Below are 144179 nucleotides of genomic sequence, written 5' to 3'. Positions count from 1 at the left end.
CTGAGTGGACCATGAAGTGCCCAAATCCCTCTGGTTACACCATCTCTTGCAGAGGAAAAATGATACTAAGTAGTTCTTTTATGTAAAAAAAAAAAAATTAATTGAAATCTTTCTGGTTACTGGACCAAGTCAAAGAAAATGTATATCAATGTTGCCATAGTACAATATGAAATGCTCTGTCACTATCAGATTTGCTATTTGCTAAGAATAGATCCTAGAAAAGAGTGAGTAGTTGGGTCACTCAAACGCTGTGGTTCAGTTTGGAGAGCACTAGGCCCATAATGACTCTGACAGGTGAATTAATTCCCTGAGCCACCTGCATTCCTGTTTCCTTGCAATAAATCCAATGCTCTGCATCAGAGATGGAAGACTATGAAAGACCTGCATAGCTGTGTTGGGTAGAAAAGGCTGCAAACCAAAGGGAAGATATACAACATGATGTTGAAGGAGGAAAATGAAGTCAGAAGAGGAGGCAACATGCAAGGTTTTGAGCCACAGTAAGGATTTGGATTTTATTTTGCCAAAGAATAACAAGACCATTCTATGGTTTTAATGAACTCCCTCAAGAGGAATGTTCTAGAGAGGCACTTAGGCACTGCTGGTCCCTTGGCTTGTGAATCAGCACAGACATGAATGTGTGTCAGGATGCTTCCTGTCACTCCTCACATGGTCACAGGGGGGAATGTCCAGCTCAATCATGACGTGGTGCATGTTTGGTGGGAAGAGGCTATGGTAGTTTTTAACTTCTATGCTTCAAAATCTTTACAGTCCATGAGAAAAGCACAGCAGAAGTTAAAGCTACCCAGGGATTCCCAGATGAGGACCTATTAACTGTGAGAATGTGCTCCTTTGTTATGTTTCTCTCAGAGAGTGAGTCCACCTCAGGTTTCCAGAGTGTGGATCCCCTCCCCCGAATCACAGCGGCTGCTTGGGGTCTGGAATCCCCCATCCACTCTGTAGGCAAAAACCCTGTTAAGCAATGTGGGGGACACAGCAGCCAGTGGGGGGTTTGTCTTAGGTAAGGGCCCCAGATCTGATCATCTTACAAGTCTTCTTGACATATACAGTAAATACATGGCTTTGCTTTCAGGCCAGGAAAATCTTGAGAACACATGTCAATATTTTGTAGAAAATTATTTTCCTAGTTTCTGAAAGACTACTAAGCTTTTAATTTGTTTTAAAGATTTTGAAATAAAATAGAGATGGAGGGAGAGAGAGGGGAAAAAAAGCAAGAGAGAGAGAGAGAGAGAGAGCGCACACAAGCCAGGGGGCGGGGCACAGAGAGAGGGAGAAGCAGACTTCCCTCTGAGCAGGGAGCCCAACGTGGGGCTTCACCCCAGGACCCCAAGATCATGACCTGAGCTGAGGGCAGACACTTCACCAACAGGGTCACCCAGGTGCCCGTAGACTACTAACCTTTTAGGAAAAGAAAGTAAACAGAATCAGATTTCATGTAGAAGGGCATGAGGTAGCAAGAGAAATTTTGAGTTTAGACAATCTTCAAAGAAATGAGAATCTTCAGGAAGATACTTCTGAAAGGGAATTTAGATTTCCCTGGGAAATCCAGCCCCTTCATTCTCCTCTTCCTGCTTCAAATCTGTGCCCCAATCAAACCAAACTCCCAGGGTCCCTGGACCTTCTTGCTGCCTGAAATGATCAGGTTACTCCCTCATCCTGGAACACCTGGGAATTACACCCACCATACCCCCCAACTCCTAGTGGCCAGACTCCTGATGCTACAATGTCTCCTCAGACCTGACCTCAGGCATGTCCATATCACTCTGTTTGCCTCATCAAAGATGCCATCACAGTGCGTTTGTTTTCCCTGCAAAACAAAAAGCAACCTGAGCTTAGACTCGGAACCATATAAATGGTTCCAGTGCCTCAGATGGTGTCAGACGACCAAGTGGAACTTACTACATTTTTTAAAATTAGACTTAATTTTTTTAGAGCAGATTTAGGTACACAGCAAAATTGAGAATTGGGAGGAATTTACAAAGGTTTCCCATATGCCCTGTACCCCCACACGTGCATAGCCTCCCCACTGTCAACATCCTTACCAGAGTGACACATTTGTCATAATCAAGGAATCTAAACTGACAGATTATTTTCACACAGAGTCCATAGTTTACATTAAGGTTCATTCCTGGGGTACATCCTATGGGTTTGGACAAATGTGTAATGACATGTATCCACCATTATAATGTTGTCCATAATAGTTTCACTGCTCTAAAAATCTTCTGTTCTATTCATCCCTCCCTCCAACCTAACCTCTGGCAACCATTTATATTTTTACTGTCTCCATAGGTTTATATTTTCCAGAGTCCATACAGTTTGAAATCACAGAGAATGCAGCCTTTTCAGATTGGCTTCTTTCACTTAGCAATATGCATTTAAGTTTCTTCCATGTCTTTTCATGTCTTGTTTTTTTATTATTATTTTTAATCTTTTAATTTTTAAATTATTTTAAAATTATTTTTATTGGAGTTCAATTTGCAACATATAGCATAACACCCAGTGCTCATCCTGCCAAGTGCCCCCCTCAGTGCCCATCGCCCAGCCACCCCAACCACCCGCCCACCTCCCTTTCCACCACCCCTTGTTAGTTTCCCAGAGTTAGGTTCTTTCATGTTCTGTCACCCTCACTGATATTTTCACTCATTTTCTCTCCTTTCCCCTTTATTCCCTTTCACTAATTTTTATATTCCCCAAATGAATGAGACCATATAATGTTTGTCCTTCTCTGATTGACTTATTTCACTCAGCATAATACCCTCCAGTTCCATCCACGTTGAAGCAAATGGTGGGTATCTGTCGTTTCTAATGGCTGAGGAATATTCCATTGTATACATAAACCACATCTTCTTTATCCATTCATCTTTCGAAGGACACCGAGGCTCCTTCCACAGTTTGACTACTGTGGACATTGCTGCTAGAAACATCGGGGTGCAGGTGTCCCGGCATTTCACTGCATCTGTATCTTTAGGGTAAATCCCCAGTAGTGCAATTGCTGGGTCGTAGGGCAGATCTATTTTAACTCTTTGAGAAACCTCCACACAGTTTTCCAGAGTGGCTGCACCAGTTCACATTCCCACCAAAGGTACAAGAGGGTTCCCTTTTCTCCGCATCCTCTCCAACATTTGTGGTTTCCTGCCTTGTTAATTTTCCCCATTCTCACGGGTGTGATGTGGTATCTCATTGTGGTTTTGATTTGTATTTCCCTGATGGCCAGTGATGTGGAGCATTTTCTCATGTGCTTTTTGGCCATGTGTATGTATATTTGGTGAAATTTCTCTTCATGTCGTCTTCTGCCCATTTCATGATTGGATTGTTTGTTTCTTTGCTGTTGAGTTTCATAAGTTCTTTATAGATCTTGGATACTAGTCCTTTATCTGATAGGTCATTTGCAACTATCTTCTCCCATTCTGTAGGTTGTCTTTTAGTTTTGTGGACTGTTTCTTTTGCTGTGCAGAAGCTTTTTATCTTGATGAAGTCCCAATAATTCATTTTTGCCTTTGTTTCTCTTGCCTTCACGGATGTATCTTGCAAGATGTTGCTGTGGCCAAGTTCAAAAAGCCTGTTGCCTCTGTTCTCCTATAGGATTTTGATGGAATCCTGTCTCACATTTAGATCTTTCATCCATTTTGAGTTTATCTTTGTGTGTGGTGTGAGAGAATACTTTAGTTTCATTCTTCTGCATGTTGATATCCAATTTTCCCAGCGCCATTTGTTGAAGAGACTGTCTTTTTTCCAGTGGATAGTCCTTCCTCCTTTGACGAATATTAGTTGACCATAAAGTTGAGGGTCCACTTCTGGATTCTCTATTCTGTTCCATTGATCTATGTGTCGGTTTTTGTGCCAGTTCTACACTGTCTTGATGACCACAGCTTCGTAGTACAACCTGAAATCTGGCATTGTGATGCCCCCAGCTCTGGTTTTCTTTTTTAATATTCCCCTGGCTATTCGGGGTCTTTTCTGATTACACACAAATCTTAAGATGATTTGTTCCAACTCTCTGAAGAAAGTCCATGGTATTTTGATAGGGATTGCATTAAATGTGTAAATTGCCCTGGGTAGCATCGACATTTTCACAATATTAATTATTCCAATCCATGAGCATGGAATATTTTCCCATCTCTTTGTGTCCTCCTCAATTTCTTTCAGAAGTGTTCTGAAAAAAAAAAAAAAAAAAGAAGTGTTCTGTAGTTTTTAGGGTATAGATACCTCTTTGGTTAGGTTTATTTCTAGGTATCTTATGCTTTTGGGTGCAATTGTAAATGGGATTGACTCCTTAATTTCTCTTTCTTCAGTCTCATTGTTAGTGTAGAGAAATGCCACTGATTTCTGGACATTGGTTTTGTATCCTGCCACACTGCCAAACTGCTGTATGAGTTCTAGCAATTTTGAGGTGAGTCTTTTGGGTTTTCTATGTACAGATTCATGTCATCTGCAAAGAGGGAGAGTTTGACTTCTTCTTTGCCAATGTGAATGCCTTTTATTTCTTTTTTTGCCTGATTGCTGAGGCTAGGACTTCTAGTGTTATGTTGAATAGCAGTGGTGAGAGTGGACCTCCCTGTCTTGTTCCTGATCTTAGGGGAATGGCTCCCAGTGTTTCCCTATTGAGAATTATATTTGCTGTGGGCTTTTTGTAGATGGCTTCTAAGATGCTGAGGAATGTTCCCTCTATCCCTACACTCTGAAGAGTTTTGATCAGGAATGGATGCTGTATTTTGTCAAATGCTTTCTCTGCACCTATTGAGAGGATCATATGGTTCTTGTTTTTTCTTTTGTTGATATGATCTATTGCATTGATTGCTTTATGATTGTTGAACCAGCCTTGCATCCTGGGGATAAATCCCACTTGGTCATGGTGAATAATCTTCTTAATGTACTGTTGGATCCTATTGGCTAGTATCTTGTTGAGAATTTTTGCATCTGTGTTCATCAGGGAAATTGGTCTATAATTCTCCTTTTTGGTGGTATCTTTGTCTGATTTTGGAATTAAAGTGATGCTGGCCTCATAGAACGAGTTTGGAAGTACTCCATCTCTTTCTATCTTTTTGAACAGCTTTAGTAGAATAGGTATGGTTTCTTCTTTAAATGTTGGATAGAATTCCCCAAGGAAGCCATCTGGCCCTGGGCTTCTGTGTTTTGGGAGGTTTTGATGACTGCTTCAACTTCCTCCCTGGTTATCGGCTTGTTCAGGTTTTCTATTTCTTCCTGTTCCAGTTTTGGTAGTTTGTGGTTTTCCAGAAACGTGTCCATTTCTTCTAGATTGCCTAATTTATTGGCATATAACTGTTCATACTAAGTTTTTAAAACCGTTTGTATTTCCTTGGTATGGTGGTGATCTCTCCTTTTTCATTCATGATTTTATTAATTTGAGTCTTTTCTCTCTTCTTTTTCATAAGGCCGGCTAATGGTTTATCTATCTTATTAATTCTTTCAAAGAGTCTTCATGTCTTGTTAACTCATTTTTTTTAGCACTGAATAGTATTCTATTGTCTGGATATACAATTTATTTATCTGTTCACCTCCTGAAGGGCATCTTGGTTGCTTCTACATTTCAGCAAGCAGAAATAAAACTACTATAAACATGCACGTGCAGATTTTTGTGTGGAGTATGGACATAAGTTTCCAACTTCTTTGTGCAAATAGCCAGGAGCATGACTGCTGGATCATTTGGTAAGAGCATGTTTGGTTTTGTTAAAAATCATAAAACTGTTGTCCAAGCAACTACCATTTTGCTTTTTTACTTAAGCAATGAATGAGAGTTCTCTGCTGTCCCATATCTTCTGCCTTTGGTGTTGTCAGTGTTCTCAATTTTGCCATTCCAGTGGTGTGTAGTAGTATTTCTTTTTGTTTTTTTTTTAATTTGCATTTCCTTGATGACACAATGTGGAGCATCTTTTCATATGCTTATTTGCCATCTGTATATCTTCTAGGACAAGGTGTTTGTTTTTTAATAATAAATTTATTTTTTATTGGTGTTCAATTTGCCAACATACAGAATAACACCCAGTGCTCATCCCGTCAAGTGCCCCCCTCAGTGCCCACCACCCAGTCATCCCCACCCCCCGCCCTCCTCCCCTTCCACCACCCCTAGTTCGTTTCCCAGAGTTAGGAGTCTTCATGTTCTGTCTCCCTTTCTGATATTTCCTACCCATTTCTTCTCCCTTCCCCTCTATTCCCTTTCACTATTATTTATATTCCCCAAATGAATGAGACCATATAATGTTTGTAGGACAAGTTGTTTGTTAAGGTCTTGGCTCATTTTTTAATTGGGCTGTTTGTTTTATTATTAAATTTTAAGAGTTCATTGTGTACTTTATCAAATATGTCTTTTGCAAATATTTTCTCCTAGCCTGTAGCTTGTCTTCTTATTCTCTTGACAATGTCTTATGCAGAGCTGAGAATTTTAATTTTCCTGAAGTCCAGTTTATCAATTCTTTCTTTCATGGATTGTGACTTTGGTGTTGTATTTTCAGATCCCCAACTCCAAGCCCTCTAGATTTTCTCCTACATCATGGTCTATAACACTTATAATTTGCATTTTATATTTAGGTCTGTGATCCATTTTGAGTTAATTTTCACGAAGAATGAAAAAGTCTGTGTATAAATTGTTTGTGAATATCCAGTTTTTCCAGCACCATTAATTGAGAATATTCTCTTTTCTACCCTGCATTTCTTTGCCCCTTGTTAGAGATCAGTTAACTAGAAGTGTACGGGTCTATTTCTAGGTTTTCTAATCTGTTTATTTTACCATAATAAAAAATTTGTGGGGACGCCTGAGTGGCTGAGTGGCTGAGTGGTTGAGCATCTGCCTTTGACTCAGGGCATGATCCCAGGGTCCTGGGTCGAGTCCCACATTGGGCTCCCTGCATGGAGCCTGCTTCTCCCTCCGCCTGTGTCTCTGCCTCTCTCTCTGTGTTTCTCATGAATAAATGAATTTAAAAATCTTTAAAAAGTTTATGGCATTAAGAAAAAAAATGGTTTAATCTGCATGTATCTGAGGTTTTCTAGCTATTTTTCTGTTACTGATTTCTAGTTTAATTATATGTGGTCTAAGAGCAGACATTATATGAGTTAAATTACTGTAGAGTAGTTAAGGTGTGTTTTATGCCCCATATGTGGTCTCTCCTGGTGTGGGTTCCATGGAAGCCTAAGAAGGATGGGAGTGGATGATGTCATCTGAAGATGTCCACTGCATCCGGTTGCTGAAGTCCACCATCACATCCACCTGCTGAATGTGGTCACTTCTGATAGGGGGCTCCCAAACACTCCAGCTGTGCTAGTGGGTTCAGCTGTTCTTTGCAGTTCTATTAGGTTTTTACCTCAAGTATTCTAATGCTCTTTTGTTAGGTACATGCATGCTGAGAACTTACATTTTCCTGGAGAATTGCTCTTTATCATTATATAATATCTTCCTTTGTTCCTGGTACTTTCCTTACTTTGACATCTGCTCTGTCAGAAACCAACAGATTCTGCTTTCTTTTGATTCCTGTTAGCATGGTACATGTTTCTCCACCCTTTCACATTTGATCAATATGTGTCTTTATATTTAAGGCAGATTTCCTATTGAAGACATAATCCCATATTGTTTCTTGGTCCACTCTGACTTTGTCTTTAGACCACTGATGTTCAAAGTGATTTTTGATATAGTTGGATTAATATCTACCATATTTTATTGTTTTTGTCTTCCACTATTTTTCTGTCTTTTGTGGTTTTCATTGAGAATTTATGATTAATTTATGATTCTATTTTCTCTCTTCTCAGCATATCAATTATATTTCCTCTGTTTTTATTTTTATTTTATTATATTTTGGAAGAACATTTAGTATGTAATCTATCCTCTTAACAAATTTTTAATTGCACAATATATTATTGCTGAGTAATAGTTATTGTTTTCTCTTTTTTTAGTGGTTGCCCTAGAGCTTGTACTATACATTGATAACTAAAACTAGTCCACTTTTTAAAAGATTTTATTTATTTGAGAGAAAGAGAGAGGGAGAGCAGGAGCAGGGGCAGAGGGAGAGGGGGAAGCAGACTCCCCACTGAGCAGGGAGCCTGATGTGGGGCTCGATCCTGGGATAATAACTTGAGCTGAAGGCAGACACTTAAGCAGCTGAGCCACCCAGGCAACCCAGTACTAGTCCACTTGCAAGTTACACAATACCACTTCATGCGTAGTTGTGAGTACTTTATGATAACAAAGTAATCCTAATTTCTCTCTCTTGTCCCTTGTAGCATTATGGTCACTCATTTTTTTCATCCATAAACATGTATCAAATACACAGTAGCTATTATTATTTTAATTTTTTTTAAAATTTTATTTATTTATTCATGAGAGACACACAGAGAGAGGCAGAGACATAGACAGAGGGAGAAGCAGGCCCCTCGAAGTGAGCCCAATACAGGACTTGATCCCAGGACCCTGGGATCATGCTCTGAGCTGAAGGCAGACACTCAACCACTGAGCCACCCAGGTGCCCCATGCTATTATTATTTTAAACAAATAGTTATCTGTTAGACCAATTAAGAATAAGAAAAATAAAAGTTTTTATTTTACCTTCACTTATTCTTTCTCTAATTCCTTCCTCAATATAGATCTGAATTTCTGACCTATATCATGTTCTATCTACCTAAAGAAATTCTTTAGGAAAGTCTACTGGCAACAAATTCACTCAGTTCTCAGTTTCTGCTTGAGAAATTCTATATTTTCCTTCACTTTTGAATGATAATTTCACAAGATACAAAATTCTAGGATGGTGGTTTTCTTCTTTCAAATACTCCACTTGCATGATATCTGGGAAGCTGGATATAATTCTTGCCTTTGTTCTTCTATCGATAAGGTGGTTTCTTTCTCCCCTCTATCTTCTTTCAATATTTTTTATCTTTAATTTTCTGTAATTTGAAAATAAGTTGCCTACGTCTAGCTTTGGAGGCATTTTTCTGTTTGGTGTTCCCTGAAGTTCTTGAATATTTGATTTTGTGTCTGACATTCAGTCATTAATGTTTAAATATATCTTCTTTTTCTTTCTCTCCCTCTTTTCCTGGTACTCCCATTACTCAGAAGTTATATCTTTTGTAGTTTCCCACAGTTCTTAGATACTCTGTTCTGATTTTTTTTCAGTTTGATTTTGGTTTTGGAGGTTTCTATTGAGATATACTCAATCAGAGATTCTCTTTTCAGTGCTTCCAGTTTAAAAATAAGCCAATCAAATCCATTCTTTGTTTCAGTTAGTGATTTTGATTTCTAGCATTTCTTTTTTATTCTTTCTTAGAATTTTCATCTCTATTTTTACACTGCCATATGTTTTTGTATTCTGTCTAGTTTATGCATTAGAGCCGTTAGCATTTTAATCATAGTTGTTTCAAATCCTGGTCTGATAATTCCAACATCCCTGCCATATCTGAGTCTGGTTCTGATGCTTGCTCTGTCTCCTCAAATTTTTGGTTTGTTTTGTTTTTATCTTTTAGTGTGTCTTGCATTTTTTTAAATTGATAGTTGGACATCCACTAGGTAAGTAAAACTATTACAAATAGGCTTTCAATAATGTGGGATGAGATGTTCTCATCCTGAGAAAAGTGTTCTGTAGTCCTGTGACTAGTTTTCCGTCTTTCAGAGCTTTTTCCTCAGGCTGGAGCCTCACACAAGCTTCTCCAGCTCCCTCTTCTCTCCCTTGGTGAGATGGGCAGCTAGACTGGGCGAGAGCTGGGTATTTTCCTTCTGCCACAGACTTGAGTCTAATAGAACACTGGCAGGTTAAACTCTGGTTAACCAGCTTCTCCCGAGAGTGGCTTTATTAAGAACAGAGTGCTCCAGCATTATTTTTAAATGGTTGCTTCCCCACCCCCCCCCCCCCCTGCAGAAAGAACCGGAGGATTTTTCTGATATTCATTGTAACAGTTTCAGGAGGTAAAATTCACAAAAGTAAGTGGAGCCTCCAGTAACTAAGGCCTCTGAAGTTGTTTTTTTTTTCCCCAGACTTAGCTCCACTGTGTCTCCAGCACTTTGTTAATTACAGTTCCTATTTTCCTCTCTCAGCACTGAAACCATGAAGGCTCCAGCGAGCTGTGATTCTCTGGAGGTTTGCTCTGAGACCTCACTTCTTTTGTAAATCTAAGAATTGTTGATTTTTCCATTTTCTCAGTTTTTACTCATTAGGCCAAAGTGGTAACTTCCAAGATCCTTATGTGTTAGACCAGAAACTGGGAGTCTCAATACATTAAAAAAAAAAAAAAATGAGAACCATCAGTTTGGATTTGAGAGGATGATCAGAGATACACAAAATTAAAAAGAATTTTTTTCCCAAGCTGAAAAGAAACCACATTTTCTTTTTGGTCTAACTTACAACTGTTTAACTCATTGAGTTGACACCCTTATCTATTTCTACAGCAAATGGCAGTAATCACCCTGGAAAGGGCCCACTGGAGGAAATGTGTAATAAAAATAAACTTTCCGCCTTTTTATTTTCTCTGTGACTGACAGAAACTAAGTTGTCTTTGGAACGTTAAGCCTTTCAAATATATTTCAGGAATATCTTGGTATCATTCAACTGGAAAAAAAACAAATTTTCTCTCTCCATAGTTCCCTCCAATTCCCAAGGGCTTTCTAGGACAGAATCACAGAGTTAAAATAGCTTAGACTAATTCAGGCTCACTCAGGCAAGCTATTTATCCTCTTGTACATAGCTTTTTTTCCCCTTTTCGAACATCTAGTAACTCTTTAATGCCATGAAAATATCTATGTGATATGAACAAGACTGCTGTACTTACTAAGTCACCTCCTTGAAAGTAATTCTAAGAATTCAGCTTTTGGTGAGCATCTATTACTTGTCTTTCCAATTATATTTCAATACACACTGTTACAATGTCATAACCACGAACCCTTTATCATCTGCCTAATTACTAAACAAGTCCAATTATGTGAGCACATTCTTAGCATCTAAATATTTTGGTTCTAACTAAAGAAAATTAGGTAATTTTATACATTTACTTTTCCTTAATTTCTGGATTTCATAGCTCCCTCTATATTGTGCCTTTGAGTCCAGCTGTTTCTCTGATGTCTATTTCACACATATACATTTTATCGCAGTGAAAATGTTTCATTTACTTCTTTGCACACCGTGATGATCATGCATTAATTCTTCACCCATGCTTAGATTTCCTACTCGTTATATTTTCTGAATTGTTCCTTCAAATCTTCAAATTCTCCAAAAAGGATCTATTCTATTGCTTCATATAGCTTTTTATGAAATCCAGTTTGTTATTCTCTCAGTGCAGATGGGGTGGCTGGAAAGACTAATGGCAAGGATGTACTTGCCATAGTTGTCCTTTCTGTTTACTCTTTAAATCACAGTTTAAGTAATTGTTCTATACTCTAGCTACTACCGACTCCCATCTTACCTCATCCCAGCACATACCAGGTTCTGGTGAATTATGTGTCCTAAATTAACAAAGGTGAAAGTGGTAGAATCAATAAGACTCAGGTCATACTTTTTGTTGTGCCCAAGATTGCGAATCCGAGAAACCACCAAGGAGCCGACACCGATGCAAACACACGAGGGTTTATTACAAGCTCGAGCTTGGGTCCAAGTGCACCCGACACAGCGGAGCAGGGACTTGGACCCCGAGACTAAGAGGCGTAGCAGCTTTATAGGGGCCAGAGGCCCATGGGATACGCAGAAAGTTGCACAGTCATCGGTCCACACGCAGGTGGCCGATTGAATTACACCTTACCCTATAGTATCCACTTGAGCTGGCCTATTACTTTGGTCAGAATCGGCGCGCAGTTTTGGCGGGCACAAGGCAGGGTTACATTGTTATGAGCCGATTTCTGATTAGGGTGTGCCCAGCGGCTTGACTGGAGGGGGGCAGCGCCTTAAGCAATAAGCAGGTCATGTGGGGGTCATATGGGAGGTGGCGGGTGTAGCACAAAATGGAGTTAGTCCTGCTCTGCTTGTCCAGGGGTAGAGGATTTTTGTTAAATTTCCTGGGTCCCACACTTTTGAGATGGCAAATAACCCCTGAATACTAATTCTATAATTCTATGCCAGGCACTATTCTAGGCACCAAGACAGAAAAAGTCCCTGCTCTCATGGATCACATAATCCAGTCAGGGAGACAACCAAGGAACAAATTAGCATTGGGTGCTACAAAGAAACTGGGAAAACAGGTTAAAGAGTGATGTTTTGAATTTTCCCTTCATAGATACACTATTCATGGAAGACTTCTCTGATGAGACAACAAGTAAGCAGAGGAGTGAATGAAGATGAGGTATGGGCTGTGCAGATACCTCCAAGAAGGATCTTTCCAGATGTAGGGAGAAAGAGGGAAGGGGCCCTAAGTCAGAAGTATTCTCGACATGTTTGAGGAACAGAAGAGAGGAAATAGGAAGCAGAAACACATTTGCAGGTCTCAGAGGGAATCACATCTACTAACACCCCCTGGCCACTGGAAGTCTCACAGCCAACTTGTGAATCAAAAGGTGAGGAAATCAACTCTGCCTCTTTAGTGGGAGGAATTGCAAAGGCATAGACAGAGAAGCAGGGGAAAGATGGGGACTGTCTTAGAAAGTCTTTATCCACATTCCTAATTATTCACTTAGAATAAAAACCAAAAAAAGGAACAAAAGACAAATGATCTTTTGAGTATTCTCCTTGAGAGTATTAATGCAGTAAATAACTTGTTTGATTTTTAACTATTAAATCCCCCTTCTATTCCTAGGATAAAGTCAATGTGTTCACAATCCACATGGTCTTTAGAAATTTATGTCTTTGGCTTGTTCAGTATGTATTTGGGCTTCTGAGTGGACTTCTGGAGATCCACGAGCACACAGCAAAGAATGAGACTGGCCCTCAGTCATCTGTCTTACCTTGTCCAGTTTTTTCTAGTATTAAGACTATGTTGTTCCTGGGGTGCCTGGGTGACTCAGTCCATTAAGCATCTGACTCTTGATTTGGCTCAGGTCATGATCTCAGGGTCTTGAGATTGAGCTTCACTTGGGCCCCACACTCAGCGTGGTATCTGCTTGTCCCTCTCCCTCCTGCTCTGCTCCTCTCCAAGCTCACTTGCTCTCTCTCAAATAAACAAATACAATCTTTTTAAAAAAGACTTTATTGTTCCTGTAACAGTAATTGGAAAATGTACCCTCTCTATAGTTCTGCAGATAAGTTGGTTAAAGATTGTTTTTCAAAATGTTTGGTATAATTTTCCAATGAAGTCATTTGCACTGTTTTCTTTATGGGATAGTCTTAAATATTGATTCATTCTTTAATAATATAAGACTTCTAAGACTTCCTGCTTCTTCTTGTGTTTGTTTTGATAAGATGCACTTTCCTAGGATTTTTTCAGCTTCCTACACGTATAGCTTTGTTTATAACATTTTCTTACTATTTCTTCATGTCTGTAGGATCGTGACAGGCAAACCCACGAGACCTCATGAGGGAGAAAGCTATTGCTTCCCTTTGCTCCTTTTCCTGCTTCTGTTCTTACAAGGACCTGCACCCCCACTCAGAATGCTTAAAAGCACACATCCTCCTGGTAAGGGACAGGGAGTTAACAATTCTTTAGAACAGATAATATCTAAGGAAGGACCAGGTGAGAATGACAGTCTGAGGCTATCACAGGTGCATCCCAGACCACCAGAGCTAGACATCTCGATGCCCAGATCCCGGGCTTCAGGGAGTAAGTGACTGAGGATGGACACCTGGGTCCTTGTGTTTGTTCTGACCAATTTCTGGATGCCTGAGAGGACAGGTGCACCAGCCCATAATCCTCAGGAAAAACCCCAGACCCCAAGCAAAGACAAGGCTGTCTCCTTTCCCTTCTGTGTCTGCTGGACTGTCTGTCTGTACCTTCAATAAACTGCACTCACCAGAAGGAGCCGGCTCACATTTGATTTCCATCCTGAGTGAAGCCTGGCATCCTTTTGGCTGGTCCTGCAGGACATCCCCAGCCACCTATCCTTCCCCACTAGTCTGCTGCCTGCATCAAGATGTGCAATGATATCTCTCCATTTGCAATTCCAGAAATTGCTTTCTTCTGCCTTTTCTCTTCTTTTCTTTTTAGTCATACTTAGAGTTACCAATTTCATTAATTTAGATAAGTTGTATTTTTTTAATTGTTTATTTTTTATAATTGAATTTTATTCCTTTGCTTTCTGTTCTTATTTATTTTCTTCTACATTTTTTGGGTTTACTTTGCTTTTGTTTTTATTACGTCTTGAGCTGGATGTCTAATTTTCACTTCTCTGCTTTTTACAACATGGATTTAAAGATAAATTTTCCTCTATATTCTGCTTTAGCTTCATCCCTCAAATTACAGAATGTATTTGTGTGCATCAGATCGGATAAGCTATTAGTCTGATATCAGTGGCTCCATGCAGTAAAGACTTATTTTTCACTCAAGTGTGAGTCTACAATGGATCAAATCACTCTCATTGGCCAGTCTCCTCCAGGGGTCTCTCAAGGATCCAGGCCTTTCCCATCCTAGGGTGATGCCTAACATCACCGACTGAGTCACTGTCAAAGAGAATTTAATAGTAAGGAGGGACTTATATAATTCCACTGGTTGGGGTCTTGTTACTCTTGCTGTGTAACTAACCACCCCAAACTTAATAGCATGAAATCACCATTTTATTTCATTCATTCATTCTGCCTATCAAGTGTTCAGTAAGACTTGATGGCTGGGTCTGAGGGCTGCAATCAGGAGTGTCTTCACACAGATAGCTGGCTGCTGGTGCCAGTGGTCAGCTGGGACTTCAGTCAGCAGACCTACACAGAGCCTTTCCCTGTGGTCTGTTCTTCATAGCTTGGAGGTCTCAAAGTATGTGGACTTCTCATACAGTCACTCCAAAAATGAGTGACCCAAGAGGACTGAGTGGATGTAACAAGGCCCTCTTGAACCTTGCCTCGGAGGTTGTATGTTGTTCCTGCTGCATTGTGATGGTTATGAAGGAGTCATTAAAGTTGATCTCAACTCAAGGTGAGAGGAATAGATCTCATATATCAATTGGAAGAGAGTCAGTCACTGTGCGGAAATGTTGAGAACCCTCACACCCAGGCACATGGTCTGCATAACTACAGAAGAATCTGACAAATGTTATTTTCTTACCCACTCAGGAAGGGGAAAATGAAACAGGGTTTGGTGAGCACATTACAAGTAGATGCAGCAGCATTTTTTCATTTATTAGAAACCCCATTCTAATTTCCATTATGAGTTCCTCTGTTATTTTAGTAATCCAGGTGTACTTAAAAGGAGTGTATTCTGCAGTTTGTCTAGTGCAAACTTTTTCTATGAATAACCAAATAATGCATATTTGAGGATTTGTGAGCCACATATGGTCTTTGTAGCACATTTGTCCTTATTTTTATTTTTTCACAACTCTTTTAAAATATAAAAGCCATTCTTAGAACACATTTCATTCAATAACAGTCCGCAGGCACAATCTGGCCTAGTTTGCCAGTCCCTCCTATGATGACTACTAGGTCAGGTTTGCCAGTTCTGTTCAAATCTCTTATATCTTTCAGTAAAGAAGGATTTCCCACATCAACTGTGAACAAAGACATGTCAAAATCAAATCTCTGAGATTGTGGATTTCTGTTCATAGATCGATTACTTTTTGCTTCATGCATTCTGAGAGGTCTTATTATTGAAAACTGTTAGACAAGCAATTTCTGTTTAACATCAGTGTTATGTCCATGGGAAAATGACATTTTATGCAAAATGTCACTTACTGGTGAGGAGCCTATTTATCATCTATAATACATTCATGTTAATGCCAAATCCTCAATCAATTTCCTAAAATGTCACTAAAACACAATAAAGAACTTATAACTATCTGTAGTGTTTATTATATACTAACATGTTAGGGATACAGTATTTTTGAAACATAACTTCCTAATCACCAAACACCTAATTTATTTGTTAACCAATATCTGCTTTGTAAAAAGTAACATAATTTCTTTTAGCACCAAAACTATCTCACATAAACATTCCCTTTGGGCAGCCCCGGTGGCTCAGTGGCTCAGCGCTGCCTTCAGTCCAGGGCGTGATCCTGGAGACCTGGGATTGAGTCCCAGGTCAGACTCCCTGCATGGAGCCTGCTTCTCCCTCTGCCTCTCCCTCTGCCTCTCTCTCTCTCTCTCTCTCTCTCTCTCTGTCTCTAATAAACAAAAAGTAAATACAATCTTTAAAAAAAAAACACATTCCCTTTGTTGACATTGAATGCTTTTCAAAACATTTACTTTTATAGCACAGAAAAGATTGTCACAGACAGGTATCTCTAGTGAACACTGGTGCAAATATCCTAAATAAAATATTAGTGAACAAAATCATGTACCACATTTAGGAAGTAATATTTAACAATCAATTTGGATTTATTCTGGTACTGCAAAAATGATTCAATAGTAAGATATCTATTAACATAATAGGCCATATAATAAACCAAGGAAGAAAAATCTTTAGTTGCTTGGAAAGCCTCTTTTTCTTTTTTTTTCCTTTAAAAAGTTTTTTTACTTTTATTTTTTTAATAATAAATTTATTTTTATTTGTGTTCAATTTGCCAACATACAGAATAACACCCAGCGCTCATCCCGTCAAGTGCCCCCCTCAGTGCCCGTCACCCATTCACCCCCACCCCCCGCCCTCCTCCCCTTCCACCACCCCTAAAGGGAGACAGAACATGAAGACTCCTAACTCTGGGAAATGAACTAGGGGTGGTGGAAAGCCTCTTTTTCAGACAAATTGGAGAAACCTCCAGAAAATAGTAATTGATGGATATTTTCTTACACACACATGCACATACACACAAACACACACACTTGTATGTATATATATACATATATATTTAATCTACTATTTTACAATGTGCTGGTGACATTAGCCAATAGGATTAGACAACTATAGTCATAGGAATTTGAAAAAAATAGAAAAAAGGTATCTCCAGTTCAAATGATATGATGGTATTCCTAGAAAACTCTAAATCATGTGCAATAAGCTAAAACAAGAAAAGAATTCAATAAGGTATCCAGGCATAAAAAGAACATAGAAATTAATGAACTTCTTGTAAGCAAAATAACTACTTAGATAATACAATGGAACAGTGACCATATTTAAAATAAGAGGATAAAAATGTTTAAACTTAGGAATGTGCTTACCCTAAAAACACTTTAAAACAATTCTTCAAGGCACAAAAATAGATATGAGTAAATAAAAAAAGACAACCCTTGTATTTGGGTATAATAACTCGAGTTGCAAATATGTCAGGTTTGCTCAAAAAAAAATACCAGCAAACTTTTCTTCTATGGAGTTAGAAAAGTCGATACCAACGTTCCTATGGAAAAACAAGCATACAGCAATAGCTAAGAAAATACAGAAGAGAAAAGCTAAGAAAAGGGACTAGCTGGACAATATATTAAAATATATTACAAATCCTCTGGTATTAAAACAGTTTGGAGCTTCTTTATGAATAAACAAGTATATTAATGGAATAGAACAGCAAGTTTTGAAATAGGCCCAAACACACATGGAAGGTTAATCTGTGATGAAGATGCTATGTGGAAACCCTGGGACAGAAGTGAAGTTTTTAATAGATGTTGGGGTGAAGGGCAGCCACGTTGAAAAAGACAGAAGGGAATCCATCTCTCACACCATGCACAAGAACAAACTCCAAAATGGACCAGGTATATGGATAGGAAGATAAAACTAAGAAGGGTTAACTTTCCTTACACCCATGCCGACTAACTATGACCCAAAATCCAGATTTGCTAAGATTTGAGGAAGCTGCTCTTGCCTCGAGGGAAGAATCATCCCTTAATTGACATGCCATTTCCCTATGAATACTGTGTCATCCTCCACTGTCTTCTTTCAAGATCATCTCCTCCTATTTGGTTTTTACCAGATCAGCTATGATGTGCCTACTTCTATATCACAAATAAAATTTCTGTAAGCCTCAAAGTTGCCATGTGCAACAATGATTAACCCTGGGCAAAAGACAAAAAATACACAAAGGCACTGAAAGTGAATGAACCATTTAGTTAGGATTTCTTGAGAGAAAACTTGGAACAAGAGGCCCACGCAGGGTAAGTTTCTCCCTTTTATAGCTTTTATTTGCAGACAGGCCAAAGCAGCTTGCACGTAGGGTGGGTAAACTTCCGGCATTCTACAGTATTTGTGGCCTGTGGAGCAGAGGACAAATTCAGGGCCATTTCAGGGAAGGCAGGAGAGATTCCTGAAAACAGAGCTAGAGTACGGTGATTCTTAAATTATGTGAGTGAACTCTGGCCGAGACTTTGGCCCTTGAGCTGCATAGAGGAACAGATAAAGTGACAACTAAATATACAAGAATGGACCTGAGATTTGAGCTGCCAAACAGGAGAAACGGTCTACAATTTAACTTCAGTCAAATTTTCTGCTTTCAAAAGAAACAGTATCAGGCTTTTCCAGAGCTTCCAAAATGTAATATTCCAGAGTCTTCCCAGGATACAATCCAAAATTAATTAGCAAGTAAGAACCAGGAAAATGTGGCCCATTTTTAAGGGAAAGAGGATAAGCAATGATGATGCAGATGTTGGAATGAGCAGGCAAAGGTTTCACAGGGGCTGCTACAGTAATGCACAGAGAAGGGAGTGTTGATAGCAGTGTGGCAGGATGATACAGTATCTGCAATTTTAAAGTCATTGCATGGCTTTCAGAGCAGAATTCAGGTGATGGAGGAAAACAACAGAGAACGTAAAGACAGACCAATAAAGGATATCTAATCTGAAGAAGAAACAGGATTGAAAGAAAATAAATAGAGCTTTAGGAATCTGTGAGATGTTGCTGTGTAGAATAACATACACATATCTGGAGTCTAGGAAAGAGAGGAGTGGATGGGTCAGAAAAAGTGTTTAAACACATACTCTCCTAAATTTTATACAAGTGTAATAAGGCACAGGTTATTAGATTCGAGAAACTCAGAAACTCTGGATTTGCTTTTAATTTATTAATTCTACTTCTAGGCATTTATCCTAAAAATGTAACTCCAAAGTGTGAAAATACATGTGCATAGGCTTATTCATTATAGCATGATTAATAGTTACAGATATTGGATATAATCTCAACTTCAATATGTTGTATATTGTTTGAACAGATTTAAGTTTTCCCCAAGGGACAGCCAATTTTTCTTAATGGGCCAGATTGTAGTGTTTGGTCCATACTGTCTCTGTTGCTCTGCAGTTAGCTCTGTGGTTGCAGGTTTACAATTGTAAACAAATGTGCATGCTGTGTGCCAATAAAACTCCATTTACAAAAATAGATGGTGGGTCCAATTTTGCCAGTGGATCATGGCTTGCTACACCTTGATTTGCACAATGTGCATCTATTAAAAAAAAGATTGAAGAGAATCTTTACAAACTAGTATGGAGAAATGATTTTAAAGAGACGCACAGAAAAGGGACAAATCCAGGACCACTTGAACATCAAAATAAATAATGACAATGATGGATAATAGCACTTTGAATAAAATGTATATCCATGAGTTCATGGAAAATAAACGAACCGCTAGAAGGGAAAGCAGAGCTCCTTCTTATAGTACAACACCAGCAAATGAATATAGAAGGAATGATGACATTAGAAATATCACTATTTTGTAACTATTATAGTAATAATTGATTCAAGCAAGAATCATCCGTGGATGCTAAAACTAGTGGGTGTAAGTTTGGTAAGGAACAAGGTATTTATTTACTCAGATCCAAAGTATCACTCTGTCAATTACTTGTTCATCACAAAGGTAATGATAACTTGATGGTAGAAACCAGGAATAAACCATGTTAACCAGGTGATCAAGGTTAGAACCACCCATAATGGACATCATAGACTTTTTGACACCATACAGAGGGGAGTATGATGTCATGTTTGTGCTACCCTGGCCAGCATGTATAACCTCCATCTATGATGAAGACATGTCAGACAAACCCAAACTGAGGGATGTGCCACAGAAATCACTGACCTATGCCTTCAAAATGTGCCACACTGAAGACAAGCTGAGGAAGTGTTCCAGATCAAAGGGGACGAGACAGACATGCCACGTGTTTGCAGTGTGTGAGCCAGGACGGAGTCCTGGACCAAACAAACAAAACTGCCAAAAAGGACATTCTTGGAATAATGTGCAAAGCCAGATTAAGAACAGAGGATTGATAAGAGAATTGTATAATGTTAAAATATCCTTGTTCTTAGGAAATTCACATTGAGATATTTTGGGAGTAAAAGGATATGAGATCGTCAACTTCCTATCAATGGATTAGAAAAATTGTAATGGTGTCTGTATAGAGAGATGGTGATGTACCAAATGTGAAATATAAATAAAAATATAACTGGTGAATTTGGGTCAAAGGTAGATGGGAAATCTTTCCACTTTCTAGAAGCTTTTCTATATATATTTTATTTGAAATTGTTTCAAAATTAAAAAAAGAAATCGTTTCAAAATAAAAAATTTACAAGAGGTAAGATGTCAAACCACACTCCTGTCACAACAAAACCAAATCCTGTCACAAACTTTCTTACTTCTCAACAGAAAAATCTACTTTGTGATTTTTGACAATGTTCTACCAATTGTATTTGAAATTATATATGTAACATACAATTTTGTTTAAAATGTTGTTTTGAGTTTGAGTATGTAAATATTCATATATCCCTTAAAAACATTACCCAAAAACGGTTGTAGGGAGAAATTGGTACCCACTATGCACTTTGGGTCTTTTTTTTTAATAATAAATTTATTTTTTATTGGTGTTCAATTTGCCAACATATGGAATAACACCCAGTGCTCATCCTGTCAAGTGCCCCCCTCAGTGCCCGCCACACAGTCACCGACCCCGCCCTCCTCCCCTTCCACCACCCCTAGTTCGTTTCCCAAAGTTAGGAGTCTTCATGTTCTGTCTCCCTTTCTGATATTTCCTACCCATTTCTTCTCCCTTCCCCTCTATTCCTTTTCACTATTATTTATATTCCCCAAATGAATGAGACCATACAATGTTTGTCCTTCTCCGACTGACTTACTTCACTCAGCATAATACCCTTCAGTTCCATCCATGTCGAAGCAAATGGTGGGTATTTGTCTTTTCTAATGGCTGAGGAATATTCCATTGTATACATAAACCACATCTTCTTTATCCATTCATCTTTCGATGGACACCGAGGCTCCTTCCACAGTTTGGCTATTGTGGACATTGCTGCTAGAAACATCGGGGTGCAGGTGTCCCGGCGTTTCATTGCATCTGAATCTTTGGGGTAAATCCCCAACAGTGCTATTGCTGGGTCATAAGGCAGGTCTCTTTTTAACTCTTTGAGGAACCTCCACACAGTTTTCCAGAGTGGCTGCACCAGTTCACATTCCCACCGACAGTGTAAGAGGGTTCCCTTTTCTCCGCATCCTCTCCAACATTTGTGGTTTCCTGCCTTGTTAATTTTCCCCATTCTCACTGGTGTGAGGTAGTATCTCATTGAGGTCTTGATTTGTATTTCCCTGATGGCAAGTGATGCAGAGCATTTTCTCATTGCACTTTGGGTCTTGAAAAAACCTGGAAAATCATTAACGCAGAGCAGGCCTCCTTTGCTGTGACCATATTTTCTAACATATATTCTGTCGCTATGAAGTTGTTGGTTGGCAAGCTCAGGTGGACTCTGGACAGACCGCAGGCAGACAGGATGGGGCGAGGGGACGCACAAAGGGCGCTTCCCTTCAGGCCCGTGCTGTCCATAGCGCGGGGAGCCCCGCACCTGTCCACACCTGCTATGCCTGTCCACACCTGCCGCGGACTCTGTCCCAGCCCTCAGATGGGCTCTGTCCTGGGTCCACATCCTGCTTGTGTCAGCAGCCCAGCGGGGGCATGCACGCCCCCAGGTGGGGCCGTGGGGAGGCGTGAGAGGCCTCCGGGCACCCAGACGGATCTCCGGATCTCCGGGGCACCTTGGTCACATGCTCTCCCCACCCTTCCCCACCGGCCCTCTTCAGGTCTGCTGCAGAAAGGAGTAACGGGCAGTACTGTGCTCTGTGCACACAAAGAGAACTAAGTGATGGCATGGCTTCCAGGCGCCAGGTGGGGACCAACCCCGAGTGTGTCACCGGGCGCTCCGCAGCGTGCAGAGAGGGCAAGCACTGCCCTCCCGCCCCTGGGCCTGGAGACACCTGCACATCTGCTGCCAGTCGCACTGTGGAGAGCAATCGCAGGTATAGAGGTTCACAGCGAGTGCTGGCCGCCCTGGGCTGGAGCTGGTCAACGCAGGAAAAAGATGAGCCAGGAATCTCGGAGCGGGCACAGCTGGGGAGGTGTCAGAGGCCGCTGCCCCCCCCCCCCCATCCCACATCCCCTGCCTATAGGAATGCACTAGGGCGTGAAGGTGAAGGTACCGATGCCACCCCGGGCGCGGAGGGGTCATTCCTCATCTAGGGGCCAGTCCACCTGTGAATCCTGAAGGGTCAGTTTCCTCCTGCATCTGGAGAGGAGGGGTGAGGAGCCCTGAGGACCCCTGCAACCTGGGGGTCTCGGGATGCACCTGGGAGAGGTGAGCAAGGACAGGTGGTAAGCGTCAGAAAGTAAGGTAACACCCCAACTATAAGAAACGCAGCCCTCCAAAAATGTGTGTAATTATTGGCCCACGAAGCTGACTGGAATCTTGCCGAAAGAACTTTAAATTTTGAGACGTGTTCTGCCAAAGGAGCCATGAGCCCTCAGGAGAGCTGGAACTCTCAACTTTTTCCTCTCTGGACACCTGCAGGCATGAGTCGTCTGGGTGGGCTGCATTAGCTCAGCTCTCAAAGGTTCTCTGTATAAATATAAAATTTAATACATATACAGATGTAAGTTTTGCTTTTATTAGTCAATACCCAAATATTTTTCTTTATTATTTCAGCTTTTAGGGGAATACTTAGAATGGCATTATACACCTGAAGATTACATATTAAAAAATAAAAGTTCACCTGACTCTTTCTCTAGAGGTTTTATGGTTTTTAAAATGACATTCAATTTCTTAATGCATCTCATTTACTTTATGGCAAAGGTAGAGAAAGAAATCTCTTACCCACTTCCCTTTATTCAGTATGGCTTCATTTTCCCCAATGAGTTATGTCCTTTATCATACCATAAAATCTTATATCCTTAAGTCTTTGACTGAACTTTCTATTATATTCTTTTAATGTTTCCATTTTGTGAATACCCAACTATTTATTGTGGTTTTACTAAATCATTTAATGTCTTATAGAGCAAGTGCCTTTCACTGCTTTTTAAAAATGCATTTACTTGCTTTTGTCACATTTATTCTTAGAAAAAATAAATAATAGAGAAAACTTGTCCCTATAGAGGAATGCATATTTAAAATACTACATTCTACTCAAATTAATCTATAAATTTAATACTAGTCTCAGTCTCATCAAACTATCAATAAAATGTATAATTTATGTAGACTTTGACTCATTTTTTTAAAGTTTATACTTTACATGAATTCTACAATTCTTGGTTGAATTTATTTCTATTTATTTTATATTTTTTAGCCTTTACTATTTTTTGACTGGCTATAGCTAGCATATAGGAGAACTATTTAGTTTTCTGTTTACCTTTATGCTCTAACATTATTCCAAACATATTTCTTTCTCCTGTTTTAATAATTTTCAGTTAAAAATATTTTTCAAACTTTTCCTCTTATTTATTTATCATATTTTATTTAGCTTATTGTAGAAGTTCTTAGTTAGTGAGTAATAGTAATGTATTGGGACACTTTTCCCTTATTCCTTCCATCAATGGAAGCATCTTTGATATTTCTCCATGTTGGTTTTATTTGAAATAGGTAATCTTCACCATGGTCATGATGTGTCTGTTATTCTTAGTTTCCTAAGTTTTTTTTTAAACATACATTTAGAATAGATATTGGTTTTTTATCAACTCTGCATTTTGGATCCCTGGGGATGGTTAATTTTTTAATTTTGTACTTGTGCTTAAGGGATCTTGGTGTTCATTTAATTTACCAAAGTTAACATTATTCACTTTACAGCATATGTAGAAAATTGAGGTCCAGGCTGTATTTGACTACTTCCAGTGATAAGAAAATAACTACATATAAGGCAGTTCCATCCATTCTTGATATGTCTGCATTTCCTGAGCCAGGGTGACTCCACTCCATAACTCAGCAGTGCTCTCAACTGTCCTCTGACTGTTTATGAACCATTCCTCTGTTACCCAGTCTGTATTTGTTAATCTTGCTGCCAAATATATTACATGATGCCCTTGGTCAGTAGTTTACTGAAAGGATTCTAATCATTCTACCAAAAGACAAGTTAATTTAGTCCAGCATGACTTATCCTAAGCAAAGCCGCGGTGATCACAGTGCTTACACAATATCCGTATAATAATATTAAGATACTGAACGCCTATTTAAGCTCAAGTCAATATAGTAAATTAAAATAAATTGCTGATGTTTCACATAGTGTTTCTAATGTTTAACATAATAAAGTTTTAGCTACAACAGAGATAGTAAATGCAATTATTACAACCTCATTACTTTAAAAATTAAGATAGGGAGGTTCAGAGATGTAGTGCATGCAAGTATCTGCCTCAAGCCCTAACCTATGAAGACCTTCACCGAGAGAAGACCAGTCCTTCTGAAGCTTCTGGGCTTTCGTTTTTCCTCTGTGTATTCTACATGAATTAGGAGTCAGGACTTGGAGCTCCATGCTTTAAATTACCCAGATGATTTCCTGACTCTACTATTATCTGTAGCTGTCGGCCAACTCACCCTAAACTGCATTTCCCAGCAAAGCTCCCGTGTCAGTAGCTTCCTGTCAGCAGCAGCAGCTGCCCCGTCTTCCACGGAGCACCTCCTCAGTTTCTCCCTGAGCAAGGAAGCATCTCCTCTCATTCTCCTAGCCTTTGTCCCTGAGGCCAGTGACAATTCTGTTTTCTTTGCCTTTGGGCTCCTAGCTCGAGACTCTCTAGGGAGCAACCCCTTCTCTTATTCATTTTGCCCCACTTAACTTTTCAAAATACTGTTATAATAATTATACCTTTTGTAAAATTAATCAGTATCAATCAAACCATGCAGATGTGTGTAGTGAGGAGGAAGTGATCTTGTCATGGTGTCCCTACCACCCCATAGAGAACAGAGCCCTGAATTTAGAAGTCCCAGCCCAGTGTCCTGTTTGATCTCAAAATCATCAGCAGACCTATCAGCACACGCATACCACCCGATCTCTGTGAGAACTGTCACTTCTTCACACACCCAATGGTTTTCACTTTGAGCACTGTATTTTCTCATTCTGCCAACTACTTTCTTTGGTCTGCATGCCCTCAATGCTGCTGCACTTGGTTAAAACATATTACTAGATCGAGAATTGGTCTTGTCTTTTAGTGCCACCATGTTCTTAAATGTGATTGAAGAAACGACACTTAGAAGGTAAGTCTACAACGCAGGAAAAGACTGAGGGGTCCTTGGTAGGAACCCATCACTTAGCAATGGCTAAGCAGGAGAGGAAATCACAAGCTCTCAGTGAAGGGAATGGTTAAAACAAGAACACAGGCCCTCAGACTACCAACCTGCTTCTCTCTGTGGACCTGCATCAAGTCCTTGAGAGCCTGCTTCTGCCTCTGTGGACAGATGCATTTACTGGTCCAGTACCAACTCTATGTCAAAGAATAGAGAAAAGTGAGTCTTATGTTGCAAAAGGATAAACTGATATCACATCATAAGTTTACTGTAATAATATTTTCAGTGTGAAGGTTGCTACCTGAGTATGAAAAACTGTGTGATGAGAAAAGGGACAGACAGTGCAACTAACTACAAAACAACAAAGTAGTTGTGTCTCAATGTTTGTTTGTTTTTAAGTTAAAGACTAACACGTCAACTAACACCCTCAGTCCTTTCCAATTTTGCTTTGACTTACAGAATTCGAGTCAGGTCAAAAACATTTGAATATTTACTTCCCCACTTAACTGTTTCCTCCAGTTGATGTTTCTAAACAGATTGCCTTGGTGCCATTTAAATTAAACATTTATTAACTGATTCATTCAAGCATCAAGCAGTTGAGTTCTTACAGACAGTATTTGCCATGAACAAACACATTTCAAGCAGATTTTCTTATTGCTGGGTATAATGACCAGAAAAAAATCAAAACTCTAAATCATGGCTCCAGATGTGGACAGAACAAAAAAGGAGATTCTTAAATTAGGAACAACACCCTTTAGAATGACTGAGGTTAGTCTTTGAGGTCAAGAGTGTTTTCCTATTTTTTTTTTTTTTTGGTCTATTACTCTATCCATCCATCCATCCATCCGTGCCACCTACTTGCGCCCTCAGGGTGCAGTGGCTTTCACCCTCCTGAGCTCTCTCGTTCCCAGTGCTGGCAAACTCAGAAACTCTAAATTTGTCATCTCTTCCCCCTTCTATCAAGTTGATTGCTTTTGCTCACACTTCCAAAATCCCTTTCATTGCTCACTTTTCATGGTATGCAGAGGTACCTTTACTTCAGAATTTCAGGGCAGCCTGGGTGGCTCAGCAGTTTAGTGCCACCTTTGGTCCAGGGCATGATCCTGGAGACCCGGGATTGAGTCCCATGTCAGGCTCCTTGCATGGAGCTAGCTTCTCCCTCTGCCTGTGTCTCTGCCTCTCTCTCTCTCTCTCTCTCTCTCTCTGTGTGTGTCTCTCATGAATAAATAAATAAAATCTTTAAAAAAAAAAAAAAGAATTTCAGACAGTCTGGCTGTCTTCAATACAGTTGTAGTGGGCTTCTTTCTGATCTTTTCATGTCTGGCTCCCTGCCTTCTCTCTTCCCTTAACCAGCACCTGCTTGGAGAGGCCTCTTTACCTGACCTGAAGTAGTTGCCAGTTACCATCATTACATCAACCCATCTCATTTTCTTTTTTTTCTTTTTTAAGGATTTATTTATTTATTTATTTATGATAGAGAGAGAGAGAGAGGCAGAGACACAGGCAGAGGGAGAAGCAGGCTCCATGCCGGGAGCCCCACGCAGGACTCGATCCTGGGACTCCAGGATCGCGCCCTGGGCCAAAGGCAGGCACTAAACCGCTGAGCCACCCAGGGATCCCCCAACCCGTCTCATTTTCATCGTGGCCTATGTCTCTGGTTTAATCTCTTTCTTCCATGAAAGCTCCATGAAGGCAAGTAGGGCCCTTATCAGGCTAATTTGTCTCTGAATCCTAAAATGGTGCTTGGTACACAGTTGGCATTGATTAAGTATTTGTTGAATAAATGAATCGGATTCCTAATTGATTGATTCTTAAACAACTATTGATATTGATTCATTCTTGCTGAGAAGTTTTAAATTCTCACATCTGTGAGGATTAAACAGAATTTAAAACTAAATCTTAAAAACAGTTTAGAAATGGAGAAAACATCTGGCAGAGAAATAATTTCAGCATTTGCAGAGATGGAAAGAAAGGTTTTCTCTGAAGTAAGTAGGCTGCTGTCTTTATCGTCTCATCATAAAATGCCTGCCTATTTTTGTTGCTCAGGAACTGGGCACATCTGGTGTTGGGAACATAGAACGTCGTTCATTTTAAAATAAAGAGTTACAGTAAATTCAGGGGTTGGGGACGGGAGAGAAGATGCCCTAAGAGACTGAAGACGGTCTGGAGAAAGGAGAGGCTCTTGTCCTTTGCAACAAACAAAAACAAAACAAGTTTCTTTGGTACTTCAAGAATCTTCCTTAAAGGAACCTTCCTAGAAAGTTCTCAATTTGTATTATTTCCAAATAAGCAGACTTAGGGGGAAGAGAGAAAGAGACTGGAATGAAGGAGGGAAGGAGGAAAGGAGGAAAGAAAAAGAGGAGAGAAGAGAAAAATGGGAAAAGAAAAAGAGCAAAGAGGGAGGGCGAGCGCGTGGTTCCACCTAGTCCAGGGCAGCGGGTGAAGCGCGGAGGCCGCCGAACCCCTCGAAGGCGGGGACCCCCGCGGGCCCCAGGGGAGGCGGGCGCAGCGCCGCCGCAGTCCGGTCGCCACCGGGACTCCTGGCTCCACGCCCCGCGCCGCCCGCTCGGCTCCCCGCCCCGCCCGCGCTCGCTCCGCCCCGAGGCCCCGGCCCCCTCCCCGCGGGGTCCCCTCACCCGACGCGCTGGGCTAGGTCCCCCGGGTACCCCCGAGTGGCGACTTCGCCCCGGGCCGGCCTGGGAGCGGCTGGCGGAGCTCGGAGCCGCCGGAGTCCGCAGCCCTCACCTCCGCTGGGGCCCGGGCCGCGCAGCCCGACGTGCCTTCCCCGGGAGCCCGGCCCCCGCCGGCCAGGCAGGCGCGCGAGCCATGAACCAGGGCCGGGGGTTCGCCCCCGGCAGGGGCGGCTCTCCCCGGAGGGCGGCCGGGGCCGGCGCGCGGCGCAACCAGAGCCAGGACTATCTGCTCCTGGACTCGGAGCTTGGAGACGACGGCGGCCCTCAGCCCCCGCGGCCGGCCTACGGCTACTATCCCTGCCTGTGAGTGCGGGCCCGGGGCGGTCGGGCGCAGGGGCGCGAGGCGCGGGGGCGCGGGGGCGCGGGCCGGGGGCGCGGGCGGAGGGGCCTCTGGACCCGCATGTCCCTCCTCGGCCACGCGAGCCTGGACAGAGCCTGAGGGGCCGGGGAGCTGGGGGCCGCGCGTCCGGGGGGTGGCCCTGCTGAGCGCACGCGGGGACTTGGGCCAGGAGAGCGTGACCCACGGCACCCCCCGGCCCCACGGACGATGTCACGGGTCCGTCTCCAGCCCGGCTGGCTCCCAGTCGGCTCAGACCCCTGTCGCTGCGCCGAACGCACAGTCTGGGCCAGGCACTGGCTCGCATTCGTGGCTGCCGGACTCCGCGTCCGAGGGACAGAGGGTTACAACTCTAGGGTCCCCGGCGCTGCCCGCGCGCCCCGCGCCCCTGCCTGCCCCTGCCCTGCGCTCCCTGTCGCGGCCAGGCCGCGCAGAAGTTCAGAGGTGCCAGTGCCGGGTGGGCTTGCCCCGCACATCCTGCGCCCACCGCAGGTCTCCCGGTGAGGTCGGGGCCGCGGGAGCCCTGTGCGCTGTCCCAGCCCGAGCGCCAAGCACTCACCGAGGGCACCCGGTGGGGGGGGGGGGGGGGGAGAGTCGTCCGATGTAGATGCCAGGGGGTAGAGTAACTAGAAGGTTTGATTTAGAAGCTGGCGGGGTTTCTGCGGGGGCGGCGGGGGCGACAGGGGCAGTCAGAGGGTGGGGGTGAGGAGCAGGCTCTGCGAGCGCACGTGCAGCCGGCAGATAGCGTTCCTGCTTCTCTGCACTTCCCTTGATTGGATGGTGTGGCTTCCTGACATTGTTTCCGCGCGGTTTCCAAGGAAGGCGGTGCTGAGCAGCAGCGGGGTAAGCGGCTCGAGCGGGGGGCGCTCACCTCCTCACCGTCTCCCCCCTGCCAGGCTCCTGGCACAACCTTGTGATGAAAGGTGCGCCTTCCAGTGGTAGGTCAGGTGTGCCCAGAATCTCAGATGGGCTGTTCCCTTTCTCAGGAAGAGGTGAGCCCCAGGAAATGGTGCATCTAATTTTTTCTCAAGATAAGAGAAAAAAAGTTGGAGCTGGTTCCATTCATCTCTGTGCTGTACAATTTGAAGCACTTACTATTATCTTTTCTTCCTTTTTCAAATATCAAGATATATTTCACATACCATAGAATTCGTTCACATTGTACAGATCAGTGCTTAATATATCCACAAAAGTGTGAAAAAAATCATCACTCTCTATGAGAGTCTTCCACAACATTTCCATCATCCACAAAAGAAATCTTGTTCTTGACATTAAATTAGAAAATATTTCTATGTCTATAGCACAGTGTCTCTCTAGCCTTAATGGGCGAACGAATCACCTGGGAATCTTGTTAAAATGCAGATTCAGATTGTGTGGGGCCTAGGTGTAGCCCAAGATTCTGCATATCTAACAGTCTCTGAGATGATGCTGTCCATGGACTATGCTCTGAGGAACAAGGAGATACATGTGAAGAAAAAAAAAAGTCAATCCTACATATTCTGAATACAGCTATTTTCAAATGTGCTTTGAGGGTATATGTTTAAAACAAAAGTGAATTTTTTTTATTGGCTTAGACGAGACCTACTAAGACTGAAGGTTATATATTTGGTAATGTCATCTGCAGCTAATTAAGCAACTTTAAAAAGCTATACTGCTTTTTAAAAATTAGACTGTCCTGTAGAGAAAATTTAGATTTTTTTCACCTGATTATTCTATAATCATCTGTTACTCTGTGTGTGGGAAATAATAATTTGATTTTAAAAATTTGTGGTTGTAAATTAGTAGTGACAGGGACTAAGTGAAGTGATAATTCTAAGTTGTTCTGTAAACTTTGCCCCGTACTTTCTTTGAACGTGATCCACTGCCTTATTGATATATCTACTTCTTAACATTACCTACTCTCTAGAGAATAATTCTCCTTTCTTGCTTCAGGAAACTCAGACCATTCTAAATGTGTAGACCAGGACAGCAGAAGATGACGGAGATATTGTAATGTGCTTCAATTCGTGAACACCCCCGCATCATGTCGAATCATACTATAATTAATATGATATGTTATAGTATAAGGTATTATTTGTGAAGGTGGCAATCATTAGTACACTGTAGATATGGGTATCACCATTTTCTCAAATCATTGATATTTTTCCCTTATAAGATCACAAATTATTGAAAGTTGTAATTTCTGTGGAACAAATTCTATGACTTTTGCTTAAAATTCTGTTTCATAGTTTACATGTGTAGAAAGACTTTCATGTTATATTGTTTATATCATGAGGCTTTTACTACTGAAAATTGTGGCACATCATCTTATTTGAGAGCAGTTGCATATTTTCAGGCCTCAATAGTGTTTGAGGGGTAACATTCAAAATGATATGTAGAAAAAAAGATCCCCTTTCTCTCTTTCCAACTTTTAGTTAGAAATCAGTTAATACACTCCCTTTTTTGATCAGTTTGTAATGGTGATTATCAAGAAATGACCCACATCCTTCCTGGATCCCAGGAGGCATTTCAGAGCTATTTCACTTAGAAGTTAAAAGTATGTCTCTAGTCCATTACTTCTGAACATGGGAAAGAATCCTGGACATAAAAAATAATGTGAAGGGTTTCTAACTACTCAACATCTGAAATACAGTTCTACTACACTTCTGCTTGGGAAGGACTAATTGATTAAATGATTATAAATAATGAAACAGTGAAGTGTTTATAAACTAAAGCTCTGGCAATGCAGTAGACTGAGATAATCTAAAAAAATTCTGTACAAATACCTAGTAATACTGAGTTAAATATTTAAAATGACTTCAAAACATTAACTAATTTTGCAATCAATCAATCAACAAGAGAGGATTATTACCATGTGCCTGAAGCAAAGCAGTGAAAAGTCAAGTACAGCCTGTGTATGAACTGACCCGTGGCTGCCCCACAGGGGATGGATCAATGTGACCACAGAGATTGGATTCCAATATCTGCATGGCACAGAGGTGAAGCTAAGGCCTTGGTTCCAAATGAGGCCCAGAGCTGGAATCAAGGGATTCCTATCCCTGCGTGAAACCAGGACCCTTCCTTTAATAAATGCCACCAGCCATGAGTGAAAACAAAAACTTGACTAGTAAGAAAGAAATCTTCTGCTAAGAATTTTATTCATTGTGCCTGTGTCTTGTGAGTTTTTGTTTTTGTTTTTGTTTTTTTATACCACCTGCTGACCTAGAAATATTCCTGTCAAAAAATACCCCTGGGAAATATCAGAAAGGGAGACAGAACATGAGAGACTCCTAATTCTGGGAAATGAACTAGGGGAGGTGGAAGGGGAGGTGGGCGGGGGGTGGGGGTGACTGGGTGATGGGCACTGAGGGGGGCACTTGATGGGATGAGCACTGGGTGTTATTCCATATGTTGGCAAATTGAACAACAATAAAAAATAAATTTATATTTAAAAAAATACCCCTGGGGCTCCTCACAGAGGAAAACACAAAGCTGTCCTGAAGCAATCGTACCCCCTGCCAAGGATCCTCAAGGAAACAGCAAGCCTTCTGAGGAAATGCTCACAGTAATATGTGACCAAACATACAAGGAAACAATTGGCCAGGACTGAGACTGAGCAGATGATATGATCCATGAGAAGAGTCAGCATAACACATAACAGCAGTTTTTAAATGTAAACACTTGACATAATATAACAACACAAGAAAGAATGTAAGATGGGCATGTATAAAATATTGACAACATGTAACAAGAAATCAAACCCTAAGAAAGTAAGACTAATTTTTTAAAGACAGATGGAAAATCTATAAATGAAAAGTATAATTTTGAAATAAAAAATTCAGTGGAAGGATTAAAATGCAGATTGACCATAGCAAATTTGGTGATAATACCCAGAATGCAGACATAAATAAATGAAACATATCAACATCATTGAGTTATGGAACTAGAAGATAGAAGTCCCAGAAGGGGAAAATACAGACAGGGGAGAGGTAACATTGGGATAGATAATGGGTGATAATTTTCCAGAAATGGTGAATTCTCGTGTTTATGAAGTACAACAATATCAGTGCAATATAGAAAACTAAACTCATTTAAACATACCATTTTGAAATTGCTGAACATTAAAGATAGGAGGAGATATATAAAATGAACTAAGATACAAATGACTTGAAGGAGTAAACTCTAAAATAAAAATATATATGATGGAAATGTACTCACATTATCTTGATATCTGTTATATAATGTGTAGCTTGTATGAACTGTGGTTTTCTTTTATATAAAAGAAATTATTCACATAATGTTTTATACAAAGTCAATGTTCCATGGCTGATAGGGTCTCTTTAAATATGAATATGGCCAAAAAGGGATTCATACATAGTAGTGTAGACTTCACAGAGAATCCTAAGGATCCATTATGACCTTCGGGAAAAAAATAGAATATAATCATAAAGCATAGACCTGGGCTTTGGTGAAGGGTTTGCAGTTTGGAAGCTACTAGTAGGAGAAAAGCAAATGTAAAAGTCACCTTTGGATTTGCTTCCCCTTCTTCATTTATGAATGGACCTCTGTTCCATCTCTTGGATATTTGGTGGGTCTCTTAATTGACCACTTTGGAGGTCTGTTCTACATGACAGAGACAACCTGTTTTGGTTCCAAACCTCCCCTGGCTTGAAGCAACATCCGCTGCTAACAAATTATTATCATGAAGATGTTTTTTAGGGGTCAGCTTTGCAGGTTGTGGAGTCACTGCCAGATACGCTGAAAGGGCCTCATGTATTCTGTAACAAGATGTTGATTTGCCTCTAGAAAGACATTGCATATTTTTTTTCTAGACAGTTATGTTCCTTGTGTTATAAGAAGTAACTTCATAAGGCAATTCATCTTCGCCTCCTAGAGAGTAAATCATAAAAGGAAAACATTTTCTTAAATCCATTCTTATTTTTCTCCCTCTTTGTGAAGTATGCTAAATATAATTGGATCCAGTTGGATGAAATTACTATTTGTGATTGCTCTTTGTGTAGGAATCTTCTCGGGCTTTCAGGACAGGGAGAAGTACTCATCTATATGCCAAATTTCAGTTAAACTTTGGCATCTAAAATTGGTATGCTGTTCAAGATTCTCAAGTCTTTGGAATTGATTGAATCACATTTCTTAGAGAATGTCTGTTTGCAGCGAGCATCTAGAAATGAATGTTACAGATTCCCAAACAACATATATGATCGCAGCATCATTGTTCTCTACCTCATCCAGGTAACTCAGCCAGGGCAAAGAGGAGAAGTAATGTTAACTAGAGTTATTTACCATTTAGTGCAAGTTGCTGTTTCTGTAGAGGACTAATCAAAAATATGTACATGTATTTCGGGAACAGATATATTACATATAGTTTTGAATAACTACCTTGTAGCAGGTCCTTTTCTACCTGTCATTCAAACGTAGTTTGCTCTTTGGAGTGGCCTCTAGGCTACTTTTAATGTCCATTTTATAAATGACAATGCTGAAATTTAGAGAGGTTAAGCAATGTTCAAGGAGTTACACAGCTAGTAAGTTGTTGGGTTGGGAGGTTGCACCCATTCCCTACCCTCTCAGCGTCCACGCAGCTGGATATGTGGTGGCAGGTGCCCTTGGAGAGCACACTCATCATTTCTCCTCTGTGTTTTCATAGGGACTTGAGACAGCACAGGTTGGCCCTCATTTCCTGAAGCAAGATTGTGGTCCTGTGCTCAGCATATCACCCTCTGGGTGAGGGGACAGGACAGGAGGAAAGTTAGGAAGATCAGTATGCTTCACCTCTACCTTCTCTTTCTGTTGAAATCATCACCTTTGAGGATCGAGCTTTCTATTCCACTTCTTCCACTGAGTTAATAATCTATTTATTCACTCATCTCTGTTGACCTTATATGATCATGTGCAGCAATAATGAAAACAGTGGCTAGATTTGTTAGGGGCTTTAGGGGCTTCTATGTAGGAGGCTGCCTTGTACATATTAACATACTTCATATGTATTCAACAAGCCCGTTTTACTGATTTTACTGATAAGAAAGAAAAAAATACCACAGCAGAGAGGTTAAGTGACTTGCTAACGATTATACTGAATAGTTGACAGAAAGAGGAAGGAAGGAAGGAAGGAAGGAAGGAAGGAAGGAAGGAAGGCAGGCAGGCTCCATTTTATCACTTATCCAGATAAACAGGGATGCCAGGTTTTTGAACTGCCAATCTTTATCACCAAAGGAAAATTATGAATGTGCCCAAACTGACTAATCTGTAGCTGATTTACTAATTTTATCAAATGGCCCACAAGCTGAGGATGACTCTGCAGAGGTAATGAAAGAGAAAGGTTTCTTTTATTCTTCATTTCGGCCTGTGAAAATTAAGTTGCTTTGGTGCTGTGATGCAGGCTGCATCAGAAAGCTGACCTGATTCACTGGCTGGTGTGAAAGTGCAGATTTCACTGCATGATCTGCATCATGGTTAAAAGCATTTTACGAAAAAAAAAAAAAAAAAAAAAAAAAAAAAAAAGCATTTTACGTGTCTTCATCTGAAAGTGCATATTGTTAGAGGCAATTACAGTGTGGATAGTCATATTAAAACTCATTGTCGGGATCCCTGGATGGTGCCGCGGTTTGGCGCCTGCCTTTGGCCCAGGGCACGATCCTGGAGACCCGGGATCGAATCCCACATCGGGCTCCCGGTGCATGAAGCCTGCTTCTCCCTCTGCCTGTGTCTCTGCCTCTCTCTCTCTCTCTCTCTCTAGAAAAAAAAAAAAACAAAACTCATTGTCTACTCAAGACATGTTTCATCTTTAAATTCCCATAGCTCTGGTTTGTAGCACAAAATTCTCACACAAAATTGGGATGAGATCTCTTCATGGACATTACTGAAAATCATCATGGGATTTATAATAAGAATTGGAAATGACGTGTTTCTAAAGCTCTTTTTAAAATTCTTTTAGGCAGTTAAACTGTAACAGATAAAACTAGTTGTTATTGTTACTATGTTAAATTCTTTGAACAAGAATTTTGCAGTGAATGAGTTGGAGGGTGGCTGGCAGTGGCAAGAAGCTGATGCCTGGGCAGGATAAAATCCCTGCTACTACCTGGGAGACTGTTTTCTGCAGAACATCTTTTCGTGGCTGGGCATTCAGGGCCAGACACTGTATTCCATTTTGTAGGATGCATTAATTTCTTTTAACAAATATTTGCTTAAGTTCTTTGATGTCCCAGGCGTCATATTTGGGACCCATGAACACCATGTTTCATTGAATCTAAAGTTCTATCAATTGTGTAACCTGCCCTGATATTTTATATGCATTCAACATATAAGCAAAAAAAAATGCTATCAATTAAACTATACTTTAGATTTTTGTTTTATATCTATTGAAAAGCTTTTTAGACTTAATTACATACAGAGTTGGGTCGCATATAACTCTTATGCACAGATGAAAAAAAGGAAATCTAAACAAAATGAATTTGGTTAATGTATTTCCTAAGTTCCTTCATGTCAGAAATGGATTTTCTGAGTCACTTTTCCACTCAGAATCTTCAATGCCCTTGTTATCCTACACAGACCTGTCCTCTGTTCCCAAAAGAATGATGGTGATGCAGCATTTCCTTAAAGAATTAAAAGAATCTATGATAGACCAAAAGCTGTTGGTGCTGGGCAATTAAAATGACTTTGCAGTTACATGGAGTTCCTGGTGTTTGGTTCTGGAATTGGGGTAAAGGAGAGAATGGGATAGGAAAGATAAGCAAAGGACACCTTTTCTGGTCAGTCCAGAATTTACAAGATTTGAACTTTATTCTCCAGCTGACTTTGAAACACAGATAAGACTATGAGAGTCTTTTGCTTTATTTATATTAGCTTATTTGATTCTCATAGCAAACTTGTGTTATATGATTTCCATCTGTAAATGAGGAAGCAGAGGTTTCAGAAACGTAACTTCTCATTTTACAGCTGTCCAGCATCTGAACCAGAACTTGAGCTCGTATCTGACAGTTTATGTGAGCTCATGTTTGTTTGCTTCTTGTTTGTACTTCTTCCCCGCCAGGAGAATGGCACCTCCCTGAGAACAGGGAGCTGGTCTGCAAACAGTGACCAGGCACTCATGAAATATTTGTTGGATGAATGCATTGATGTTTCTTTTATCCAAAGTGATTTCAGTGGATTGGCCTTATCACTTCAGTTCCTTTCTCCCTGGACCTCAAATGGTGTTGCTAGCTTTTGCTGCTAAGGTACCATGTTTTCATCTTAGTTTTTTCAGAAGCACTGCAATATTGGAGTTTCATGTTCTTGCACCTCAGGTTTTTGGATGAATTCTAAGAGCATGTGATATATGCTTGAGTCCTAAGATGGTGCTTGTTAAATATTTTTAATAATCCTACAAACAAGAATATATTAATACTAACTATTTCATTTTTTATACTGTGTTGACAAAATACCCAGGGGGGTCTATCTTTTTTGTTTTTACTAAAATGGTGAAAGGTTCTTGAATTTTTATGTAAGTTATATGGAAACAATTGCGTAAAAACTGAGTTTTCTGAGACCAAAGCTCTTTTTATCTAGGAAATTCTTTTTTTAAAAAAATTTTTTTTAGATTTTATCTATTTATTAATGTGAGACACACATGGAGAGGGAGAGAGAGAGAGACAGAGAGACAGAGACACAGGCAGAGGGAGAAGCAGGCTCCATGCAGGGAGCCTGATGTGGGACTTGATCCCGGGTCTCCAGGACCATGCCCCAGACTGCAGGTGGCACTAAACCACTGTGCCACCATGGCTGCCCTATCTAGGAAATTCTTAAGTACTTGATGAAATAATCCAACTTAAATTCAAGAAAGTGAGAAAGAAATGGTTAAGTGAAAATGGTCTGAATGTTGCATCATATTGATAACTTTGATTTGGACCAAGTTGTGCCTGGGCAAACTCTACAGTAATCAAAGTCATCTAGTTGATTTTCATTACAATCTGTCCTCTAAAAATTGGATCAATTATTTCAAAGTGTTGCATATTATGTGATATAAACACAGAGAATATATTATCAGCCTCTTGTCTAAACATATGTCCCAGAAGATGAGGATACAGTTTGCAAATCTGGCTACGTATCAGAATCCCTTGAGTTGTTTTTTAAATATAGATTCCCTAAGAATTATGATGGTCCAACAAGATCATAATTACTAGGATTGCCTGGGAATAACATTTAAAAAATTCCTCCAAATTTTGGAATTTTGTTTCAGCTACTTTAGGTTGACTATGAAAACCAGAGTTAGGAACTAAACCTAATTTAAATCAAGAAAACCATTACTATATATTTATCCAAGAAAAAGCTATGGGATTTAAACATTCATTTTTCTGCCTAGGATCCAATGATCAGATATTATCAGATAAGATGGGAAATATTATACTTTAATTCAGCAGATTCTCATCAAATACTACTATATACTAGGTGCTATTGATATCTTTTAGGAGAATAAATGATGTTTCTATATGTTTTGCTTGATACAATGTCAGGAAAGTAATGTAGTGTTTTATGAGAAAGCATATGAGAAAAGTGAACTTTCTAGTTTGTTTCTTAAGTAAAAGTATGATGCAGTAATTTTATATTTAAACTAGAAGACAAAGAATTTTATTTCTATCTTAATATTGACCTTCTTCCTGATTTGGATTATCTGTAATTTCATAAACTATGGACTAAGTTTGTTCTTATTCAGATCACCCAAGATTTGAAGGAATAAAATTACCCAAAGGAGAAAAATTTTCTTATTAAATAAGTTTATTGTCAAAGCCAAATTAGCTGGCTTTCTTTTTCTGAATATTATGAAGTTTTGAAAAATTTTTTTGTAATTCTGCCTCCAATGGTGTAGTAGAATAGATTACATTAGCAGCCATCCTATTACAAAACAACTAAATTCTGCATAAAACAATTTATATTTCTGTACTTGCAGGAAGTGGGGAGAATAAGCATCCCGGCCTCTGTTTTTCCACATCACAAGACAGAGGTTAGCAGAGCAGTGCTGCACAGTGAGTTCTCTTGAAAGGCAGAACTCCTGATCTCAGGTTCAGGATACCCCTTGGCCCTGAGACTCCTCAATTAATACTTGTCCTCTAAATTCTCCACAAATTGGTGATCCTTGATTATGAGTGTGTATTTATTTAATTCATCTTACACAAGGAAACAGCCATCATGAGTGGGAGTCAACAGAAACCATATACGAGATATAAATCCCCCAAGGAATTTGTAGAAGGACTTATGATAAGAAAATAAAATTACTTGAATTAAGCAAAGAGATCAAGATGGAATCACAAAAGTGAACAAGCAAAAGAAATTGTCCAAGATGAACAAGCATATTGGAAAACAACAAAACAACTTCCATAAATTAAAAAAAATATATTGTTGAGATAAAATGATCAATAGATCAGAGTTAGTGTGGAAGACTGCATCCAGCCTGAGAGAGAATTGCTTGTAGGGGAAAAACGTGACCTAGAAGACGGGAAGTAAGAAATCTCTTAGAATGCAGAAAATCATGTAAACTGTGAGCGGAACTGTGAGCAAGGTTAATGGATGGAAAGGCTGGAATTGCAGACATTACATGTATTCCAAGTCCCATACGCAAAGAATACAGAGAATAGATGAGGAAATAACTGAAAAATATTGGCGAAGTCTTTAGAATTGATGAAAGAGATGGAACCACAACAAAGCCACAACACATATGTGACAATAAATAAGGAGAGGTCTCCAGACAGTTACAAGGCACTGAAACTAGATTATAACAGATTCACTAAAAATGATCTTGTAAACATCCAGATAGCACCAGACCACATGCTGCTAGTCCTAGAAAAAATATCAAAACTCAACGTTTGATGTATGGTCACTACCAAATGTGTATAGTTTTCATGCTATCATAAAGTCAAAAAACTGTAAGTGGAACTATCATAAGTCAGGACAGTCTGTACTAGACTAGAAGTGTTTCTTAGGAGGGTGGTCTGAGATGGCAAAGAAATGGGAGAAATGAAACATACCTATGTAGATATGTAGTTATTTACACATTATAGGAGAATAATAGTAATTATAATTCATAGGTTTAAAAAAAAGACAGAACTAAAATCATGTGAGCTGAGAAGGAGTTATCAGACTTAAAAAGATTCTGAAGTGGGATCCCTGGGTGGCGCAGTGGTTTGGCGCCTGCCTTTGGCCCAGGGCGCGATCCTGGAGACACAGGATCGAGTCCCGCGTTGGGCTCCCGGTGCATGGAGCCTGCTTCTCCCTCTGCCTATGTCTCTGCCTCTCTCTCTCTCTCTCTCTCTCTCTCTCTCTCTGTGACTATCATAAAAAAAAAAAAGATTCTGAAGTGATGCTGCTTGGGAAGTGGGGATGCTTTAACTGTGCACTGTAAAACTTCAAAGGTAGCTTCTGTAAGAATATGGAAGAGTGGAAATAGAGTGTATAACTCTACCAATCAGTGAAGGGAAAATAAAGACAGAGGAAAACAGTCAACTGGGGAAAAAGCAAGCAAGGAAAAAGAAGCCAAGAAAAAGAAACAGGATAAATTCAAAGCAAAAAATAAGATGGTAAAAAAAAGTCCGTATATATCAGTTAAGATAAAATTTAATTGACAAAATTCACCAAGGTGAAAAAAAACAGATTTACAAAATAGATTTTTCTTAATCCAGTTATCTTTCATTTAAATATGAGACGTCCGGGATCCCTGGGTGGCGCAGCGGTTTGGCGCCTGCCTTTGGCCCAGGGCGCGATCCTGGAGACCCGGGATTGAATCCCACGTCGGGCTTCCGGTGCATGGAGCCTGCTTCTCCCTCTGCCTATGTCTCTGCCTCTCTCTTTCTCTCTCTGTGACTATCATAAATAAATAAAAATTAAAAAAAAATAAATCTGAGACATCTAAAACATAAGGACATGGAAAAACTGGACATCAAGAGAGGAAAAAAGATACATCTGGCAAACACAAAGAGAAATATAGGTAGGTACACTAAACCAAAAGAAAAAAATGCTTCAAAGGAAATCCATTAGTAGGGAAATAGAGGCCAACTACAAAATTATAAAAAAGTATAATTCATCTTGCAAGTATTAAAGTTAAAAATCTGCATACCTACAATAAAGTAGCCTTAGAAATAAAGGCAAATATTGAAGGAACTGTAAGAGCCATATTGAAAACCTATCATCATGGTGGGAAATCTCAATTTTTGATAGGTTGAATAAAAAATTATAAATAAGAAAACTTGAAAGATAAATTACACAGCGTGATTTATTAGACATATATATAGAACATGACTATTTAAAGAATGTCCACTTTTTTCAAGCACATGTGAAACATTAAGATTTGTTGAGTTTTGCTTTATTGTCTAGCACATATAAATTTTAGTAAAAGAGTATGTATCTCATAGAAATACTATATGATCACAATGCAATTGAATTAGATAAGTCTCCTGAGGCAGGAGAAACAAAAGCAAAGTGAACTACTGGGACTACATCAAAATAAAAAGCCTCTGCACAGCAAAGAAAACAATCAACAAAACCAAAAGGCAGCCTACAGAATGGGAGAAGGTATTTGCAAATGATATACCCAATAAAGGGTTAGTATCCGAAATGTAGAAATAACTTATAAAATTCAAAACCAAAAGAACAAATAATCCAATTAAAAAATGGGCAGGAGACATGAACAGACATTTCTCAAAGAAGACAAGCAGATGACCAACAGGCATATGAAAAGATGTTCCACATCACTCATTGTCAGCAAAATGCAAATCAAAACCACACTGAGATACCAACTCAGCTGCCAGAATGGCTAAAATGAATAACACAGGAAACAAGTGTTAGTGAGGATGTGGGGAAAAAACCCTCATAAGTAAAAACAGTTTTCATAAATCTTAATGTATGCATTTATACATTTCATAGATAAAGAAGAAATCATAATTAGAAATCTTAAGATAGTTAAAAATAAATTACAATGAAAATATTACATATGCCCAAAGTTTGAAAATTTAAGACTCTGTGGCCAATTTTCAGAATAATAGAAGATATCAAAATTGGCTCATGAAGATAGAGAAGTCCTAAATAGTTTTATAACAAATAAAGGAATCGGATCAGTACATAAAAAATGTTCTCATAAAGAAAAGACAGACTCAGAGTTTTTAAAATAAGTTTTTTTTAAAGATTTATTTATTTATTTATTTATTTATTCATTCATTCATTCATTCATTCATTCATTCATGAGAAATACACACAGAGAGAGATAGACAGAGACACAGGCAGAGGGAGAAGCAGGCTCCATGCAAGGAGCCCGACGAGGGACTCGATCCCGGGTCTCCAGGATCACACCCCGGGCTGCAGGCGGCGCTAAACCGCTGCGCCACCGGGGCTGCCCTTAAAATAAGTTTTAACAAATTTCTTTTCTTCCTTTTAAGTTTTTATTTTAATGCCTGTTAGTTAACATACATACTTTTGGTGTAAAATATAGTGATTCAGCACTTCCAAACATCACCTGGTGCTCATCACAAGTGCGGTCCTTCATCCCCATCCCCTATTTCCTCCATCCCCCACCCTCCTCCTCTTTGGTGACCATAAGTGTGTTCTCCAGTGCTAAGAATGTGTTTCTTGGTTTGCCTCTCTGTTTCTTTTTTTTCCCCATTTGCTGGTTTTATTTCTTAAATTCCACATATGAGTGAAATCATATGGTATTTGTCTTTCTTGGACTGACTTATTTCACTTAGCATTGAATTCTCTAGATCCACCCATGTTGTTGCAAATGGCAAGATTTCATTCTTTTTAATGGCTGAATAACATTCCATTGTATGTGTAAACCACATTTTCTTCATTTATTCATCAGCTGATGGACACTTGGGCTGCTTTCATATCTTGGTTATTGTAAATAATGCTGCTATAAACATCTGGGTGCATATATCCTTTTGAATTAGTGTTATTGTATCCTCTGGGTAAATATCCAGTAGTGCATTTGCATGATTATAGGGTAGCTCTATTTTTAACTTTTTGAGGAACCTCCACACTGTTCTCCAGAGTGGCTGCACCAGCCTTCATTCCCACCAACAGTACAATAGGGTTCCCCTTTCTCCACATCTTCACCAACATCTGTTGTTTACGGTGTTGTTAATTTTAACCATTCTGACAGGTGTGAGGTAGGATCTCATTGTAGTTTTGATTTGTATTTCCCTGATGATGGGTGATGTGGAACATCTTTTCATGTGCCTGTTGGCCATCTGAATGTCTTTGGAGAAATATCTGTCCATGTCTTTTGCCCATTTTCTTTTTTTAAATTAATTTATTTTTTTATCGGAATTCAATTTGCCAACTTATAACGAAACACCCAGTGCTCATCCCATCAAGTGCCCCCCTCAATGCCTGTCACCCAGTCACCCCCACCCCTTGCCCACCTCCCTTTCCACCATTTTCTAATTGGATTATTTGGTTTTGGGGTGTTGAGTTTTATAAGTTCTTCATATATTTTGGATGCTAACTTTTTATCAGATAAGTCTTTTGCAAGTATGTTTTCCCATTCCATAGACTGCCTTTCAGTTTTCTTGACTGAAAACTGTGCAGAAGCTTTTTATTTTGATATAGTCACAATAGTTTGTTTTTACTTTTGTTTTCCTTGGCTCGGGAGATGGATCTAGGGGAAAAGTTGCTATGGCTGATGTCAGAGAATTTACTGCCTGTATTCTCTTCTAGGATTTTTATTGTTTCATGTCTCGCATTTAGATATTTCATCCATTTTGAGTTTATGTTTGTGTCATAAAGTGTGTAAGGCAAGGTCCAGTTTCCTTCTTCTGAACGTGGCTGTCCAGTATTCCCAACACCATTTAGTGAAGAGACTGTCTTTTTCCCATTGGATATTCTTTTCCACATCATCAAAGATTAGTTAACCATATAGTTGAGGTTTCATTTTTGGGTTTTCTATTCCATTCTGTTGATCTATGTGTCAATTTTTTTGCCAGTACCATACTGTTTTGATTACTAAAGCTTTGTATTTATAATTTATAAATACATAATTTAAATATAAATATATATTTATAATTTAAGGTCTGGAGTTGTGATGCCTCCAGCTTTGCTTTTCTTTTTCATGATTGCTTTGGATATTTATGGCATTTTGGGGTTCCATACAAATTGTAGAATTATTTGTTCTAGTTTTGTGAAAACTACTTTGGTATTTTGATAGAGATTGCCTTAAATGTGTAGATTGCTTTGCGTAGTATAGACATTTTAACAATATTTCTCCTTCCAATCCATGGGCATGGAATGTCTTTCCATTTCTTTGTGTCATATTCAATTTCTTCCAACAGTGTTTTATAGTTTTCAGGGTACAGGTCTTTCACCTCTTTGGTTAGGTTTATTCCTAGGTATCTTAGTGTTTTTGGTGCAACTGTAAATAGAATTGCTTTCTTAATTTCTTCTTCTTCTGTATGTTGGCATATAGAAATGTAATAGTTTTCTATATGCTGATTTTGTATTCTGCAACTTTACTGAATTCATTTATCAGTTCTAGTAGGTTTCTGGTGGAGTCCTTAGGGTATGTACAGTATGTCTTCTGTAAATAGTGAAAATTTGACTTCCTCCTTACTGATCTGGGTGCCTTTTATTTCTTTTTTTTTGTCTCATTGCTGTGCTAGGACTTTCAGTACTGTGTTGAATAAGGATGGTGAGAGTGGATATGTCTGTCTCCTTCCTGACCTTAGGGGAGAAGGTCTGTTTTAGTCAAAGCTCTTATCATCAGTAAGGATGGTATCAGTAGTGGGTTTTTCATAGATGGCCCTTTATTATGTTGAGATATGTTCCTTCTAAACCTACTTTATTGAGGGTTTTTTTTTTATCATGAATGAATGTTGTACTTCATGAAATGCTTTTTCCACATCTACTGAAATGATTTTATGGTTCTTATCCTTTGTTTTATTGATATGACTTATCACATTGATTGATTTGTAAATATTGAACCTTGCTTGAATCCCAGGATTAAATCTCACTTGCTCATCGTGAATGATTTTTTAAATGTTCTATTGAGTTCAGTTTCTTAGTATTTTGTTGAGGATTTTTGCATCTGTGTTCATCAGGAATATCAGCCTGGAGTTGTCTTTTTTAGTAGAATCTTTGTTTGCTTTGGTATCAGGGTAATGCTAGCTTCATAGAATGCATTTGTAAGTTTTCTTTCCTTTTCTATGTTTTGGAATAGTTTGAGAAGAATAGATATTAACTCTTCTTTAAATGTTTGGTTGAATTTGTCTGTGAAAACATCTGGCCCTTGACTTGTTTGTTGGGAGAGTTTTGATTACTGATTCAATTTCTTTGCTGATCATCAATCTTCAAATTTTCTCTTTCTTCCTGTTTCAGTTTTGGTAGTTTATACATTTGTAGGAATTTATCCATTTCTTCCAGGTTGTCCAATGTGTTGGCATGTAGTTTTTCATAATATTCAATTTTAATTATTTGTATTTCTGAGGTGTTGGATGTTATCTCTTTTGTGATTCTATTTACTTGAATCCTTTACCTTTAGTATTAATAAAACTGGCTAAAGAGTTATCAATTTTGTTGATTTTTTTTAAGAACTCTGGTTTCATTGAACTGTTCTGTTGTTTTTGTTTGTTTTACTTTCTGTATCATTTAGTTCCTATATTATCTACTCTGATCTTTATTTCCCTCTTTTTTAAAAATTCTGAATGGCAGCCTTGCTGGTTGGAGTATTATTGGCTGCAGATTTGTCCCTTTCCGCATGTTGGATATATCATGCCTCTTTCTTCTGGATTGGAAAGTTTCTGCTGAAAAATCTGCTGATAGTATTATGAGTTTTCTCTTATAAGTTACTGCCTTCCTTTATCTTTCTGCTTTTAAATTATTTTCTTTATCATTATATTTTGCCAATTTAATCACAATATGGTTTGGTGTTGGCCTGCTTTTGTTGATTTTGATGGGAGTTCTCTGTGCCTCCTGGATCTGGGTGTCTGTTTCCTTCCCCAGATAAGGGGAATTTCCAGCTATTGTTTCTTCAAACAATTTTCTCTCCCCTTTTCTCTCTTCTGATACTCCTCTAATATGAATCTTACTACATTAGATGGAGTCACTGAGTTCCCTAAATCTATTCTCATTTTGTGTAATTCTTTTTTTCTTTCTTTTGTTCAGCTTGATAACTTTCCATTACTCTTTCTTCTCAGTCATGAATTCATCCCTCTGTTTCTTCTAGCCTGCTGGTCGTTCCATTAAGCATGTTTCTCATTTCATTTATTGAGTCCTTTGTCTCTGCTACATCATTCCTTATCTCTCTGTTATGGGTCTCACTCATGCTTTTCACTCTTTTCTCAAGTCCAGGGAGTACCCTTATGATTATTACTTTAAATTCTCTATCAGGCATATTATTTATATCTATTTCATTTAGATCTCTGGCTGTGACCTTATTCTGTTCTTTCATTTGGGACAAATTTCTCTGTTTCCTCATCTTGTCTGCCTCTCTCTATTTCTCTGTGTTAGGAAAGTGAACTGTCTTCTGCACTTGAGGGCAATGGCCTTGTGAAGTGGAGGTCCTGGAGTGCACTGCAGTCCCATGTCCTTCGTCTCCCAGGGTCTGGCGCTTCTGGAAGTGTCTCCAGTGTGTGCTGCGTGTGCTGTGCTGTTGTGTCCTGGCCACTTTATCCTTCAGGCCAGTCATCGTCAGAGAGGCTCTCCTTGTCTGTTATGGGCAGTGTTTGGTCCCTGACCTGAATGCAGCAAGTCTTAATGAGGTATCAGCTGGTCTGTTATGAAATGAGGCCTGTTGCCATCACCACTGGAGAAGAAGCCCAGCAAAACTCCCAGGTTAGGAGACATGATGTAAGCAAGGGTTTGGGCCTGGCTTCTCTGAGAGGGGGTGAGCAGCACTGGGACTGAGACAGGCATGATTGGGAATGGCATTTTCACTATAGTGTAGTGAGTCCTGGTGTAAGGAAGTTAGGTAGTAAGCATTGGTGGTACTGTGCTGATTCCTGCAGGTAGCCCTGTGCTTATGCTAAGGAGCAGGGGAGGGAGATGGTGACAGCCAGTTCCTTTGTTTTTAGAAAGGTTTCAACCTTGGGGGTGGAGTTTAGCAGCATGTATGCATGTGTGTGTGGTGTGTGCGTGTGTGTGTGTGTGTGTGTGTGTACACCCTGACCATTGTTTTCATGCCATAGCTTCTCTATAGTTCTCAGATGCTATTTTGCTCTTATCATTGTGGTATTTTACCCAGTGGAAGGCATCATCATTGTAAGGTAAAAGCCAATTTTAAATATTTTAAAATGCAAAAAAAAATGAGTGTTTTTGATTGAACAAATATGGTCTTGCCTGTCTCTTACTCTTCAGCACGTGGTTGTGTTGAGTCATTGAGCAGATGCTTGCTAAGTGCACATCAGCATTGGCCTGCTTTGTCTATTGCTTGCTCTCTAGGTTCTTACTTTTCTCTTCCTTTATTCTCTGCTGGACAGAGATTCACCATGAGGCAATAGTAGCTGCTCAGTGAACATTTGTGGATTCATTGCCTGATTTTCAAAGGAGCAGTCAGCTAGTATCAGGAATTGAACTTGGTAGTGTCTCTGGCTGTAGACAGAGCAAACAAACCTCTGCTTCTGCTCTTGGACAGTGAGAAATGGGAAAGAGGAGGATGGGGTTAGAAAGAGGAGAGAAGGGGGGATCCCTGGGTGGCGCAGTGGTTTGGCGCCTGCCTTTGGCCCAGGGCGCGATCCTGGAGACCCGGGATCGAGTCCCACATCAGGCTCCCGGTGCATGGAGCCTGCTTCTCCCTCTGCCTATGTCTCTGCCTCTCTCTCTCTCTCTCTCTGTGTGTGACTATCATAAATAAATAAAAATTAAAAAAAAAAAAAAAGAAAGAGGAGAGAAGGAAACAGTTTCTGGTTGAAAAGTGTGTGTCTCTCTTTTATCCGAAATCACGGTGTTTGTTTACTTGACTTTTCCCCTGTATCCCAGCTGCGGTGTAAGCTCAATGAAGGGATGGACTTGGAGTCACTTTCCACTCTATTCCTACCTCCTACAATACCACCTGTCTCCTAGCAGGCAATCAATAAATATGTTTTAGATAAATGACTGAACAAATGTGTTGACTGAGGTTTACCAATGCCTGAGAGGAGTTTAGTGTGTGGAAAAGTTATTTACAATAATTGATATTTAATTTCATTTAGTTACATTGAGTTGCAAAATGTAAATCCTAGTGTTTCTCAGGCTTTTGTTTAAAAAAATCATTTTTAGGGAGATAATTGACAAATAGTATTAAATTAGTTTCAGCTACAAGATAGTGATTCATTATACTTACAGATTACAAAATGATCAGCACAATAAGTCTAGTTAACATCCAGGGCCATACATACTTATAAACTTCCTTTCTGAGAACTTTTAAGATCTAGTCTCTTAGCAACTTTTAGATGTACAATCCAGTGTTACTAACTACAGTCATCTTGCTGTACATCACATCCCCAGGACTTACCTGTTTTATAACTAGAAGTTTGTACTTTTGGCCACCTTCGCCCATTTTGTCCACACCCCCCACCTCTGGCAACCACTAATCTGTTATCTATTATATACAAAATTTTTTTTTAGAGATTCCATGTATAAGTATAGCAACCTATTATCAGTATTTTAACAACTTCTAAGGTGATTATTTTCTAATATGTTAAATTTGAGAGCCACCACCCAAGAGAAGTTCTTACCCAAGTGCCCCAGGATTGTATATATTCTGTATGTATATAGGAATGTTCAAAGCATTGTTTCTAATATCAAATAATTATGCAACAATCCTAAGAAGATACTGTAGGCTACCTGTAAGTCTGTGCAGGTCAGAAAACAAATTAACAGCAGAGGATATTAGCATAGCCTGAACCCCTAAATTTCTCTCATCTTAGATTTTTATGGGAGGAAGGAAGCATATCTTTGGATTCTTGCAATGTGTACATGCATTTCTGTAGCTCCCTGCAGCAAACATACAACCTGTCTTCTCCCAGGCCATCCTTTCCTCATTCTGAATGTGCAAGTAAAAAATGGAACAAAGAGGGGAAATACATAATATGAAACTAGTTGGACCAACCCTAGGCAAAAGGATGAAAAGGCAGATCTTTTTTTTTAAGATTTTATTTATTTATTCATGAGAGATGCAGAGAGAGAGAGAGAGAGAGAGAGAGAGAGAGGCAGAGACACAGTCAAAGGGAGAAGCAGGCTCTGTGCAGGGAACCTGATGTGGGACTCGATCCCAGGACTCCAAGATCATACCTGGGGCCAAAGGCAGGTGCCAAACTGCTGAGGCACCCAAGGATCCCCCACCATCATACCTTTTAATTGCTGGGTTAAACCCAAAGTTTAATACAGATTACTTAGGGAAGAAAGTAGACAAATATGATAATTTTAATCTAACTTTTCTGGATAAATCTAATCTCTTACGCTTAATTTCTTTGTTGTGAAAAGGCAGATCTGTGTTCACCTTTGCTCTGTTCTCTCACAGAGAGCACAGCACACTCACCTCCTCGTGTTGTGCTCTGCTCACTCTGTTTTTTCAGAACCCCTGGTCTCTCCACACATCCTACCTTCTCTTTCCTCCTCCCTCCAGGTTCATTTCTAGAATTCTTTTCTTGATCATCTTCATTCCATTCATATTTGACTTTGTGAACTCATTTGTTCAATAAATGTATGGTGAGCACCTATTATGCAGTAAACCGTGTACAAGGAACAGGAAATAAAAATGGTGAAAAACCCAGGGTCTTGGTTTAGGGAATACAGATCTTAGTAAGGAAGACTGATAATAAATAGTTTTAAAATTCTGTGATATTTTCCTACCTAAAATCTGCTCACCCTTCAAGTCTCCTTAAATTAATTTTCCTGATACACCATCCCCACCCCACCCTTGTAGGCAAACAAACACCTGAACATTCACAGTATCCTCAACACTTCATACAGCATCTGGTCCCAAGGAAACCCTCTCTCAGTATTTAATGAGTGCCTGACTGAACACATTCTTGTCCTCATTCCATCCCTTGAGGTCTCTGTTGTCACTATCATCATCTCCACCATCACCACTGTCACCATCATCACCATCACCACCATCACCCTCAACACCATCACTACTGTCACTATCACCATCATCACCACCATCACCATTATCACCACCATCACCATCACCACCATCACCATCACCATCATCAGTTTCTTTTTTTAAAAATTTTTAAAAGATTTATTTATTTTAGAAACAGAGAGAGAGAAAGAATGTGTTGGGTAGAGGGGAAGAGGGAGAGAATCTCAAACAGACTTCCCCCTGAGTGCAGAGCCTGATGTGGGCCTTAGTCTCATGACCCTGAGTTCATGACCTGAGCCAAAACCAACAGTCAGCCATTTAAGCAACTGAGCCACCCAGGTTCCCCTCCATCGATGTTTCTAAATAGCACTGTGCAATAGAACTTTCTGCAGTGGTGGAGGTGCTCTGTATTTGCTGTGTTCAGTACAATAGCCAGTGGTATTGAGCACTTGAAATGTGACTGGTACAACTGAATTTTTAGCTTTATTTAATTATAGTTAATTTGAATTAAAAATTAAATTGCTATTTGTGGAAAGAGGCTACCATGTTGATCAGTGCTGTTCTAACCTTTTATATGGGTTCCTTTTCCAAATTCTTGGCAGAAGGAAATGTTAATAAAGAATTTACTATGTGCCATGCACTATCTTAAGCATTTTGCACATATTAACTCATTTAAACCACACTATAACCCCGAGGTGGGGTTTAACAGACATCTTTACAGTTTAAGATGACACTTTTATTTTATTTTAGTTTTTTTTTAAGATGATACTTTTAAGATTAAATTCTCTCCTAAGATTGGCTTGAGCCCTGACGCTTGATGGGAGACTCAGCAGAACCCTATACGATCTTGGAATTGGCATTCTCTATAATTTTTTTTCCTGTTTATTTTTAAATTTTCTTGTTTCACTGGAAAGGAAAGGTGATGCTCAGTTTTAAACATTAGAAGGACACAAATTGCTTTGTTATAATAAAACTAAGTGTGTACACAAAAAAGAATAGATTTTTTTTCTTAGGATTTTATCTGTGTGATTTTTTCACAGCCACTTAAAGGGAGTATCCTGGGTCTTTTATCATAAAATACTCAGAAGGCACAGCTTGTTTTTGTTTTCACTGCTTTCCCCTCTGAGCTGCACCAATACTCAGTTTGTCCCAGCCCAGCCCCCTTGTTGGTGATGGTCCTCATCTGACCCCCACCCCACCCCAGGAACATCTGGGACAAAACCCAACCCACTTACTCTAAAATTTCAAGTTGTACAGAACGAGGCATTTTCTTGTCATGAAAGGAGTAAAATGGAAAAAGAATAGGGAGGGAATTGTAAAATGTGATTTATAGGGAATTTACCCTGCTGACATTCTGGGACTCGGGGTGAAGTCATAAGCTTCTTTAGGGATTGCCTCAAATTGGTTGGTCCTAAATATAAAACAGCTTATTCAAATCCTTGCAAGTCCCATTGAAACTGGTTGATTCCCCTAGTTGGTTATCTCCCTCTTTACACTTCTTTCTTTAGTACATGTTTCTTTTTAATTCCTATCTTTCTTCTCTTTCCTTCTGTGACCTGAGCTACCCAGTCTCAGGAGGATTAAAGAAGGAAGAGAAAGCAGAATTAGGAGGCATTCATGTTCAAAGCACATTTGGATGTTTAGTATTATAAGATATTTATTCTACCACAGGTTCACTTCACTCATCTGGCAACTTGAAACCATATTTTGTGTGTGTGTGATGCTATAGTGTATTTTATGCATTTGTGAGGAATGTACCAGGCAATTCATTAATAACTGTTAAAAGGCCAAAATATCAAAGGATTTTGCTTTTTTTAGAAATTAAATTATAGGGCATTTAAAATGATCTCTGGGGGCAAGATGGCGGAAGAGCAGGGTCTCCAAATCACCTGTCTCCACCAAATTACCTAGAAAACCTTCCAATCATCCTGAAAATCTATGAATTCGGCCTGAGAATTAAAGAGAGAACACCTGGAATGCAACAGTGAGAAGAGTTCGCGCTTCTATCAAGGTAGGAAGACGGGGAAAAAGAAATAAAGACACAAAAGGCCTCCGAGGGGGAGGGGCCCCGGGAGGAGCCGGGCTGAGGCCGGGGCGAGTGTCCCCAGGACAGGAGAGCCCCGTCCCGGAGGAGCAGGAGCTGCACCGACCTTCCCGGGCGGAAAGGGGCTCGCAGGGAGGTGGAGCAGGACCCAGGAGGGCGGGGATGCCCTCGGGCTCCCCGGGACAGTAACAGACACCTGCGCCCCGGGAGAGTGCGCCGAGCTCCCTAAGGGCTGCAGCGCGCACGGCGGGACCCGGAGCAGCTGGAGGGGCTCGGGCGGCGGCTCCGCAGAGGGGGCTGCGGGGCGGGAGCAGCTCGGAGGGGCTCGGGCAGAGGAAGAGGCTCCGTGCGGAGGGGGCTGCGCGGTTCCAGGAGCAGCTTGGAGGGGCTCGGGCAGCGGCTCCGCGGAGGGGGTTGCGCGGCCCGGGAGCGCGAATCCACCAGCGGCAGGCTCCGGAGCACAGGGCGCCGGGACACAGCCCAGGATCCCGCCTCCCCCGGGACAGGCAGAGGCCGGGAGGGCCCAGGACAGCGAGGACGCTCCTGCCCCAGCTGAGCAGATCAGCGGCCCCGCCCCAGAGCCTCCAGGCCCTGCAGACCGAGAGCTCTGGAGCTACTGCGTGGGCTGACTCCAGGGCTCCAGAGCTGGCCCCGCCACTGGGGCTGTTCCTCCTGCGGCCTCACAGGGTAAACAACCCCCACTGAGCCCTGCACCAGGCAGGGGTACAGCAGCTCCCCCAACTGCTAACACCTGAAAATCAGCACAGCTGGCCCCTCCCCCAGAAGACCAGCTAGACTGACTGACAACTTCCAGAGGAAGCCAAGGGACTTAAAGTACACAGAATCAGAAGATACTCCCCCGTGGTTCTTTTTTTTTTTTTTTTTTTTTTTGTTCTGTTTTGTTTTGCTTTGCTTTTTGATTTGTTTCCTTCCCCCACCCCCCTTTTTTTCTCCTTTCTTTTTCTTTCTCCTCTTCTTCCCTTTTTTTTTTTCTTTTTCGTTTTTTTTCTTCCTTTTTTTTTTCTCTTTCTCTTTTCTTTCCTTCTTTCTCTCCTCTCTTTTTCTCCTTTTCCCAATACAACTTGCTTTTGGCCACTCTGCACTGAGCAAAATGACTAGAAGGAAAACCTCACCTCAAAAGAAAGAATCAGAAACAGTCCTCTCTCCCACAGAGTTACAAAATCTGGATTACAATTCAATGTCAGAAAGCCAATTCAGAAGCACTATTATACAGCTACTGGTGGCTCTAGAAAAAAGCATAAAGGACTCAAGAGACTTCATGACTGCAGAATTTAGAGCTAATCAGGCAGAAATTAAAAATCAATTGAATGAGATGCAATCCAAACTAGAAGTCCTAACGACGAGGGTTAACGAGGTGGAAGAACGAGTGAGTGACATAGAAGACAAGTTGATAGCAAAGAGGGAAACTGAGGAAAAAAGAGACAAACAATTAAAAGACCATGAAGATAGATTAAGGGAAATAAACGACAGCCTGAGGAAGAAAAACCTACATTTAATTGGTGTTCCCGAGGGTGCCGAAAGGGACAGAGGGCCAGAATATGTATTTGAACAAATTCTAGCTGAAAACTTTCCTAATCTGGGAAGGGAAACAGGCATTCAGATCCAGGAAATAGAGAGATCCCCCCCTAAAATCAATAAAAACCGTTCAACACCTCGACATTTAATAGTGAAGCTTGCAAATTCCAAAGATAAGGAGAAGATCCTTAAAGCAGCAAGAGACAAGAAATCCCTGACTTTTATGGGGAGGAGTATTAGGGTAACAGCAGACCTCTCCACAGAGACCTGGCAGGCCAGAAAGGGCTGGCAGGATATATTCAGGGTCCTAAATGAGAAGAACATGCAACCAAGAATACTTTATCCAGCAAAGCTCTCATTCAAAATGGAAGGAGAGATAAAGAGCTTCCAAGACAGGCAGCAACTAAAAGAATATGTGACCTCCAAACCAGCTCTGCAAGAAATTTTAAGGGGGACTCTTAAAATTCCCCTTTAAGAAGAAGTTCAGTGGAACAGTCCACAAAAACAAGGACTGAATAGATATCATGATGACACTAAACTCATATCTCTCAATAGTAACTCTGAATGTGAACGGGCTTAATGACCCCATCAAAAGGCGCAGGGTTTCAGACTGGATAAAAAAGCAGGACCCATCTATTTGCTGTCTACAAGAGACTCATTTTAGACAGAAGGACACCTACAGCCTGAAAATAAAAGGTTGGAGAACCATTTACCATTCGAATGGTCCTCAAAAGAAAGCAGGGGTAGCCATCCTTATATCAGATAAACTAAAATTTACCCCAAAGACTGTAGTGAGAGATGAAGAGGGACACTATATCATATTTAAAGGATCTATTCAACAAGAGGACTTAACAATCCTCAATATATATGCCCCGAATGTGGGAGCTGCCAAATATATAAATCAATTATTAACCAAAGTGAAGAAATACTTAGATAATAATACACTTATACTTGGTGACTTCAATCTAGCTCTTTCTATACTCGATAGGTCTTCTAAGCACAACATCTCCAAAGAAACGAGAGCTTTAAATGATACACTGGACCAGATGGATTTCACAGATATCTACAGAACTTTACATCCAAACTGAACTGAATACACATTCTTCTCAAGTGCACATGGAACTTTCTCCAGAACAGACCACATATTGGGTCACAAATCGGGTCTGAACCGATACCAAAAGACTGGAATCATCCCCTGCATATTCTCAGACCATAATGCCTTGAAATTAGAACTAAATCACAACAAGAAGTTTGGAAGGACCTCAAACACGTGGAGGTTAAGGACCATCCTGCTAAAAGATGAAAGGGTCAACCAGGAAATTAAGGAAGAATTAAAAAGATTCATGGAAACTAATGAGAATGAAGATACAACCGTTCAAAATCTTTGGGATGCAGCAAAAGCAGTCCTAAGGGGGAATACATCCCAATACAAGCATCCATTCAAAAACTGGATAGAACTCAAATACAAAAGCTGACCTTACACATAAAGGAGCTAGAGAAAAAACAGCAAATAGATCCTACACCCAAGAGAAGAAGGGAGTTAATAAAGATTCGAGCAGAACTCAACGAAATCGAGACCAGAACAACTGTGGAACAGATCAACAGAACCAGGAGTTGGTTCTTTGAAAGAATTAATAAGATAGATAAACCATTAGCCAGCCTTATTAAAAAGAAGAGAGAGAAGACTCAAATTAATAAAATCATGAATGAGAAAGGAGAGATCACTACCAACACCAAGGAAATACAAACGATTTTAAAAACATATTATGAACAGCTATACGCCAATAAATTAGGCAATCTAGAAGAAATGGACGCATTCCTGGAAAGCCACAAACTACCAAAACTGGAACAGGAAGAAATAGAAAACCTTAACAGGCCAATAACCAGGGAGGAAATTGAAGCAGTCATCAAAAACCTCCCAAGACACAAGAGTCCAGGGCCAGATGGCTTCCCAGGGGAATTTTATCAAACGTTTAAAGAAGAAACCATACCTATTCTCCTAAAGCTGTTTGGAAAGATAGAAAGAGATGGAGTACTTCCAAATTCGTTCTATGAGGCCAGCATCACCTTAATTCCAAAACCAGACAAAGACCCCACCAAAAGGGAGAATTACAGACCAATATCCCTGATGAACATGGATGCAAAAATTCTCAACAAGGTACTAGCCAATAGGATCCAACAGTACATTAAGAAAATTATTCACCATGACCAAGTAGGATTTATCCCTGGGACACAAGGCTGGTTCAACACCCGTAAAACAATCAATGTGATTCATCATATCAGCAAGAGAAAAACCAAGAACCATATGATCCTCTCATTAGATGCAGAGAAAGCATTTGACAAAATACAGCATCCATTCCTGATCAAAACTCTTCAGAGTGTAGGGATAGAGGGAACATTCCTCGACATCTTAAAAGTCATCTACGAAAAGCCCACAGCAAATATCATTCTCAATGGGGAAGCACTAGGAGCCTTTCCCCTAAAATCAGGAACAAGACAGGGATGTCCACTCTCACCACTGCTATTCAACATAGTACTGGAAGTCCTAGCCTCAGCAATCAGACAACAAAAAGACATTAAAGGCATTCAAATTGGCAAAGAAGAAGTCAAACTCTCCCTCTTCGCCGATGACATGATACTCTACATAGAAAACCCAAAAGTCTCCACCCCAAGATTGCTAGAACTCATACAGCAATTCGGTAGCGTGGCAGGATACAAAATCAATGCCCAGAAATCAGTGGCATTTCTATACACTAACAATGAGACTGAAGAAAGAGAAATTAAGGAGTCAATCCCATTTACAATTGCACCCAAAAGCATAAGATACCTAGGAATAAACCTAACCAAAGATGTAAAGGATCTATACCCTCAAAACTATAGAACACTTCTGAAAGAAATTGAGGAAGATACAAAGAGATGGAAAAATATTCCATGCTCATGGATTGGCAGAATTAATATTGTGAAAATGTCAATGTTACCCAGGGCAATATACACGTTTAATGCAATCCCTATCAAAATACCATGGACTTTCTTCAGAGAGTTAGAACAAATTATTTTAAGATTTGTGTGGAATCAGAAAAGACCCCGAATAGCCAGGGGAATTTTTAAAAAGAAAACCTTATCTGGGGGCATCACAATGCCAGATTTCAGGTTGTACTACAAAGCTGTGGTCATCAAGACAGTGTGGTACTGGCACAAAAACAGACACATAGATCAGTGGAACAGAATAGAGAACCCAGAAGTGGACCCTGAACTTTATGGTCAACTAATATTCGATAAAGGAGGAAAGACTATCCACTGGAAGAAAGACAGTCTCTTCAATAAATGGTGCTGGGAAAATTGGACATCCACATGCAGAAGAATGAAACTAGACCACTCTCTTTCACCATACACAAAGATAAACTCAAAATGGATGAAAGATCTAAATGTGAGACAAGATTCCATCAAAATCCTAGAGAAGAACACAGGCAACACCCTTTTTGAACTCGGCCACAGTAACTTCTTGCAAGATACATCCACGAAGGCAAAAGAAACAAAAGCAAAAATGAACTATTGGGACTTCATCAAGATAAGAAGCTTTTGCACAGCAAAGGATACAGTCAACAAAACTCAAAGACAACCTACAGAATGGGAGAAGATATTTGCAAATGACATATCAGATAAAGGGCTAGTTTCCAAGATCTATAAAGAACTTATTAAACTCAACACTAAAGAAACAAACAATCCAATCATGAAATGGGCAAAAGACATGAAGAGAAATCTCACAGAGGAAGACATAGACATGGCCAACATGCATATGAGAAAATGCTCTGCATCACTTGCCATCAGGGAAATACAAATCAAAACCACAATGAGATACCACCTCACACCAGTGAGAATGGGGAACATTAACAAGGCAGGAAACCACAAATGTTGGAGAGGATGCGGAGAAAAGGGAACCCTCTTACACTGTTGGTGGGAATGTGAACTGGTGCAGCCACTCTGGAAAACTGTGTGGAGGTTCCTCAAAGAGTTAAAAATAGACCTGCCCTACGACCCAGCAATTGCACTATTGGGGATTTACCCTAAAGATACAGATGCAGTGAAACGCCGGGACACCTGCACCCCGATGTTTATAGCAGCAATGGCCACAATAGCCAAACTGTGGAAGGAGCCTCAGTGTCCAACGAAAGATGAATGGATAAAGAAGATGTGGTTTATGTATACAATGGAATATTACTCAGCTATTAGAAATGACAAATACCCACCATTTGCTTCAACGTGGATGGAACTGGAGGGTATTATGCTGAGTGAAGTAAGTCAGTCGGAGAAGGACAAACATTGTATGTTCTCATTCATTTGGGGAATATAAATAATAGTGAAAGGGAATATAAGGGAAGGGAGAAGAAATGTGTGGGAAATATCAGAAAGGGAGACAGAACGTAAAGACTGCTAACTCTGGGAAACGAACTAGGAGTGGTAGAAGGGGAGGAGGGCGGGGGGTGGGAGTGAATGGGTGACGGGCACTGGGGGTTATTCTGTATGTTAGTAAATTGAACACCAATAAAAAATTAAAAAAAATAAAAATAAAAACAAAACAATATAAAACCCATTTAAAAAAAATAAAATGATCTCTGGAATCCTGATACTGACCTGCCTTTTCAAATATTTTGTTGACAGAGAGACAGAGTGCAAAGGGGCGGGGGACAGGGGAGGGAGGCTCTTGTAGAAAGAGCTTGTACCATCTGCTTTCAGCCTAAGGCAGCTTCTCTCCCTTGTGACATCCGATCAGATGGAGGAGGACAACAGTGAGAGCCACTGTCCTCCGACACACTCAAGAGTCTGCATGAAGGTTAAAACAAATTTTAAAAGTTCATGACAGGATGAGCACTGGGTGTTATTCTGTATGTTGGTAAATTGAACACCCATAAAAAATTAATTTAATAAAAAAAAAGTTCATGGGAGACAGGCTTCTGAGAAAATTAAAGAGTTGGCATGAAGCTAATGCATGTAATTATAAAGCTAAATAAAAGACTTAGTGTAGATATTTCTAATCTGTTTGGTACTCCCATTTAGCTTATCAGAAATAACAAACAAGGGAGACAGTACTTCAGAATTTCTTATCTCTATGTCAGTTGCTGTCAATTTGCCTAATAGCTTTATATATATATAAATATATATATTTAATAAATATATATTTATATTTATAAAGCTGAGCTACTCATTGATATTTTATTGGCAGCATGGGGTAACCACTGACATTTACAATGGTACCCTTGAGTCATCAAAAGAAGCTTATCTTGGGGGCACCTGGCTGGTTCAGTTGGTGTAGTATGTGAGTCTTGATCGCTGGGTTGTGAGTTCAAGCCCCACATTATGTAGACATTACTTTAAAATAAAACCTTTTTTTAAAAAAAAGAAAAGGAAAAGAAATTAAGGGGTGCCTCGGTGGCTCAGCTGGTTAAGCGTTCGACTCTTGGTTTTGGCTCAGGTCATGATCTCAGGGTCGTGGGATGGAGCCCCCCATTGACAGGCTTGTGCACAGCCAGGTTTGTTTTTGAGATTCTCCCACTCTGCCCCCACCCAATTTGCACATGAGCATTCTTTTTTTTTTTTTTTTCTTTTTTATTTATTTATTTATTTTTTTTCTTTTTTTTATTTTTTTTTATTTTTTATTTTTTTATTGGTGTTCAATTTACTAACATACAGAATAACACCCAGTGCCCGTCACCCATTCACTCCCACCCCCCGCCCTCCTCCCCTTCTACCACCCCTAGTTCGTTTCCCAGAGTTAGCAGTCTTTACGTTCTGTCTCCCTTTCTGATATTTCCCACACATTTCTTCCCCCTTCCCTTCTTTTCCCTTTCACTATTATTTATATCACATGAGCATTCTTTCTCTCTAAAATAAATACCAATCTTTTTTTAAAAAAGAAACTTAAATTTACCATTCTGAACATAACTTCAAAAAAGGATAGATGTACACAATGCATTTTAGATTTTAAATCCAGTGTAGATAACAGAATCATTCACACTGTAAGGCCTGGTAGTGAACCCCCATGGGGCAGCTCCGTAAACCAGCGTCCACAGGCTGACTCCCCTTGCCAGCCTCTTCTTCATCTTCTTCCTGATCCTGTAGCAAATGTGCGGATGCTTTTGCTGTGCCTTTCTTCAAGCTCCTTCCTTCCTGCTCCGCCTGCTAGCACTAGGCTGGCATCCTGCTCCTTCCAGCATAGCCCTGCAGGGAGTGTGTCTCCAGCCTCCCCTGTGCCCTGGGCTGGAGCTCTCGTCCCCTTCTGGGGACCTGCAGGTGTGTCAGCTGCCTGGGGCTGTGGGGCCAGCACTTAGTAACACAGTTGCTGGTTGCCAAGGCCTTTGCCATGCACACCATCTGAAGCACCTGGTGCATGGAAGAGTGGTGGAATGGATCAGTCTTGCCAACTCTAATTCCTAGGCAAGTAATGAAAGCAAGTAAAGCAAGTCTGATGTAAATTAGGGAAGTGATGGCCTTTCAAGAACATCGTGCTTTACAATGGCCATCCCTGCTTAGCCCCCAAAGTGATCACCATGACTCAGAAGGGGCCAGTGTTTCTGAATCCTCTGATATTTTAAGAGAAGCCCACAAGTAAGATTTTATACGTGAAATATTCCAATTTTTAAAGAAGAATTTCAAAGAAGTCCAAGAAGACCAAAGACAGATCTAACTCCCAGATTGACAGCTTTTAAGGATTTAGAATGAGTAAAAGGTCAGTTTCCAAGAAACCCTAGAGATTGAATACATTTTGCTCGATAATATACCACCACAATGAAACCTACTGCTCCATTCACCTCCCCCATCCAAAGAAAGAATGTTATAATCTTGGTGTCATAAAAGCTTTAATTTTAATTTCTCATCTTGGGCTTACAGCACTTTTCCATGTCCAGCTGTTGCTTAAAAAATAAGAACTGTAAAAAAGTCAGCTTGAATTGATAGTAGATGCTTTCAAGCTTATGGAAAAATAAATTCTGAAAAAATGCTGCAATGAAAATTCTTTCAGATTACTAAGAAATCTGTTAACTCTTTGTTAAAAACAGAACGAACCAAACCAACCAAAGTTTACCTTTAGTTAGAGGTACTTCCATGATATACCATGGCTATTAAGCTTTAAAGTACTAAGTCTTAAAATCTATAGGTGTAACTGTATGGAAAAACACTCCCTAGGGAATAGCTGACATCGTGCTCCTCCAAGTTTTATAAATAAAATTTTATTTTCATAAAATTCTCTACATTTTATATCTCTGACCACAGGGGGAAAAAATGACTGGTTCTCATGAAAACTGCTATGGCCTACCATAAACTCAAATAATCTTTGACATCTGTTTTATGCTAGAAGTTTGCATCTTGTTCCATACTGTTCCCATGTTCATCTCACAATAAAATAGTTTTTCCATCAGCATGTCTTCCAAAAAAAGATGTAGTATGTTTATCCATAGCTATGAATGCCCTTGGGTCTTGCCATATGCTGAGGGGTACTCATACGGGGGCAGGGGAGTCCATGGTTCACATCAAGGATTATGATGGGAAAATACCAACTCCATCTCTTCCCAGGCTCAGGTCATGAGCAAAAAAAAAAAAAAAACTGAGCACAGAGGATCCTTGCTAGACAGGAAAATGTTAGGGTTGCCAAGAGGAGGCTTTTTTAAAATAATGGAATAAAAGAGAAGTCTCTTTCATCATGGTGAAAGCGTAGGATACCACATGACAATGTTGAAAAGAGGCAGGAGAAATAGGATGTAGCCTCCCATACCTTCTATGACTGGTGGACACGAAGCCTAAAGCATCCTGCCTTTGAAGAATGGGTGAATAAAGCCGATAACACCAGCGGGAGAGTGAGTTGTTTGATCACCCTGCATGTCCTTAATGAGTCCCTCATGTAGGGAATGACAACAAGGCCTGGGCTCCCTCCGCAGGCCCATGTGGCCCCCTTGGGGGGGGGGCTGGCACAGACTGGGGGCTCCTGACTACTGGGCCACCCTGTCCTAGCCTGAAAGTCATGGGCAGTAGCTAAGAAGAATGCAGCCTGGAGCAGCTGAGCCTGCGGGATCGACTGTGGCCTGTGTTAGGACTCTCAAGGCCAGAGACCGGATGAACAGAAGGAGGCCGGACATGGAAAGAAGCAGGGAGCTCCTTGCCCACAGGGTGGGGGAGTGGGCTGGGATGGACTGGGGCTCAGCTGCTCTGAAAGCTGCACTGGCTGCTGTCTGTGTGAGCCTGCTGTTTACAATAACTTTCTTTCACTTGTAGTTAATAAGAAATTGGTACATTGGCTGTATCTCATTTTTATTTTAAACGTTTCCCTCATTGGGTGAAGCAGAGAATGGGATGCTATGAGTCTGCTAATGCATGTCCTCAAATGGCCTTGCCTAGTCCTGTGGCCACCAGTAGGAACTGGCCAGGTGCTGGAGGGTAGGGTAGCGGCCAGCATGTCTCCCACAGCTGGGAAGTTCACCCTGTCCCCAATCCAATGTATTTCATCCATAGAGTCCTATAGGCAAGGGTAGTATGGAGACCCTGGCATACTCAGCCTCCACTTATTCTCTTCACAGTTAATTTCCTACATTGTTCCCCTCTCAGACCTACTGAGGTGCCTAGGTAATATACTAAGCATAACATACATGCAAATAAAAGTTTAAAAATATGAACATACGCAAATCACAGCTTTTCTGTCTAGCTTCTCTGAAACTGACCCCTTAAATAATAATAATTTAAAAAATCTATACAGAGGTAAAAAGGAAGAATTTCCACTTTCAGTTCTCCTGTTGAAATGATACAGAGCACAATCTCACGCATCCTTCCCATTGTGAACAGTGGTCTGTCGCCCAGAATGCTGATTCTTCCTTCCTCCTTCCTTACAGACTCTATGCATCCTGTCAGTATGGCAAAGTAACCTCCCTGTGAATTCAGTGGCAACTGTGTGTGTTCTGTATTTCCATATGCAACATGCATATGTCTAGCACAGTATCTAAACCAGACAGGGAAGTTGCTCATGACACTCACAACAGAATCTAGTACACAGTGGGTATTTGCAATGCTTCTTTTTTCCATGAGCTTGACATCTGGATCGTGATAAATATTAAGTAAATTTTTGTGGAGAGAATGATGTACAAGTGCATTTACTCTTCTAGAACTAAGATTTCTTTTGGAAACCAAAAGAGACGTGAATATAATAAAGGAGCTTTCTCATACGTACTCAGTAGAATAATTTATAATTCCTATTGGAGGAGCGCCTGGGTGGTCAGTCAGTGAAGCGTCTGCCTTTTTTTTTTAATAAATTAATTTTTTATTGGTGTTCAATTTACCAACATACAGAATAACACCCAGTGCTCATCCTGTCAAGTGTCCCCCTCAGTGTCCGTCACCCACTCACCCCCACCCCCCGCCCTCCTCCCCTTCCACCACCCCTAGTTCGTTTCCCAGAGTTAGGAGTCTTCATGTTCTGTCTCCCTTTCTGATATTTCCTACACATTTCTTCTCCCTTCCCTTCTATTGCCTTTCACTATTATTTATATTCCCCAAATGAATGAAAACATACACTGTTTGTCCTTCTCCAATTGACTTCACTCAGCATAATACCCTCCAGTTCCATCCACATCGAAGCAAATGGTGGGTATTTGTCGTTTCTGTTGGCTGAGGAATATACCATTGTATACATAGACCACATCTTCTTTATCCATTCAACTTTCGATGGACACCGAGGCTCCTTCCACAGTTGGCTATTGTGGACATTGCTGCTAGAAAGCGTCTGCCTTTGGCTCAGGTCATGATCTCAGAGTCCTGGTGATGATGGAGCAGAAGGCCAGCTGAGAACAAAGCACAAGCTGACGCCACTCCCCTCACACATACCCCCCACCGCGGCAGCTGGGATGTGTGTGACCTTCCTCAGGCACTCCTGGCTGCCCTAAAGCTAACTTCTAGAGATCACAATCCTGCAAGACCTGAGTCTCCCTCACTTTACAAATGTCTTGTAATTTACAAGAAAAAAGCATTTTTATCAATACTCTAGCTTCCGGAAGGAAATGTAGATACCTTTAAATGTCCCTATGACCTATAGCCCATTGACAGATACTTAAAGTGGGCAGAATGTAAGATTCCTCTGGGAAACTCCCACTGTCTTCATGCTGAAGCCTGGCTACTGGAAAAATCACTTTAACTTAACAATGGCAAGGTCACTGGTATCCTGTGAATCCTCTTTAGCAGATGAAATTTTTTTAAAACGTCCTCTTTCCTTCCTCCCCCAGCTCCCCAGTATATAATCAGCCACCCCTCACAACCCAGGGCAGTAGCTCTTCCTGCCCATGGGTCCTGCCCCCAGGCTTTCATAAAGCCACCATTTTGCCCCAAAGATATCTCTAGAATTCTTCCTTGGTCATGGGATCCAGACCTCCCCCTACCAAACTTCATTTACATTCCCAAACTGTATCACTGGAATTGAGTCCCCTGTTGGGCTCCCTGCTCGGCAGAGTGTCTGCTTCTCCCTCTCCCTGTATCCCTCCCCTTGCGCTACTGCCTGTTGGTGTACTCTCTCTGTCTCTCTCTCTCTCTGTCTCTGTCTCTCTCTCCCTCTCTCTCAAGTAAATAAATAAATAAAATCTTTAAAAAAAAATAATTCTTAGTGGACCTTATACAGTGTATGCTGAACTGCCAAGAAGGGAAAGAGGCTGGAAACTATGAGGAACATAAAGTGGGTTCTAAAGTATTGATCAGCATTCTAGATGGTAGTGTCCAAGGGCCTGGACTAGTATCAGTTGGCTTCGGCTAACACTGGCACCCAAAGGATCTGATCTGATGGGTGGACAAGGTGACAGGAATTGAGTGGTAGTAAGATATTTGGATACAGCTTATAGTGTCATCTTAATTATTTTTTATTAATCCAGTTTCAAATAGGATACCAGCTATACTAAGGATTCAGGGAGAGGGTTACAAAGCCTAATCAGGGAGAAACAAAAGCAAAAAAACCAAAAAGCTGTCCTCCAGGTGGGCAGATGTAGGAGATTGTACAGAGAACCTCAGGGGACATTAGGTTCCTGCATGAGACCTGTTTCAGATCTAGAATAATTGGATGGGACTGAGGTTCCTGGATTTGAGCATTAGATGCTGAGGCAGGCACACGTGGGGATTGACTGCTCCTTTCTGGTTACCCCTCCCCCATTCACACCCTACTTGCTGAATTTCTGCAAACCCAGACTTTAAAATTCTCTTTTCACATTAATCAAATACAACTTAGTTTCTTTCCTATTTTTGAAGAAAAAAAAAACAGTTTCCTGGATCTGATTTTTCATTTCATTTCTGGGAATTGAGACAGAAAGACAAACTGGATAAATTATTTGTATTGTCACTACCATTAGTGTTCACCCCATTTGTACATATTTATTCTAGGAACTGCCCAGAACCCAGAATTAGGACTAGTCCAGTCCACCAGGGTAAGATGAATACTCAGTATAAACAGGAAAATAGTGACAGTTTGACACATTTACAATCGAGTTAGATAGATTTTTTAAAGTAGGTAACCTGATAGCTGAGACTGAATTTCTTTTAAAATTTGTTGTTGAAGTGTCAAGCATTGTTCCCTTTTTTCTTGGGGGGCAGGTAACAAACAAACATAAAATGGACAGAAGAAAAATATATCTCAGAAGCAAAACAGAAGTTTCTGGCTCATCTCTTTAGTTTCTTCTTTGTGCCAGAATGGATTGACCAATGTTTTATTATTTGGTCCAGATGCTTCCTGGACCATTTTTGATTCTTGAGGTATAAATTACTGAGACAGAAGATGGTAAGAATATTTAGAACTGAGTAGTTTTGGATGATTAGAAAATCCTGCCTCATGTGCTATTTTTTCAAAAATAGGTCATTGTTTGTTTCACAAATGTGTTATGTGGATTTCTCTGCTTCATCTATTTGTTGTATCTCTTACAACGAGGGGGGACCTGCTGCACCAGGGAAAATATGCACCAAGTGGTCCTGGCTTCACTTAAAGGAAAATCATAGCTTTATAGGTCCTGCAAATAATTTATAAATTATAAGTAAATTATATGATCTTATGGATGTTCAGAACTGTCCAGAGTTTGAGATTTTACTTCCCATGCAAATTTACAAGATAGGCTGTCACAGTTTCGGGGATACTAGTAGAGGATACAAACCTGGGGTGGGGGGACATAGAGCTCAGTTTATTGCCAGAGCAGTGTCAGTACCCATGTGTTCTCATCATTGGATCTGTTCCCCCGCCCCAGTCTCCACAGGAAGACCCGACAAAACGAGGTAGTGCTGCACCCGGTGAGCTGTCCTGCAGAAGAGGGACTCTGACCTGGGGAAACCAATGGGCAGTTGCCATGCCTGCCCCTGTGCCCTGCACAGAGACACCATCTCTGTCTCCCAGAGCTCTTTACTAGACAGACGTCCTTGAAATTATAGTTTGAAACAGAGACTGCCATTGCCTTGAACACAGATGTGTAGAAACACTGTAGACCCATCTGTGAGTAACAATTGGATTTCAGGAGTTTTTTAAATCAGTAATTGGTAGAGACCATATACTGGAGGAAAATTTATTTAAAAATTATTTATAGGGGATCCCTGGGTGGCTCTGTGGTTTAGTGCCTGCCTTCGGCCCAGGGTGTGATCCCAGAGTCCCAGGATTGAGTCCCACATCAGGTTCCCTGCATGGAGCCTGCTTCTCCCTCTGCCTGTGTCTCTGCCTCTCTCTCTCTCTCTCTCATGAATGAATGAATGAATGAATGAATGAATTAAATTAAAAATAAAATTAAAAAGAAGTTATTTATAACTACAGGAGAAAATTGCAAATCCTGAGCAATTTACCTTAGGTTTGAGAATGATAGACTAGCCATTTCTAAATGTTCTTTCTTGGGAGAGTGATTTAAATAACATGATTTTTTTGGTCTTCCTTAGAGCTTAGTTTGCTTTTATTTTGATATTGAGGTATAGTTGACATATAGCATTATGTTGCAGGTGTGCAATATAATGATTCAGTATTTGTATATATAGTAAAATAATCACTGCAGTAAATCTAGTTAACATCCACTACCATACATAGTTACAAAAATTATTTTTCTTGTGATGAGCAATTTTAACATCTATTCTTTTAGTAACATTCAAGTATGCAATGCAGTATTATTGTATATAATTATATGTATTATTTGGAAATATATATATAGTTGCCATGATGTACATGACATTCCCATGGCTTCTTTATCTTATAACTAGAAGTCTCTACCTTTGGATCCCCTTTAACTATTTGCCCACCCTGTCCCCCCACCCACCACCAAGTTGTTCTCTGTATCTGTGAGGGTTGGTTTCTTTCCTTTTTTAGGTTCCACATATAAGTGAGATCATGGAGTATTTGTTTTTCTGCGTCTGATTCATTTCACTTAGCATAATGCCCTCATGGTCCATCCAAAAACATTTGTTGTTGCAAATGTCAAGATTTCCTTCCTTTTTATGGATGAATAATATTGCACTGTCTGCCTCTCCCTCTCTCTTCTGAATTTTCTTTATCCATTCATCCATTGATGGGCAGTTGTTTCTATATCTTCTATATCTTGTTTCTATATCTTGGCTCTTATAAATAATGCTGCAGTGGAAAGAGGGTATGGATAGCTCTTTGAGAGAGTGATTTTTCATCTCCCTCATATATCTATCCTACAGTGGAATTATTGGATCATATGGTAATTCTATTTTTAATTTTTTGAGGAACCTACACACTATTTTCCACAGTGACTGCAACAATTTACTTTCCCACCGACAGTCTGTGAGGTTTTCTTTTCTTCACATCCTCTCCAGCACTTGCAGTTTCTTGTTTTTTTTTGGTAATAGCCATTTTACCAGCTTGAGATGGTGTCTCATTGTGATTTTGATTTGTATTTGCCGATGATGAGTGATCTTGAGCATCTTCTCATGTACCAATTGGCCATCTGTATATCTTTGACAAATTTATATTCAGATCTATCCACTTTTAATTGGATTGTTTGGGATTTTTTTTCCTATAGAGTTGTATGGGTTCTTTATATGTTTTAGATATTAACTTCTTACCAGATAAATGATTCGTAAATATTTCTCCCATTCAGTAGGCTGCTTCTTCATTTCTTCGAAGATATCCTTTACTATGTAGAAGCTGTTTGGTTTGATGCATTTACTTATTTGTTAAAAAGGGAAATTATGCAAAAAAGAAGTTTGAATGGTCAAATCTAATACTTTTGCTTTCCTTTTTGACAAACTGTTATAAATATAAATATAAATATATTAAACCTGTCACCTTAAATTGGCCACAAAGACCTTTTACACTTTAGTACTTTCAAGTATGTTGTCTTTACTGAGGGTCCATCCATGATATTCATTTAGTCCTTTTAATTCTTTCAGTTGTTAACCTGATTGTTTACTGATTAAATACATTCTTTTTTTTTTTTTTATGATAGTCACACAGAGAGAGAGAGAGAGAGAGAGAGAGGCAGAGACATAGGCAGAGAGAAGCAGGCTCCATGCACCGGGAGCCCGACGTGGGATTCGATCCCGGGTCTCCAGGATCGCGCCCTGGGCCAAAGGCAGGCGCCAAACCGCTGCGCCACCCAGGGATCCCTACATTATTTTTATTTTTTTTTAAAGATTTTATTTATTTATGACAGACAGAGAGAGAGAGAGAGAGAGAGAGAGAGGCAGAGACACAGGCAGAGGGAGAAGCAGGCTCTATGCAGGGAGCCTGACATGGGACTTGATCCCGGGTCTCCAGGATAACACCCCGGGCTGAAGGTGGTGCTCAACCTCTGGGTCACTGGGGCTGCCCAATTAAATACATTTTTAATCATATTATTAAAATACTTTCCAAAAAGGCTATTCCAGTTTCTGTGTCATCAGCAAAAAAAAAAAAAAGGCAGATATAAATTTCACTTCAGTTGTATACAGTTTTGGTGATATCATTCTTTATACTACTGCTAATTCAGTGTATGAAAAATAAGCCTTTTACCAGTTTTAATTTGCATTTATTTAGTTATTAGTTGATTGAATATTTTTCTATGTGTTACTTTACTAATTATATTTATATTATGTGAGTTATGTTTCCATGAACTTTATTTCTTTATTGGGGCCATAATATTTTCCTCACAATTTTATATAAGCCCTTTTCAGAATACAGTAATCTAACCCTTTACTGTCTTATTCATTGCAGTGTTTTTCTCTTAGCCAATTTCTTTTCATTGAAACCACTTTATTATAAACATTTAAAACTTTAATTTCATTATGTCATTTCATTATGGTCCCTTCTATCTCACTCAGGTTTTTAATTATAGTACAGAATTGATAAATACTGAATGCCTTTTTTGCTCTTTTCTTGGGTGTGTTTTTATTTAGTTAACTACATAAAACACATGGATATTTTACTCATGTTTCTTGAGCTATATGATATAATATGAAATACAAAATATAAGTAATTATTTTTCCATATAGTTGACTTATTTGCCTCATGTATTTTTCCCCACATAATTTCCTTTATATTTTAACTTTTTTATTGTGCTAAAATACATATAAAATAAACTTAATTGTAAACATTTTCAAGTGTACCATCCAGTGGTGTTAAGTACATTGGTCTTGTGCAACCATCACCAACCACCACCCACCTCCAAAACTCTTTGCAGCTTGCAGAACTGATCTCTGCACACTTTATGCAATAATGCCCATGAACCTCTTTCTCCAGTCCTTACAATCATGTTGCTACTTCCTTTTTTTTCTTTTTCTTTTTTAATAAACTACCATTCTACTCTCTTTACTATGAGTTCTGGATAGTTTTTATGTGTGTGTGTGTTTGTTTTGTATTTTTAAATGTATTCTACATACAAGTGAGATCATGGTTTGTCTTTCTGTGTCTGACTTATTTCACTTAGCATAATAATCTCAAGATTTAAGTATGTCACAAATGGCAGGAATTTGTTTAAGACTGAATAAAATCAAACACATATCAAATTTTCTTTATCCATTCATTCATCAATGGACATTTAGGTTGTTTCCATTTTTTGGCTGTTGTGAATAGTGCTGCAGTGAACCTGAGACTGCAGATACCTACTCAAGATACAGATTTTATTTCCTTTGGCTGTATACCTAGAAGTAGGATTGTTGGATCATATGATAACTCTAATTTTAATTTTTTTGAGGAATCACCATACAGATTTCTGTAATAGCTGCACCATTTTTTTATTCCTATCAACAATGTATGAGGATTTCTTTTTCTCCATATTCTTGAGAATTCTGTTAACTTTTGATCATAGCCATTCTAAGTTATGAGGTGATATCTTACTATGATTTTGATTTGCATTCATTATTTAATGATGTTGAGCATCTTTTCATAGACGTGTTGGCCATTTACATGTTTTCTCTAGAAAATTTTCTATTCAAAATTTTGCTCATTTTAAAATCAGGTTATTTGATTTTGCTATTGTTTTAAGATATTATGTATTATGGATATTAACCCTTTATCAAATAGATGGTTTGTAAATATTTTCTCCTGTTCCATAGGTTACCTTTCATTTTGTTGATTGTTTCCTTTACTGTGCAGAAAGTTTTAGTTCGACGTACTCCCTACTTGTGTGTTTTTGTTTTTGCTTCCTCTATTTCTGATGTCAGATCCAAAAAATTATTGTCAAGATCAATGTCAAGGATATTTGCTCCTGTGTTTTCTTCTAGGAGTTTTATGATTTCAGGTCTTATGTTTAAGTATTTAATCCACTTTGATTTGATTTTTGTGTGTGGTATGACTTCCATCTTTTGTATGGGAATATCCAGTTTTCCCTAGTGGGGGAAAAACTCATTCCCATTTATTGAAAAGACTGCCTTTCCCCCATTGTGTGTTCTTAGCACCTATGTTGAAAATTAAATGACCATATATCATGGGTTTATTCTGGGGCCTCTGTTTTCCATTGATCTACGTATCTATTTTTTGTTCCAATACCATACTGTTTTGACTACAGGAAGTGTGATACCTCCAGCTTTGTTCTTGCTTAAGAACAAGCAAGAACAGCTGGACCTATTTTGACAATTTGGGGTCATTTGTGGTTCCATATACATTTTAGGATTGCTTTACTTGTTTCTGTGTAAAATGCTACTGGAATTTTCATCGGGATCATACTGAATCTGTAGATTACTTAAGGTAGTATGGATATTTTAATAATATTCATTTGTCTAATCCATAAACACAGGATATCTTCTTACTTATTTGAGACATCTTCAATTTCTTTTATTAATGTTCTATAGTTTTCAGTGTGTAGCTCTTTCATCTCTTTGGTTAAATTTATTCATAAGCGTTTTTGTTCTTTGTAAATGGACTTATTTTCTAACTTTCTTTTACAGATAGATTTTTGTTAGTGTATAGAAACTCAACTAATTTTTGTGTATTGTTTTTTCTTTTTAAAAAATTTTTAAATTAAATTCAATTTGCCAACATATAGTATAACACCCAGTGCTTATTCCATCAAGTGCCCTCCTCAGTGCCAATCACCCAGTTACCCCATCCGCCTGCCTCCCCTTCCACCTTTTGTTTGTTTCTCAGAGTTATGAGCCTCTCGTGGTTTGTCTCCTTCTCTAATTTTTCCCACTCAGTTCCCCTCCTTTCCCTTATAATCCCTTTCACTATTTCTTATATTCCCCATATAAGTGATACCATATGATGATTGTCCTTTTCCAATTGACTTATTTCACTCAGCATAATACCTTCCAGTTCCATCCATGTTGAAGCAAATGGTGGGTATTCATCTCTTCTGATGGCTGAGTAATATTCCATTGTATGTGTATTGATTTTTGTATCCTATAACTTTATCAAATTCATTTATTCTAACAGTTTCTTGGTGGGTTTTTTAGGGTTTTATATATATAAGATCATGTTTTGCTTGACTAAGGAAAAAAATGACTCAAATAAATAAAATCAGAAATGAAAGAGGAGACATTAGAGCTGACACCACAGAAATACAGAGAATCATAAGACACTATTATGAACAATTATATACCAGCAAATTAGATAACCTAAAAGAAATGAATAAATTCCTACACCTACCACATCTGAATCATGAAGAAAAATGAACATAGCAACAAGTAAGGAGACTGATTTAGTAATCAAAAATCTCTCAATGAAAAAAAGTGCAGGACTAGATGGCTTCTAGTGAATTCTATCAAATTCTTGGTGAGTTCTATCAAATATTTATAAAAGAATTGTTGCTACTCTTTCTCAAATGATTCCAAAAAATTAAAAATGAAGGAACACTTCCAAATTCATATTTTGAGGCTGTATTACCCTGATATCAAAGCTGGACAAAGATACTACAAGATAAAAAAATTATAGGTTTTTTTTTATCATGAAGCTTCCATTTATGATAAAAAAAAAAACTTTCAAAAAATTAGGTATGGAAAGAATGTACCTCAACATAATAGAGTCCATATAAGACAGGCCCACAGCAACATCATACTCCATGGTGAAAGGCTAAAACTTTTCCTTTAAGATCAAGGAACAAGACAAGGGTGCCCATTTTGGCCACTTCTATTCAACATAGTTCTGAAACTATGTTGCTCTCCTACCCAGAGCAATCAGGCAAGAAAAAGAAATAAAAGTCACCCCAAAATGAAAAGAAGTAAAATGTCCTCACATGATTTCAGTAATTAATTCCTTTATTTTAAGATATATCCTTTTTTAAAAAAATCAAACTGTTGAATAAATCAGGTATATTCCTAGACGTTGAGTTCTTTCCACATAACATGGGCATTTAATTTTGTATCTTACTTACTCTCTAGTCAACTAGGTGATTAAAGTAGACCTTTCTTCCTACCTGAACATCACATACTATTTTTTAAAGACAATTAGATTGTTATTCTTTATGAAAAAATGTTATTTGATCATGAAGTGAATCAGAAATATAAAAAATATATATATATATAGAATATATAGAATATAGAAATATATCATGAAGTGAATCCGAAATATAGAAAGGTAAAAAGAAGGGATCTCTGGGTGGCTCAGTGGTTTGGCGCCTGCCTTCGGCCCAGGGTGTGATCCTGGAGTCCTGGGATCGAGTCCCACTCCGGCTCCCTGCGTGGAGCCTGCTTCTTCCTCTGCCTGTGTCTCTGCTTTTCTCTCTATATATATCTCTCATGAATAAATAAATAAAAAATCTTTAAAAAAAAAGAAAGAAAGGTAAAAAGGTAATAATGCAGGTCACCCTCCCGCTCAGTGGCACTGCCTGGAGTTACCACTGACATTTCCTTGCAGGTCCTTTCAGACAACATCTGTACATATGCCACACTCCGTGTGTGTGTGTGTGTGTGTGTGTGTGTGTGTGTGTGTGTTTTACAAAACAAGATTGGATTATTTCTTCATACTTTTCTGTACCATGACATTTTCATATTCAGTAGTATACATATTTGGTAGAATCCTGCACTGCAGTGACCACAGATATATTCCATTCTCCAGTAGGGGCATTGTGTTCCACAGTATGGAAATCTGTTTTTTGTTTTTTTTTTTTTAAGTTTTTTGGTAGTCATTTCCTTTTAGGCTTCTTTTTACTAATAAGCATGGTATTTATAGACATGGTGTCTCCTGCAGTAGAAAAGGTATGTATGCTTTGCTGTCAATGGAGCTGGAGTCCAGTATTAGTTACACAACTTTTTCATCCTTGGACAAACTGCTCTTTAAATATCTCTTTTGTCATCTGTGATGTAAGTATAACACCCCTTTTCTTAGTTTGCTGGGGAGATTAAATGAAGTGGACAATTTTAAATTCCTGGTATATAGTACAAGAAGGGAAGGAATGAGAGAACTATATTTCAGAAAGCTTGCCTTATTGGAGTTTACTTGGATTATGGTCTGTTTCATAGGAATCTTATTTAAGTCCCATGACTGAAATAACAGCTTCCATGTATATGGTAAGTCTTCCATGCTCTACATAGCCTTAAGGACTATTGAAGTTATGATTGGCATCTCCTAGAGAGTTTATATGTGAGAAGTACTAAGTTTCCATCTGTTCCTGGTTTGGTAAAAGACTTTTTAAAATTATAAATAGAGGTTGAATTTTATCAAACATTTTTTTCCTGCAGCTGCACTTTAACTTTTTGAAAATTCACTACTTCCCAAATGATAAGCTAGATGCTTTATACACATCATGTCTAATCTTCAAATCAGTTTTGCAAAGTAAATAATATTGTTGCCATTTTGTAAATGAAAAAACCCACAAGGCCCAGAAAGGCTAAGCAGTTTGCCCACATTTTCAGGTACTAATTGAAAAGCTGAGATTCAAAGCTCAGGGTCTCTGGCCACTTTAACTGCTTATTCATTAATTTATACATGAATTTATGCAATAAATTGTTACTAGGGACTTCTGTGTTCCCCTAAATCTCTGCCATTTCTAGCTTCATCTTTCTCAGCATGAGTATAAAGAAGTCTAGAATGTATTTCCAGATCCATATACTTTTCTACTTCCTGCATGAATTCAAATAATCTATCTTTACTTTCCCCTCTTCTTTATTGCTCTGTTAATAGCATGGACCAAGCCGATGATCACAGGCAAAACAAATAAATGGAGAGCCCCTCTCTGTGAAAACTAGATAGCACCAGGCATGACACAGGATAAATGGGTCAGATAAAACTGTATTTAATAGCTGATGTGAAAAATACAGTTATCTCCGTAGAATCAGTCAAACGGAGAGAGGTGGTGATTGTGAGGAAAAACAAGCGATCATCATCATCAACTTTGTGTTAAGTAATGGTTAAATACTTGTAATGTGTTAGCTAAGCTGTGAGAAAGAAGTATTCTGGAGCTGAGACTAGATGAATGTGTGGTCTTCACCAGGAGACTCAGGTCTCCTGTGAGAGTCAGGGCATCACACTGGCATTCAAAAGACCCAGGCAGACTATCTGATGTGATGTGTCAATAAAGCTATTTTATGGATTATAAAGCAGAGGCCATGTGCTTTGTGAACATATTCATTTTACTTCAAATATGGCAGAATATGATGGGTACACATACATGATGTAGGTGTGAATAAACACTACTACAGAACTATTTCTCATTCAGAAGCAAACTCTTATAGGGGCCATATACTTAAAGAACTAGGTGATCTCCACAAATCAAACCCAGCAAATTCCTAAGATATACCATCTGACAGGACAGAGTTTCTACATTTAACAGACTTTTGGTGCTCCTACTCCATCTCTTGAAAAGCTCAAAAAGTGTCAAGTAATTTGAAGACTAATAGACAAATGTCTGCTTTCTTTATTACTTTGTGGCACTGGATATTGATGTGTGGGGTCTAGACAAGCTAATAATTTGACTTTCCTTCATACATTGCTTAAGTGTAAACATGTCATTTGTTGAAAATGACTGTGTGTGGTTCATTAGCTCTGTGCTCATTGACAGCAAGATTTGAACAAAGTAAATTCCTACAGCATTTTAAAGTATATCAATGAGCTCGTTGAAATGAAATCTAATTTTTGAAAAAGTTTAATTGAGTTAGAAATTACATTTACCCTAAGTTTATGGTTCAGTGAGTTTTGGCAAATGCATGCAGTCATTAATTACCAACAAAATCAGAATATAGAACATTTTATCACTTCAGAATTTCCCTCCTATCTCTTGGCAGTCACTTCCTCTCTTGATCTCATGCCCCCATAATCACTGACCTATTTTTTTTCACTCTAATTTTGTTTTTTCTAGGATGTCATACAAATGGAATGTTTCTGGCTTATTTAGTTCAGCAGAACACTTTCTTTTTTTTTTTTTAAGATTTTATTTATCTATTCATGAGAGACACAGAGAGAGACAGAGAGGCAGAGACACAGGCAGAGGGAGAAGCAGGCCCCATGCAGGGAGCCCAACGCGGGACTCGATCCCAGGTCCCCAGGATCAGGCCCTGAGCTGAAGGCAGCACTAAACTGCTGAGCCACCCGGACTGCCCAGCAGAACATTTTCAAGGTGGATCCCTGTTATTGCATGTCTCATTAGTTCATTCATTTTTATTATTAATGAGTATCATTTCATTGGATGAATATACCATAATCTGCTTATTTATTGATCAGTTAGTGGACATTTGAGTTGTTTTCAGGATTTCTTGGTTGTGAGTAGAGTTGTTATGAACATTTGCATATAGACACTTGTGTAAGTTTTGTGTTCATTTATCTTGAGGCAGGATTGCTGGGTCAGTGGCCACATGTAAGTTGAACTTTATAAGACTACCAAATTGCTTTTCAGAGTGGCTGTACAATTCTGCATTTGCAGTAGCAATGTGTGAGTTGCAGGTGCTCCACACTTTTGACAAGCTTGGTATTGTCATTTTTTTAAATTATCCATTTCATGATTAATTAAGCTGAGCCTTTTTTCATACACTTAGTGGCTTTTTGTATATTTACTTTGTTGAAGTGTCTTCTAAATCATTTGTCCATTTTTTGGAGAATTTGTCTTACTTACTTATGTATTCTGGATACAAGTTCTTTATAATACATGTGTTTTGCCAATATTTTTCCCCTTTTGTAGTTTGTACATTTCCTGAGTGTCTATAAAAGAGCAGCAATTTTAATTTTGATGAGTTATAGCTTATAAATTCTTTCCTGGTGTCATGCTATCAAAAAAATCTTTGTCTAATTTAAAGTCACAAAGATTTTCTCCTACGTTTTCTCCTAAAGATTTTTCTCTTATGTTGAGGTCTGATGTCCATAGTTAATCTATCTAGGTTCATCTTTATAAAGTCATTTAGAATTCTACAGAAATCACATTCACTAAGCATAATGGTAGCATATATAAATACTGCTATAAAGACTTGTTCAAAATTTGTTTAGATAATTTATTTATTGGCCTCAACAGCAAAGTATTTTTACTTTTTACTTGACACTGTTCTCTCTTCAGTTTTGTTTTGTGTTTTTCTGAATCATATGGCTTTTTAACACTCATGATAACACTCATTAAATTTTAGATAATGAAACACTCCCTTTAGGTAAAAATCATGATACAAGCATCATTTGGTTTTTGAAAATCAGCTCAGTATGACTGCAGGTTTTAGTAATGATTATTAGCCAGCTAAAAAATCAGTATTTACAGAAGACAAACTTGCAAAACTACCCAACTGAGCTAGATCTGTTCCCACAGGATAAATTTTTAAATTTTCATTTAAGGTCACTATCTTCACCAGAGGGGTCAAACAGAGTGACCAAGTTACATTTTTTTCAGTCATGAGCAGTTAGTTGGCACCCTATTTATGATTGGCTACACTGTTAACTTATTAACTTAATAATAGGTGCTCTTATTACCTATTTGTATGAGTGTACCAGACAGGTGCCTAACAGACCTGGCATTTCTTTTAGACTCTATATCTCAGATAATTGCGTTCTTAGATCTAAAAGGTCAAGATAGTAGAGACCAAGACACTAGACATTGGAGACAATCAATAGACTAAATATATAATGGTTCTAATTTCAGTTATTTTCATACTATCTAGGGATCTATCTTCTCTTCTAATAGAGCATCCACCAGCCACTCTACCATTAACATATTAGACTTGACTATTACTGATCCCAATCTGAATTGTCCAAAAGTTGCTTGATATTTCCAGATATTCCAGACTTTCAGGCACATTATATTTTTTTAAGGTAATAGAAGCCTTAGGGTGGTTCCTGGTTGGAGGAGTTCTGCTTAAGGTCCTCCCTCTCAGCCACTTGAGAACTTGTATATTAACACACTCTGAACTTTTAGCTCTTAAATTACTGAGAATACTAATACTATGGAACTGTACTTTAAAAAAAAATAAGAGAGTATTGCTGGCTTTCTCCAGCACTGAGTGGCAGTTGGAAGAGGCATCTTCCAGCCCAACATCCAAGGTATTCTGCAGAACTTGGCAAAAGTAGGCATGCGTGGAACCTCTCCGCAGAGATGGCACATGAAGGATTCACTCATCCTATTCATCCTTTCAGTATGCACCTGTCGTTTTCACGTAAGGCAACACAGTTAAACAAAAACGAATGTCAGTATATTCCAAGCATGTGCAATAAATGTGGATATTTAACACTACGTAATCTTGGGAAAATATGCATATGATAAAAAAATCTTAAAAATATATGTACTATAGGGGAGCCTGGGTGGCTCAGTGGGTTGAGTGTCTGCCTTCAGCTCAGGTCATTATCTCAGTGTTCTGGGATGAAGTCCCTTGTTGGGCTCCCTGCTCAGTGGAGGGTTTGTTCCTCCCTCTACCTCTGCCCCCTGCTTGTGCTCTCTCTCTCTCAATCCTATATATATATATATATATATATATATATATATATATACACACATATATATATATACACATCCCAGGATTCTGGGAAGATGGTGACCACGGAAGAAGCATTATTTTAAATGCATTCTAATGCCTACATATAAACAGCCAGGGCAACTATTTAGCAAAATCAAAAACTGATGGACCATATTAACAATAAAACTGGTAACAAAGTATCTCCACAGAAATGTAGGCTGAGAGGATAAGCTAGAAGCGCTGCTGCTCCGGACCAGTGTCTGTTCTGCAGGAAGCAGAGGGATACTAAGTGTGGCACTGATGAGTGGAGCAGCTCAGCTGACGGCAGCCGGCAGGAATTTTCTAAAAGGTTGGCTCACCATAAGCACACAGTTGAGACTGGGACGGGTGTGCTCGCTCCAGCAGCACAGCCCAGGGGTTCACGGTAACTCCTAAACATCAGAGCAGCTTAGACCCTGTGAAGTCCCAAAACAGCCGTTAGAGCTTCTTCTGGAATCAGACCTCACAGTCAAGAGTGGAGTTAAAATTGAACATGGTAAAGAGGACAGATAAAAGAAAAGAAGGTTCAAAGGGAATGGATGAGTCATGAAAAAACTTAAACGCGTGTTAGTAAGTCAAAGACGCTGATCTGAAAAGCCTTCATGCTATTTGGTTCCAGCTCCATGACATTCTGGAAAGACAAGACAATGGAGACAGTAAAAGGATCAGTGGTGGCCAGCGGTAGAGGATAGGGAGGGGGTGGGTGGGCACAGCCCACAGGATGTCTTGGGCACTGAAGCTGTTGCTTTGAGTGTAATGATGGATGCACACCATTATACATCTGTCTAAACATGTAAGATGTTCCACAGCAAGAGTGAACTCTAATGTGAACTGGGTCTTGGGGTGATAATTATGTGTTGGTGTAGAGTCACCTAGTCTAAGGAAGGCACCACTCAGGTGGAGGGTGTTGAGATAGAAGAGGCTGTAGGTGAGCAGGTCAGGGGGTGTATGGGAAATTCTGTAACTTCTGCTCATTTCTATGAACCTCAAAGTGCTCTAGATAACCAAGTCTATTAGAATAAGGTGGGTGTGTTTGTTTTCATTAACTGCTATAAAACATTGCCACAAATTTAGAAGCTTAAAACAACATAAATATATGATCCCACAGTTTGTAGTTCAGAATTCTGGATGGTCTCAGCTGGTTCTATGTCCCAAGTCTGAAACCAGGGTATCAGGCCTCCGAGCTCTTATTGGAAAATTCTAGGAAGGACCCACATCCATTCAGGTTGATAGCAGAGCTCAGTGCTTGTGGTTGTAGGACCAAAGGTCCCATTTCTTTGCCATCTGCTCCACAGCTTGCTTTCTGCAGCCGGAGCCTACAAAACCTTCTCTGGTGTGTGGCCCTCTTTCATCCCCTCATGTGGACTCAGCCCTATTCACATCCCCTGTCTCTCTTCTCTGCCTCTACTTCATCTCTCCTCCCTCCAGGTGGAGAAGGCCCTCTGCTTTTCAGTGCTCTGTGATTAGACTGGGTTTACACAGATAATCCAGAATCTCTTCCTATGTTTTGTGTTATGGCCGATAAACACTCTTATATCTGAAGAGTCTGTTTTGCTCTGTAACATACATAGTCATGGGTTCCAGGAATTAGGATGCAGATGCCTTTGGGACTGTTCAGCCTCCCCCAGCATGGGAGGCGCACGGAGCTCAGGAACTGTGGGAAGCAAGCTGCCCTTCAGAAACAACAGAAGAGGGAGCTCTGTGACACGAGGGAAGTTTCCTGGACTCTGCCTCCTTCCAAAAGTTCAGAGAAAATAAACTCAGGTAAAACAGAGAACAGAGAAGTACAGACAAAGCCTTTTTCCAAAAACAAACTAAAAGACAAAATATGATACAGGATGTGGAAGAACAATATTCAACAGAATGAGAAAAATTCAGAAAGAAGGTAATAAAACAGGTTTCAAAAATGAAATATTTAGCACAAGATGTAAGCAACAGAGCATGCTTTAAAAGAAACAAAAGGTGGAAGAGGATAACACATTAATGTAAAAGAGAGAATAAGGTGATTTAAAGGATTAGAGAAAAAGTCACAAAAACATGAAGAATAGGCAATTCCACATAAAAATAATTGAAGCCTCTGAAGAAATTAAAAATAGGGCCAGGGAGCAGAAGAGAGCCATGCACAACAGTGACTCAAGAAAAGTTTTTGAGTGTATTTGAAATTATATGTTGAAAGCACGATGAGTCCTAGGAATATCAGTCCAGAATGACAGACATCAAGCTGCATTGTGGCAAAATTACTGCAATTTAAAGAAAACACTGGTGTGGCCTCTAGGTGAAACTGGCAAGTGACCCATAAGGGACAGAAAGTCAGATGATTATCAGGTCTTTCTTGACAGCAATAGTTTATGCAGAAAGTGAGGTCACATGTTTGCAATGCTCCGGTAACAAAACATCAGCCAGGGATTTTCTGTTGAGCAAACTCACGTTCAAATACAAGGGGTTCAGACAGACTGCGAACAGCATCCAAAAGCCCAGGAAACTGATAGGGACGTGCTCCCAAGTCCCTGAGTGACTGGAGGACCCTGAGACAGGCCTGGGTGCCCTTACAAGTGCTGAGACTATGGAACTGAGACCATCGGAAGGGACAGTGTGGTCGAGGTAACCCTGTGCTGCATGGAATGTGGGCCAACTGCCAAAATGTAGGGGAGAAGGAACATAAAAATAAATAAAGGATAAAACCACAAAACAACGCACCCCCAGTGGTTGTAGAAGTGATAGGAGTATTAGTATAGTCATTCCGAGACTGTGATGTAGGTAACGGGGGATACAGTAAATGAATATTGTAGGAATGTACATGTGATTATATATAAACATAAACAGACAAAATCATCTTAAAAGATGTCCTAAAGGCAGTGACACTCAGTGACTGCGTGATATCCTCCCTAGACCTGCACTTGCAAGTGTGGCGGCTCCAGGGCAGCATGGTATTCAGGCCCACACCTGCGTCCCTCCTGCCTGCCTCCCAGCTGCTGGGCATCCACGTCCTCCCGACTCTACATTCGGGCCGGGGTCCCAGCAGAGCCACTGGCTGCCCCGGGACTGCAGCAGTGCCCTGGCCTGGCCTCCTGGCCTCAGCCCCATGTCCACGCTGCATGGTGAGATCTGCGGCACACCCAGGGTCACAGCGCTCTGTGTGCTCAACTCATTGGTGGCTCCCAGAGCCAAGTGGCTGGAACAGCATGAAGGCTGCAGCTCTAAGGGCCAGAGCCTGAAGGACTAGAGTTCTCCTTCCCGCCTCCTGATTCTGCAGCCCAGGGGCTTCCCTGGCGGTGTAGGAGCTATCACATCCATAGTTTCCTCTTCCTCCTACCCTGTCTTATCCCTTCAGGTTTTAGCTGAAGTGTCACTTTCTGCAGAAGACTTTCCAGATCACGGCCCTGGACCAGAACCATGGCCTAAGTGCATAGCTCCCTGAACTTCTTAGGAGCCCTGAGTGCTGGACATTATGTTTTCGATGCCAGTTTTCCCAGGGACATGGACAAGCCAGGAAGCCCGCCTATCAACTTTTTAAATGAAAATTTTTCCAGACAGGTCATTTAATTGACCTGAAAAATATTTCCTTCTTCCCATCCTAACTGCTAACCACAACCTGGCTGGTTTACCAGGACCCTCAGAACATGCTTTCATGCTCTGCTTTTAACAGACTCAACAAACCTCAATGGGGAAAGCTCTATCAGCATTGATTATACTAAACTATAAACTAAACCACTAAGTCATACCCCAGAGTCAGCCCAACTGTCTATATTTTCTATATTTGAGGTGTTCAGATTAATGACCTTATAGTCCTCTGCAGTCCCAAGTCATGAAAAAAAAAATGGACTTAATTTCTGGGCACAAAAGTTGATAAAATCTTTTTGAAGACTTCCAATAACAAAGATTAAAGCAAAAAACAAAATGAATAAATTCTTTGACTAGTCAGTAAGTTAACCACAAGGATAAATTAACTAGAACATCTTACTTCTGAGCATTCTGGAAACTTGCACTCCTCTTTTATATATTGTTCTACATTTCTTAATTGCTCAGGAACCCCAGATGACTTATATATGTTTATTTTCTCACATACATTTTATAGCCATGTGTGAATATACATGGCTTCTGTGTGCAAGTCAGGATTTCCTAATGAACCATAATTTTAACTTCTGAAAAATCACAGTGAGTTAAAGCGTCACTTTGCTATGAAGTGGGTGTGTCAAAGGAATGTGAGCCATCTCTTGCTAAGTGAACTATTATTTCTAAATGTATATCAGTTTTTATTTCATATTCCCTTCAGCTGGATCAAGAATGTATAGTTATTGATCTTTTGCTTGTCATATTATCCAGCTACCTATTTTTTTCACCTTCCTTGCCATCATGGAAATGTAACTCTAGAAGGATTTGTCTATTTTTGGATAATGTGGTTCAAACAGCTTCCTAACAGCTGCTCGGTGGAACCTTGCAACAATACTGAACATGGGCAGCAGCACAGGCGGTATTAGCAGTGACAGGGACTGGGTGCACGTGTAGCATGGGACATGGGAGTGGCATGGGGGACACAGCAGAGGCAAAGGCTGAGAAGATGTCTTGCCCACAGGGACTTGTAGTGGGAGAGCAGCCTCCTGCACCAGATGGAGTGGAAGCTTCCAGACTGGCATGTGGAGTTTGACACCAAGGAATCTAGCAAACAAAGAGGAAGGAAGAACATCTTCTATGGAGGGAAGATCTGCCTCAAATTCAGGATAGCCTCAGTATTTATAAAACAAAGTAAGAGTTCCTCAGAGGTGGTGGCAGGCAGCCTGTAGGACACAGAGCTTTTGTTTGATCTCTAGTTTCCAAACGGCGGAGCTGATGCCACTTTAGAAGGTGTGTCTAAAACCATCACTTCTACCAGGAGCAGATCTAGGCTTGGTGGGGTCTGATGCTTATATAATTTAAAGGTCTGTGTTTAAAGAAAATACAAAATCATGAATACAAGTTTACTAGAGTCCCTGCCTGTGCGTTGGAAGGCACCTTCCCAGAGAGGCCCTGGAGTGTGAGCTTCTGAGCTCTGGATAAATGTGCCAGGGGTCCAGCTGGACCTGACCTGTCCTTGCTTTTACTTTAGCATCATGAGTGATGAGTCTGATTTTGGTTCTTATCCATGCAATTCTGCTGCTGTCTCAGGACACATGCTACCCTCTGATCTACAGAGCCAGCTTCTGCAAGCCCTCTGCACTGCGGCTAAGGCAAGCTGAGGGGAGGCTGAGAGGATGTTCTGTGGTAACATGGCTGAGAAGTGTGTGAAGTGGACAGGGAGAACAGGAGGACAGGGAGCCTGACTGCTTCCAGGGATGAGAACAGGACCGTAACCTATGCCTCGGTGCCGAGGACTGGGAGTGTGGCATGAATGTGGGGGTGTTGAGGTGGGGCTGTGTATTGGGGTTGGTTGGTATTTAAATTGTATTAAATACAAAAAACCTCGGGACACCTGGGTGGTTCAGTGGTTGAGTATCTGCCTTTGGCTCAGGTCATGATCCTGGGGTCCCAGGATCAAGTCCTGCATCGGGCTCCCTGCATGGACCCTGCTTCTCCCTCTGCCTCTGTCTCTGCCTCTCTCTGTCTCTCTCATGAATAAATGAGTGAATTAAGTCTTAAAAAAAATAAAAATAATAAAAAATACAAAAACCCTCAAATCCCCTTGTCATCATATTCATGGGATTCAGGAAACAACCAAACAGATGTTCTTAGAGTCAAGACTGTGAATCAAAGTGTGACTTGGAGCAGACGCCCTCCTTGTTGCCCATCCGCAGTGTCACAGCCTATCACATCTAGGAGGAAAGAGGATTGCCAACTCAGGTGAAAGGCCAGGCCTTTAGCAGGTGAAGGAGGCAGACTCTGGGTCAGGTCCCTGCTCTGCCCCTTAGAAGCTGGGTGACCAAGGGCAAGCTCCTCTCTGGTTCCTCGGTTTTCCCTCCTCTGCGGTGGAGGCACTAATAGTAAGGATGTCATAGGATTCTTAGGAAAATTGAGTTATTATATTATTCAAATTATACCTGGCACATGCAGAGTAAATGGTATCTAAGTGTTTCATAAATAAATGTTTTCTGAGGTTATTTAATTCTGTAGAACAGGCTTCTGCCCAGTCTTAAAATTATTCTACTTTGTCTTCAGATGACTCTGTATTAAAACAATTTTAAGAATACCACATCTATCAGAGGACCTACTTAAAAGACAAAGGCATGCTCAGTGCAGGCTTATGCTTTTACCCAGACAACTTAACTTTTTTTTTAATGAAGCAGCAACATCTGCTAGTTCCTCTAGGAGACCACTCTAGGGGCAGTACTGTCACTACTGGACGGTGCCCGCATACTTACCATACATTTCCATTTCCTCCTGTTTGGCCCACCCTTGCTGGTCAATACCCTGCCTGTGCATTAGCCACTCCCCCAGCTGCAGTATGTGAACTCGACTAATCTTTCCTGATTTTTCTAGGCTTTTTGTGAAGTGTGAATCTTTTCTAACCTTTTGATCTATGAACTCTGTGTCACAAAGTGAAGTCTTGTGGATCTACAAGCCTGATATTTATTTACTTATTTTTTTAAAGATTTTTTTTTTTTTACTTAGAGAGAGAAAGAGTGCATGTGCACATATGTGCACAATCGTGGGGAATGGGCAGAAGGATAGAGAGAGAATCCCAAATAGATTCCATGCTGAGCACACAGCCCAAATCGAGGCTTGATCTCACAACCCTCAGATCCTGTCTGGAGCCAAACTAATAAGAGTCAGACCCTTAACTCATTGAGCTACCCAAGTGCCCCTCTCTGCCTCCTTTTTTCCATTCAATCACCAAATTCCAAGAATTCTAGGGCATCTTGCTGTGGGCCATTTTAAAATTGTTCTTACTCATTCAAATATACCTACAAGGTTAGTATTCTTGTTATCTCTTCTCAGAGAATTAATTTAATTAATCAATCTCAGAAATTAAGTTGCTCAATCAGGATTGCACACTGAGTAAGTCACAAACCTGGAATACAAAACAAATTCCATCTGACTCCAAGGCCAACATGCTCTGCCATGGCAAGGGGTATGCTAACAACCCTTGTGTTTGTTCCAAAAATGTCATTACTTTGAGATGTTTGACTTTTCCACATTTATACAAAAATTAGGTACTAGGTTTTTATACATTTTCATTTAATAAATCCTTTTAGATTTCTACTTAAAGTAGTTGCCTATTTTAAGTGAGGCAATGAGAGTTGATTGTTGCGTATGTATTTCTAAAGGTTAGAAAGTGAGAAATAATTGCCAAGTGAATGAAGTAGGTGGGCTTTTTTTTGGGGGGGGTATCAAAGAAAAATTACTTAAAAAATAATGTCAGTTGATCTCATTTGTATGTGGAATCTAACAAAGTTGAATACACAGAAGCCGAAAGTAGAATGGTGATTGCCAGGCTGGGAGGTGGGGAAATGGGAGATGTTGGTTAAGGCACAGAAGTGAGTCATGTGGCACAATCGGTATAGTCATCTACTGTAGAGCGTAATGATGATAGTATCACTGCACCGATACTGCTGCAGGGTCACTTAGCACGAAGGTCAAGAAAGAATTCTTGACATATTTCATGTAAAACAGGAATTTTATTAAGGAGCATGGGAACAGGACTCCTAGGCACAAAAAGCTGCACTTTCGCTGTATGAAGCTGGTGCTTATATGCTTTGTGTTCAAGGGGGAAGGGACATGCAGAGAGTCCTAGATCATAAATTTCTTCTTCGAATTTCTACTCATAATACTACTTTTTCAAGATTTCTTTATGCTTATCATTCGGTTTCATATTAACTATCAGTTAGGTGTACAGAGAATCATGATGTAAGAAACGTGGAGGTTCAGAGCCGACAGCCAAGAAGGAATTCTTGAGATGTCTTTGGTGCAGAGAGATGGTTTTACTAAAGCTTGGGGACATGATTCGTGGGCAGGAAGGGGTCTTGAGAGGTGGCCCGTTATAGACTTCCAAGTTGAGAGGGGGTCAGGGAGGGCATAATTCTCTAATGAATTTGTAAGCCAGGTTCTCAGGACCTCGAGGGGCTAGCTGTTGTTGGGAAAGGGTCATTTATTACTGCCTAATAAAAGCTGAGTCATAAAAAAAAGCTGAGTCATGAGACCCTTCAGATGTATATCAGTGGGCCATGTGCTTGAGGGGTGATCACCAACACATTTCTTGGGGGGGTAGAGATAAAGGACATTTCTACAGGAATTTTTATGTGTTAAAGTAGACTCACAGAGTCCTGGGGTCGGGCTAAGATTGCCTGTTGCCCTTGACCAAGTATTAACAAGGGGGCAGCAGAGTGCCTAGGGGAAGTTCACTCTGCTGTTTCAAGGATGTGTCAGTGGTCTGGAGGGAGTAGGAAGTTTAACTTTTCTTTTGCTTTTGCTCTCACGTTGATGAGAACCTTTAAGAATGTAGCAACCAGTACTTATTTCATCATTATTAAAACTATGAAGGAAAAAAAAAAAAAAAAAAAAAACTATGAAGGCTAGTAGGTCAGCCTTCTGGGTTAAAGGTGAACATGTTTCTACTTCCATCCTTCATCAATATCAGAAATTTGCTAAGAAAGTAGACTTTGTGTACTCTCAACTCAAAGGACAAAAGGTAACTATGTGAGTAGATGCAGAAGTTAATTAACCTGATTGTGGTAATCATTTCACTGTGTATTTATATATCAAATCATCATGTCATACACTTTAAATATACTAAATATGTACGTTTTTGTTAAATAATAAAATAAACTCTTATCTGGCAAAAAGTGCCATTAAAATTCTGGATCTTCTATTTAAAAAAAAAAAAATGTAGGAAATTCTACCACCCACCCATAGATAACAAGTGATGTCAAATTTTGTTGTATTTTATAGATAAAGATTGTGTATATAGCACTGGATATACACAGATCATACCATGTACTACTCACTGTTTTGAGAAATGGGGGATATGGAAACGAAAGCTCTTATAGTGTGGTAGGATTACATTTACAGATAGAAGGCACTGTCTCTTTCCGTGTCAGTAGATTTACCTGCATGGCCATGATGGGCCTACCATCCCAGATTTATAAGATAGGAGCAGAGGAAAGAGGAAAGACTGGATGGGGCCCCCAAATGTGGGGCGAGGACTGAGGGAGGCCGGTGGCATGGGAGGTGTACAAAGGAGATGGAAGCTTACTGCATCCACCACCAGGGAGTAGCAGGCAGGTTAGTGGGAAGACAGTAGCTGGGGGCTGTTTTTAAAGAGGGAGGGTGGGCAGGTGTGGCACCATATTTTTTTGTTAACTGTGCCTAGTTGGAAGCAATCTGTTGGTTAGCTGAGGCCTGTGCATATTCTGAGGTAGGTGGTCTGCTGTGGTCAGCCAGGTGGTCACCATGGGCCTTTCTGCTTTCCATCGCTCAAGCTTGTCTGCCCACAGGTGGTCTCTGCATAGCATGAATGAGAAGCTACTTTTAGATAGAAGAATAATGAATCATTTGGAGGAAAGCAACATGGCTAGCAGTGAGTAATTCTCTGTTGACTTCAGCAAGCACAAAGCTAGAGATTCCTTGCCACTGTAATTTTAGAATGACAAAGGAACACAGAGAGGAGAGAAGAAAGAATATTTTCCTCAAATGACATGGAAAGGTTAGAAATTTTCACATAGAATCACTGTATCCATTCTTAATCATTTTGTGCAACATTAGAAACATTTTAAACCACTTTCTCTTGTACCCACATGCACATGCATTAAACGATCTTTGCAAGTACAGCAGAGTATTTGAGTTGTGATTGTATATATTTTTCATCTCAAATGTAGAACCATTAAAATGGTTTTGCTTTGTCTGTCTCTCCCAGAATGTGCTAGTTCTGGTATGATTGATTTGAAATGTTTCATGAGAACGACAAAAGAAGATTCCAGGTGGTGAAAGAGGGTGGCAAGAGTCTAGCTCCTAGTCTTGTATGTATCCCAGAGATAAGACAAAAGAAGAAACTGCACAGAAACCATGCCTGTGGTGTAACTTTAAGACGTGTCAGGAAGGAAGACTCTCTGCTCTGTGGTCCTTCTAGCTGGACTTAGAATCAAATTGACATGAAGAGAAAATCACATTTAATAGATCTGCTGAGGGAGCAGAAGGCTCACTGAGGACTGTTGTGCCCAAGATTGCGAATCCGAGAAACCACCAAGGAGCCGACACCGATGCAAACTCCCGAGGGTTTATTTACAAGCTCGAGCTTGGGTCCAAGTACACCCGACACAGCGGAGCAGGGACTTGGACCCCGAGGTGGGTTTTAGCTTAGTTTTATGGGCTGGTCTAGGGGACCTCCAGAAGGGGTGGAGGAATTTCTCAAGTTCTGTTTACATTCTGATATGGGGCTTGCAAGGGCATTGAGCTCTGCTCTCATTCTGATATGGGACTTTCTGCCACCAGCCTTGAGCTCTGTTCTCATTCTAATATGGGGCTTCCTGCCACTGGCTTGGGCTCTGTTCTCATTCTAATATGGGGCTTTCTGGGACATTAAGCTGTAAGCTGTTTTTTTTTTTTTTTTCCTGTAACTGAAGTAATGTAAATTTCAGCTCTTCTTCACAGGGGCCTGGGATGGCTGGACAGGTGCTAATGCTGAACTTAAAGTGGAATGGCCTTAATTTTCTCGGCCTCCACAAGGACAAGCATGGCCAACACCCCACAAACCCTGCAAACCATGCCCCAACTCCCAGGCAGGTTGTGGGTTACATTCCTCCAGCACTCCCGGTGGCCCTGAAGCTAAAGGAAGGAAAGCAAATGGTTAACCAATAGAGATCACAGCCCAGCAGGTCCTATATCTCCTTCAATTTACAAATGTCTTAGTGATTTACAAGAACAAAGCATTCTTATCAATAACCTAACTTCCAGAAGGAAACTCCCGTCTATAATGTTAATGCTGGGGGATCCCTGGGTGGCTCAGCAGCAGATTGGCGCCTGCCTTTGGCCCGGGTGCGATGCTACAGTACCGTGATCGAGTCCCGCGTCAGGCTCCTGGTGTGGAGCCTGCTTCTCCCTCTGCCTGTGTCTCTGCCTCTCTCTCTCTCTCTGTGTCTATCATGAATGAATAAATCTTAAAATAAAATATAATGTTAATGCTTTGCTAGAGGGAGAAACAACCTTAATTTGATAATGACAAGGCCTCCAGGACCCTGTCTTTAGCAGATGAAAGTTCTTTCAAAAACCTCCCTCTTTCTTACCTTCCCCAGCTCCTCCGTATATAATCAGCCGCCCCTCACAACCCAGGGCAGCAGCTCTTCCTGCCCATGGGGCCTGCCCCCAGGCTTTCATAAAACCACCATTATGCACCAAAGACATCTCAAGAATTCTTCCTTGATCATGGGCTCCAAACCTCCCCCCACCAAATCTCACATTTGGTGTGGAATCACATAGATTCCAATACTACATCAGACCTACAAACAGGGTGGCCACACAGACATAGAAATTCCAAAGACATTTGAGGCAACATGAAGTTCCTGTGAGCTCTGGAAAGAAGTAGGATCTGAGGACACAGAAGGACAGCCACAATCAGGAAGGTGAGAGCAGATGTTTGGAAAAACCAGATTGAACTGTGATGCAGATGGGTTTCCTGGGTGCAGAGGCATCTCTGAATAACTATTATCCTGGTACAAGCTGGCAGTGAGGGGGAGGTAAAAGAGCTTCTCCTGAATCTGCTGGGTTTAGATCACTTTTACTCTCAACCATGTTCATGCCAAAGTGGCACATCTTGGGTCAGCTTGCCCCGGCCCCTGCAACAAGGGTAACCAAAAGCTCAAAATAACTGCAAGACTGAAAAGAAAAACCTACTAGATCCTAATGTGAGCTGTCCCATCCTGCCTGCCCCCCTCCACCCTGGCCTGTATACACAGGAAAAGAACAGAGTAAGAAAATCTATGTGAAAGAGATGAGAAGAAAACGGTGAATAGCCTTGGGTGGATCTAACACTACTGCCAACAGGACCAAGCTGCCCCTCCTTCCAAAAAATACTGAAACAGGTGCCCTAGTAGGTCAGAGCATAGACTACAGAGAAAGGACTTAGAAGCAAGTATTCTTCAGAGTGTGCTTGTTTTGGAGAGAAAAGTGAAAATGAAGTGAGAATTGCTTTTTGGCTATTAGGTAGTGAAAGAGCAAATAAGCAAGAGAGAGAAAGGTTTTGTCTTGGGATACGATAGATAACCCAAACTACAACCCCATCTCGTGGGACCAGAGTAGCCAGCAATCCACTGCTGGCTCTGAGCTCTACAGATGTCATGGAAGATGGTGCCACTGAACCAGAAATCCTGCACAATAATAATAATAATTTTTAAAAAGGAACAGAAAAAAGTTCTAGTTATCCTCCATCCTCACTGGAGCATGGTACAACTTTTCTTGTTAGTTTTGGCCATTCTAATAGGCATGCAGTATATATGTATATATGTATATAAATATATATATTTTAAGATTTTATTCATTTATTCATGAGAGACACAGGAAGAGAGGCAGAGACACAGGCAGAGGGAGAAGCAGGCTCTATGCAGGGAGCCCAAAGTGGGACCTGATCCCGGGACTCCAGGATCACACGAAGCCAAAGGAAGACGCTCAACTGCTGAGCCACCTAGGTGTCCCAGTATGCAGTATATCTTATAGAGGTCGTCACTTGCATCTCTTGATTGGCATAATATGAGCATATTTTCCTGTGCTTATGTATCATCCATATTTATGTTTTGGTGAACGACAAAAGAAGATTCCAGGTAGTGAAAGAGGGTGGCAAGAGTCTAGCTCCTAGTCTTGTATGTATCCCAGAGATAAGACAAAAGAAGAAACTGCACAGAAACCATGCCTGTGGTGTAACTTTAAGACGTGTCAGGAAGGAAGACTCTCTGCTCTGTGGTCCTCCGACCCTCAGAGTCAGAGTGGCTCCTGCGGAGCCTCATGAGTATTAACTTAAAATGCAGATGGATGAATCTTCATCACAGGCTAGTTTAAGATAGGGCACTGCCTGAAGTTGAACGTTGATGTTCCTGACAGAGAGCTGACAGCAGGGAAAATAAGCTCAGAAAGAGGATAAGTGAGGCATCTGTTATTCATAATAGAGCATTTGTACACCTGCCATGTTCTCTGCACACGTTTCCACCAGCACTCATAAGGACATGAGTCATGCTGAGGTCAGACTGACCACTGGAGCGTGTGCAGGTGCAGTGGCCCAGCCTCCTGGCCAGCCTCTCCCCTGCCTGCCGTCCCCTGCTCATGTGGGCTGGCCATCCACGCTGTATCCACAGGCTCCTCTGTCCTGAGGCTCTGATGTGGGGCAGCCCCCAGGAGTCCCCTGTGGGGCAACAGAGACAGGACAAGGATGTCAGGATGTCTGTTCCCTTGGCTCTCTCCTTGACGGTTGGCTGTTGCCCTTGGCAAAGGTCAAGAACTATCAAGTGGCCCTTGCCTTAGGCTGTCCTGTCTAAACTGCAGTGGCTATTTTGTCCTTGTGCCCTTCTGGCCTCAACCCACACGGTCCAGGACCTGGCGCGTGTTGGATTTCCATAATTCCTGCCCACACATTCCCAGTCTCATCAGGAAATGCCTCAGGTCACCCGGTTCAAGAATGCTGGTTTTTTCTTGCCTGGAGTCTGTCCTACATGAGGTTACATGTGGAGCTGAGAATAGGTTTGTGTAATAATACACAGGACAACGACAGTTTCTGTTAAGAGAAGCAAATAGTTTAAACCTCTTTCTTTGATGAGATAATAGGGATATATTTTGCTTGTATTATACATAAACTTGTTAATATTCTCAGGGATACTGTATTAAAATAGATCAAAATAGAATCATGTGGGGATCCCTGGGTGGCGCAGCGGTTTAGCTCCTGCCTTTGGCCCAGGGCACGATCCTGGAGACCCGGGATTGAGTCCCGTGTCGGGCTTCCAATGCATGGAGCCTGCTTCTCCCTCTGCCTGTGTCTCCGCCTCTGTGTGTGTGTGTGTGTGTGACTATCATAAATAAATAAAAATTAAAAAAAAATAGAATCATGTGCCCAGAGAGCTACCAAAGAATATTTTGAAGAAGGAAGATGTGATAAATAATCCATAAACTGGGGGTAAAAAAAAAAACAATGACATTTCAGACTTCGTTATTTTATTAAAAGTTTCTTTTTTTTTGTAATAATAAATTTATTTTTTATTGGTGTTCAATTTGCCAACATACAGAATAACACCCAGTGCTCATCCCATCAAGGGCCCCCCTCAGTGCCTGTCACCCAGTCACCCCACCCCCCACCCTCCTCCCCTTCCACCACCCCTAGTTCGTTTCCCAGAGTTAGGAGTCTTCCATGTTCTCTCTCCCTTTCTTTTTCTTTTTTTTTAATAAATTTATTTTTTATTGATGTACATTTACCAACATACAGAATGACACCCAGTGCTCATCCCATCAAGTGACCCCCTCAGTGTCGGTCACCCGTTCTCCCCCACCCCCCGCCCTCCTCCCCTTCCACCACCCCCAGTTCGTTTCCCAGAGTTAGGAGTCTTTATGTTCTGTCTCCCTTTCTGATATTTCCCACTCATTTCTTCTCCCTTCCCTTATATTCCCTTTCACTATTATTTATATTCCCCAAATGAATGAGACCATATAATGTTTGTCCTTCTCCAATTGACTTACTTCACTCAGCATAATACCCTCCAGTTCCATCCACATCGAAGCAAATGGTGGGTATTTGTCGTTTCTAATGGCTGAGGAATATTCCATTGTATACATAGACCACAGCTTCTTTATCCATTCATCTTTCGATGGACACCGAGGCTCCTTCCACAGTGTGGCTATTGTGGACATTGCTGCTAGAAACATCAGGGTGCAGGTGTCCCGGCGTTTCACTGCATCTGTATCTTTGGGGTAAATCCCCAACAGTGCTATTGCTGGGTCGTAGGGCAGGTCTATTTTTAACTCTTTGAGGAACCTCCACACAGTTTCCCAGAGTGGCTGCACCAGTTCACATTCCCACCAACAGTGCAAGAGGGTTCCCCTTTCTCCACATCCTCTCCAACATTTGTGGTTTCCTGCCTTGTTAATGTTCCCCATTCTCACTGGTGTGAGGTGGTATCTCGTTGTGGTTTTGATTTGTATTTCCCTGATGGCAAGTGATGCCGAGCATTTTCTCATATGCATGTTGGCCATGTCTATGTCTTCCTCTGTGAGATTTCTCTTCATGTCTTTTGCCCATTTCATGATTGGATTGTTTGTTTCTTTGGTGTTGAGTTTAAGAAGTTCTTTATAGATCTTGGAAACTAGCCCTTTATCGGATACATCATTTGCAAATATCTTCTCTCATTCTGTAGGTTGTCTTTTAGTTTTGTTGACTGTATCCTTTGCTGTGCAGAAGCTTCTCATCTTGATGAAGTCCCAATAGTTCATTTTTGCTTTTGTTTCTTTTGCCTTCGTGGATGTATCTTGCAAGAAGTTACTGTGGCCGAGTTCAAAAAGGGTGTTGCCTGTGTTCTCCTCTAGGATTTTGATGGAATCTTGTCTCACATTTAGATCTTTCATCCATTTTGAGTTTATCTTTGTGTATGGTGAATATTAAAAGTTTCTACAACTGTTTCATTATTTACTCCTGTTTTCATTCTCTCACATAGTTGGGTTTCTAATTTATAAAAGCAAACTGTCAGTTGTGATCAAAATAAATTAAAAATATGTAACATACACAAAACATGCTGGCTCCCACTTGAGAGATAAACGGTTCAGGAATCTGTCTTTCCCTGGTGGAATAAAGCCAAGGTGTGATGCCATATGACTGATCTCCGGAAAGTTAGTACTGAATGGGATAAGATGACTCCACGGGGAAACTGAGGCTTCTTGAGTCACATAGGGAATTGCTATCTTGAGAACTCTCTGGAAGTCCTGGGGATTTGGTAATATATGGTGAAGATGGGTGGTCATGCTCTATGTGGGATATCAGGACAGGCAGAGGGCAAAAGAGGTGAGAGGAAAGGATCACAAAATCTCCACTTCTGATCAAGTTACACGAAAGCCTTTAAAGGAATATGCATTTCAACTACTTCTGTACCTTAGTGATTTCAATTCTAACTTGAAAGGGTATATGATGTGTTTTTTAAATTTTTATTTACTTATTTATTTATTTTAATTTTTTTAATTGGAATTTGATTTGACAACATATAGTATAACACCCAGTGTTCATCCCATCAATTGCACCGCTCAGTGCCTGTCACCCAGTCACTCCATCCCCCCGCCCACCTCCCCTTCCACTACCCCTTGTTCGTTTCCCAGAGTTAGGAGTCTTTCATGTTCTGTCACCCTTTCTAATTTTTCCCATTCATTTTCTCTCCTTTCCCCTATAATCCCTTTCACTATTTTTTATATTCCCGTATGACTGAAATCATATAATGCTTTCTCTTCTCAAATTGACTTACTTCACTCATCATAATACCCTCCAGTTCCATCCATGTTGAAGCAAATGGTGCGTATTTGTCATTTCTAATGGTTGAGTAATATTCCATTGTATATATACCATATCTTCCATTTATCCATTTATCTTTCGATGGAACTGAGGCTCCTTCCTCAGTTTGGCTATTGTAGACATTGCTGCTATGAACATTGGGGTGCATGTGTCCTGCCATTTCACTGTATCTGTATCTTTGGGGTAAATCTCCAGTAGTGCAATTGCTGGGTCCTAGGGTAGCTCTATTTTTAACTCCTTAAGGAACCTCCCAAGTTTTTCAGAGTGGCTGTACCAGTTCATATTCCACCAACACTGCAAAAGGATTCCCCTTTTTCCACATCCTCTCCAACCGTTGTTGTCTCCTGTCTTGTTAATGTTTCCCATTCTCACTGGTGTGAGGTGGTATTTCATTGTGGTTTTGATTTGCATTTCCCTGTTGACAAGTGATGCAGAATATTTTCTCATGTGCTTGTTGGCCATGTGTATGTCTTCTTTGGTGAAATGTCTGTTCAGGTCTTATGCCTATTTCATGATTGGATTGTTTGTTTCCTGGGTGTTGAGTTTTTTTTTTTTAATTTTTTTTTTATTTATTTATGATAGTCACAGAGAGAGAGAGAGAGAGAGAGAGAGAGAGGCAGAGACACAGGCAGAGGGAGAAGCAGGCTCCATGCACCGGGATCCCGATGTGGGATTCGATCCTGGGTCTCCAGGATCGCGCCCTAGGCCAAAGGCAGGCGCCAAACCGCTGTGCCACCTAGGGATCCCTGGGTGTTGAGTTTAATAACTTCTTTATAGATCTTGATAACTAACCCTTTATCTGATATGTCAGATATGTCATTTGCAACTATCTTCTCCCATTCTGTAGGTTGTCTTTTAGTTGTGTGGACTGTTTCTTTTGCTGTGCAGAAGCTTATTATCTGGATGAAATCCTAAGAGTTCACTTCTGCTTTTGTTTCCCTTGCCTTCATAGATGTATCTTGCAAGAATTTGCTGTGGCCAAGTTCAAAAAGCCTGTTGCCTGTGTTCTCCTCTAGGATTTTGATGAATTCTTGTCTCACATTTAGATCTTTCATGCGGGATCCCTGGGTGGCGCAGCGGTTTGGCGCCTGCCTTTGGCCCAGGGCGCGATCCTGGAGACCCGGGATCGAATCCCACGTCGGGCTCCCGGTGCATGGAGCCTGCTTCTCCCTCTGCCTGTGTCTCTGTGCCTCTCTCTCTCTCTCTGTGACTATCATAAATAAATAAAAATTTAAAAAATAAAATAAAATAAAATAGATCTTTCATGCATTCTGAGTTTATCTTTGTGTATAGTGTAAGAGAATGGTCTAGTTTCATTCTGCACTTGTCTGTCCAATTTTCCCAGCACCATTTATGAAGAGACTGTCCTTTTTTCAGTAGATAGTCTTTCCTGCTTTGTCAAATATTAGTTGACCATAGAGTTGAGGGCCCATTTCTGGGTTCTCTATTCTGTTCCATTGATCTATGTGTCTGTTCTTGTGCCAGTACCACAGTTTCTTGATGATCACAACTTTGTAGCACAACTTGAAATCTGGCACTGTGATGCCCCTGGCTCTGGTTTTCTTTTTCAATATTCCCCTAGCTATTCGAGGTCTTTTCTGATTCCACACAAATCTTAAAATTATTGCAACTCTGTGAAGAAAGTCCATAGTATTTTGATAGGGATTGATTGAACCTGTAAATTGCCCTGGGTAGCACAGACATTTTAGGAATATTTATTCTTCCAATCCATGACCAAGGAATATTTTTCCACCTTTTTACGTCTTCCTCAATTAGTTTCAGAAGTGTTCTGTAGTCTTTAGGGTATAGGTTCTTTACCTCTTTGGTTAGGATTATGTCTAGGTATCTTATGCATTTGGATGCAATTGTAAATGGGATTGATTCCTTAATTTCCCTTTCTTCAGTCTCATTGTTAGTGTATAGAAATGCCACTGATTTCTGGGTATTGATTTTGTGTCCTGCCACGTTGCTGAATTGCTGTATGAGTTCTAGCAATCTTGGGGTGGTGTCTTTTGGGTTTTCTATGTACAGTATCATGTCATCTGCAAAGAGGGAGAGTTTGACTTCTTCTTTGCCAATTTGAATGCCTTTTATTTCTTTTTCTTGTCTGATTGCTGAGACTAGGACTTGGACTTCTAGTACTATGTTGAATAGAAGTGGTGAGAGTGTACATCCCTGTTGTATTCCTGATCATAGGGGAAAGGCTATCAGTTATTCCCCACTGAGAATGATATTTGCTGTGGGCTTTTCATACATGGCTTTTAAGATGGTGAGGAACATTCCCTCTATCCCTACACTCTGAAGAGTTTTGATCAGGAATGGATTCTGTATTTTGTCAAATGCTTTCTCTGCATCTATTGAGAGGATCATATGGTTCTTGTTTTTTCTCTTGTTGATGTGATCTATCACATTGATTATTTTACCGGTGTTGAACCAGCCTTGCATCCTGGGGATAAATCCCACTTGGTCATGGTGAATCCTAATGTACTGTTGGATCCTATTGGCTAGTATCTTGTTGAGAATTTTTGCATCCATGTTCATCAGGGAAATTGGTCTATAATTCTCCTTTTTTGGTGGGGTCTTTGTCTGGTTTTGGAATCAAGGTGATGCTGGCCTCATAAATTGAGTTTGGAAGTATTCCATCCCTTTCTATCCTTCAGAACAGCTTTAGTAGAATAGGTATTGTTTCATCTATAAACGTGTGATAGAATTCCCCTGGGAAGCCATCTGGCCCTGGACTTTTGTGTCTTGGGAGGTTTCTGATGACTGCTTCAATTTCCTTCTAGTCATTTTGCTCAGTGCAGAGTGGCTGCATGAGCAGGCTGTGTCAAGACTATCAACCACAACCTAAGTAAATTTCACCATAGATGATTCTGACGAGGTCAGAGACCAGTAAATGAAAACAAAGATCAGAACAAAATAAAACCAAAGGACCACTAAAGTGAAAAACAAATCTTAAAACAAAGTAGGAAAAAATAAAAGGCCGAAAATTTCAAAGAAGAAGAAAAAAAAAAGATGAGAAAAAAACAAATGTAAAAAGGAAAAAGAGAATAAAATGGTGGGTACTTAGATGGTGGTGGTGAAGGTGTTGTTGTGGAGGGAGAATGTAGTCTACCTGAAGGGTTCTAGAGCTGATCTTCTTGGTTCTGAGTGTATAAAGTTCTGTAAGTTAGAAGATGCTCAGTCCCAAATTTATATACTAGCAATACTTGTAGAAAGCCCCAACTTTGACCACTGAAGCATAAATGAGATAAAAGAGGGTTGCAGAATAAGAATGAAGAGAGAATATAATCCTACAGAATGAACTAACATGGTATTCCAGTTGGTTTGGGTGCATGCTGGTCATGTTTGGAAGATATTAACTTCCACCATTGTAGAACAAAATGAGGCAGAGAAAACAAAAAAACCGTATCTTGTATATCTCCCAAAATTAAATTGAGTATGTTGAAGGGAATCTAGAAGTGGAAAACATATCTAAGACATGTAATTGTAGAAATTTAAAAGTCAAAAAGGAAGAAACATAAAAATGAAGAGGTGTTAAAATATTGTAGTTAAGGTGGGAAAAGGGAAAAATTTTGGAAATTTTTAGTCTGATATAAAAATGAGTTGTAATGTAAAAAGGGAAAAAAAATTTTTTTAAGTGGAAGGACCCTCTAGTTCTATATACTATAAATCCCTCGACTTCCCCTGGAGCTTTCCAGGGCTGCTTGGTCAAGAACTTGGTCTTCCCCTATTCTTCCAGCGGGTCTTCTGGGGGAGGGGTCCGCTGTGCTGATTCTCAGGTATGTGTGGCAGGTGGAGATGCTCTGCCCCTTGCCTGGTGCCAGGCTTAGTGTGAGCTGTTTATCCGGTGAGGCCTTTTTTCCCTGGCGGCCCCACGTCTCCCAGGCACAGGGTGAAACAAGGAGGAAAAACAACACTGGTGGCAGCCAGGTCTCCAGCCCTGGAGTCAGCTCCCTGCAGTCACTACCGCAGTCTCCCAGTCTGTCCTGGCCAAGATGCTCCCATGGCCAGTGTGGGTGCACTGATCTGCACAGCTTGCAGGGCGCCGAGTGGCAGGAGAGTCCTCATTGTCCTTGCCCTCCCCTCCTCTGCCTGTCCCAGGGGGAGTGCAGGATCGTGGGCTTTGTCCGCTCTCAGAGCTCTGGGATTCGGGGTCTTATGCTGCTGGAATTGCGTTTCTGGGGAGCCCGGCTCCCGAAGGCAGCAAGGCGCACACCCCTCTATCCGGAGCTGCCCACCTAACCCACTGGCTTCCCCCGCCCCCCCGCCCCCATGCCCCACCAGCTGCGCACTCCAGCCCTTTACCGAGGTCTGTCCACAGTTTGTGGAGCACTTACCCTGGGCACACTTCCTCTATTAGTGACTCCGGGAAACTGGAGGCTTCACTGACTGCCCCTCCAGCAATTCTGCCCAAATCCCTGCTGAGCACTTTCCCATGCCAGAAAAATCTGGTGTGGATTTTTAAAGTTCCGGCTTCTCGGGATCCCGGGGTGGCAGCGGTTTAGCGCCTGCCTTTGGCCCAGGGCGATCCTGGAGACCCGGGATCGAATCCCACGTCGGGCTCCAGGTGCATGGAGCTTGCTTCGCCCTCTGCCTATGTCTCTGCCTCTCTCTCTCTCTGTGACTATCATAAATAAATAAAATTAAAAAATAAATAAATAAAGTTCCCGCTTCTCCAGGGGTGGGCTTTCCTGTCCCAAAGGCTTTTGCCACCCTGCTTTAGCCTGGCTCCTTGCGGTGCTCCTCCCCGACTTGATTCTTTTTTTCTTTTTTCTTTTCTTTCTTTTTTTTTTTCTCACCTTCCTACCTGGCTAGAATCGAAAACTACTCTCTGTGGGATCCCTGGGTGGTGCAGCAGTTTGGCGGTTTGGCCCTGCCTTTGGCCCAAGGCGTGATCCTGGAGATCCGGGATCGAGTCCCACGTCGGGCTCCCGGTGCATGGAGCCTGCTTCTCCCTCTGCCTGTGTCTCTGCCTCTCTCTCTCTCTCTCTCTCTCTCTCTCTGTGACTATCATAAATAAAAAGAAAAAAGAAAAAAAAGAAAACTCGTGTCTGTAGCATTCCGGCTTTCTCTCTTTAAATCTCAGGTCAAATTCATAGGTGTTCAGGATGTTTTAAAAGTTATCTAGGTAAGTTGGTGGAACCAGGTGAGTTGAGGACCCTACTCTTCCGCCATCTGGCCCCACCCTCTGGGATATAGGATGTTATTCATATCTCCGGATCCACACAATGAGGTTCGGCCTGCGTTTTGTCGGTAGGGTTGTGCATCTTCTTTGCTGTTGGCTCTCTGGGAGCACGTGGGCTCCAGAAGCTTGGTTCTTGTTTAGTTTGCAATGTGCCTTTCTGCTAAGCCCTCAGAATCTGGGGATTCTCTGGTGAACAAGAGACACAACAGTCCCTCCTCTCGGGACTTGGGAAGCCACCGCGTATGCTGACTGCTCCTCAGCCCAGAGGGAGGGACAGATGTGTGTGGCCGGAGTAAGCAGACATGTAAAAACAGTCTCATTAGGATAAAATGACTCTTATCATTCATTCTCCTAAAGTGTTTGGCAAAATTGCCAGTTGTGTTGACTGTTAATCTCTAAATACTTAAGTTCAACTTTTCCCATGGGTTATTGTGCAGATAATAAAATGTACATCCTGGAATTTCCTTCATTTTCACCTTCTGGCTGACTGTCGGCATTTTCGGCTCCCCTGTGCCTCGTGGATACTCACATGCCCTTTACATTCACACTGCTTTAGTACAACTGTGCTTTCCCTTTAAAATTTCAAGGATTTTTGAAACAACAAATAAAAAGTTAAGCTAGATACTTAATATAAAGCTTAGTTTGTATAAGAGCAATTCCATTTGGTAAAAGCACATTATATTTGAACAGGAAATAGAGATATTACATGCTATGGACTCAAAGCACATAGTCCATCTGACTCAGAAGCTAATTTGCGTTACCAGCATTTTCAATCAAGATGGATTATTCCATCTCTCACTATCTGGGGCAACTGGCACTATCTCGCCAGCAAAAACTATCAGGAAAATGAGGTATGTAAAAACTATTGATTTTCATGACCTTATCAATATTTGAGGACCGAGGGGGCAGTGGCTAGATACATTCCTTCCTGGAACTGGTATTTATGTATTGTGATAAAACAAATTTTTAAAATACAGACAGGAAAATGTAGCTTACTAAACAGCTAATCATGTTACATGTGGCTAAATGGATGAATAAAAATTCCTAATAAATATTTTTCTTAAATAGAAGAACTGACTTTGCAAAAATATGCCCTTTAGCTGGAATGAAAATATCGCTTTTGTTGATATATTGTTTTGGGTGTCCCCCTTTCTAGTAGATGGTTTTACTAGGTTTCTTTGCAATTAATGTACAGTTCTACAACATGGCCTTATAAAATCCATTCTTGAAGGGGTAAATGTAATCTAGCAGCATCTAATATCTTTCTTGAAAGTCTTAAAATATGTATTCCTTGAAAAGTTATTTTACACGTTTTGCTTTTGCATTTGAAAGGCAGGGATTAAGCAACACCACTTGTGACAAAATACAATACATAGAACCTTTTTAGACTGCAGTTAGGGAAGGCGGGAGGCAGCAAAATATGCATTTTGTTGGGTCCCCCTACTGGCAGCCCTCCCTCTATCTCACCACCCATGCAAGAATGAGTGGTGTATGCCCACAGCATCTTCTCAGATGCCTCTATAAACATTGTATGTCTGGCTCCCCTGTAGACAGAGTGCCAAAGAAATGATGATAATCCAGGGCTTTTTATAAAAAGTGTATCTGAAATGTATGTCACTCCAGTGGATTAATATTAGTGTTTGCAATGATGAGACAGGAGATGCTTTAAAACTGAAGAAAACAGGGCAGCCCAGGCGGCTCAGTGATTTAGCGCCACCTTCAGTCCAGGGCATGATCCTGGAGACCCGGGATCAAGTCCCACTTGGGGCTCTCTGCATGGAGCCTGTTTCTCCCTCTGCCTGTGTCTCTGCCTCTCTCTCTCTCTCTGTGTGTGTCTCTCATGAATAAATAAATAAAATCTTTTTTAAAAAATGAAGAAAACATTCCCTGTGGAAACGTTTTTGCTGTTTCCTCAAAATAATGGAAGCTATAGGTATGAAAGCCATAATAGTCTAGAAGGAAACAGGACATATCTTCATGAATAGTGGCTTGCTGGGTTAGGACCTGCCATTATTCAGATCTGTAGGCATTCAAGTCATAAATCAGTATTTTAAAATTTTGGAATTAAAGATGTCGCAACTCAGAATGAACTGAGTTATAGTACCTCCGTAATAGAATACAGAATATATATACCTCAGTATATATTTAGAGGTGTTAGGTGAATGAATAACACTCTGGAAAACAGATTAAAAATTCGAATATGAGTAAAGTTACTGATAATAATTTTTCTTTCTTTAAAAAGACAAAAGCCAATCGATCACCATTGCAGTCCTTGCCTTTCTATTAGTCTTCCACCTGAATAATGGCTGAGAAGTGATAAAGCTGGTGATCTTCTTGTTCATAGAAATGCATATTCCTGTGGCCATGAGAAATAGTGAAACCCAAAATTAGGAGATTTCCACATTTGTAATTTCAGTGGACCCCAGAAAAGCCTTGGTTAGAGTAATTATTTCACCCATTCTTATGGAAGAAAAAGAACAAAACAGACTTGGTTCTTGGTCTTATTTTGTGTCTATTTTGTGCTTATTTGGTATTGTTTTAGTAGCATCAGAACTTCTTCCCCAAGTCCTCACTCCTAGTACTTTCATCTCACTTTTATTTTTTTAAAGATTTTTTTTTTTTTTACAGAGAAAGAGAGGGGGGGAGAGCATGCGAGAGAGAGAGAGAGAGAGAGAGAGAGAGAGAGAGAGCAGGCAGAGCCGCAGGCAGAGAGAGATAGAGAAGCAGACTCCCCTCTGACATGGGACTTGATCCCAGGACCTGAGCCAAAGGCAGATGCTTCACCAACAGAGCCCCTCAGGTGCCTCTCATCTTAACTGTTTTCTCTAGATTTTCTCTTTTTCGTTATCCATGTTCAGCAGACCTTCCCCTTCCCTAAGGTGTGAGGTTCCTCTGGTCCTATCACAGCAACTATGGGGGGAATGCTTGCAGGAGGCAGGACTGCAGGGGATTCTTAGAAGCCGGAAGAATGACAGAGAGAAGGGAAGGGGGTCAGAATCTCAGAAGGAAGAGGATGGATGGCTGCTTACATGACAAGTCTTGGTGGTCTCTCTGCAGTTCGACCTCAGGTAACATTCTTTACTTCAGACATAATGCTGCCCTTCTAAAGACTCACCTCCAAGAATCATCTTTTGCCAAAAGTTACATTAGCAAATTATTCTGAGGGAAAATTGCACTTTTTTAGAAAAGACTTTTGAATTAATACTTTCTTTCAATAGAAAAGAATAGCTACAAAAATCACTAGCTTTTTGAGGAAAAACTCTGATACAAAATATAGAGAATGAAATATTCATTAAAAAGCAATTTATGACACCTAGTGGTTCAGTTGGTTGGGCATCTGCTTTCAGCTCAGGTCATGATCTCCGGGTCCTTAAATTGGCCCTGCTTTGGGTTTCCTGCCTAGGGGGGAGCCTGCTTCTCCCTCTCCCTCTGCTACTCCCCTGCTTGTGCTCTCTCTCTCTCTCTCTTTCTGTTAAATAAATAAATAAATAAAATATTTTTGAAAAAGCAACTTAGAAGTAGATTCTCTGAAGTATTTGGATCTGTGTAGAGTATCACTAATGTCTCTGGATTTAGAGAAGAGAAGATAATGTGTCTTTGAAAGAAGAAAAGGTGTTCTAAAGAACAAAAAGATGTTCTTGAGAATTAAAAACATAATAGCAGAGAAAAATTTTCAAAAGATATATTAGAGGATAAAGTTAGAGAAATGTCCAGAGTATAATACAAAAGCAAACAAACAAAACTCCTAAAAAACCAAAACCAAATCAATAAAAAGAACACATGCAATTAACTGGAAAATTGGAGAGAAAAGATAAGAAAATTAAATGGTAATCCCAGAATGTCCAGCATCCAAAAGGAGTCCCAGAAACAACAGTGAGCCAGAAACAAAATTATCAGAGATGTGAGTCAAAAATATTTCTCAGAAAAAGAAAAAAAATATTTCTCAGAGAAGGACACTTTTTTTTCTAGATGAAAAGATTTACTGGGTGCACAGAATGATGGAGGAAAAGAGATTCCCTTCAATAAAAAATTATGTAATTTTAGGATAGCAGCAGCAAAGAGATATCCAGCCTCATATTTCCCAAGAGCTACTATAAAAATTAGTATCTAATAGAACAAGTCTTTCAAAATTATTTTCAACCTAGAATTCTCTACCCAGCCAAACTACGAATTAAGATTTTTGATATTACTAACTCATTTTTAGACATGCAAAACCTGAAGGAATTTTCCTCTCCTGCTCGTTTTCTCTGTCAGCTCCTAGAAGATGTGCTGTCCTGGATTACGGGAGTGAACTGAGAGGGAGGAGGATCTGGGATACACATTACATGAGGATCCATCACAAAAGTAAAGTGAAGAGAATCCTTGGGATGATGCCAAACAGAAGATCCAAGAACAACATACATTTGAATCTAGACCACAGCTGGGTCCAGGTTCATAGACACTCTTCAAGAAGCTAAAATTCAAAAAACACGTAGCACATTGGATGAATTAAATGAAGATTTAGATTGAAGGAGTGTAGAGTTTTTTGAATTAGTCATACATACACAGAACATTAAGCATATGAATACAGAAAGAGAAGTTTTAATTACTGGGTTTCGGGACACAGAGGAGTGGTGCCAGGAAAGACACATGCATGTCACAGCTTGGACCAGCACTGCATTATCCTAACATAATAGTTACACCATAACTATCCTGGAATGATATGGAGCTGTGAAACATGTTTGTATGTGTCCATGTGGGTGTGTGAGAGGAGGGAGATCGTGAAAGTGAGCTAAATGCTCAGCTTCGGTGGGTCCATAGATAATGACAAACCTGGAAAATCAGAAATCACAATATTACTAAGTAATATGGATATAAGGATTGAAATTATAAAATAATCAGTTAAATAGTTGACATTCTTACCTCTGGGGATCAGAAAGTGGGGGAAATGAAGAACATAGGGTTGCTGTTTTTTTATAACATGCTTATGGAGTCCTTAAATTGTGCATGTGCATAACTTGATAAAATTAACAAAGCAATAGCTATAGAAATCAAAATATATGTAAAAATCATTTTCTTAAGATTTAACAAAAGTTCCCTATATAGTATCTAAAGACCTACTTTAAAAATTAATGGAATTGTGGCATATGTCTAGCCATTGGCCTGGGATAACATTTTAAATTTATTTTTTATGGTTTTATTTTTAAAGATTTTATGTGTTTATTTTAGAGAAAGAGAGTAGCAGGAGGAGCAGAGGGAGAGGGACAAGCAGACTCCTTGCTGAGCACAAAACTTGATGCAGAGTTCAGTCCCATGACTCTGAGATCATGACCTGAGCTGAAATCAAGAGTCAGATGCTTAACTGACTGAGCCACCCAGGTGCCTCCCTAGACATCATTTCTTAAATTTACAAAGTTGTCTCTTTAATAAAACATCAGGCTGGTTACTTTTGAAGAGAGACCAAGGATGGTGGAAGGGTTTATTGCTGAATGAGTCTATGGAAAGCATTGGTGAATGTGTCAGCATACTCTTTGAGCTCCTTAGAGAACCATAGTCTGTTTCTGAGTGGCTGACATGTCACTACTTCTTTGGACATCACACTACCAGAGACAAGAGACTTGGTACCAAGATGGATAAGGACTCATAGAGAAACATAATTAGGCCACATTGGAGGGAAGGATCATTTATGGGGTCTTTGGACTAACTTTAATTTCTTCCTAATGGGAAATTTGTGACAGTTTTAGATGGATGGCTCTATAAACATTTATAAAGAAGGAAACATCTCTCACATCTATCATCAATCACACCTTTTCCCCTCTTGAAATTTCAGCCCCCTGTCCTCCTAACATATTCCCTCTTTGTTCTGCAGGGAAGGGCCCATGTGAGTCTGTGGTTAATGATAGTGATAAGGATTGAGTCTTAAACTATAAAACATAAAGTTATAAATCAATAAGGGAAAAAATCCCCATTGTAGCATTTGATTAAAGAAGGAATCACTCTCTCCTATCACAGAGTGAAGGCTTATCCTGAAGGCTAGCCACCTTTTTGACCACTGTCTTCATCATAGATGAATTAGTCATACATACACAGAACATTAAGCATATGAATACAGAAAGAGAAGTTTCTGATTCCAGGATCATAGAGGTGTTCTTTCCCACCTGCACTGTAATCACAATGTTCTCATTTCCAGTGATTTTTAGAACACCTCACAGAGTCCAAGTCTCAATTGTTCCCATTAATGAGACCTGTGCTGTAGCATCTGGTTGATCCCTGTGCTGGGGAAACTGTCTACTTGCACCCACTCTGTCTCACACTCCCAAAACATAACCTCCCCTGAGTCCTACACATCTTTCTGTCTTTAGCCTGTAACTTTCTCCGGGAAGCATCGTTAGATAATGCTGCTCTAGGTTTATCATGACAAACAGCTGATGACAGGCCACTGTGTTGATTCCCAATTTCTTCCCTGAGACCCTAAGATTTATCAGGGCAGGAAAGTTTCTACTTTTGTCACCATTGGTTTCCCTGGGGCTTACAGCATCTGTGATCGACACATACCCGTTAATCCCTATGTGAACAGCACAGAGAGACTATGGGAATTGCCAGTCTCCACCCCAAATGGAAACATTGAAATCTGCAAAGTGCTTGGCTTTCTTAAAGGAGAAGTTCTTGGAATCCATTAACAAACGCATCTTCATTTATATTATAGTTGGTCTAGAGCTGATGAGCAACATCTAATATACTTGAGGGTTGCATTAGATGAACAGCGGGTCATTTGGCACAGTAAAATGCTTTTAATATGATTTGTTCCAATCTTTCTATTTTATTACAGCCAGGACACCGACAGCAGACTGGCCCACCGGCGGCAGACGATTCTCCGTGAGAAGGGGAGAAGGCTAGCCAACCGGGGACCAGCATACATGTTTAATGATCGCTCAACAAGCTTATCTGTTGAGGAGGAGCGTTTTTTAGATGCTGCTGAATATGGCAACATCCCGGTGGTGAGGAAGATGTTAGAAGAATGTCTCTCACTGAACGTCAACTGTGTAGATTACATGGGCCAGAATGCCTTGCAGTTGGCAGTGGCCAATGAGCATCTGGAAATCACAGAACTTCTTCTCAAGAAAGAAAACCTGTCTCGAGTTGGGGACGCTTTGCTTCTAGCTATTAGTAAAGGTTATGTTCGGATCGTGGAAGCTATTCTCAGCCATCCAGCTTTTGCTGAAGGCAAGAGGTTAGCAACCAGCCCCAGCCAGTCGGAATTCCAGCAAGATGATTTTTATGCATATGATGAAGATGGGACACGGTTCTCTCATGATGTGACCCCAATCATTCTGGCTGCCCACTGCCAGGAATATGAAATAGTGCACACCCTCTTGCGGAAGGGTGCTCGGATTGAACGGCCTCATGATTATTTCTGCAAGTGCAGTGAATGCAACCAAAAACAGAAGCATGACTCCTTCAGCCACTCCAGATCTAGGATTAATGCCTATAAGGGCCTGGCAAGTCCAGCTTACCTATCACTGTCTAGTGAAGACCCAGTCATGACAGCTTTAGAACTTAGCAATGAGCTGGCAGTGCTGGCCAACATTGAGAAAGAGTTCAAGGTAGGTCTCTTACGTTAAGGACTTCACTCTCCAAAAGCCAGAGTCAAGGTGTATCCATATGTTTCTAGTAGGTGCAGCATCATGCTAGTTACCGTGGACAGGAAATAATTTTATATATTTTCTGAACAAACTCTTTGTTGTAATGAAAATGTAGTAAAACTTGTGATCACTGCCATTTTGAGATGGTCTACTGTAGACACTTTACATTTGTTATGTCTAATTCTTATCACAGCCTTGAGAAGATATGAGATACTTTTCAGATGAAATGGAGGCATAGAAAGGTTAATTAAGGCCCAAGACACACATCTGTTAATTGGCAAGCTGGGCTCAGAATCCAGGCATGCAGTACTCTAGAGCAGGTTCTGTCTCCTGGGGAACCATGTGTGGGTTCAAAGCATGGTGATAGGTGCCACTGAGGCCAGAAAGATGAATAAGCTGAAAGAAGTCCTGGTTTGACTGGAGAGACACATGTGCATGTAAATAGATGTGATATAGAGAGAAGTGGAAGTACTAGGTGAGCTATAGTCACTGTGCTCTGCAGTCCCAGTCTGTTCTCAGGGGAGTTACAGGTGCTATGGCATTTCAGCTGCATAGGGCAGAGTGCAAAGGATCTGGGGAGGCAGGGGAAGGAAAAGATATTTCAGAGCCAGATGACAGCAAAAGCTATAGCTTGTAGCTACAAAAGAAGTAGTCAAGGAGTCTTTTTATAGAAGATGCATGGAGAGATATGCCAGATACCTCTTGGTCCACATGGTTTGTGCTGCATTTAGAGAGGATGAAAGCCCAGATTCCCAGCCCCAGAATTTCCATCAGTCATTGCTTTTCAACTCAGAGGTTGACAGGCAAACACTCACTGCTAATTTACTGGTGTATGGTGAGAGCATGTGGCCCAAAGACATGACCCACAGTTAACTCAACCTGCCAGCTTCACATTTCCTTTCAAGGAACCAAAATCACAGTGCAGCATCTGGCTAATGAACTACTGCCAACACTCATTTCAAGTGACTTTACCTGTCAATTTCAGAGAACTTAAAATATGAAAACATTTGTAAAGGGATTCCCATAGTCTTATTCTTTCTTTCTTTTTTTAAAAAAAATTTTGTTTTGTTTTGTTTGAGAATATGTCTTGAGAATTCGTAGTGAACTGGAAACAGTTTTTTAGGTCAGGCATTAAATAGCACAAAGCTCCCATACTTTTTCAGCTTGTGAGGTTCCTACTGAACAGTACTGCCCCACACTGGAACATGCTCTCCTTTTAAATATCTAATTTCACCTGAGCCTTTTTGGAATTGTAGGGAACATCGATTTTGATCCTTACATTTTTGTCTTTTTAAAGGCTAAGGATACATCTAGGAGTTGAAGGCTAATATAAGAAAGGCTAGATGCATTGAAGTTTACCTTTAGCTGCATGGGTACTTGCAAATATCAAGGATGGGCCCGTTTTCAGATCTTGCCTTTAATGGCATAGAATAAAATAATTGTGCTTTACTGAAAGCTTGCTAAATGTTCAGCACCATGCTAAGTACATTCTACATGTGGTTTGCTTAATCTCATTTAACCTCAGTTTTCTCCTTTGTAAAATAGGAATAATAATAGCACCTACTTCATATATTGGTTTTAACCTATCTGAGATCACATGCCTGAGCAGTGGAAGATCTGTGATTTGATTGTAGGTATATTTTAGTGTAAAAGTGCAAACCAGTAGCCATTCTACTTGATAGTGGACATGGGGAACATATACACTCACACACCTCAAAATTTGTTGCCAAGATCCTAACTGACTATTGCGTGAAAAGGGTAAAGATATTTCCTTGTGACTCTGTGTATACTATCTGAGCAGATACCTGTCTGGAAGTAGCATGAGCCATTTGTCTTTGGGAATCTGTTTGCATCTGCCATTAGCAAAGTGTAGCCTATGTAGAAGTCACTAACTTGTGTTGGAAGGCCACTTGGCACAATTTACAGAGAGGAGTAAAGCACCCAAGTAGGTGCTTTATACAAATCCATATAGACTTCCCCCAGCATCTTCCTCTCCTGATTCTTCCAAGAGATCTTTCATCCTAAGCATACCAGTACTTCCAGGATGGAGGAGACAACTAGCAAAGCTGTGGCTCTGAAAGTAAACTCTGCCACTCAGGCTTTGTGACCTCAGGGGACCTTATGTTTTTCTTTTTAATTCAGTTAGCCAACCTGTAGTAAGTATATCATTAGTTGAAGAGGTCGAGTTCAGTTACATATCAGTTGCATCTAACACCCAGTGTTCATCACATCACATGCCCTCCTTCATGCCCATCCCCCTCCATCCCCTCTCCCCTCCAGTGATCCTCAGTTTCTTTCCCAGAGTTAAGAGTCTCTCATGGTTTCTCTCCCTCTCTGATGACTTCCCATTCAGTTCCCCCCCTTCTCCTATGATCCTCTGCACTGTTTCTTATATTCTTCATGAGTGAAACCCATATGATAATTGTCTTCCTCTGATTGACTTATTTCACTCAGCATAATACGCTCTAGTTCCATCCACATTGATGTAAATGGTAAGATTAGATTTTTGATATGCAAAATGGGAATAGTATTTACCCTACTTGCTTCCCAGGTCTTCAAAGATCAAAAGAAAAGCATTCTACAAAGAAAGTGGCATAATTCTAAAAGGCAAAGGGTTTGGGGCCAAACAGAATTGGATTTGAAGCCTGATTTTGATACTAAGTGGCTGGATGATCTTGGACACATTCTTAACCAAACTAAGCAAGATGATTTTGAAGATTACATGAGACAGTGGAATCCATTTGCAATGCAACAAGCTCCAGCTAATATATTTTCTTGATTCACATTGGGCTATAAATGGCCTCATTTCAATGGAAGAGAAAACACAGACCTGAATGAAGATACTAATACATAGTGTATATAACCTAGAGGTTTTTTTTAATTGAAGTATGTTATATCCCCACTCACAGTGCAGGCAAGTTCTCTTTTTTTACATTCTTGGCAACACATTATTGTCTTTTTTATTTTAGCAATTCTCACAGATGGAAGGTGGTATCTCATTGTGGCTTGCATTTTTCTGATGAATAGTGATGTTGAACATGTTTTCAAAACGTGAATTTTTGATGTTTGAATAAGATCTACACTTTCTAAATCTTCCCAACATTATATTGTAATCAGTAATAAATTACAACAAAAAGCATTTTCATTAAATTTTCTTTTCTCCAAAGAGAAGAATTTTGGTTTTCAGCCTTTATATTAGATCTTGTCTTTTGACTCTGATTTTGGTACATAAAGTTCCTCAATAACAACTTAGTAAGTAGATAAATAACATGTTTGTTTTTCTCGAGAACCTCTCTAAATGTCCTGTGTTTCTCAAGTTTACCAACACAGTTTACAAGATCTTCCAAAGATCTATCAAATATATAATATGCACTTGCCGATGAAGTCATGAACAAACATAAGAGATACGACATGTGCAAAGTAGTAAGATCTGGCTGAGGGGAAAGTTGCTCACTTTGTATTTCTTCTGAACCAACAGATGAATTTGACACAGTACATGACTTTTCGACTTTTCCATAGCTTTGATTATGTTTTAGACAAATCTCTTCTCTTTGGATAGGAAGAAAATCTTTACGGTGCTAAGATATTTCAGAAATCACTCAGCAGAACAGCAATTAAAGCACATTGAAAGAACAGTAAACCCAAGATAGAATTTTTCTGTTTTTCTCTATAAACTATCAAGTCACTGATAAATTCCACTGCATAGCATAGTAAATGTGCTACTTCTCCATTATTGTTTTGTTTTGTTTTGTTTTGTCTTTCCTAGAATGATTACAAAAAACTGTCGATGCAGTGCAAAGATTTTGTTGTTGGACTCCTTGATCTGTGCAGGAATACGGCAGAAGTGGAGGCCATCCTGAATGGGGATGTTGAAGCATGCCCCAGTGGCGGAGATCACGGTCGTCCAAATCTCAGCCGTTTAAAACTTGCCATTAAATACGAAGTAAAAAAAGTAAGGTCAGGCATGAAGCCCATGTACGCTATTTCAGTTTTTATTGGTGCGATGTAAGGATGAGGGGCTGGCATAATGCTCTCGAGCTGGGTTTCACTAACCTGCAGGTGCACGAGGGAGGTTCTTTAAGTAACCCTTAGAGCTTAGCTGTGAGTCTTTGAAATCTAGACTTGTCCAGGCAGTGATTGCCACTTTCTTGTGCTTGTCTCATGCTGTGAAAACGACTTTGTGTGTCCTGATTATCAGGTACTGGTTATATGAGAGGAACAGCAGCACTGGAGACCCAGTTTCTTTCCGTTTGTTTCTGTGTGCTGGTTTGGGACCAGTGCCCTTGATTCCTTCTGGGGTGCATCTGAATCCCTCCAACACTCTCTGGGGACCACTTTCAGTCTCTGCCTTCATGTCATGCCCTCCATTCTTAATTGCTTTCTTAGATTAGGTATCTTTTTAAAAAAACACAAAAGTTTTTAAGGACAGTTTCTATTAAACTAGTCTATATAAGAAAGAGTCTAATAAAACTTACCATACATGCTTATGGCAAGTTTTCAAGCAGTATAGACATGCCACCTTTCTCTTTCCCCAATTCTTTTTTTTTTTTTAAAGATTTTACTTTTAAGTAATCTGTACACCCAATGTGGGATTGAACTCACAACCTCAAGATCGAGAGTGGCAAGCTCCAGGGACTGAGCCAGCAGAAGCCCCTCTATATTCCCAATTCTTAGTGGAGAGTAGTTAAGCACTATTATATTCCTCTCCACAAATTTACATCTTGGATATCTTCACATTTCAGTAAATAAACATCCATCTCATCTTTTCAAAAGCTGTTTGTATATTATTATTTCATTTAATCAGCTTGCTATTTAAGAGTGTTTATTATTTTCTTCAGGTTTTCATTAATTCAAAATATTTGCTAAGTTTCCCTTCAAAAAAAGTGTACTGGTGTATATACATGCCACTGGTATACCAGAGGACTTATTTTTTTCTATTCACAATGGGTGTTATTAAATCTTACCATTCAGAGAAGATAAACATTGTATCATGTTTTAATTATCTTCAAGGTTAACCATCATTAACCATTTGTATTTCTTTTATCTCACCTTTCAATATTTTTAAATCAATTTTTATTTTGCACTGTTGCTTTTTGTATATTAAATAATGTTGCCTTCTGTCATATGTGGTGTTCACTTATAAAAAATAAATATGCTAGAATAAAAATTGGGGAAAATAACAAGTAAAATTTAATTATAAAGTTTTCTTAATTGTAAGAGTTTATGGCACAGGAATAAAAATGTATCAGTGGAATAGAAGAGGCAGCCTAAGCACAGGCCCATATACAAATGGGAGTCAGTGGGTATAGCATTGTGGGTCAGTGCAGAAAAGGTGGCATGCTTTTTTAAAAAAAGTATTTAAATATCTGGCCAGTAGAGTCTTTACATCACTCTTTCAAGATGGAGAAAAACATATGAGTCCTTGGCAAAGAACTGATTAATCTTTTTATAATATTAAATTTCAGAAATTTTTCTATGCTGTCAAAGAAAGACCATTAGTAGTAAAGGAAGAGTTTGATAAATGGGAATCTTCAAATTTATATAATACATATTAGAACCTCCTGCCACGTTGCTTGATGCCTGTCAACTAGATGTTTAATGTTTGTCCTGTAATTCAAACAATATTTTTCATGGAAAACCCCAGAACAAAATATTAAAACACAAGAAAGGAGTTTATGAACTTTTCTTTGATCAAGCTATTAAATGTTTTCTCATTTCCCTGCTAGTTTGTAGCTCATCCAAACTGTCAGCAGCAGCTTCTGTCCATATGGTATGAGAACCTGTCTGGCTTACGGCAGCAGACCATGGCGGTGAAGTTTCTTGTGGTCCTCGCAGTGGCGGTCGGATTGCCCTTCCTGGCTCTCATTTACTGGTTCGCTCCATGTAGCAAGGTACGTCTGCAGAGCCCGGACCTGAATAGTGTCCTGGAAGTCTGCAGAGCCATATATCTAGAGCCAGTGAATCAGGGAAAATTCTGTTTCCCAGATGAACATTTCATGGAAGTCACAGTTGGTTTAAATAATATTATTGTTCTTAGTATTACAAAAATAATATTAATTTGCTATAGGAGATAGAAGGGAAAATGGATAGAGAATTAACCTGTTATACCACCACTACTGAGCTGAGAAAGAAGACTAGTTACTGTGTTAGTATATTTCCTTTCAATCCCCACTAGAGGCGTGTCTTTTCATATATTTTTATAAATTTAATGAGGTCATAGTATGCATTGAACAGATATTTTAAATATAATACTAAAATATAATTTTTTTGTCCTTTATTCCTCCTCAGGCAAAGTCCGAGATACTAGTTCTTTTTTGTGTGTATTTATTTTAGTCAATTTGACCAGATAAATCTCAATTTAAATAAAGAACAACCATGTAAATACTAATGTGATGCTCATTTCAGTGAAGAATATTTATTTTAGGGACAAAGAACACTGCGATGGGACAGCAAAGATAGTCTGTCAGCAAAATCCATCTGCTCAGACTTTGGTGGAGATACTATGTTCAAAGGGCCCAGCCTTTCATTAGTGTGACAGCACAAGTCTGAACTATGTTGACCTGTCACTCTTCACAGGCACAGAATTCTATCTGTCTTGCATTGCCAGCAATCTCATTCTTCATGTTTTTGAAGCCACATTTCTGGACTGTGTAAGTCTCAATTCTGAGAGTCAAACTGAAATAACTCTGAAACGATGTGGCTAAAATGTCTGCTGGACCACCCGGGTGCTGTGTACAAACACCAGTCAAATACTTGCTGTTCTTTATGCAGGCAGGACTCATCTTCAAACATTTGTAGCACATGGATGCAAACACATGAGTCACCATAAGCAACATATTGTCTTCTTTTCACTTAGTCACATATTTGATGGGATTTGAAGGGACCTTTCTAAGTGGACTTGAGCCCCAGTGGAGCCAGGCTTCCTCATAGAGGGAAAGACATAGTCCCCTGCAGGGGCAATGATGGGAACTGCTGGAAACTCAGGGTTTTTTCCTGAAGGCAAAATCTGTCATCATAGGAGTTTTTTTCCCTTAAAATATATAAGGCCCTCATATTGAGCTTCTAGAAGTAAAACAGAAAAGGTAAAAATAGTGAGATTTAGTAGATTTAGAAATTAGTAGTGTTTTTTTTCTAGAAAGTTATAATTTTTCTTTTCTTCTCTTTGTCATAGAAATGACAGATTTCTCATTGAAACAAAAATCCAGAATTATCCTTACTAGCACACAGGTCACATCCACGTGCATAGGTACTCCCTTCCTACCTTACTGCTCCCAAGTCTTCAGAGATTTAGCTGAATTGAGTAGCCAGGGCGGGAGTGTTCTGAATTATCCTGGTTTCCTGATGACTCTGTGATCAAACTGTAGTATCTTTCCAAACTGAATGATTGTCCTTTTCCATATCCAGGGAGTTCAGAAGCATGATGACTTCCAGAGTGCTTGGTGTTTGACAACACTTTTTTTTTTTTTTTTGACAACACTATTTTTGACAGTCCTTAGAGTTTCTTAGATTTTGACTGAATCCTAATTAACCTAATTTCCTTTACTATTTCTTCTTTCCTGGTCATGTTTCTTTCCTTGCATCTGTTTTCCATTCTCGTTTATGAACCCTGAGGCAAATAATTAAATTAAAAGGACACTGTCAAGGTATTTTTGTTTTTATTTAAAATCTATTTTATTACCTGTTATTTAGCTTTTGAAGTATGATGATAAAATTGACCTTCACAATTTTTCCCTTAGCAATGAACATAAACACTATTTACAGGTTATAGAGGAATATTGCTTAAAAGCTATATTGATGTTTTTATTTAAAATACTATTTTAAGTGAAAGAGATTATAGGGAAAAGGAGAGAAAATGAGTGGGAAATATCAGAGATGGTGACAGAACATGAGACTCCTAACTCTGGGAAACGAACAAGGGGTAATGGAAGGGGAGGTGGGGGAGGGATGGGGTGACTGGGTGACAGGCACTGAGGGGGGCACTTGATGGGATGAGCACTGGGTGTTATGCTATATGTTGGCAAATCGAACTTCAGTAAAAAAATATACAAAAAAAGAAAATAAAATACTATTTTAAATACTAGGGGAGTCTGGGTGGCTCCACTTGGTTAGGCATATGACTCTGGATTTCAGCTCAGGTCATGATCTCAGGGTTCTAGTTCAAGCCCCTAGCTAGGCTCCATGCTGAGTGTGGAGCCTACTTAAAAAAAAAAAAAAAAAAAAAAAAACTACTTTGAATACTAAAAAATTTCTGACACATCCATAAGAATTAAGCCAGATCAGATTGCAGGCCTGTATACCTTGACAAAGTCCCTATTTCCATGTAAAGTTGGTTTTCTTTCCTCAAGTCTGCTTCCTTCTAGCAGAAAGTTTTTTTCTTTACTTGTTTCCTTTGTCCACCATAACCCAAATATGTTTTATGCTCATTACAATAAAAATAGGTCATGCTGTGATTTCAAGCCATTTTAGCTTAAGCTAACTTCAACTTTTAAAAAAAATTTATTTAAATTCAATTCAATTGAATCGATTGAATTTATTCAATTGTGTCAGAGGTAGCGGTCAGTGATTCTTAAGTTGCATGAAGAGCACATGCATGTGCTCTTCCCACATCCCAGTGCTCATCACATGGTGTGCCCTCCCTCTTGGTAATCCCCCAGTCACCCCCTCCCCCACCCCAGAGACCTTCAGTTGGTTTCCTAGAGTTCAGAATCTCTCATGTTTTGTCTCCATGCTTTCATTGTATTTTATTTTTTCCTCTCTTCCCCTATGATCTTCTGTTTTGTTTCTTAAATTCCATATATTAGTGAAATCATGTGGTATTTGTCTTTCTCTGATTTATTTTGCTTACCATGGAATATTACTCAGCCATCAAAAAGAATGAATTCTTGCCATTTGCAATCATGTGGATGAACTGGAGGGTATTATGCTGAGTGAAATAAGTCAGTCAGAGATTGCTTCCACCTTTCCTGTTCCTATTGGTATTTGGCAGTTAGGTATTTAGTCATCATTAAATACTTGAAGAAAGTATAATATATAATCTCCAAAGCCAAGTATTTCTTTCAACACTTAACATCAAAATTTTGTCAGGCCCATTAATTATTTACCTTGTTCAATTGGTAAGTCCCCTTATTTACAGTCATTTTTATTATTTTTTTAATTTTTTTAAAGAATTTTATTTATTTATTCATGAGAGACACACACACAGAGAGAGGCAGAGACACAGGCAGAGGGAGAGGGAGAAGCAGGCTCCATGCAGGGAGCCTGACGTGGGACTCGATCCAGGCTCTCCAGGATCACACCCCGGGCTTCAAGCGGCGCTACACCGCTGCGCCACCGGGGCTGCCCTACAGTCATTTTTTTTTTTAGAAATTTGTTTATATCCCAGCATACATGGACGACAGATTTTACTAAAATGCATAACTCACTTCAATTCCTAAAGTCCACTGAATGGTGCCAAAACCTCCCTTAGTTTAAAGAGGAACACAACTCTCAATAATTTGTAGTAAGACATAGAGGTGTATGGAGGTGCCTGGGTGGTGTGATCAGGTGGGTTTCAGACTCTGTTTTCAACTCAGGTTGTGATCTTGAGGTCCTGGGTTGGAGCCCCGTGTCTGCTCCGTGCTCAGAGGGGAGTCTACTGGAGATCATCTCTCTCTCCGTCTGCCCCTCCTGCTCATGCACTCTCTCAGATAAACAAACAAACAAATAAATCTTTAAAAAAGAGAGAGATGGGGCAGCCTGTGTGGCTCAGCAGTTTAGCGCTGCCTTCTGCCCAGTGCCTGATCCTGGGGACTCGGGATCGAATCCCAGGTCGGCTTCCTGCATGGAGCCTGCGTCTCTGCCTCTCTCTCTCTCTGTGTCTCTCATGAGTAAATAAATAAAATCTTTAAAAAGGAGAGAGGAGAGACTAGACTAGGATTAATTTCAGCTTTAGCATCTATGATTTTGAAAAACATAGACGAGTAAGGTTTCTAGGAACAGAGAACTTGATTGCATCCCTTCCATTGTAATGTTAAGCTTTTTTCAGTATTAAAAGAACCTTTTGGGACCCCTGGGTGGTTCAGCGGTTTAGCGCCTGCCTTGAGCCCAGGGCATGATCCCCGTGTTCTGGGATCAAGTCCCACCTCAGGCTCCCTTCATGAAGCCTGTGTCTCTGCCTGTGTGTGTGTGTGTCTGTGTCTCTCATTAATAAATAAGTAAAATCTTAAAGATAAATAAATAAAAGAACCTTTTTTCCCTCAAAGAATTGACATATCTCTGTACTTTAAGGAGAATAATATGAAATTATTTGTAAACCAAATAGAATCATTAACTCTGAAACAAGAAGTCCTGCTTTCAGATTCCAGCTCTACCACTTAAGGAGCTGTGTGACTTTTAGGCTGGTTTCTGGATCTTAGGATCCTCAAATTCTTCATCAGCAACACAGAGTCTTAGGGGCACCTCCCCTTAGACTGTTGTCATGGACATGAGCGAACAGAGTAAAGCACTGAAACTATTACTTTCTGGCTAAGTGTTGATGGGTTATTAATTTACACATTTTTCTGTAATAATAAATTCAATTGAAAATCTGTTAAAAGCAATGAAGCCCCCTTCCAAGAAGAAATCTAATCTGCACATATATGCTGAGTCATTCACTATTTCAGGGGATGTATGGATCCCCTGAGACTCATCCTGGACACACTGTCCCTCTGCCCACCTAAGACTTGTGCATCTCTGATGGAAACTAATCCTGTACAACAGAAGCAAAAGAGCTTTTATTGTTTCCATATTTCACATGAAGAATATGATTTCCCCATAACTCAGGAAATTTACTCATTGCCATTCAGCTAATGAGAGAATGACTCTGGAACCTGAAGTTATAATGTTGGACTTTAAATCCAGTGTCATTTCAGGATGTTGTTCCCAATACGCTATGGGAACTGCCTGTCGTCCTGTCCTCAGTTGGGGGTTCTGTCTGTGGTGCTCGTGACTCTACTCCATCAACCTGAACACCAGCACAGCCACATCAGGTGCACCTGTGTCTGTGACACATGTGTGAGGACAGCAGGCAGAGCAAACACGGATCTAGGATCTTTACATGGCAAATGGATTCAGTTCCATATTTTCTTTTTTTTTTAAGATTTATTTATTTATTTATGAGAGAGAGAGAGAGAGGCAGAGACACAGGCAGAGGGAGAAGGAGGCTCCATGCCGGGAGCCCGACACGGGACTCAATCCCGGGACTCCAGGATTGCGCCCTGGGCCAAAGGCAGGTGCTAAACTGCTGAGCCACCCAGGGATCCCCAGTTCCACATTTTCATCCACTAAATTAGTTTGGCTTTTATGATTAGTGATGGCACTATACTTTGCCTTTTGTCATAAAATACTATTTTGTCAATGTTATATAATATTTTAAGAATTTAAGTATCATTTAACAGAAAAGTTAACTTATTTAATTGTAAGTCCAGAATATCAGCAAGTGTAGATGAGGGATATGACCAAAATTTTAAGACAGCATAAAGAATTATTATTCTTTCATTAGTTATATAAATATACATAATTATCTTGGAGAACACCGGAGTACACAGGTATTTATTACTGTGTATATGCGTGTGTTTTGCAAAGTAGACAAACCAGAGTTAAGATTTTCTTTCGGTGTGTGTTGTGGCAGATGGGGAAGATCATGCGCGGACCCTTCATGAAATTTGTGGCACATGCTGCCTCCTTTACCATTTTTCTGGGACTGCTGGTCATGAATGCAGCTGACAGATTTGAAGGCACCAAACTCCTTCCTAATGAAACCAGCACGGATAACGCAAGACAGCTGTTCAGGATGAAAACATCCTGTTTCTCATGGATGGAGATGCTCATTATATCCTGGGTAATAGGTAAAGACTGAGATGCTGTCCTCATTTGTGTGTGTGTGTGTGGCCTGAGCAGTTGGGCTGACTGACCCTGATTCCTTCACGCAACACTTACACAGATGCATCCAGGTGATGTGGCTCACCGCACACCAGGATTTTCCCTCTGTTTCTCCCCTCCCCCCTTTTTTTCCTTTTTTCTCCCTCTGTTTCTTAAGTGTACTTATCTTGGGTTCAGTATCAGGTGCATGGTCTTCTCACACACCACCTGTTTTTTAAGTTTCCAAGAAAAACCTGGAAGAAAACAGTACAATAGTATTAATCAAATCTGGCTGATGATGAAGTACTGCTATTCATATTTTGGGAGAGCTGAGATTTCTGATTTAAAGGCAACCACATGATTTTATGTTGAGATTTACTGGGAATAGAGCTATTAGTCACTCCCATTTACTGAACAGCTATTACGTGCAGAACTGTTCAAAGCACTTTACAGACATCAAACACACAATCTCTCTGAGTCGTAGTTCTGTAATCTGTAGCCTGACTCGAACACGTATTTTACAGTGTTTATCTGAGGACTGAGTAATTTGCTTTAGATCCCCCGTATAGTGGGTAAAGCAGAGAGCATGCAGGCTGTTTGTCTTCAGAATCAATCATGCACATGGCTTGTCCTTAAATATAATGCAAATGTGAAAGGTATTTCAATGAGATGTTTGTGCATTCACAAACATGAATTCAATAGCCAGGTGGTGCCTTAGTTAAGGAAGGAGGGCACCCAGGTAAGTGCCCAGAGCCCCTGCAGTAATGGGAGTTCAGTGTGGTCAAGGTCAGTCAGTACATCCATCACTGACAGATACTGTAGCTGAGGTGCTGTTAGGATCACATGAACATGCACAGAGTAGGCATCTAAGTCTGAGTGAGGTGGAATATAGAAGGGGCAGAGGCCACCTCCCTGGACAGACCTTCCAGCTCAGACTTGGAAATAAGGCAAAGTCCGCAGACCTAGAGTTTTGGGGAGAAAGGATGCTAGGAGGCCTGGAAACCCTGCCAGTGGAACTGTGGAGCTGGGATGGCACCTGGCACACTTGAAATGTCAGGAGGTGGCACTGCTCCAGCACAGGGACCTTGGAGTGTGGATGGGTGGTGGCCACATGGCCCCAGCGGCTTTCAGCATTAGGTACCAGTGTCAGCACATCTTAGCAAGGTCACAGCAGCTGAGAGGTGGTGAGTGCAGAGGCCTAGACCTGACCTCAGCCTCCCTAGCATCTAGGGAAGGGTGGGTGTGAGGGTAGGCCTCCAGGAAAGCCGGTGCTCTGCATGTAGGGAGGGAGCCTGTGGGCCCCACCTGGGATTACTGGGTGGTGGCTTCACTTCTCTGACAGTGGAGCAGAGAGACTGTCATGCTCATGCTCAACCCCACCCAGGAGAATGAGAAGCTGAAGAGTAGGTCTGAGCTGTGGTTGGCTTTGAAGCGCCCATGGGATTTCCAGGGGAAGATGTCCAGTAAATACTAGAGCTCATAGCAAAAGGGAGAAACAGGGTGGGGGCTCAGCGTGCAAACTGCATCCCCAGGGTGTAATATACCTTAGATAAAGGAGAGTTTGATTTGTCACTATTTCTTTTCTAAATTTATTTGACATTGACCAGGTAATTTATAAGAAATAAATTACATTTCACTTTGAGCCTTTGATTTAAACTAAGAATAGTCATTTGGACATTGCCGTAAACTAACTGCTTATGTATGTGTGTTAGTATATATAAAGTACATAACAGTGCTTTGCACATAGGGAATGTTCCATAGATTTCAAATAATTATGATTATTATTAAAGTTTTCACTAAGAGTTCATATGTTACTTTTAAGGGCACCTGGTTGGGTTAGTTTGTTAAGTGTCCAGCTCAGGTTGTTTTTTTTTTTTTAAGATTTTATTTATTTATTTGAGACAGAAAGAGAGCACATGAGCAGGGGGGAGGGGTGGAGGGAGAAGGAGAAGCAGAACTCTGCACACCCTCCACATGGGGCTCTATCCTAGGACCCTGGGATCATGACCTGAGCAGAAAGCAAACACTTTATCAACTAAGCCCCCCAGTCACCCTGACATTTTGGTTAACATGTTTAGATTTTATTTTTTTTATTTTTTTTATTTGTTATTTATTCATGACAGAGAGAGAGAGAAAGAGAGAGAGAGGGAGAGAGAGAGAGAGAGAGAGGCAGAGAGAGAGAGAGAGAGGCAGAGATACAGGCAGAGGGAGAAGCAGGCTCCATGCAGGGAACCCGACGTGGGACTGGATCCCCGGTCTCCAGGATCACACCCCGGGCTGAAGGTGGCACTAAACCGCTGAGCTACCAGTGCTGCCCTGGTTAACATGTTTAAGTGTTTATCCATAAATGTTTTCCATGAGCTTTCATCCACATCTTCCAAAAGGCTTGTGCAGAGACAAGATTAAATGCACAACAGTTTTGCTGTGGGGGGTTTAAGGGGGTTTCACGTGACCAGACATGAGGAGGTTTCTGAGGCTGCAAGGGCCATCAGGCTGGGATGCAGGTCTGATCCCAAGGGAAGCGGACAGGGAAGGAAGGTGGAAGAGAAGCATCCCAGATCTCCATTTAGCTATCACAGAAGCCCAGTGTCTCCCAAGCATGGGGGCCCCTGGGCACCAGTGGGAAACAGCCCATGGGAAGTATGGCCTCATGCCCATAGTGTCTAGAAGTGATTGCTGAACCCCAAGGACAATTAAATTTCTGTAGTTGGAGATATGTGAGGTCCATCCTTGTGTCCACTACCCCAGAGTCATTAGAATATCATATTAAATGGCTGCAAATACTCCATCGTGGGAGTCCCATCATGGCGTCCATCCTGAGGGTGTGAGTGTGGCTGTGTTTGTATGTTCTGGTTATTATGAAGAAGGCTAAAATGAACACCTTTTTGTTGTTGTTGTTGTTGTTGCTGCTGCTGCTGCTGCTGCTTCAAGCAGGCTCCATGCCCAGTGCAGAGCCCAGTGCAAGGCCCAAAGTCATAGGCCCTAAGACTGAGACCTGAGCTGAGATCAAGAGCTAAAATCATCATATCTTACCTGTCCAGGTGCCCCTAAACATCTTTTAAATACCTTATATGTATAGAATCAGTGGATTAAAGACTGTTATTTGATGGGACACCCGGGTGGCTCAGTTGGTTAAGTGTCCAACTCTTGATATCATCTCAGTTCTTATCTCAGGGTTGTGAGTTCAAGCCCCACATTGGGCTCCGTGTTGGGCATGCGGCCTACTGAAGATATTTTTTAAAAAATAAAGATTGTTGTTTGAGCACTCTTGAGCTTTGTCAATTGCCTTCAGGTGATACACTGATATGGCTGGACTGGGATTTGTGGGGACACAGGAATTATTGTTGGAATGGTGGGATGTAGCCAGACTTTGAAGAATTTTGAATGTCAGGCTGAGACCTTTCAAACTTACTTTGTTTTATTGGAGAGCTAAGGCTGGAATGAAATTAAATTGAATCTATTTTAATCCTTTTCTAATGCAGGCATGATATGGGCCGAATGTAAAGAAATTTGGACAGAAGGCCCCAAGGAATATTTATTTGAGTTGTGGAATATGCTTGACTTTGGTATGTTAGCGATCTTTGCAGCTTCATTCATTGCAAGATTCATGGCATTTTGGCATGCTTCCAAAGCCCAGCACATCATTGACACAAATGATACTCTAAAGGACTTGACCAAAGTCACATTGGGAGACAATGTGAAATACTACAATTTGGGTAAGTTTATAGTGCACTGTCAATGCAAGTTAATAAAAATGCAGAGTTTTCTGCTAAGAGTCAATAGGAGTTTGATTAGTACTCAGTTTGGAAGCATCTGTGTCTGAAAAAGCATGCTCTCTGCGCCTGCCTTTGTCTTTCTACTGGCTGGAAACCTGTAACTTTCTCTTTTGGACCAGTTGGCAAACCACGATTGGGAATGCCTGTCTTATGTCTTAGATTTATTGTTTTTCTTTGTATCTATTAAAAACACATTTGAGTGGTATACATTTGAGTACCACTTATGTTTAAGACAGTAAAATCTGTGACAGCAGGGGAAATGCGGGATCCCTGGGTTGCTCCTGATAAGACTCAGTGCTGCTCCCCAGCCAGGCTTTGAACTGGGTGGGAAACCAAACAGAAAGCTGTGAAGGCCAGATCCCTGCCTCTAATGCTAATCAAGTTCATAGTGGATGACCTAGTTCTGAGTCTCTTAGCCAAAGGGCTCCATAATGAGGCAGATGTGTCCCTGGGTTTGTAGACAGTGGTGGACAGGGCAGTCCTCCCCACGGCGGGCATGGCAGCAAGTGCCCGATGGGGTGAGGTACCTTCACGGAGAAGCAGATGAGGAGGATTCTCAGAAGGTGGATAGAGCTGAAACCAGTACACTCAGTTATCACTCTCTCAGGGTAGCTGCTAGGGGAGGCATTCCACCTCCAGGAGGAAGGGAAGTCAGGAGGGAGACAGGCTCTGTGGGTGCTGAGGGAACATCCCTCCTTGAGGAAACCTGGGGCGGGGAAGACAGATCCCTTTTGAATATTTATTTCAAACATCCTGCTAAGAAATCAGTTAACATCAGACTGACATCTCTGTGGGTTTATTGACGATATCACACAGTGATCTCTTTATTAGTATTTTTAAAAACATCTATTTTAATGTTTAACACTTTTTTAATATACAGAATTTTTAAAAGTCACAGCTATTTATACATTGTACTCATAGACTCACTATAAACCAGGAAACTGCTTTTACTAGTTTCTTGTATCTGTTCCTCATTTAACTTCCTAACAAGTAAGCAAAAACAAATAAGCAAATATAATCCTATTTTTCCTCTTTCTTACACATTGTTTTGCATTTCTCTTCATAATGGTTTCTTAATTGAGTTTTGATGGCCTAATATAATAATGCCAGGAAAATGAAAAAATGAATACTTGCCACATTTTTATGATTAAAATAGATTTATCTGGGCAACCAATAAAAATTGCTTCTAGTAAGTTGAAATAACTGCAAGTATTTTGCACGCCCTAAATTACATTTTAGTGTAATTATAAGTTTAAGGGTAAATAATAAATGCTAATTGTATAATGCCAAGCAAGTTCTAAACACTGAATATGTTGGCTTATTGACTTTGCAAGTGAAAAAGGGAGGAGTGATATTATCTCACTTTTAAAGATGAGAAAATAAAATGAAGAGAAGTTAAATAATCTGCACTAGTTCTTACACACACACACACACGTATATGCACACACGTGCACACACAGGAATTTTTGCAGATACCGAGTCCCTAGTTTGAACTCTTAACCATTATGCTACATTCTTATGGAAAATTGCCAGCAAACCAGGAGGGTCCTGGTTCTTAATATATTCAGAAGCTTCCATATGCCTGGTCCTTAAAGAAGCCCTTGAAGATCACAGATTTCCAACAGACATTTGATTGTTAATGTGATTATATTTCTTTTGCAGAAAAGAAGTTACCTCAGTAAACAACTTAGAGACATTCATGGTAACTCGTGTCTTTCCTCTTTCCTAGCCAGGATCAAGTGGGACCCCTCTGATCCTCAGATCATATCTGAAGGTCTTTATGCAATTGCTGTAGTTCTGAGTTTCTCAAGAATAGCTTATATCTTACCAGCCAATGAAAGTTTTGGGCCTCTGCAGATATCACTCGGGAGAACAGTGAAGGATATCTTCAAGTTCATGGTCATATTCATCATGGTCTTTGTGGCCTTCATGATTGGAATGTTCAACCTCTACTCCTACTACATTGGCGCAAAACAGAATGAAGCTTTCACAACGTATGTGATCTCAGATGATCTGATGGTGGAGATTGCAGATTAAATAAATGTTAGCTTAACAGTGTTCATCTATGTCCATGGGCTGGATAATGTTTTGGCGAAGACTTCATCTCCAGTTTCTCTTTAGCAGAACGAGAGGATTTTTAAATGAATTGGGAGAACTTGAAAACATAGGCACCTCCTGATATAAAGTAATAATAGCTAACATTTTTAGCACCAGTTATTCTGGTAAAATACCTCACTCACATCATTTTATTATCTCTCTTACACAAAAAGAAGAAACTGAAGTTCAAAAAAACTTAAATAACTTGCTGGATGTTGCATAGCAGCTAGTGTTACAGAAAAGCTGTGCCATGAGCCCTGGTCCTGGACTCCAGCCTCTCTTCTGCTTGTTAGGGTTCCTGGGGCTTTTGTCCAGTTTGTCAGATCTTATCATTGAGAAGATCTAGGTTTTAAGTAGTGACAAGTGTTTTGACTTAGGTTTTCCATAGACACAAGTGTTTTTTATGTAGTATGTTTAGAATAGATAACTCAAATTTAGGTTGTCCACCTTACAATGAGAAACATTGACTGAAGCATAAACTACGTTAACCAGTCTCATAAAGTGCAGTTTATCAAAGAAATGAAACCAGCTCGGTTAAGCAGAGGGGCTTAGCTTTGGTCAATAATTATGCATAAAGCATTGAAATTCCTACCTAAGACTTGTCAGTGATTTAGATAATAGTGTCTATGTGTATAATTGCCATATTTTCCTTAAGACACACACTATTATTATTTATTTATTGGATACAAGTAGAAGTATAGATGAGCAGAAAGCCTAAAAGGACTCTAACAAATTGTGTTGTTTTTTTTTAAGATTTTATTTATTTATTCAAGAGAGACACAGAGAGACAGAGACACAGACAGAGGGAGAGGCAGGCTCCCTGCGGGGAGCCTGATGCAGAACTCAATCCCAGCACCTCAGGATCACGCACAGAGCCGAAGGCAGATGCTCAACCACTGAGCCACCCAGGCGTCCCACAAATTGTGTTATTTTTATTAAATAATACACTTAACACTTCCATTGCCAAGGCTACGGATTATGAAAATGTTGCTACCTGTGGTTATCAAGTTGTTGATAGCATTTATTAAGTGCTTATTATGTGCCAGATACTGAGCTTAGTGCTTCATCCCTGCAACCATCCAGGAAATAAAACTTACTGTACCCATTTTACAGAAAATAGGTTTAGAAAAGTAAAGAATTTTCTCATGAATATCTAGTTATTTGCAAAGATACTAAATCAACTCAATTCTATTATGGGATGATAGTCATTTATACACTTCATTATTTACTTTCTCTCTTTATTTTCTCCCAGAGTTGAGGAGAGTTTTAAGACACTGTTCTGGGCTATATTTGGACTTTCTGAAGTGAAATCAGTGGTCATCAACTATAATCACAAGTTCATTGAAAACATCGGTTATGTTCTTTATGGAGTCTATAATGTCACAATGGTCATTGTTTTGCTAAATATGCTGATTGCAATGATCAACAGTTCATTCCAGGAAATTGAGGTATGATTTCCGTACATTTGTGTACTCGTGATGACATGAACAGTTGTGTACTCCATGATGACACGTGCAGTTGTGTACTCCATTATGATGTGAACATGTGTGTACTCCTTGATGACACGTATAGTTATGTACTCCATGACGATGTGTACATGTGTACTCCATGATGTGTACACTTGTGTACTCCATGATGACATGGACAGTTGTGTACTCTATAATGACACATACATTTGTATACTCCATGACAAAATGTATGTGTGTGTACTCCGTGACGACATGCTTTACCTTATTCTGGGCATCAGCTCAGCAATGCTGGTGAAAGTACAGGCTGCTTTTCCTCCTTTGTACTTTGCCTGTTTTATATACTTGTCTGGCCAGTAATCTAGAAAATTTTCACTCTTTGCTTCCAAATGCAACATTGATGGGTGTAGGGGGATAGTTAAGTCAGAAGGAGGAAAAATGTTATCTGATTCATTATTGTTTTTTTTTTTAAAGAAAACTTAGAAATACTATGTCAGCTTGAATTTATATTTTATTTTTAAAAATTATTGCTTACAAATACCACCATTAGTCTCCAAATCTTTTTGGTAGTGATGTTTAAAGTTGACCCTCTCTCAAATTTAGAGTGAGAGAATAAGTGTTTATTCCAGAAATTTCAGAAGGTGTCCCAAATTAAGTTATGATCTCTTGCAGAACAAAAGAGTGAATAATTATATGGTATTTTTTTAGAATGTAGAAAAATACATTTATATCTTTCAGTATTTTTGTAAACATATGCACATTTTGAGCTCTGTAGTTCTGCAAGCCTGATAAAAATTTCAGACAGCTTTTGGAAGGAGTGTCTGAGTAGAGCCTTAACATTTAAAAAAAATCTTGGACTGGTCTTTGTGGTCTGAGAGTGTTTGCAGGCACCTAGCTACGCAATATTAGAAGAATCCCAGTAATTCTGTTTATGCATCTCTTTGCTAAACTGTCATGTGTATTTGTATAGGATGATGCTGATGTAGAATGGAAATTTGCAAGGGCCAAACTTTGGTTTTCCTACTTTGAGGAGGGAAGAACTCTACCTGTTCCTTTCAACCTGGTGCCGAGTCCAAAGTCCCTGTTTTATCTCTTACTGAGACTTAAAAAATGGATTTCTGAGATGTTCCAGGGCCATAAGAAAGGTTTCCAGGAGGATGCAGAGATGAACAAGGTAATATGACTTGATAACTTAAAATTATATTTTTAAACACTATGATCATTAAAACCACACATCCCTTTAGAAAGAAGTGGTCCATGGTGACATGTCCCATTGTTCCCAGATCAGCATGGTCCTTTGGCTTGTGTCTGTTTAACAGGAGCACACTGGATATTTCTTACTTAAAAGAATATAGGAAAAATCCATGAAATGTAACTATAATAGTGTATTACATTATCTGTAAGGGGCCCCATTTTTGCTGTTGAAGCTACATGCCCCTATGTTACCTTCGATTCTCACTGCAAGATAAAGCATCAGTAGCTGATTATGACTTGGGGGAATTTGACAGACTCTTAACTTCTACAGTGAAAACTTCAGAAATCAATTACTTGCATGTAATATGGAAGACAAGGCTTGGCACTAAGTCATTCAAGAAAGAAAGATCTAAGGGTATCAACTGGGAACAATTATCCTATGAGGCAATGGAATCTCAAGAAGCCCTAGAAGAAACACAACGTGTAGATGAGGGGTAGCAGTCCGTTCATAAATGTTTGGGGCACATGTGGGATGTTGTGTAGAATTGTGTACAGGGTGGGGGCAGTGACTCTGCTGAAGCAGTACTCTCCATCTGGGGGAGCACTGAGAGACAGATTCCTTCAGACAAGAGGGGCCAGCATGGGGGACAGGTCTGGATAAGGTGTCATGGGATGGGGAATGGGAGGAACTGGCTGTTCCATCCAAAGAAGGAGTATTGAAGGGGAACAAGGTGAGTATCTTTAGAACTCCTGATTTTGACTATGGTATGTATACATGTTTTTTTTTCTCTTCAAAAACAAGAAGAGAGGCAATGGGCAAAAGTTGCAAATAGTTCAATTTTAGTTCAGTGTAAAAACAAACTTATCATAATAAGATCTATCCAACAGAGTGGGCTGTCTTGTGAAGTAGTAAGTTCCCCATCATTGCAAACAATCAGTAAATGTTGGATGACCAATATTAGGAGTTTATAGAAGATCTTCCTACAGTGAGTGGGCAGTTGAGCCAAATGATTATAACATCTTGCAGTTCTAAGATTCTATCACTGAGAGAAAAGAGAAATATTCTAATTTCTGCTGTTTGCCATTGACCTGTTGGGATTCTCAAGTAAATAATAAGCTTTCTGAGCTTTAGTTTCTTCAGCTGTGCTGTGGTAATTTATATCAACATCATAAAGATAAAAATCAAATAAATATGTAACAGGACTTTGAGGATTATAAAGCCTTCTTTACATGTACTTATATTATTTATGTGAAATTTTTGGAGAAATACACCATTTACTGCATTCTTCCAGTGTTTTAACTTCTAAAATTCAGTGAGTTGATGGCAGGAATTTCTCTCATTTTACTTTAAGTGTGGAGTTTACAGGTCTAATTAGGACTGCAACCTGAGGGCCCCTGGTTTTTTTTATTAATTATTTTTTTCTATTTTTAAAAGAGAAATGAAGAAAATAAATTTGGAATTTTGGGAAGTCATGAAGACCTTTCAAAATTACCACTTGACAAAAAACAGGTAAGATCATACCTGAAAATATGATGTCATGCATGTGACCAGGCTGATATGTTCAGAGAAAAGAACAGGTGTTCAGAAGCAACTTCAAGAAATAGATAATAGACCTGTGGAAAAAAGTTAACTATTTTAATAATGCCTCAAAGAATCTGTCATGGAGAGGTGAAAATAATCAGCAAAAAGAATTACATATATATATATATAAAAAAAGAATTACATATATATATAATATATATGTAATATATATTACATATATATTAATGTATATATTAATGTATATATACATTAATGTGTATATATATATTTAAGACAGAGAGTAACCATATATTTTGGGGTACTTACGGGTGATGAAAAATAGGGATAGTGACGTGAAGAAGGAAGCATAGAAAAGATGGAGGAAGTCATCAGGGAGCCAGTGGGAACTGGCTGGCATCCCTGCAGTGGGGCAGGTGGCAGGACGCAGCCCTAGCGGCAATGATAGAAACTCAGTGGCCCCTGCAAGTACATCAGCTCCTACCGGAATGGCAGACTTCCCTACCATGAGGAAATTTGCTTCCTTCTCCTAGGGTGCACATAGTAGGGGTGCAATATGCACTTGTTACCAAGGGATATTAGAGATGACATCGTTAGAAGATGGGCCAGGTAGCAGGTAGGACTTGAATTCAATTGCACATAATAAAAAAAGAATCATGGTGGCTTAAATAAGATGATTGTGTGTCCCTCTCCTTGAATGCTTCAGAATTAGGCCACATAGGACTGTTGTCAGCATGGCGCCTCTGATTCCCTGGATGTTTTTGCTGTAGTCAGAGGCGAGATGACGGCCTCCCCCTCTGCCCATCACCGTGGCTTCTCAGATGATGAACGGAGGCATTTCCTTGCTTGCTGGCTAAAGCAGCCTGGGCCCTTGGAAGTGCCTCCCAGTTCCTTTGTGGTTGCTCCTTAGCCAGACTTGCAAATGCCTGGGAGGGGCGGGAGGCCATTTAGCTTTGTTTTTGAGCTAAGTACTTGCCCCCATCAGCAGAATAGGAATTCTAGGAAGTAGGGATCAGGATTGATCTTAGTCCTCCGAAGATTGGGGCCCAGTAGCAGTAATTCATGGTGCTTCCCTGACCCTCACTTCCCTTGTCTATAAACTAGGCATGGCCAGTTGTCAACCCATCACGCACCACTGCTGGGAGCATATGGTGATGCTTTGTGAATGGCAGACATACTTGTGCCACACGTGTGGTGCATTCATGAGAATAAATCATCGGACAAATAGGAAAATTCAAGGGAATTTAAATGCTTTTTTTTCCTTTATGATAGAAGCTATAGTATCTCGGAAATCAAATAACCCTATTTTCTTTGTAATTTCTTCAAAAATGTAGAAAATTAAAATTTATTTTAATATCTTAAAAATACATTTTTTAACAGATTTATTTATTTTAGAGAGAGAGAGAGAGCACATGTGTGGAGACAGGCAGGAAGGGCAGGGGGGAAAGAGAAAATCCAAGGAGATCCTACCGGCACTAAGTGCAGAGCCCAACACGGGGCTTGATCCCATGACCCTGAGATCCCAACACAACCCCAATATCCCAATATGGCCCAGAGACCACAACCCAAGCCAACACAAAGAGTTGGTCGCTCACCCAAGTGAGCTACCCAGGCACCATGTAATTTATATCTTTTAAAGGAGGCTTGGATCACTTCACATTTTCCAATACAACATATTTTAGTCCTGGATTAAAATAAACTCTTTTATTATTTTTTTATGGGAGTTCAATTTGCCAACATATAGCATAACACCCAGTGTTCATCCCGTCAAGTGCCCCCCTCAGTGCCCGTCATCCAGTCACCCTAACCCCCCGCCCACCTCCCTTTCCACCACCCCTTGTTCGTTTCCTGGAGTTAGGAGTCTCATGTTCTGTCACCCTCTCTGATATTTAAGAGCATTCCTGAACTGTAGTATCTGCCCCTAGTTGTGAATCAATAACAAGTCAATTCTAGTATCAGTCTCACTGTCCAGAGACTCTTTGGTGTATTTGTGTGTCTTGGCTCTTGTGGTAATGGGCTGCTCACACCTTCTGTCAGGGCGTGTGATGAGCCGACCGCCTCCAGCACCCAGGGCCCAAGGCTGCCCACCCTGGCCACACTCTAGGTCCCAGGCCTTTCTGGCCAGTACATGACCCTCCCTGGGGCCACATCCTATTGGCTTGGCTGGTTCTCAGTCTTGCTCTCCCCTCTGTTGCGGGTGAGCTGAGCCTCAGGGTCTGGAAGCCTCTTCTGCCTCCCCTGCTCCTATTCCCCATTATCTTCCAGAGGCATGATTCTGGATACATCTCATACTTCTAACTGTCTTGGCGTTTGGTTCCTAGAAGACCAAAGTAACACAACTATCCTCTTTACTTTGCTTGGCCCCGTAAGCCTGTGATGAACAAAACTTGGGGCACGTGCCAGACACGTATTCCTGGGAGAATGTTTTTTAAAGCAACTGTTTATATTTCAAATCATTTTTGCCTATTGTGGACTCCCACTGGAAATGTGTGGCTCTGACAGGTACCAAGGAAAGTTATGCGCCCTTACCCAACGTGGGTAGCTTTTGCTTTCTTTTTCATAAAGTCTAAAACAATTAAGTTTCCATTTCGTTTGGATCTTCTCTCTGACCCCTTGAGGATCACAGTGGTCAGTTTGCACCAGCACTGTCTTCACAGGTTCTCCAGATGCACCATGGAAACCAGTAGGGTGAGCCAAATTAAAATACATATTGAAGCAAAGTAAGCAGACCTGCTTATTATCTTTGATTATATTCTGCAGCTCTGAAGGTCCGTGAATTCAGTGGTTGCTAGCATTCACTTTTCAGGTACAGTCTGAAAGGATAGTGTAGTTAAAGTCAGTTCTCTGTCATAACACGTGACTTGTTTAAACCTGAAAGTGCCAAATAACTGCTCTCTGCAAGTTCCAGGAAAGACTACTTTCTTGGAAAGTGGTCAGCTTCAGAGCCAGCTTGTGCACCCTCCACAGTAGGCCGACGTGGAGCACAGATGTGTTATTTTAGCATTTTCTGTCTATTCTACACTGGGTTGAGTGGGATGTGGAGATTTTTTTTCAATTAGTTGTTTATCTAGGAACTGTGTCCTTTAGCCTGAACTAGATTGGAGGCTATCTTTTTAATCATCTAATGAAATAATTATATAACGTAACAGTTCCAGATCATCAGTATCACCAGGGCCAGTTCTCCAGTTGATTTTGTACAGGTTCTCAATCCTCTCCTTCAGGTATATTGAGTTAAAATCCCTGGCATGGAGCTGGGAAACGTATATTCTAATAAGATCTTAAGCAATTTCTAATGCTCATCTGGGTGTGGGAATATTTCATTCCCTGAATGACTTTGTCATGGACACATCAGTAAGCAGAAATATTCAGCAGAGCATCTCCAGAAAAGGTAGACTAGATTAAAATGCAACAAGGCCTGAACCCACATAGTAGGTATTAGATACTCATCCTTCTATACAATAGTGATGACTGCTACACATGTGGAGTGCCATCTGTATACATACCAGGATCTGGATTCTACACACCTTATCTCTTCAACTGTCACATTACCTCTGAGAGGGAGGGAATGTTATTTCTTCTATTTTATGCATTAGAAACTGGAGGATATAGAGCTGAAGTAATGGCCCAAAATCTCATTTCAGACAAATGACAGAGTCAGATCTACTTGATTCCAAAGCAAGAGCTTTATAAGCACTGTACCACATGGTTGTCTCTTGTCTGCATCCCTGCTGACAGCACATAGATGTCTATACCGTTTTAGCTCAGGGCTTTGTTCCCAGCCTTAGGCTAAATGCTAATACCAAGCTAATTACTAGGAAATGAGCAAGAGAAAACATGAAGAAGGCAGGAAATGTAGTATAAAAGCAAAAGATAGGCAACCATTCCTTCAGAGTGTGTCTCTCACACACACATGTAGTGTGTCTGCATATTAGGAGCAGAGCTTCCACCCATAAGCTCTCCCTCCCCACTCCTGTTGGATCTTCCACGTCAGTACCATCTGCAGAAACCCAAATCCCTGAGGTATAAATGCTATTCCTATCACCTCTAGAGTCCCCTTTGACTTTCCAGGCTTCTTTAGTGGGTGTGGATGGCAGCAGATCTACATTAGCCTTTCCCGTCACCAGGTGGTAAGAGGGCTCCTTTGCAGCACTGAGTTTCCCCTATACCATTTCTTTCATATAATTGTTTAACATGTATTTGTTAAATACTGACTACATATTAGAAACTGATTAGAATTTTTTGTTATGCTTGCATCCAGATCATATTTCAAGTTTAGAGAAGAATTAGTCACATAAAAGTGATCCAAATGAATTTATAACTGTTTAGTCATAGACCATTTAACTATACCGGTGGTTCCCAGCCAGGGATGCTCTTGATTCCCCCACTCCCAGTACCTCAGGGTACAGCTGTGATTCCTGGAGACATTCTGGCTGTCGCCACCAGAGAGGGAGCTGTTTTTGGCATCTTACAGGCAGAGGCTGTGCAGAGCCTCTGAGGCAGAGCATCTCATAGGGATGCTGCTTACCATTCTACCATGCACAGGATGCCCCCACAATAAAGAATATAAAGAATTATCTAGCCCAAAGTTCAAAAATGTTGCAGTTGAGAGACTCTGGACCATATACATGGGGTGCACACAGTGGTGGGGGTGCCGTGTGTTGTGCCAGAACTGTACGAACACCCAGTAGCTGTGGTTATTGACACTCAACATCTGTACTCTGGAACATCTACACTCCTACACATTCTCAGATGAACAGAGTACCACTTTCTGGCATTCCTGCCACTGTTACTTCTTCTATGCCACCCAGTGTAGGGCATCTGCCTCATGCCTTAAATTCATTCTTCTTGTTTCACTTGTATCTTTACCATTTAGTTGAGCTGCCACCAACTGGTTTATCAACCTAGATTGCACATGTCTCGTATAGCAAGGTGTCTAGAAAGCAAGTGAACCCCATCAGTGACTCCAAAGTACTTCTTCCTTCATTTCACCAACCAGTGCTTTCTGAGCACCTGTCTAGGGTCAGGCTGGCTCTAGCGACACCAAGATGAGGCCAACAAAATCCCTCCTTCCATCAGAGCCCAGGAGGATATAGACAGTAAACACATAACCAAGCCAGTGAATAAAATAATTGTCAATTGTGAAACATTAGAAAGGATACAAGAGGCCTAGCTTGTGCGGGATCTATTTTTCATGGAGTGAGCAGGAAAGGGCTTATTGAGGAGCTTAGGTTTTCAGCTAAAACCCAAAGGGTTAGGCAGAGTAAACACTCAGCCAGAGGCAAAGGCTGTTTCAGGGAGTAGAATAGCAAACACAGACTTAAATCAGAAAAAGAGGAAATGAAAGAGGGCCTTGTGATGTTAATATAATATTCAGTTCCAAAAAAATCCCAAAAGGATGATCTCCACAGGTGTGTGGTGTTGTGAGCTGCCTTGCCGATGATTGGCATATCAAGCATGAAGGCCTGCCTACACATTCATCTTCAAAAAAATCTCAAAGAAACATAAGTTTTCACTTTACTCCTTCCATGAACACCTTTTGGACATACTAGTGGCCTCTAATGACAGAAGGGATTATTTCAATCATGAGGCTGACAGTTCATGAATAGATAGCAAATGAATCAAAGGCATGAGGCCAAGGACTCCCTTTTCTGCTATGAATCTGTCCTCACCCTCCGTGCTCTATCATAACACATGGGGGATGAAAGTGAGCTTGAATCTAGTCATCACATGTAATGAAGCCCTTATGGCACAAATCCTGGTCAAAGCCAGGAAGAATTATACTGCCATAAAAATAAAGGAATAACTACATTCTTAAAATATAAATATTAAAACTTACATTATTAAAAATATCATTGAAGTTTGCGTTTGTCTCACAGATTAATATATTAGTAGGACTTGAAGGAGCACAGGTGTCTCCTGGGGCTCCCTTCATAGTCTGAGTGCAGAAGGTTCTGGCATCTCCCCTACTGCTGCACAGCAGCCCGTGGCAGAGCCAGAGAGTTCCGTCTTCACATTCTGTCAAGAGCTCTTTTGAAGAATCCAAGCTGCCTCTCTTTGGTTAATTTTGTCAATAGTATACTTTTCTCTTAATGTTTTCCAAAGTTAATATAAAGTAAAAGAATGTGGATATTTTGCTGACACTATTAGGTCCAAAGAAAAGCAGAAATAGCTACATGGAAAGGCATGCTATCTACATAGTGTTTTGAAAATTGCATATTGTGTTTTATGGGCCTTACCAGCCTTACTGTATTTCCCCTGTTATAATAACTTGGCTGGATTGTACCTGTTTTATTCTTCATTGAATACCCAGAATCTGTAGCACAGCACCCGCATACAGAGGACCCTCAGTCCATACGCACTTGTTCAAAGGATGAATGTGTGACTAGCTGTTTTATTTTTTTCTTACTTAATAAATTTATTTTTTATTGGTGTTCAATTTGCCAACATTTAGAATAACACCCAGTGCTCATCCCGTCAAGTGCCCGTCACCCAGTCACCCCCACCCCCCACCCACCTCCCCTTCCACCACCCCTAGTTCGTTTCCCAGAGTTAGGAGTCTTTCATATTCTGTCTCCCTTTCTGATATTTCCCACTCATTTTTTCTCCTTTCCCTTTTATTACCTTTCTGACTAGCTGTTTTAATTTAGCATGTGGCCATGTAAAGCATCAAAGCATTGAATTTAAGGATTTTAATTCTCAATGAGCTTTACTTAGAGCAGCTTAGTTATCATTGGGAAATATAAATCATGGCTGTTTCTGAAGATGGTCCTGAAATTTCTTGTCCGCTGGAATACAGTTGTGCTCTGACAGACAGACAAACAAAAAACCAAGCAAATTGGAGCTGCTGTGTTTTGCTCAAGTTTTCTTACTTACTTCTTTTTAAAACCATTTTTTCTTTTTAGAAAATGCCATAAAGAGTTTTTAAATCATTCTCTTAGCATGTTAATATGGTATGTTACAACCTTTTTTACTGATTGCTTTAGATCTTTGTTATTTGCCTGTTCAAGCAATATATTTTTTGAAAAGTACTGCCCAAATATGATAGTATACAGATTCTAAAATTCAAATACATTAATTAATTGTTTCTTGGCACCTGAACTCTGTCCCACAACCAAGTCTTATGCTGGTGTTCCTCCGGGACCCCCATCACACCCTCCTGCAGGTGTGGATGCTGCGGTCATTTATGCTGGCCTCCTAAGATTAGTGGACTTCTGAGATCTCCACCATTACTCTCCCAACTTGTTTGCCTTTCCCTCCATTGGAGACTTACCTGGGGGCAGATTAAAGCATGACTCTCATGACATGATCAGTAGCCATGAAGTCTGTGAGCTCCTCAGAGAAGCCTAATTAGCTGTTGAGTGGCTGAGCACACAACATAAGCTCCTATGATTTATCTTGGAAGACAGACTGCCAAGCAAATTAAATTAAAATGTACATATGTAATTAATAAATTCCTATATATAACTAATAAATCTCCTCACATTATTTAAAAGAAAAAGAGGAATTTCTAATTCTTTTCAAATTACAGCTTGGGCATAGTAAACAATCAAGTGTAAGGAGCTCAGAAGATTTCCAGTTAAACAGTTTCAATAATCCTCCAAGACAGTATCAGGTAAGCATGATTTTTTTAAAGAACTAAGGCTAGTTATTTGTAATATTTGAAATCCCAAACCATGTGATTCTTTATTATTTTTAAGATTTTATTTATTTATTCATGAGAGACACAGACACACACAGGGAGAGAGAGAGAGAGGGGAGCAGAGACACAGGCAGAGGGAGAAGCAGGCTCCATGCAGGGAGCCCGATGTGGGACTCGATCCTGGGGCCTCCAGGATCATACCCTGGGCCGAAGGCAGGTGCCCAACTCCTGAGCCACCCAGGGATCCCACCATGTGATTCTTTAAATGAAAATGATCTATTATGTTGTTTTCCTCAATATCAAAATAATTCATGAATTCGACTCATATGTGGCTGTACTTTCTAAGTTCTGGAGGTACATAAGTAAATAAAACAGATGAAGTCCTGGCATACCAGAGTTTAGAGTCTACATGTTCATTGTGAAGAGTCTATTCTCACAAAAAAAATACATAAAAGAGAAAAATGTACCTCAAACTCTACCACTGAGATTTAAAGACTACTCACTTTTGGTGATCTTCTGCCAGGTGATTATATGTGTATATATATATAATTTTACATATACTTCACTGTTATATATATATGTGTATACATGACATTATATAAATGAGTTAATATTGAAATAACAACTGTTATTTAAAACATTCACAAAACATATATTCATACTAATTTTAATGTATGTATAGTATTCCTTTGTACTATACAAAGTACTAAGTACTTTCACACTGTACTAAGTACTAAGCATTGGTACTAAGTACTATCTCACTGTACTAAGTATATAATAATTTATTAAAATAATTTCCTTTTGATGACTTGAAGGGGTTTTTTACATTATAAGTAATACTATGATGAATTACTTGTCCATGCACCCAATTACATTCTTAGAATAAGTTCTTAAAAGTGGAATTTTACTGTCCAACATTTAATTTGGGGTTTAGAGTAAGACTTGGCTTAACTATGTATCCACCCAGGACTTCCTGCACATGATACTGATCCTGCTACTTTTCATGAAGGTAAAAGCAACATTCTCATGGTAGAAGTCCAGGTACCAGAGAAACTTTGTTATAATGACACTAGTCATTTCTGAATTACTAGCAAGTATAAAGTCAAAACTGATTACATTTCTTGGTAAAGGAAGTCAAAAAAGCAGTAACAAGTGTGCATTTGGTTAATTTCTGGTTTCCACATGCAGTACTATCCATACCTTTCACCTCCCCAATGAAAAGGCTGTGTTTTGCTCTAATACTTTGCAAATAGAGTACACGCAATGAACATCGGGGAGTAGATGTTTGCTCTAAACTTATTCCTTTCTCAAGAATTAACTTCGGAGTCATTAATTCTGGTAATGTAAAAATTGCATTAATTACCTGCTGACAGTATGCATTCCTTGCCAGATAAATCATCTTAATCTTTGTTATTAGCTATCACTCCTTAAAGTCCTTAGGAAAGAGAGACTTGGACACTTATTCCAAATGAGAGATTTGTCACAAACATAAAACTGAGCTGATTTCTCCTTTCGTTGTCTAGAAAATTATGAAGAGGCTCATTAAGAGATATGTGCTACAAGCCCAGGTAGATAAGGAGAGTGACGAAGTGAATGAAGGTGAGTTGAACAGAGAGCAGCTGGCCCCGAGCAGGAGTGAGGGCTGCAGGGAAGCTGAAAGGAGAGAGGTGGGAGGGTGAGCCTCCAGGGTTAGGAAAGATGAGGTTCCTCCAACTGTCAGGCTGTTAGAGCATCCAGGGAAATGTGCTCATTCTCCACAGTTGGGGTAGATGTCACCTGCTGCATAAGTGACTCTTGCTTTTGGTGTTGGCTTTCAGAGAGGAGGAGGTGGTTGGAAAAAGCAAATACTCTTGCCCCCAACTCCTGCAAACATTTGTCACCACTGCCTCTTTTTTACTCCTGCAAACATTTGTCACCACTGCCTCCTTTTTGGAACATTTGTTATAATTCTTTCTCTATAGCCTTTTCATTAACCAAAAGCTTAGCTGAGAAAATAGAAATCTGCCCCATTAGGAAGTTTTTTCCTTTGAAAGGATTCAAACTACAGATGTGTGTGGAATTGGGACTGGCTTCATCCTGTTCCAGAATCACTAGATTTCACTAGAGTTTCTGCATGTGTATTTACAGTTGACTTCCTCTCACTCTTGTTTTTCAAAGGGGAACTGAAGGAAATTAAGCAGGATATCTCAAGCCTCCGCTATGAACTCCTTGAAGAAAAAACTCAGACTTCAGAAGACCTAGCAGAACTTATTAGAAAACTTGGGGAGAAATTATCAATGGAACCAAAGCAAGAGGAAAGCAATAGATAATATGCTAAGACTTCCTTTAAAAAATCATATTTATTTGTCCAATTGCATTATATTATTTTCCAATTTATCTTTTAAGTGCCAGTGTGACCATCTTTTAAACAAAATGTCCAAAGATAACATGGGTCATCCCATCATCCAAAACCTTAATATTAAAAAAAAAAAAAAAAAAAAAACCTTAATATTTCATATTTTTGGTGATTAAATTTCATTGTTCAGGCTAAAGTTTATAGATTAGGATGAAAATTGTGCCTGGTTTGATGCCTGTTTTTATGAACTGCTCTTTTGTGTCTAACTATTGTGATGACATGACTGCTGGGTGGCATTTGCCTAGAGGCTATAGTAGCTACAGGTGGCAGGCAGTGACTTCCATGAGGTATTTCTTGTGACAGTGACTTTGGTACTGCTTGCCTGCCTTAGGGGACCCCTGATGATGACTTCCAGCCCTGAAACTGAGGGAATGATGATCTAGGGCTATTTGGAGAATGCTGTTTAATCATCTGTCCTGCTTGGCTCCCACAGAATAAGATTGGTAATATCTGTGCAAAATGCAGTAAAATCTTTCTGATTCATCTTGCTGAAAATTTTACACTTGACAGTGAAAAAGTGCTTCCTCTAATGAACCCTGGAAACGTGGTTTAGTTTATGTGTGTGTATGCACACACATGTGTACGTGTGTGTATGTGTGCAACGTGCACAACTGCATATGAAATGCTTGTCCTATTTTCATTTGCAGCAATACAGACGCTCTAAACCTCTTTATCTTATTATTTTTACTGTGACTGAAAAATTACTGACTAAATAGGAACCCTTTATTGGAGAAGTATCAAAGTCAGAGATGAAAAGTGTCAGTGGCCACATTTCCAGCTCTGGAGTCAGGAGCTCCCCATAAATGCCAAACTGCAGCCTCCCAGTCCACACTGGCCTAAATGCTCCTGCAGTTTCCCAGGAACCCCGTGGCAGGAGAGTCCTCACTGTCCTGTGACCTCCCCACTTCCACCTGTCTTGGGGGAACACAGGATCCCTGGCTTAGTCTGCTTGGGTGTCCTCGTATCTAGGGCCTTGTTTGCTGGACCCTTTTTTTAAAATTTTTTTTAAATTTTTATTTATTTATGATAGTCACACAGAGAGAGAGAGAGAGGCAGAGACACAGGCAGAGGGAGAAGCAGGCTCCATGCACCAGGAGCCCGACGTGGGATTCGATCCCGGGTCTCCAGGATCGCGCCCCGGGCCAAAGGCAGGCGCCAAACCGCTGCACCACCCAGGGATCCCAGGACCCTTTTTTCTAAAGTAAAAAAAAAAGTCATAAATTATTGTGGTTATATGGTCCAATTATAGCATAATTTTATGCTATTTCTGAGGGCAATTGTGAGTGAAGTCCCACATTTGGCATTGAGTATAAAGGAAAGAAGTATTGAGATAACTTGCAAATACTTACCTATCAATTTCAATATGTTCTCCCCTTCTCTCAACATATATCAAACAGGAATCTGTATTTGTACACATTCATGGAGGTTGTTGTTACTGATGATTTGAGGCAACATCTAAAACAACACAAGATTGACTGATGGTGGAAGAGTAGGAGTCCTCAACTCATCTGGTCTCACTAACTTACCTAGATAACTTTCAAAACTTACCTAGATAACTTTCATAGCTTTCAAAACACCTATGAATTTGACATGAGAGGTAGAGAACAGCTGGAATGGTAGAGAGAAAACGTTTTGCTTCTAACAAGGTAGGAAAGTGAAAAAATTAAAAAAGAAATACAGTTGGGGAGGGGAACCACACTAGCCAGGTGAAAGCCTCCAGGCACAAAAGCCCAATCCTGGACAAGCAGGACCTTTAAAAATCCACACCTGAGTTTTCTCTGACAGAAAAGTGCTTAGCAGGGAAATCGGGCAGAACCACAGGAGTGACAGTGAAGCATCAAGATCCCTGGAGACACTTTAAGAATAGCGCCTGGAAAAAAAAAAAAAAAAGAATAGCGCCTGGGACAAAGATCACTGCAAACCACGGTCCAATCTCAGTAAAGGGTTGAAGCGCTGCAGCCCTCCAGGGCATTTGGGAGAAGCCCGCTGGTTACACTGGCTGGCTCCAGAGCTCCCTTTACCCTAGAGCCTGCAACAGATGGAGGTGGCTGTCCTCTGTTCCCTTTGGGAAAGGCGGCCCCTAGGGCATGGGTCCAGCAAAAAAAAGTCCCAAGCAGACTAAGCCAGTGATCCTGTGTTCCCCCAAGACAGGTGGCAGTGGGGACGGCACAGGACAGTGAAGACTGTCTTGCCACGGGGTGCCTGGAAAACTGTGCAGAAAACCCAGGAGCATCTAGGCCAGTGTGGGCTGGGAGGCTGCAGTTTGGCATCCATGGGTAGCTCCTGACTCCAGAGCTGGGAATGTGGCCACTGCCAATTTTTTCCTCTTCTTTTCCCCTTTCACCTGGGAGAGGTGGGGCTGCCAGGGAACAAAGGCCTCACAGGTAAACAGCTCACACAGAGCCCTGACACCTGGCAGGGGGTGGGGCATCTCCACCCAGGCACACACAGCTGAGAATCAGCACAGCAGACCCTCCCCCAGAAGACCAGCTGGAAGAACAGGGGAAGAGGAAGTTTACTGAACAAGCAGCACTGGAAAGCTTCAGGACTGAGAGAAAATAGTACATAGAACTTGAGGGTTGTTTTTTCTTTTCTTCTTTGTTTTTTCATTATGACTTATTTTTATATCAGGTTAAAAATTCCTATATTTTTTCTCTTTTCCCAACTTAACTACAATATTTTACCACCTCTTCATTTTTAAACTTTCCTTTTTGACTTTCTTATTTCTACAATTACACATCTTAGATATACTTTTCACTTCTGGATTCCCTTCAATGTTTTCAATTAATTTTGGTAGATCTATGAGATATGGGCTTCTGCTTTTTTCTGTCCTGTATTGTTTTACAATGGTGGAAGTTAGTACCTTCTAACACAGAGACAAAAATATACCCAGAACCATGTGGAATACTTTCTTGGTTCATCCTGTGAGACTATATTCTCTCTTCCTTCCCATTCTCTCCCCCTCTTTTATCTTGTTTATGCTTTTGTGGTTGATGTTGGGGCTTTCTATAAGTATCACTTGTTTATATAAAATTGGGATTGAGCGTCTTCTAACATCCTAAAACTGCTGAGCCACCCAGGGATCCCAACAAAATACACTCTTGGTTTCAAGAGGATAACCCTCTAGGTCCCCTTAGGGAAACTACATTCTCTAGCCACCATCACTTCCTCAACACAACCATCCTCCCCACTTTTTAATTTATTTTATTTTTTTCTTTGTATTTGGTTTTCAGTTATTTATTTTTACTACTTTGTTTTAAAATTGGTTTTTCACTTCAGTGGTCCTCTCATTTATTTTCTTCTGTTCTTCTTTTTCTTCTATTTACTGGTCTCTGACCTCTATGGAATCATCTAGGGTGTATTTTACTTAGGTCATAGTTGATATTTTTGACTCACCCCACTCATACAGCCACTCTGGACTGGAAAAAATGACTAGAAGGAAGAATTCACCACAAAAGAAAGAACTGGAAGAATAATCTCTGCCACAGAGTTACTGAATGTGGATTTAATATGATGCCAGAAATTCAATTCAGAAGAACAATTATAAAGTTACAGGTGGCTCTGGAAAAAAGCGTAAAGGACTCTAGAGACTGTATCATTGCAAGATTGGTATCTAATCAGGCCAAAATTAAAGTATTATAATTGATGCAGTCCAAACTAGATGCTTTAACTGTTAGGGTTAATGAGGTGAAAGAGAGAGTAAGTGACATAGAGGACAAGTTGATGGAAAGGAAGGAATCTGAGGAAGAGCCCATGAAGAAAGGCTTAGGGAAATAAATGATAGCTTGAGAAGAAGAATATACATCTAATTGGGATTCCAGAAGAGGCTGACAGAGAAAGAGGACCACAGAGTATATTCGAACAAATCATAGCTGAGAACTTCTCAAACCTGGGGAAGGAAACAGGTTCTGATCCAAGAGAAAATCCTCCCCCCAAAAAAATAAATAAAACCGTTCTATACCTTCACATTTAATAGTGAAACTTGCAAATTCCAAAGATAAAGAGAAAATCCTTAAAGCAGCTCTGCACAAGAGATTCTTAACTTATATGGGGAGATATATCAGATTAAAAGAAGACCTCTCGGGCAGCCCCGGTGGCGCAGTGGTTTAGCATCGCCTGCAGCCCAGGGCGTGATCCTGGAGACCCTGGATCGAGTCCCACCTCAGGCTCTCTGTATGATGCCTGCTTCTCTCTCTGCCTGTGTCTCTGCCTCTCTCTCTCTCTGTCTCTATGAATAAATAAATAAAATATTAAAAATAAAATAAAATAAAATAAATAAATAAATAAATAAATAAATAAATAAATAAATAAAAGCAGAACTCTCCACAGAGACCTGGCAAGCCAGAAAGGTCTGGCATGATATATACAGTGTACTAAATGAGAAGAATATGCACCCAAGAATACTTTATCAGCAAGTCTGTCATTCAGAATATAAGGAGAGATACAGAGCTTCCAGGATAGGCAGAAACTGAAAGAATATGTGACCACCAAACCAGCTCTGCAAGAGATATTAAGGGGGACCCTGTAAAAGAAAGAGGGATCCCAAAGAAACAATCCACAAAAACAGGGAATGTATAGGTAATACAATGACACTAAATTCATATCTTTCAATAGTTACTCTGAACATAAATGGGCTAAATGATCCCATCAAAAGATGCAGGGTATTGGACTGGATAAAAAAAGCAAGACCCATATATATTCTGTCAACAACAGACAGATTTTAGACCTAAGGACACCTCCAGCCTGAGAATAAAAAGGTAGAGAAACATTTCCATTCAAATGGTCCTCAAAAGAAAGCTGGGGTAGCAATCCTCATAACAGATAAATTAAAGTTTATCCCAAGACTGTAGTAAGAGATGAAGAGGGGCACCATATCATACTTAAAGGGTCTATCCAACAAGAATACCTAAAAATCATGATCATTTATGCCCTTATTATGGGAGCTGCCAAGTATATCTATCAATTAATAACCAAAATCAAGAGATACATAGATAATAATACACTAATAGTAGGAGACTTCAACACGGCACTCTCAGCAAAAGAGAGATATTCTAAGAAAAACATCACCAAAGAAACAAGGGCCTTACATGATACACTAAACCAAATAGATTTCACAGATACATGTAGAACATTCCATCTGAATGCAACTGAATACACATTCTCCTCAAGTGCACATGGAACTTTCTCCAGAATAAACCACACACTGGGTCACAAATCAGGTCTCCATCGATACCAAAAGATTCGGATTATCCCCTGCATATTTTCACACAATACTTTGAAACTAGAACTCAATCACAAGAAGAAATTTGTAAGAACCTCAAACACATGGAGGTAAAAAAGCATCCTATTAAAAGATGAATGAGTCAACCAGGAAATTAGAGAAGAATTAAAAAGATTCATGGAGAAGATGGCGGAAGAGTAGGGTCCCCAAGTCACCTGTCCCCACCAAACTACCTAGATAACCTTCAAATAATCCTGAAAATCTACGAATTTGGCCAGAGTTAAAGAGAGAACAGCTGGAATGCTACAGTGAGAAGAGTTCACGCTTCTATCAAGTTAGGAAGCTGGGGCG

General features: G+C 40.2%; 1 protein-coding gene across 1 annotated transcript; it reads left to right on the top strand.

Annotated features, from left to right (window-relative positions):
- Positions 1–28284: 28284 nt before the first annotated feature.
- Positions 28285–139276, top strand: TRPC6 (transient receptor potential cation channel subfamily C member 6). The gene is made up of 13 exons (XM_072821713.1): positions 28285–28454; positions 105810–106584; positions 110390–110575; positions 112350–112514; positions 118271–118487; positions 121983–122216; positions 124006–124270; positions 125626–125821; positions 126810–127013; positions 128469–128543; positions 136102–136185; positions 137736–137811; positions 138370–139276. The coding sequence occupies exons 1-13, from the start codon at positions 28285–28287 to the stop codon at positions 138519–138521; spliced, it is 2799 nt and encodes a 932-aa protein (XP_072677814.1). The 3' UTR covers positions 138522–139276.
- The last annotated feature ends 4903 nt before the right edge of the window (positions 139277–144179 follow it).

Source organism: Canis lupus, chromosome 3 (genome assembly GCF_048164855.1).
Source record: "Canis lupus baileyi chromosome 3, mCanLup2.hap1, whole genome shotgun sequence".
NCBI lineage: Eukaryota > Metazoa > Chordata > Mammalia > Carnivora > Canidae > Canis > Canis lupus.
This window is presented reverse-complemented; position numbering and strand designations above follow the sequence as displayed.

What these genes read in the sequence shown, in the direction of transcription:
- TRPC6 (XM_072821713.1), top strand. Translation starts at nt 28,285, where the DNA reads ATGAACCAGGGCCGGGGGTTCGCCCCCGGCAGGGGCGGCTCTCCCCGG. An exon ending in CATTATATCCTGGGTAATAG is followed by an intron (nt 118,488 to 121,982) that starts GTAAAGACTGAG and finishes TTTCTAATGCAG; the next exon opens with GCATGATATGGGCCGAATGT. An exon ending in AGGATGCAGAGATGAACAAG is followed by an intron (nt 127,014 to 128,468) that starts GTAATATGACTT and finishes TATTTTTAAAAG; the next exon opens with AGAAATGAAGAAAATAAATT.